Source organism: Strongylocentrotus purpuratus, unplaced genomic scaffold (assembly GCF_000002235.5).
Source record: "Strongylocentrotus purpuratus isolate Spur 01 unplaced genomic scaffold, Spur_5.0 spur5_scaffold_20, whole genome shotgun sequence".
Taxonomy (NCBI): Eukaryota; Metazoa; Echinodermata; class Echinoidea; order Camarodonta; family Strongylocentrotidae; genus Strongylocentrotus; species Strongylocentrotus purpuratus.
Genome location: NW_022145606.1, coordinates 50,241,770 through 50,385,948, shown reverse-complemented (window position 1 = coordinate 50,385,948; position 144,179 = coordinate 50,241,770). Strand labels below are relative to the sequence as shown.

Here is a 144,179-nt window from a genome sequence, read left to right as displayed (position 1 = left end):
GAACCAGTAACCTAAACGACAAGCGAATATGACGTTCCCACTTTGGTACTCTATACTTAGTACTATTGGAAACCATGGATATTCATAGACAGTTTGTTATTAAGAACAAAAAGATGATTATGAAAACGCACTGTCAATCTTTACCCAGAATATAGTAAACTGACAATTTCGTATACATATATTTTTGTGAACACATTAACAATGCATGTTTACACGTATGTATTACCCTTTAATTTTGGAATATTCTACAAGACATTGATCAGATTTAGCAGTTGAATATAGATTTATTTTCTTTATTGGTTTTATGCCCAAAGCATGTCTTCAAAATCTAAACGGTTGTCATTGTGACTTCATCAAATTAGAGGTAATCGAATGGAAATAAGATGAAAGAGAAGTTTGAAGTGATGGGTTTGTAACAACATTTTGAAAGCGGGTGGGGGCATTGACAGGGATAGCGGGTATTAATTGACAAACAGGAGAGAGAGAGAGAGAGAGAGAGAGAGAGAGAGAGAGAGAGGAAAGGAAGACAGAGAGAAAGCTTCTTTTTTACATTACAGGTATAACCCCCCCCCCTTTCTCCCGTGTCACTGTAGCCCCCTCATTGGCTGGATCAATGCGACGACAACCAGGAAAATATCTTTAAATATTCTCATTTTGATTATCTGTTATCATGTCTCTTTACCCCCTCCCTCTCTATTTCTCACCCTCTCACAGACCGTCATTTTCCTCCTCTCTCTCTCTCTCTCTCTCTCTCTCTCTTCCTCACTCCCGCTGTCTCCCGCTACCCCTTTCTCTCACTCTTTCCTTCTTTTTCTCCCCCCTCTGTTTACTTCTTCATCCCCTCTTTGTCTTATCCTCTACCCTTCTCCTTCCCTATCCCTCACTATCTCTTTCTTTTTGCCCCCTCTTTTCCTTCTTTCCCTCCCTATTCATTCTTCCCATCCCCTCTCTCTCTACTTCATTATTCACTCGTTACCTCACACTCTCTTTGCCTCTCTCCCTATCACCCCACTGTCTTCTTCTTTCTTTTTCTCATCCTATCTCTCTCTCTTTTCTCCCTCTCTCTTAATTACACTGTGCCCCTTACTTTAACGTTCTTCCTTCTTGCCCACCATTCTCCTCTCAATTATATTTGTGATTAAAGAAAACAGAAAAGATTGAACATTCACATTATTTTAAGCATGTTTCAAATATTTCAATGATTGTAAAGAATGTTTTCATAATTATACATCTCTTTTCATGAAACATATGGAACATACAAGCTGTCCCACACTACACAACAGTGTATGCTGCAATGGAGCAATGTAGAATGTACAGAATTATATCATTACTTTCAAAAAGGTATGGCCGGTAATATTAGGGGCGGCTCCAGGATTTTATAAATGGTGGGAGGGGTTCAGTTCCCTCAAAATCTATGAAAAAAAAATAATTAAAACAATAATTTAAAAGATTATCAGGCGAATATGGGGGTTAATTCAGCCAAAACTTTATGATTTATATCAATCCACACAAAATAAAGATAATAACTCAGATAGAAGGGGGTCTAGTGTCCACTCTCCCTCGGGTCGCCTCTGAAGATTGTGCTATTACCAACTCTTTTTGCAATTATGTACCTTATTATTAGAGTGCATTCAGGCAATTGAACAATGAGTATGAGGATCAGATTAAGAGTATTGAATTGTTACATCTACCCAACACGTATGTATGGTAGTGAAACGTGGACTTTAGCCTCTAATAGTGATACTCAAAAGCGTTTGGAAAGTTGCGAAATGTGGTTTTTAAGAATAATGATGAAATTCCCCTGGACTGACACAGTTAGTAATGAGGAAGTTCTTACACGAGCTGGAGTGCAAAGGAAATTGATACGTGAGATGTTGATTAGGCAGTTGAAGTTCATGGGTCACATTACACGTAAAGAAGGCCTAGATAATCTTGCTTTGACGGGGAAAATTGCGGGAAGAAGGAGTAGGGGAAGAAGGAGGATACTTTAGATAGAGAGTCTGCAGAAATTGTTGGAAGAGAGAGGAGTGAAAGAACTGGGAGTGGTGCTAATACAGAAGGCTAGGAGCCGAGGGTTGTGGAACAGCATGGTCGCCAATGTCAAACGAGAGAGAGAGAGAGAGAGAGAGAGATAGAGAGAGAGCATTCAGGCATGTTCTTTGAAGGCCCGGCCCGACTGATGGTAACTCTCATGGAAACCTTGATTTGATTGGCTGTTGAGTCATGTTGCCATGGTAGTTAATATTGATGACAAATTTACCATCAGTGGTATTGTTTATGCAACGCCCCCCCCCCCTCCAATATGTAAATACATTGGTTATTTAACAAGCTGTTTTTACATTTCGAGTTTATTGCAAATGTAGTTATTCAAACATCATAAAAGAAAGAGATTATTATTAGGTTACATCTACGTAAGGTACTTTTTTGCATCGGTTGGAAATAAATTCAAATCAAAGTTTGCTATTAAGGTACTGTAACGTTATGTTTTTTGTCTTTTGTCCACATATTTCATCCAAAACAGAGAAAGCCCATGGTATGATCAATAATCAATGTTAGTAATATCGGAACATACATTAGTTAGTGATCATATCAGGAGATCATTTTTTGATGAAATTAATGGATATAAAAGCCACATATTATATTGGACACATTGACACATTGCTCATTGCAGATTTGTCTTGTTAGGTGGTAAAGCATGTTATGTGTGAACAAGGCACAATACACAACCTTCAACGATCATAAAAGAGTGAATGCTCACAGTACAAATGATCCATAGAAAATAAGAGAAACTTCCACAAATTTACATTTCATTGTAAAAAAAAGAAGACATTCTTAATTACATACATATGCATAATCACAAATAACTTTCAAGAAGTAAATACATGTAGCAGTCCAACATGCGGAAGGAAATGATCAAAGGCAACACAATGTCCTGCTTCATCTACTTGGAGCCTGAAGGATATCAACTCTACAATCTACATGTATGTCAAAGCATATGATTAAACACCCTTCTGGCTCTCACCAGACTATTCATTACTACTTATTTAAGACACGTAGACGTTTGTGCATGTATATAAAACATATAAATGTACAGTTAACAACTAAAATATTCATACCCCTACCAAGTTTGGTAATTTATTAAGCACATGTATTTTACAAAATTATTTGAATGTTCAAATGCATGTTTCTTGAGGATTAGACATTTTAAAGCTTACATCTAAATGTATATCAACAAATGCGCTAATTCAACCAGTCCATCTTTCATTTTCAAGTTACAAAAGAAAATCATCAAATATAAAAACGTTATGAATAATTTAGTTATTAATTGTATTTGTTTACGTTCATATATGTACTTTAATTTTATAAAAGTACATTTACATATTGACTCTAATAAAGTAGAATATGTATTCCTAATAATCGATCTGCTATTGAAAAAAAGACAATTACATTTTCTACAATTTTTTCTCTCTGCTGTCAATAATTAATGTATATTTGGTTAGTCAATTTTTACCAATTCAAGTTCGAAATAGTTTTCATTTCTTTCAATCATTATCAATTTAACCGAAGTACGTGAGGGTCTGCATCATTCCCGGAGGAAATATGTCAAGATACTGATCTAAGTTTCGTTCCTATGCACCCCCCCCCCTAAAAAATGTAAGTGATGACGTAACATAAACCCTGTCACAACATAAAATGAACATTTGCAGCAACATAAATATATGTAAATATGTACAAAACAATATCAATGCCATGTTCTATATATCTCTTTTAGATAGAAAGAGTACAGAAATTGAGTGATTTGTCCAATATTTTGAATGATCCACATGACTGTATAGTCTAACTAAACCCAAAAGGACGTTAACTCAAATCACTTAAGGCCACACTATACTAGGCAAAGAGATTCGATCATACACAGTATGTCCTCCGTAGGAGGACTAGAGGGCCAACTAAAATCGTGACCTTTGACATTTCATAGGTTTTGCATTGGATGCATTATGGGGGTTTTGTCCGATTTGAACGACGGTTTTGGAGGGTCAATGAATATTCATGAGCAATGACGTAAAAAATACGCCATTTACTGTTTGTTGATTGGCCATCGACAAAATGTTTTATGTATTAGGTCATGCATTAAACATTTTTTGCATTCCCAGAATTCCCTACGATTTGAACAAGAAAATGACGAAAAATGGCGGTTGTATGAACTGCGACTTTGAAGTTTTTCAATTACGAACAATGGAACATTTTTCTTGTAAGTGAATTTCTATTATCATAGAAGTTTGTCAAATACGTCTCAGTTGAGCAGAAAATCTTCAGGCGAACATCGACATCAAAGTGATACCATACGGATACCAAAAAAGTAAGTAAAGATAAATTTTGTGTGAAGATATCTGAAATGATTGTGATGTGTTCGTCATTGCAGTGAGGGGCTCTCCGCATTGTCACAACGTATTACCCGGTTAACCCCCTACCCCATCCTTTTTTCTTTGTTCTGACCAAAGAATATTACTGATTGAATGAACTCTAATTTAAGTCGTCGACGGTAATATTTTTAGAAATAATCAGGAGTTTACCGTAGGTTATTTCATCACAGCACATCTCGTAATTTTAAGTTCAGTTCATAGCTTGATTATCGGTAGTAGATGTAGACCTTTTGTAGACTGCGCAAATGGCTCATTGCTAGTCCAAGCCGATGAGATTTCGAGGAGCGGTTTATGATTTTCAATTCGCCGGTGCTAGCCGGCTGTAACACTTCACCAATAAGCGACTGCGTTTCCTGAGCTGGCGCGGCTATAACAGGCTACACTTATAGTGTTACTGTAAAGCCTAGGCTAGTATTCATAGCATAGAGTCTAGCCTGAATTTTCTGTCTCTTTTGTTCGTTAGCCTCTGATATGGGTAGAGTCGGCTCCTCTCTTTAGCCAACCCTACCCAAATCAGAGGCTAACGAACGAAAGAGACAGACAATTCGGGCTAAGGCAGGGCAAGGCATAGGCCCTGGCCTCATGGCCTAGGCTAGGGTTTAGTCTAGATCTAGTCATGCTGTCTAGGCTAGGGTTTAGTCTAGATCTAGTCATGCTGTTGCTAGTGTGGCATTATGTATCCAGGTCCAGCTTAGTTTGGATGTAGGCTAGATAGACTATATCAACAACAACAAAACAAAACAAAAAGGGTGTCCCTTCCTAGCTTTCTAATTTTACCCCCACCCCCCCCCCCCCCCCACCCCCACCTCCACTCCTCTTTTTTCTTCATTGTGCTCTTAGTTAACTTCTAAGTTATGGCACTGTGCCTTGTTTGAAATATTTAGAGGAAAATGACATGTTTAGAGAGAAAATAGGTTTATATTATTTACGTATTACTAATGTCCGAATATTTACCTTGTTTACAGTAAAGTTTTAGGACTATTTGCTACCCCCTTTTTATTTGGTATGGCATGGGTATTTCTAACTCTAGTCTAAAGGACATGAACCAAGTTATAAACTGATAACTAATGCAAGCATTTGATACTATTACTTGCACGAACCTTACTAAGTTTCTGTTTCTTTTAATTGTAGATCCTATGCAACCAAAAAGCAGATAATAACCACAGATGTGCAACAGAGACTACCAGTACCTGATCATCATATGTTATGGTGTAGATCTCAGGAACAGGACACCTAAGTTGAACTCTGGCAAGGTATGTTTGTATAAAGTTCGAAAATATTCAGGCTGTATAATCTAAGGCTAAGCCCATGCCAACATCGCACTCATCTTGGACTAATCACCAATTACCATCTTAATTATAATGTTGCATTATATCTTGTAATTCTCATTTATTTTCTAGCTTTATTTAGGTGACAAACTACGGTGTTGCTTAATAAACAAATCATTTTATTCCCTCAGCATGATATTACAATACGTACTCAAAGGGATTTTTTTCTTCTTCAATATTACATATCTATCAAAATTTTTCTCACAAAATCAGACAACTGAACAGTAGATACTCCTATGTTTATAAACAACTTAAAATTATTCAATAGACTTCTACCTCTACATGTACTGCCTGTTGTATGTAGCAAATGTTTCACAAATAATAATAATATTATAAGAAAAACAATTTTAAAATTACTTGTTCAATAATTGGAAATGAATATAAACCTTTACTCTACTCTTCAGAAAAGGCCCTATCAGATAGACTAGACATAAGTCTATCATTTTGTAATAAAACTAAAATGTAAGACCTAAAAGTGGGAAGGTACTATTAAACAAAAAAATCTAATGTAGTGCAGCTAGTTTTAATCTCATTTGCTTTCTCTCTTTTTGTTTGTATTATGCAGGTTGTCCCATGCAGAAGGTTCGATACCCAGGCTTCTTTCTATCTACTCTCATCTTGAGAACTCTTGAGATCTCTACATCAGCACGCTACATCACAATGGAAAATACAAGAAAACCAGCAGTGTGACTGAGATGATCAGCACATTTTAGTGGCATACCTTATCTACAAGGCACTCTGCATGTACATGTAGACTAGGAATTGTGCACAAGGTAGTCAATGGTCTCTCTGCCTTTCCCTTGAAAGCCCTATTTTCCTTCACATATCACAAACATGGGAGAACCAAGCCAGAAGCGACATAGATCCGTTTGTATTTGCCCAACGCTCCGTCCCAAAGTTTAATAATGGAACTGGCTTCCAGCAAATGTATGCCGACAGTCCTGCCAGGTCGAACTGCAAGGGACTACTCCTGAGGCATCTAATGCCCTTATCTCATTAAAAAAATATCATCTGTCTTCCTCACACCCCTTCACTAGTTCATCTTCGTGATAAGCTGTATAGCCCTTTGAATAAAATTATTTGTTGTTTTAATGTGTGTACATGTAAGATACAGGTAGCTTTTTGATATTTAATCTGAATTCAAATTCTGACCAATTTATTAGGGATGCTGAACTGGATATTAAATTCAAGGTGGGGGAAATAAAATGATGTAGGAATAGTACAATAATAGTACTCTAATAGTATTAGTAATAATTAGAGGATAAAAATAATGATAGTAATAATGATGACAATGAACAAAAATGTCCAATGTAAAAGAAAAAGTACTCGTACCAACCGCCCAAGGGAAACACAAAAAGTGGTCTATGTAGACAGGCTCGTTTAGTACATGTTTCAATGAGAAACCATTTTCAAGGGAAACAAAACAAATGTGGTCTTTGTAGACAGGTGGTCACTAAAGCAAGTTTGACAATATATACCCATGCTTTACATGTTGATAATTGAATAAATCATATGGATTTTATTTTAATATATCTAATTTTCTAAATCTATAGTAGAATTATACATCTGAACAATTTTAAGTTCAAGAGACGACAGCCACCCCTCCCCCGTTCATGTGTTACCTTTCTTTAGTTCAGGTTGTATTTTAAAAGATCATTATAGAAAAATTCATGTTCATAAATGTTAATAAAATTAGTTAATACTGCTTAATTCTTTTCCTATCATTTTCTTATTTTTTGGAAGTTATGTGATGATGCTGGTGATTATAATCATCTTTTCTAATGAGAGAGAGAAGGGGGAATGTAATAAGAGAGTGGGCGAAACTTAAGCATAAATGCAATATAAAAAATGGTTTACAATAGAGATGGGGTGGGGGGGGGTAAATAAAGAATAAGTCAATGCCAAAATGACAGCATAGGTAATGGTGGTGGGGATGGAGGAGTGAGGGTAATAGAGCCTAGTGAAATTTCAATATTGGAAGAGGTCCTGTATTGAAAATGTTACTGTAGGGGGGGGGGGGGGGCGGGGGTGGCAAATTATTAAACAAATCAGTGGCGACGAACGCAAGAATGAAAAGAACGAGGCAAAATTGAAATTTCATTGGGGATGGGGCACAATATGAAAGATCATTGAAGGCGAGGCGAGAAAGATTCATTATTTGGACACTAGAAATATGAAAATATCATTTAAGTAAATAAACGAACTAAATAAAACACACAAAAAAGAGGTAAAAAATGAATTAAGGTACCACGGTGAAATGGGGCCATCATTTTTGCTTTTTAACTGAACTTAATTTTTGTCAATGTACTTTCCATTCTGGTGACAGTGAAGTTTGTGGCCTTAAGTCACAACCATTTGAAAGTTATTACCCCGCCCCCCCCCCCCACCCCACCTCCCCGACTCTGACCTTTGTTCTACATTTATTCGGCCCAATTTTCTGTCGAGAGTAACGCATGCGCATTGTCTTTTTTTTATTACGATAATATGCTAATAAGTGAAAATGAGCTCATGAATATTCCAAATTTTAATTTACATATTTTACGCGCTGCGCGCAATCCAAAATCCCCATTTCACTGGTGCACTAAACATTTGTCGTCTTCATAGGCTAATACACGATAACTGGAAGCAATGTGCACTTTTGACCCTCCAAAATTTCCCCATGGCTAGACGGATGCAGAAGCGGAGTTGAACCCCCCTGATACTAGGAGTATCTAGCGCCATCTCAGGTCAGCTGTAGTAGTAAAGTCCTCTTACTCGATGCGCTGTTGGTTTTCCAATCGAGGCCTCTGTCTGTGAAGCGGAAATTACATAGAGGTATCGGGTTACGCACTGTTGACCGGTTGACCATGAGATGGCGCTGTGCAATAAACTCTAGGTCGTGTTGGTGTGACTGAGTTAACGTCCTTCTGGCTCTCAGCTAACACTCAATGTTGGCAATTGTTTTTGTCCAATAAATCCAGTCCAAATTAACGCCTCTTAGCTCTCCCCCGTAAACCTTTCAATACAAGTCTCGTGTCCGTCAGATTGTAATTTAATACAGGCATAACAGATCGTGAAGTGTATCAATCACCTCACAGCTAGAATGTACAAAATCAACCTGAAACAAAATTATCTTACAAAATCTCTTTTCAGAAGTAATATTTGAAACTTATATTTTGAATATAATATTGAATTGAATTGAAAATGGTTCATTTAAAACGATATATAGCAGCTCGAAAGCTTAATGGCATATCGATTCACAATAAAATAGCAGTAAAATCGCATTTGAGGTGACACAAATAAGCATTAATCTGAACAATTTGAAAGCATAACATAGTTCAAATCAGTTCATTATAAGATAAGTCATCCTAGGAATTTCATTCTGCACACTGGATGACGAAGAAGAGAGAATGAAAAAGAGAAAATAGAGGTAGAGAGAAAGAGAGAGGGCGGTGACCGCATAAGAGAAAGAGAGAGAGAGGGAGAGAGAGAGGGGGAGGAGAAGGCGATGGAAGAGGGAGAGAGAGATAGTGTAAAGTTAAAATGAGAAAGAAAGAAAGTTTCAACAAGATCTACATTCAATACATATATATAACGAAAGTGAGTAACTAACATGGAACTTAGAAGATACAAAACAAAATACCTTTTGGCGATCGGTCCACTTGAACGTGTATCAAACACTACAGACTATTCCGCTCCATGTATGTCGCGATACTACATTCAAAATATGAGCTTCAAATATTACAGAGATATTGCATGTTAAAATACACTCTTAATAACATTAATTAACGTACTGTGAAATCTGATTCCATCTTTATAGAAAGACCCCTATCTATATTTTTACAAACGGCTATCATTGTCACCCTCGCGTGGTCCTTATACAGGTTGATAAAATATATCATTCACAAACAAACATGTACAATCAGACTCAAGCATACGGCTTCATTTCATTCCTATAACTATACATGTACAATTAATTTTGGGACTTGCTTAAAGCTTAATAAAGATCTCTGTCATTAAATGTCACACAATATCTTCAATTGGATAATGGCATATAAATACATATATTTTACAGACTTGTAATTCATCTGATATTTTCATCATTCAAAAACTAGCATGCATCATTAACGATGTACACGAACCAAGGCATATACACATAGGACTATATCTTTTAATATTATACATTGTGAATAATGCAATTCTGTAATAGCGGCTAACGAACTTTAATGATCACTGTTTTGTCATGTTTAACTGCAAGGCCAACATACTAAACAGGATTTAATGTCAAAAGATCATATCTATATCCCACACGCGATAAGCCATTCCGGTGTGTGGCTAATTCGTAAAGTCTGTTTTTAACACCCGTTCAACAAAATTCAACTTTGTTTAACTTCCTTTGAAAAATATTGTGCAATCACTGTTTTTCCCCTATAAGCTTTTATAGCCTATGTCACTTTTGCACGTGATAGCCCTGAGAAAAAGAAAAAAATTCTCAAGGGGGGGGGGGGGGGGAACAAGAATTGTTTCAAGAACTTGGAGTATAAAATAATTGCATAATGTTGATGCAGGGGTTATCATGTAAATCTAAATATGAATATTGCTACTCTGTTGTCTCTACCGAGCACAAGTTTCAAAGGCATTGCTCACATATTCAGTTTCTTTGAACCGAATAAATTGACAAAGTATCATCAGCACTTTATTTCATTTAAAGGAAGTTTAAACTTCCTTCGAAAAGTATTGCGAAATCGTTATTTCCCCGAGGCTTTGACTTTCTGATTATTGCATGTTCAACTCTTCGTGAATAGTGCTACTCTGCGATCTATACACCGATACGGGCGAATTTTCATGGATGTGAGCCCTCTACGTTTATCATTACACGCTGGGGGGCTTCTATCAGCTTGCGCTTTCATCTTGCATGCAACGATCATTGCTTTCTCACAGACAAACCACTTATTATTCCTTGCCGCTTTCGGACATTTCAACTTCATTTTGTCTAAATTTATTTCATTTACGATGGATGAATGGGTAGATGATGTCCGTCATTGGCGAGTTTTGCGTGCGTTTTCGGCAATCGAAGTTTGGGAGACGCCGTTGTAACGGTGTCCCACATATTCATTATCGTGTATGTTAACATGCAGATGATTTTATTGAATTGAAGAGAGTGAGAGACGGAATGATTTAGAGTTAGAATATAAATAATTCAAGGAATTTTAGCTAGCTGGAGCAGAGTTGTGAGTTCGATCTTACGGTACGGAGGCACTCTCACCACACCGCCAGTAGATGCGGGCCTAAGTACGAACGAGCTCTCGCTCATTCAACTTTCCCATTCAGGTGCTATCCAGAAGCCCCCCAGCTGCCCCTAGAGTACCTATATATAGATATATTATGTATTGTTGAAAAGGATGTCTTTTCGAGAAGGAACATGTATATGTATTATGACATGAAATAAATTGAAAAAAAAAAGCAACAAACAAAAGAATTGCCCAATTTCAAAGTTACTTTGTGTGAAATTTATACTCGGAGCTGTGTGTGTGTGTGTGTGTCGAGGGGAGGGGGGGGGTGGTATACTTCTGTGTCTGGAATTGTGAGTAAACAGATGTATGAGAGGATATGTTTATAATGTGTGTAAAGGTATTGATGTGCATGGATTAAAAAAAAAAAAAATTCTCATTTTTATGAGTGAGTTGGGCATTGTCTATGGAAAGGGAGGGGGGATGGGTCGGATTGTTTTTGCCAGTGATGTCTTTATTTTATGATGTGGGTTATGGTTGCATGCTGATTAACCCCCCCCCCCCCCCCCCCCTACCCCTCTTATGAGCAGCAAAACTTTTGGTTTGGGGGATGCAAGCTAGGTTAGCTTGTATATGGACATTCAGCCCCCTCCCACTTTTCCATGTACGGGGGGGGGGGGGGGGGGGGGGTGTTGAGATACAATACAAACAATAGCGCGAGTTGCTTTCTGGCTCGCACAGTTGTGTTTGAAATGTGGCCGACACAACACAGTATATTATGCACTTCAAAGTTTATACATGCACTGCGCGCGCGCGGTAGACCGGGCGAGTGAAACAAAATGGCGTCAATGCGCAAGTTGTCGCTACTCTCTATATATAGGTACTCTAGCTGCCCCCCAACTGTAGCGCCACTTACGGCGGCTTGCGTGGAAGGTCGCCCAAAGTGTATTTGTGTATACTGAGCACTTATTCCAAACGCATTGCTCTGCCCCTGGCATGACATTAGTTGCTCTAACTTCTTTTGAAAAATATTGCGAATCTACACAAGTAAATTGTATTTCCCCGAGGCTCAGACTTTCTTACTATTGCATCTTGAACTCTGTATGTTCTGCTCTAATGTGCCATAGGTAATTTATATTGAAATATAAATACGAATATTGCTCTGCTGTGGTCTTTACAGAGCTCATTCCTGTGCTACAATACGTTTCTCAAGGGGTAAGTTTACAATTCTTTCAGTTTAGTTTAGACCCTGCAGTATACAATTCTTACATACAGGTCATAATGGGGTTATCATGATAACCAATATGACCTGAATACCAGTGTATACTTTTGTATCATAAGTTTCTCTAAGAACTAAACTACAACTACAAAAACATGAATATATATAATAATCTGATAATTTAATTTCCTTCCATGAACTCCAATATAATTTTCGTTAACAGATAAGCAGCTTTATGCATCGTTACATTTACAACGGCCGGTGGCGTAGCTACGGGGAGGGGGCATATGGGTGGGGACACTACCCCCCCCCCCTTCATATCGAACGGCAGAAGGGGGATGGTGAGAAAGAGAGAGAGAGAGGGGAGAGAGGAAGAGAGAGAGAGAGAGAGAGAGATAGGGAGGGAGAGAGGGGGAGGGAGAGAGGGGGAGAGATGGAGGAAAGGGAAAAAGAACGTGAGATCATATTACGAGACAGATTGCTCGAAAATGATCCTCAAAGATTATTATAAGCGAATCAGTAAACGTGGGGGTAACAAGTCTTAAAGTGACTCCGTAACATTATTACTGGTAACATTTTAAGGTTGATGAAAAAACTGCATAATGTCTGTATGAAATGTCACTTATTATATTCTCTATATTGTACTAACCCTCTAACATGCAACGAATCCTGAACAAAATTTTCAAGCCACAAAGATATTTATGGTTTTCTTTGAAGGCGTCACTGTGCGACACACTCTAACAGTAAATTCTCCCAACCATTTTGGAATTTTCTTAACCGTTATTCCATGAATATAAGACGTAAGGCAGGCTTTTACAAATCCTTCAACACTTAAATGTCTGGAATGGTATAAAGAGCCAATTCATTGTTTTGTGACGATCAATATTTTTGGAGAATTAAGGATCAATTTTCCCAATTTGTATCATTAATAATCGTCTGTTTTCCATCAAACTTTCGGATTATCTGTAATTGTACGTTAAGCATTGAAGTCAGTACCTTAGCACCATTTTCTCAAATCTGAGCAAAGTTACCAAGCCCCTTTGAATAAAAATTGTTGTAAGAGCTGCATTAAACGATTATCGAAAACATGTTTGGGATGATCTGATCTGCGTCATTAATGAGGCGTACAGAAGAGAAGAAAAAGAAATGGAGATAGGAGTGAAAGATAGATGACATACGGAAGAAGCGACAGAGTGTATGTATGTGTGTCTGTTTCACTTTTAAATACGAAATGTTACCCCTCTAAAGAAGCCCGGGGTATATCCCCTCTCGGTGGAGTCAATCTACCCCCTTATATTTCGACCATTTAATACATCGTTTCTCAATCAGGGTGCCGCGAGAGTATTTTAGTTATATCAACAATATATTCCGGAATAACGCCAACTTTAGATAGTTTCAGGAAGCGAGATCTATGAGGATCCCATTAGATAATATGATGATATTCGGTCACCTCGCTGCCTCATATCGTCATGATGTACCTTATTAGCTATCATATCACATGATGTAAAACAGTATTTACTTCAAAATTAAAAATAAATAAATTTCCTCAAAGCTAGACGAGGTAATGCTTCTCTTTAAAACTGTGAGTATCATATTGACCATACACCTTATAGGTATGCTATATTGACGGAGTGGTTTTACTATGTTTTGATGTAATAATTCACTGTGTGAGGTATAACATTGGTTTAAAAAACACAATTTAAGGGCTGAGATCAAGAAAAAGCCCGTAGAAGGTACACATGTTTTGGACAAGGTACGTATAATATACATTCTGCAAACTTAGATTGAAAGAAACTAGTAAGTTCACTTTAATTTCCAACTATATGATTTAAGTGCACGTTTTGAAACATGAAAGTTAGTAATGGTTGTAGCAGATGTACATTTGCATACCTCAAGACCATAACAGTATTAGATTAAATGATTGATAAAACATAACCCTTTTCATAGCATTTACAAAAATCTATAATAATAACAACAATAGCTCACATCTATAATGCGCCTAATACTTTGTTTCTAGGCGCAGTACATATTATTACCCAAGTCATCGGATTCAGGCTTACCCGCACATTCTCCACTCCCTGGGGAGCATTCAAGCCATTTTACAAGCGCCAATTGGTCAGCCAACCACATTAACTTTCGCATCCTACAGGGTACCCATTTAACACCTGGGTGGAGAGTGGCAAATGTAGATTAACGTCTTGCCAAAGGACATTAGTGCCGCGGCAGGACTCGAACCCCGTACCTTACGATCTTCAGTCGGTTGACTTATCCACTAGACCACAATACTTCTACAAGCAATTACACCAAAGGAAATACACTGCCGTCAATTAACATTTAAACAAATCGTATAAGGAAATATGACTAATTTAGGGCATTGTCTTTTCTTCCCCCCTCTCTCTCTCTCTCTCCCTCCCTTGTGTTTTCTCTTTCTTTCCCCATCCCTCTCTTTATCCCTCTCCTTTACTCCCCCCTCTTCCACTCACTTTTCACTTTTTCTCTCTCTCCCTTTCTTCCTCCTTCTATCATCCTTCGTTTCTCCCCCCCCCTTCTCCCCTTTCCCCTTACCTTCCTTCCTCCCTTCTATTTCCCTTCCTTCCCTCTCTGTCTCTCACTCCCCAGCCCTTCCATCCTCTCCTCCCCCTCCACTCCCTCTCTCTCTCCAACCTTTCTTGATGCCCCCTCTCTCTCTCTCTCTCTCTCTCTCTCTCTCTCTTGTGAATCGTTCTTTAACTCGTTTACAGGTCTATATTCTGATCAGCATGGCGGCTTACTTATCCTCTGCAGAAGACATATGTGAAGGAGAGAACTGCGAGGCAATCACAGATGTGACGTATTACGTGAAGGAGAAGAAGAAGCTCTGCGAGGACTTCGCCACCAAAGGTGGATGCATCGGAAAAGCAAGAAAGGGTGGGTTCAATCCGTATTGTGAGAAGCATGATGAAGAAATCAAACTATATTGTAAAACACATGGTGTAGCTCTGTGTTATCGATGCGCACATATAGATCATCAGCAGCCATGTGTGAAGCAGGATATAAAGGGCGCGATCATGGAAAATAAAGCAAAACTAAACGATTTGAAAGAAAAGGCAAAGGACAAATTGAAGCTTTGTCGAGTTTATGGAGAACAGATTCGTCAGTGTAGGAAAGACACCGACACGCATCTACAAGCTTTGGCAGATGAAGTTGAGACGGTAATCAATGAGGCGATCAAAACAGACAAAGGCAAAGAGATAGAGGTTGCTGCAAAAATCAACCAGGAGATTGATAAGAAGATTAAAAAACTTCAAGACGAGATGGGGTGGCGACTTTATGTTATCTGGACAGATGGAGAGATAAGACGGAGACCAATCGAAGATAAACATCATGGTCTTCAGAAAGACATTAAAGAAATCACTGAAGAGAAAGAGAAAAAGATTGTGGAGTTGGAGAAAGCATGGCAAGATGACACGAGAACCACAGAGAATACAATACAGGAACTTGACACAGTACTCCAAGATGAGACAAAGATCGTCAAAGATTGGTATCGTGTGACGACATCGGTGAGTGATAAACTAAAGAAGCCACTGAATAAGGGTAATGTGGAACAAATCACTGGTAAAATATATGGTGTGAGGTTTATGAAGGGTGTCTGGGAAAAGTATGATGGGATGATCGTTGGGTATGATAAGTGGGAGCTCGGTGAAAAGATCGGTGTGTGTATGATTGTATGCGTGTTTGTGACTGTGTTTTTAGGTATTGCGTTTAGGTATACCAACTGAGTATACATGTATATGGGGAGGGAAAGATTATAATTATGTAGTATTTAAAACGATTAATTTTTAAAATATGTGTTAGTACCCAGCGTATAATGTGGGTGAAACGAATTTTATATAAAGAAATTTGGGATGGAAGGTATTTTGGTTATCATTGCTTAAGTTCAGCGGGTGGAAGGCTAGTTTTTAAAATTTGATTATGAAATGAAAAAGATGAAAGTTGTTTTGAATATTCCACCTTATTATTTGGAAATGTTGAAAACTTGGCAAGAGATTGATAATTGATAAGGCATTTTAATGGATGCATGAATCCAATTGTTTTTGTTCATTTCAGGTCATTTAATTTTTATTTATTATGTCCATTAGAGGATAATTGTTAATATTTACATTAACAATCTTGATTCACAGTAATTTCACAAGTCTAACATGTAATTGACAATCATAAGTACTTAATTAGATACATGTGAATTTTTGTTCACAATAAACACATACTTCATGTTTGTCTGAATTTTGTTCAACCTCGCTTCCGATTTATTCTCAAGACCCTGTTTTTAGTATACACTCGAAATACATGATCATGATGAATATACTTTTTATTTTCTTTCTTCGTTTTCTTCTTCTTCTTCTTCTTCTTCTTCTTCTTCTTCTTCTTCTTCTTCTTCTTATATACCCTCCCTTTTCTTTTATTCTTTATACATTCTCTAATCTGAAGTAAGTATTTTAATTTTTTCCAATTATTCCTTGATATGGTAAACAATAGGGGTACAACAGTATAAGTAAGTATACTAAACAGTCATTTTCGTATAACATGTCTATAAGTTATTTTGCAAAGTTTTCAGATTCACTACCGTTAATTTCTTCGTTTAGAACTCTTTTGCTGGCTTGTTTTGCAACCCTTCTCAGCTTTTGTTTGTCTCTTTGCTTTGCATTATTAAACCAGAAAATTGAATGTGATAGTACTCTGAATGATCGACTGGTAAAAGAGAAACAGCATTCTATTGTTCACATGAGAGTACTTTAACTTTCTAAGAAAATACATACGCTTGTTGCATTATGTTAGGGTACTTTGACTTGTCTTCCCAAGACAGCTTATTGTCGATTGTTGTGCCTAGGTATCTTTAACATTCAACATTTCCAATGGTATCATCATTAAAGTATACAGGTCTATCAATGGGTTCGAAACATTTTTTTTGTGCCTAAAGTCAAAAACAATTTCTTTTGTTTTCTTTGAGTTCAGCAGTAAATAGTTTTCCCTACACCAATTTTCGAACATGGAATTGATAGCTCTGTAATCAAATTCATTTTCATTTTCAATCAATCCTACTATTACTGTATCATCCGCATATATATGAACAGATAGAGTATTGAAATACAGTCATTGGTGTACAGGGTAATAGGAACATAAAGAATAAGATAGAAAGAGGGATCACTATGCTGAAACATATTATTGATAAAGGACATGTTAAACCCGTTGCATACTTTTTTAACCTTGGTATGAGAAGTGAGGATTTTTTTACATTAAATTATATATATCATGCGATTCCGAGGGATTGCATAAATGGGTTAGGTTTGATACAATTGTGTGAGCTAGATTTAATAAATCATGATATAAACTTAAATCTTTTGGAAAAAAAATAAGCTTTAAAGGTAAAAATGTCCTATTTGCAGGCCAAAAAAAAAAGAAGAAGATTAATTTCCAATGGCATTTGAAAGATAACACTAATTTTAATAGAACTTCCCACAAAACAGAAGGGCTTTAAAGTTTCGGTATGTGTAAAAATAACGACCGTTAGTTGTCGAATCGAATTTAGTGATTGCAGTCGTTTAATTAAATAGTATGATTTTTAGTCCTTTGTACAGAATGGTCGTACTTTTTGTGCAAAAGCAAATATTCAATCAGTTTGATTTGGGCCATTACAAGAATTGGGTTATTGATTTTCAATTTTCGGAGGCAAAACAAAATAGATAAATAAATTGCTCACTACACCCCCCCCCCCTTCCACTGAGCGGAAAATCGGGGAGGCAAAACAAAAAATTAAAACAATTGCTCACAAGTTACTGCCCTTACGGCTCCAAAACACAACATGTCCACTATTCACGCTCATTTACAGGTACATGTACATAGATTCATAACACTTATCGTTTCAGCTATAGGGAAGATTTATACGTGTATTTAGCTGCGTAATAGCCAGTATTTGTAAGATTACAATTTGTTGATGTTATCTTTTTGTATGAGATTCTTTGTTTTGTATATTATGTAGTTTGATAAAGGCGATGCTAAAATAATTACATTAGCTGCAGAGTTATGTCATCTATCGCACTCACAACATTTAAGTAGCCGCACAATACAGTCTCTGCAACATTCGATTTGTTGATTTTGTTCTTGTTGCTATGACATGTTTTAAATTATGTATTCAACAAGTACCTTTGACGGAATGACTAATAAAACCATAGATTGCAAAGTCTCGTTATCTATCAACAAATATTTACATAAAAAGTATGCTCATGATATGTACATAGCAGTATAATACCCCTGGGAGCGGCACTACCCGCCATACAGACTATTATACATATTATGTTCATTATTCAACAATACATTTGATGGAATGAATTATACAACAATTAAATAGGTTGCAAAGTCTCGTTATTAATAAAACTTATTAACATTAAAACTATGCTCATACTATGTACATAGCAGCATAATACCCAGTATTTGTAAGATTCAACACTGTTGTTTTGTAATTTCGCTCATTATGAAACATTCAAACCTTTGACATGTAATTATTTGCCGAGACAAAATGATATAACATCGAAATAAGTTGGACTCTTGTTATCTAAAACACTCAAAACATGTAAATAGCTGTATAATACCGAATTTTTGCTTTGAGACATTTAAATATATTCATGTATCAAAAAGGTATATCTGATTGAATAAATAGTATACCAACTATATAGGGCAAGGTCCCATTATCTATCAAGAAACTACTTACATTATAAATATGTTCGTGATATGTTCATAGCAACAAATACCCAGTATTTTTAAGGTACAACACTGTTGATGTTATTATTATTATGTGAGATATGTTAATCTTTGATATGTTGTGTAATATAACAGAGACTACGTTTAACTGAGTGTTTGTATGATTCAATTTCTTGATTTGTCATTTGGATAATTATATGACATGTTGATATAATGTATACAACCGGTATATTTGATAGGTTGCACAGTCTCCGCATCTAGTTTGACAGAAGAGATGCTAAAATAAAGAAAGAAGTTACAGTTTTATCATCCCACTTACACTCACAACCTGTATGTAGCTGCATTATACTAAGTATTTACAACATTCAATTTGTTAATTTTTCGTTTTGGTATGTGACCTGTTGATTTATATGTATCCAACAAGTATATATTGAATAATGTGATAATTAAGTAGGTTGCAAAAATTATCATTCTATTCATATTACAAGTATACTCATGATATGCACATAGCTATATAATACCTATTATTTGTTAGATTCAACACTGTTGATGTCATAATGTTGATATGGGAAATATTAATATTATATATGTAGCTCGATAAAAAAAGATAGTAGAATAATATTATACATGTAAGCTGCATAATTTGCCATCGCTCACAATCACCACATGGAGATTATAGGTAGAGTATACTGATTACTTGTAGCATTTAGATAGTTGATTTGTTCATTTGCTTTGATACATATTGATGAATACACGTTTAAATCAAAGAAGTATTGCAGCACATACTATAACAATGATGCAAGTTCATGAGGATGGGGATGACGATAATGATGATGGCCTACAATGTATTGTTTAGCGAGGGTATGTTATTAACATGTGTCAAGTAATTATTTACATTATAAATATGCTCATGACATGTACATGTCAGCTTTATTTAAAGTATTTGACTTTATTGATTGTTAATTATTACATGGGATATGTTAATCTTTGTCGTGTAGGGTGATGCAAGAGATTTTATAATAATATCAAAAGATAAAGATCACTGTATCATATGGTATCCCGGACAGCATACAACTACTTGCAAGCACTAAAATCTCCTTTGCCAATTGAAATGCTATAGTTGTTCTGTGTTTCATGTATTCTTAATTCATGAGGGGATGGGGGAGAGGATTCTTTAGTTATTCTGTAGAGTGTACAAAATCATGTATATTGTTGCCTGACTTTATCTCTTGTTTGTTGATTTTATTTTTTTGCTATCTCTGATGTGTGGAAGATAATACAAAATAAAAATGCTGTACAATGAAATAACTAACATAGTTTTCTTATATGGGTAACATGTATCAGGAGACCATTCATATTTTATGAAAATAGCTGGAGCATAGAGTATCAAAGTATGACGTCATAATAGGAAAGTTGTCAGGGTTGCTGGTTCCAAACGATGGTGTGGTGATCACCCCCAACAAGAACCACTGAATTCTGCTCCAGCAGGAAGCTTCAATGATTTCACGGTGAACCTCATGCGCAGGCTCTGACTGTTGTTAAGAACCAGTAACCTAAACGACAAGCGAATATGACGTTCCCACTTTGGTACTCTATACTTAGTACTATTGGAAACCATGGAAATTCATAGACAGTTTGCTATTAAAAACAAAAAGATGATCATGAAAACGCACTGTCAATCTTTACCTAGAATATAGTACACTGACAATTTCGTGTACATATATTTTTGTGCTCACATTAACAATGCAAGTTTACACGTATGTATTACCCTTTCATTTTGGAATATTCGACAAGACATTGATCAGTTTTAGCAGTTGAATATAGATTTTTTTTCTTATTGGTTTTATGCCTAAAACATGTCATCAAAATATAAACGGTTGTCATTGTGACTTTCATCACAGATTTAAAAATTATAGGTTTTCGGATAGACAATTAGATGAAAGAGAAGTTTGAAGTGATGGGTTCGTTACATTTTAAAAGCGGGTGGGGGGCATTGACAGGGATAGCGGGAATTAATTGACATACAGGAGAGAGAGAGAGAGAGAGAGAGAGAGAGATAGGAGAGAGAGAGAGAGAGAGGGGGGAGAGGAGAGAGAGAGAGAGAGAGAGAAAGGGAAAGGCAGACAGAGAAAAAGCTTCTTACTTTAAAGAATCTTGGAATTACAGTTATGACCCCCCCCCCCCCTTCCCCTGTTTGACTGGTGCCCCCTCATTGGCTGGATCAATGCGACAACAACCAGGTAATTTTCGTTAAATATTCTCATTATGATTATCCGTTATCATGTCTCTTTACCCCCTCCCTCTCTATTTCTCATCCTCTCACACACCCTCAATTTCCTCATCTTTCTCTCTCTTCCTCACTCCCTCTGTCTCCCGCTACCCCTTTCTCTCACTATTTCCTTCTTTTCTCCCCCTCTGTTTACCTCTTCATCCCCTCTTTATCTTATCCTCTACCCTTCTCCTTCCCTATCCCTCACTATCTCTTTCTTTCTCCACCCCTTTTTTTTCTTCATTCCCTCCCTTTTCATTCTCCCCATTCTCTCTCTCTTCTTCATTATCCCCTCGTTACCTCACCCTATCTTTGCCTCTCTCCCTATCCCCCACTGTCTCCTTCTTTCTTTCTCTCATCCTATCTCTCTTTTTTCTCCATTACACTGCGCCCCTTACTTTAACGTTCTTCCTCCTTGCCCACCATTCTCCTCTCAATTATATTTGTAAACAAAGAAAACAGAAAAAGTTTGGACATTTACATTATTTTAAGCATGTTTCAAATATTTCAATGATTGTAAAGAATGTTTTCATAGTATACATCTCTTTTCATGAAACATACAGAACATACAAGTTGTCCCACACTACACAACAGTGTATGCTGCCATGGAGCAATGTAGAATGTACAGAATTATCTCATTACTTCCAATAAGGTATTGCCGGTAATATCAGGGGCGGCTCCATAATTGTAAAAATGGTGGGAGGGGTTCAATTCCCCCCAAATCTATGAAAAAAATAATTAAACAAATAATTTAAACGATTATAAGGCGAATATGGGGGTTAATTCAGGCAAAAATTTATGATTTATATCAATCCACAAAAAATAAAGATAATAGCTAAAATAGGAGGGGGTCTTATATCCACTCGCCCCCTTGGGTCGCCTCTGAAGATTGTGCTATTACCAACTCTTTTTGCAATTATGTACTTTATTATGAGAGTGCATTCAGGCGATCGAACAATGAGTATGAGGACCAGATTAAGAGTATTGAATTGTTACATATACCCAGTACTTATGTATTGTAGTGAAACGTGGACTTTAGCCTCTGATACTAAAATGCGTTTGGAAAGATGCGAAATGTGGTTTTTAAGAATAATGATGAAATTCCCCTGGATTGACACAGTTAGTAATGAGGAAGTTCTTACACGAGCTGGAGTGCAAAGGAAATTGATACGTGAGATGTTGATTAGGCAGTTGAAGTTCATGGGTCACATTACACGTAAAGAAGGCCTAGAGAATCTTGCTTTGACGGGGAAAATTGCGGGAAGAAGGAGTAGGGGAAGAAGGAGGATATTTTAGAGAGTCTGCAGAAATTGTTGGAAGAGAGAGGAGTGAAAGAACTGGGAGTGGTACTAATACAGAAGGCTAGGAGCCGAAGGTTGTGGAACAGCATGATCGCCAAGGTCAAACGGTAAGGCACTCAGAGAGAGAGAGAGAGAGAGAGAGGGAGAGAGAGAGCGAGAGAGAGAGAGAGAGAGAGAGAGAGAGAGAGAGAGCATTCAGGCATTTTCTTTGAGGGCCCGGCTCGAGCATTTGTGGGAACTTCCATGGAAACCTTGATTTGATTGGCTGTTGAGTGATGTTGCCATGGTAGTTAATATTGATGGCAAAGATACCATTAGCGGTATTGTGTTATGCACCAGGGCCCCAAATATGTAGATACATTGGTTATTTAACAAATTGTTTTTACATTTCGATTTTATTGCAAATGTAGTTATTTGAAGATCATGAAAGAAAAATCTTTTTATTAGTTTACATCTACGTTATGTACTAATTTGCATCAGTTGGAAATACATTCAAATCAAAGTTTGCTATTAAGGTACTACAACGTTATGTCTTTCGTACTTTGCCATATATTTCATCCCCCCCCCCAAAAAAAAAAAAAAAAAAAAACTCACGATATGACCAATAATAATTGTCCACATATTTCATCCAAAACAGAGAAAGCCCATGGTATGATCAATAATCAATGTTAGTAATATCGGAACAGACATTTGTTAGTGATCATATCAGGAGATTTTTTAGATGAAATAAATGGATAAAAGTCACATATTATATGGGACACATTAACACATTGCTTATTGCAGATTTGTCTTGTTAGGTGGTAAAGCATGTTATGTGTGAACAAGGCACAGTATACAACCTTTAACGATCATGAAAGAATGAATGCTCACAATAGAAATGATCCATAGAAAATAAGAGAAACTTCCACAAAATTTACAATTCATTGTAAAAAAAAAGATATTCTTAATTTCATACACGTGCAGTATCACAAATAACTTTCAAGAAGTAAATACATGTAGCAGTCCAACATACGGAAGGAAATGATCAAAGGCAACAGAATGTCCTGCTTCATCTACTTGGAGCCTGAAGGATGTTACCTCTACAATCTACATGTATGTCAAAGCATATGATTAAACACCCTTCTGGCTCTCAGCAGACTATTCATTAATACTTATTGAAGACATGTAGATGTAAATGCATGCATATAAAAACATATACATGTAAAGTTAACAGCTAAATTGTTCATACCCTATTATCAAGCGTTGTAATTGTAATAAGTATGTGTATTTGAAAGAAATTGATTTGTTCAGATTCATGTTTCTTGAGATTGTGAAATATAAAAACTTAACTTCAACATTATTCAACAAAGGCGCTAATTCAAGCAGTCCACCTCTCATTCTTCAGTTTCAGTTTTCCAATCGAGGCACTGTTGGCAGGTTGACCATGAGATGGCGCTGTGCAGTAAACTGTTGGTCTTGTTGGTGTGACTGAGTTAACGTCCTTCTAACACTCAATTTTGGCATTTGTATTTGTCCAATAAATCCAGTCCAAATTAATGCCTCTTTGCTTTTCATAAACCTAAAATACAAGTCATGTGTGTCCCTCAAATTGTAATTTAATACAGGCATAACAGATCGTGAAGTGTATCAATCACCTCACAGCTAGAATGCACAAAATCAACCTGAAACAAAATTATCTTACAAAATCCCTTTTCATCAATAATATTTGAAACTTATATTTTGAATATAATATTGAATTGAATTGAAAATGGTTCATTTAAAATGATATATAGCAGCTCGAAAGCTTAATGGCATATCGATTCACAATAAAATAGCAGTAAAATCGCATTTGAGGTGACACAAATAAGCATTAATCTGAACAATTTGAAAGCATAACATAGTTCAAGTCAGTTCATTATAAGATAAGTCATCCTAGGAATTTCATTCTGCACACTGGATGACGAAGAAGAGAGAATGAAAAAGAGAAAATAGAGGTAGAGAGAAAGAGAGAGGGCGGTGACCGCATAAGAGAAAGAGAGAAAGAGAGAGAGAGAGAGAGAGAGGAGAAGGCGATGAAAGAGGGAGAGAGAGATAGTGTAAAGTTAAAATGAGAGAGAAAGAAAGTTTCAACAAGATCTATATTCAATACATCATAACGACTGAAGAAGATACAAAACAAAATAACTTTTGGCGATCGGTCCACTTGTCCACATGTACGTCACGATACTACATTCAAAATATAAGCTTCAAATATTACAGAGATATTGCATGTTGAAATAATAACATTAATTAATGTACTGTGAAATCTGATTCCATCTTTATAGAAAGACCCCTATCTATACCTTTACAAACGGTTATCATTGTCACCCTCGCGTGGTCCTTATACAGGTTGATAAAATATATCATTCATAAACAAACATGTACAATCAGACTCAATCATACGGCTTTATTTCATTCCTATAACTATACCTGTACAATTAATTTTGGGACTTGCTTAAAGCTCAATAAAGATCTCTGTCATTAAATGTCACACAATATCTTCAATTGGATAATGGCATATAAATACATATATTTTACAGACTTGTAATTCATCTGATATTTTCATCATTCAAAAGCTAGCATGCATCATTGACGATGTACACGAACCAAGGCATATACACATAGGACTATATCTTTTAATATTATACATTGTGAATAATGCAATTCTCTAATAGCGGCTAACGAACTTTAATGATCACTGTTTTGTCATGTTTAACTGCAAGGCCAACATACTAAACAGGATTTAATGTCAAAAGATCATATCTACAGAGTGAGTCAAAAAAAAGTTTACACCTAGAAAATTGCTAATTATTTTATTAATCATCTATGAACAGTAAGTTATTATACATCCTATGAAAGAATGCTTTATCCCGAATATTTCAATATCAATTTTGTGTGGTATGTGTTCACGCTTGGGTGAACAGGAGGCATCGCTTGCTAGAGCGCAAAAATCGACTTGCGCCAAAGTTGCCTATGTGATGTTTGAATAAAATAATTGGGATTTGGGTATCAATTCGGTCTTTGCAGATCCAAATAACACCCCTAACAAAATTAATCATGTCACACATATCAAATATCGAATATCAAATATCAAGGAATATTTGTGCGCGTGTGTGTGGTTGTGTGTGACTTTGCCCTTTGCAAAAAACATATGCAATGCATATGGCACGCCTTTAGGGAAACAAATAAAATTATGCGACACTTTCAAAAAATATATTTCACTCATATATATGTATATATTCGACACTTTCAGAAAATATTTGACAAGTTTTATTTGACAAGAATTTTATTCGACATAAATTTCATTCGACACATTGTTCGTCAAAAATTGTATTTGTCAACAAATTTATTCGACAAAAATTTCATTCGACACAAATTTTATTCGACAAAAATTTCATTCGACAAAAATTTCATTCTACACAAATTGTATTCGACACAAATTTTATTCGACAAAATTTCATTCGACAAAAATTTCATTCGACACAAATTTTATTCGACAAAAATTTTATTCGACAAAAATTTTATTCGACAAAAATTTTATTCGACACAAATTTTATTCGACAAAATTTCATTCGACAAAATTTCATTCGACACAAATTTCATTCGACACAAATTTTATTCGACAAAAATTTCATTCGACAAAATTTCATTCGACAAAAATTTTATTCGACAAAATTTCATTCGACACAAATTTCATTCGACACAAATTTCATTCGACACAAATTTTATTCGACACAAATTTTATTCGACAAAAATTTCAGAATACATGCGATACTTCACACAACTAAACCTGCACCGTGCACACCCGTGCAACAGGCGCGTTTACGATACGAAGACTATAGATCCACGTCGCGGCCTATAGCCTCTGGTCAATGAACAGTGGGTTGGAATTTTTTGAGGGTGATGAGAGATGAGAAGAGGTAGGGGCTTGTTGGGGGGGGGGGGGGCGTTAAGGGGGCACAAATTAGTGTCTATTACCTACTTTGTTCATTTTTTCATTGACTATATAGATTGTTTTAGGGTGATACAAATGAAGATGTGGGCATACTAATGTAGTCACCCCGGGTAAAGAGCTAGTGGAGGGGGGAGGTACGTGGACACGAAGTAGGTAATATACACTCCTTTATATTCCAATAACGCCACCCCCACCAACACCACTATCCCCTATATCAATTCCAGTCTACATCACTATGCCCTCCCTAGCTCTTCTCATCATCATGCAAACAATCCTACCCACTGTGAATAATTAATAAAGTAGGTAATATACTCATACATATACTGTATACATACTCTTTTGAAAGCAGGCCATTGAACTTCACAAATGCCAAACATAGGAAAATACATAAAATCAAATACATACATGCAATAAAACGACTCCAATTTATGTTTGAAATAGAAACAAATCAGCAAAGGTAGAAAGGGTAGTCGAGGACTACCCCCCCCCCCCCCCAGGGGCGGATCTAGCTTTTTGCTAAGGGGGGGTTGACCAAAATAATGACGATGCGGAGCATCGTCCACGAGCCGCGAAGCGGCGAGCCGATTTTTTTTGGGTGTTTATTTGAACCCCGTAAGTGATGTTTTCCTGGCATCTATTAACACAATGGAGACCATAAAAAGCAGTGCATGATAACGTCTTTTTAAATCAAGTAACAGTTAAATACACAGTTATATCCAGAGTTATCATGTGTTTGGTTAAGTTACCTGATGAGTTGAATATCTTCTCACAATATTTGCACTTGAAAGGGTTTCTCTCCAGCGTGCGTTCTCTTTTCTTTCTTTTTTTCTTTCTTTTTTTTCTTTTTTTTTCCTTTTTTTTTTTTGTTTTTTTTTTGGGCCGCCCAAGGGGGGGGGGTTGCAACCCCCCCAACCCCCCCCCCTGGATCCGCCACTGCCCCCCAATAATAATAACAAATTATACAATCAAAAGTAAATATAAAGTCAAATGATGAGGTGGTACCAATAACGAGAAAGAAGAGGGAGAAAATATCAAAGACGGGGGGGGGGGGAGTGCTTCCGTGAATGTTTAAAAAAAATTATGATGGATTCCTTGAGTATCAGGAATAACCTTAACTTAGCCTCAATGAATACAATGAAGGACAATTTATATCAGGTGGAACATGACTCCATAACATATAGGCCAATTGAAGGCTTTCCGTTTTTGTAAGAAAGTCTTACAAACATAACAACTTGCCACCTGTCTATGATGACCTTTTTATACAGAACTCTTCTATGGCAAGAAATGTAAGTAGTTTTCATATGAAAACTACTTACATTTCTTGCCATAGAAGAGTTCTGTATAAAAAGGTCATCATAGACAGGTGGCAAGTTGTTATGTTTGTACTGGAACATGAATTGACCGAGCTGCATTAACATTTAAAATATTCATCCGTTTTAATAGGGGTGCAGTATGTGCACAACCCCCCCCCCCCCCCCCCCCACAAAAGTAGGTATGTAGATTCAATAACCAGTGTGTCACTTTAACACCCGCACGTGCGTCTTATACACATGTGCATGTAGAGCTGTTGACTGTTTTTTAAACATCACTTTATTGTTCAAACTTGCACAACAAAGGAGAAGATACAAAAGCCCAGGACAATTCCATTTTACTGGAAAATGCAGGGCATTAAAAGTACATACAGTGTATAATGTTATATAACATCAACAAAGCAAAAGTATCTGAATTGATGGCCTGCCTGAGCCAGCTAGCCCAGCTAGCTATGTAGCTGCGCTGCATGCCTAGACTATCTACATGCCGGTGCGTGGGTCCGACCAGAGGCTGTAGGCCTTCCTAGTCTTCGTACCGTAAACGCGCCTGTTGTGTAGTTTGCAGGCACAAACCCTGGTCAGTCTTAAAGAGAGTCTGCACTATAAGACTACCATAAGCCATGTACTATCGCTGCTCCTGACACAACCAGTAGGTAGCTGGGCTAGGCTTCTCTCAAGGCACAATTATTTTTTAATAAAGTGTTAAATTAGGGTCTGTGCTTGCAGACTACCTGTTGCGCGCGCGTGTACTACTGCACGGTTCAGGTGGTTGTGTAAAGTATCGCATGTATTCTGGTTGAAAAAAATTTGTGTCGAATAAAATTTGTGTCGAATGAAATTTTTGAGACGAATACTTTTTCGTGGCATGCATTATGTATGGAACGCCGAATAGCTCCTTTGTTGAATACATCTTTTTCATTGAATACCTTTATTGTCGAATAAAAAGTAAAATAATTCCTTGGAATAATATTTTTGTAGAACAAAACAAAATGTGCCAAATAAGATTTTGTCGAACTAAATTTTTGTCGAATGAAATTTTTGTCGAATGAAATTTTGTCGAATAAAATGTTTGTCAAATAAATTTGTCGACAAATACAATTTTTGACGAACAATGTGTCGAATGAAATTTATGCCGAATAAAATTCTTGTCAAATAAAACTTGTCAAATATTTTCTGAAAGTGTCGAATATATACATTTGAGTGAAATATATTTTTTGAAAGTGTCGCATATATTTATTTGTTTCCCTAAAGGCGTGCCATAAATGCATTTCATTTGATACGTTCAATCCATTCTCTCACTCCACTAATCCCAACATAATACATACTGAAGGCATCACTTTGGCGCAAGTCGATTTTCGCACTCTCGCAAACAATGCCACCTGTTCATCCAAGCGTGAACACATACCACACAAAAATGGTACCAAATGATTTGGGATAAAACACTCTTTCATAAGATGTATAATAATTTACTGTTCATAGATGATTTTAAAAATAATTAGCAATTTTCTAGGTGTAAACTTTTTTTTGACTCACACGGTATATCCCACACGCGATAAGCCATTCCGGTGTGTGGCTAATTCGTAAAGTCTGTTTTTAACACTCGTTCAACAAAATTCAACTTTGTTTAACTTCCTTTGAAAAATATTGTGCAATCACTGTTTTTCCCCTATTAGCTTTTATAGCCTATGTCACTTTTGCACGTGATAGCCCTGAGAAAAAAAGAAAAAAAATCTCAAGGGGGGGGGGGGGGGGGAACAAGAATTGTTTCAAGAACTTGGAGTATAAAATAATTGCATAATGTTGATGCAGGGGTTATCATGTAAATCTAAATATGAATATTGCTACTCTGTTGTCTCTACTGAGCACAAGTATCAAAGGCGTTGCTCACATATTCAGTTTCATTGAACCGAATAAATTGACAAAGTAACATCAGCACTTTATTTCATTTAAAGGAAGTTTTAAACTTCCTTCGAAAAGTATTGCGAAATCGTTATTTCCCCGAGGCTTTGACTTTCTGACTATTGCATGTTCAACTCTTCATGAATAGTGCTACTCTGCGATCTATACTAAGCACTTATTCCAAACGCATTGCTCTGCCCCTGGCATGACATTGGTTGCTCTAACTTCTTTTGAAAAATATTGCGAATCTACACAAGTAAATTGTATTTCCCCGAGGCTCAGACTTTCTTACTATTGCATCTCGAACTCTGTATGTACTGCTCTAATGTGCCATAGGTAATTTATATTGAAATATAAATACGAATATTGCTCTGCTGTGGTCTTTACAGAGCTCATTCTTGTGCTACAATACGTTTCTCAAGGGGTAAGTTTACAATTCTTTCAGTTTAGTTTAGACCCTGCAGTATACAATTCTTACATACAGGTCATAATGGGGGTTATCATGATAACCAATATGACCTGAATACCAGTGTATACTTTTGTATCATAAGTTTCTCTAAGAACTAAACTACAACTACAAAAACATGAATATATATAATAATCTGATAATTTAATTTCCTTCCATGAACTCCAATATAATTTTCGTTTAACAGATAAGCAGCTTTATGCATCGTTACATTTACAACGGCCGGTGGCGTAGCTACGGGGAGGGGGCATATGGGTGGGGACACTACCCCCCCCCCCCTTCATATCGAACGGCAGAAGGGGGATGGTGAGAAAGAGAGAGAGAGAGATGGAGAGATAGGGAGAGAGAGAGAGAGAGAGAGAGATGGAGAGAGAGATGGAGAGATAGGGAGAGAGAGAGAGAGAAAGAGGGGGGCAGGGAGAGAGGGGAGAGGGGAGAGATGGAGGAAAGGGAAAAAGAACGTGAGATAATATTACGAGACAGATTGCTCGAAAATGATCTTCAAAGATTATTATAAGCGAATCAGTAAACGTGGGGGTAACAAGTCTTAAAGTGACTCCGTAACATTATTACTGGTAACATTTTAAGGTTGATGAAAAAACTGCATAATTTCTGTATGAAATGTCACTTATTATATTCCCTCTATTGTACTAACCCTCTAACATGCAACGAATCCTGAACAAAATTTTCAAGCCACAAAGATATTTATGGTTTTCCTTGAAGGCGTCACTGTGCGACACCCTCTAACAGTAAATTCTCCCAACCATTTTGGAATTTTCTTAACCGTTATTCCATGAATATAAGACGTAAGGCAGGCTTTTACAAATCCTTCAACACTTAAATTTCTGGAATGGTATAAAGAGCCAATTCATTGTTTTGTGACGATCAATATTTTTTCCAGCATACACCTGATCAAAACTCGTTTTCGGAGACTAAATCGAGTACAACCTCGCGATCTTGCTTTAGACTTATAATACTGCTTGTTGTTGTTGACAATAGAGAGCTGACCTTTGGATTTTCCTTTCATGTGCAGTGAAGTGCATTGTTCCGCGCGTGCCGCGTGCCGTTATAGGCTTTGGCTTTGCGCTGCTCCCAATTGAAATACCAGCAGTATTGGTATTCTGTGCATGGAAGGTCTCAGCGAAAGTCAATATCTGTGGGACAGACATCGCGGAGCTCCAATACGCTGCTGTACGAATTTCATGTGAGAGAAAACTTGACATGCTTATGAAAAAGTACAAATATAATGAGTAATATTAAAGTAAACAAAACAGGAGTAATGGATAATGATAGCATATACTTTGGATAAACCCTCACATCCACTAGTTTAGTGAATTAATGGCAGGGAAAGGCAATTTTAGGCTTGTAAAGACGTCGTCTACCTGCCTATTATGGGAACCTGGTATACCAGGTTCCCGTCTGTGAGTAGGCTCCACGGGAGCCTGGTATACCAGGTTCCCGGAAGGAACGGGTTAAGGATCAATTTTCCCAATTTGTAATCGTCTGTTTTCCATCAAACTTTCGGATTATCTGTAATTGTACGTTAAGCATTGAAGTCAGTACCTTAGCACCATTTTCTCAAATCTGAGCAAAGTTACCAAGCCCCTTTGAATAAAATTGTTGTAAGAGCTGCATTAAACGATTATCGAAAACATGTTATTGTTTGGAATGATCTGATCTGCGTCATTAATGAGGCGTACAGAAGAAAAGAAAAAGAAATGGAGATAGGAGTGAAAGATAGATGACATACGGAAGAAGCGACAGAGTGTATGTATGTGTGTCTGTTTCACTTTTAAATACGAAATGTTACCCCTCTAAAGAAGCCCGGGGTATATCCCCTCTCGGTGGAGTCAATCTACCCCCTTATATTTCGACCATTTAATACATCGTTTCTCAATCAGGGTGCCGCGAGAGTATTTTAGTTATATCAACAATATATTCCGGAATAACGCCAACTTTAGATAGTTTCAGGAAGCGAGATCTATGAGGATCCCATTAGATAATATGATGATATTCGGTCACCTCGCTGCCTCATATCGTCATGATGTACCTTATTAGCTATCATATCACATGATGTAAAACAGTATTTACTTCAAAATTAAAAATAAATAAATTTCCTCAAAGCTAGACGAGGTAATGCTTCTCTATAAAACTGTGAGTATCATATTGACCATACACCTTATAGGTATGCTATATTGACGGAGTGGTTTTACTATGTTTTGATGTAATAATTCACTGTGTGAGGTATACAATGCGTTATAATATTGGTTTAAAAAACACAATTTAAGGGCTGAGATCAAGAAAAAGCCCGTAGAAGGTACACATGTTTTGGACAAGGTACGTATAATATACATTCTGCAAACTTAGATTGAAAGAAACTAGTAAGTTCACTTTAATTTCCAACTATATGATTTAAGTGCACGTTTTGAAACATGAAAGTAAGTAATGGTTGTAGCAGATGTACATTTGCATACCTCAAGACCATAACAGTATTAGATTAAAAGATTGATAAAACACCCTTTTCATAACATTTACAAAAATCTATAATAATAACAACAATAGCTCACATCTATAATGCGCCTAATACTTTGTTTCTACACAGTTAAAATTTTTGTGAACAAGTTGTTTAAAAGTTTAACAACTCTTGATTAACGGGTGACCTGATCTAAGAGTTGTTTAAAATGTTAAGCAACTCGAGTTGTTTAAAGTTTAAACACTTAGTTGATCAACATTTTGAACAACTTGTTTAAAATCACAATTTAAACAACCGGTGTTGTTTAAAGACGGTTGTTTAAAACGGAGCTGTTGTTCAGTGGAGGTTGTTTACACCAACTGGGTTGTTTAAAGAAAGTTGTTTAAAAAGGAGCTGTTGTTCAGTGGGGGTTGTTTACACCAACTGGGTTGTTTAAAGAAAGTTGTTTAAAACGGAGCTGTTGTTCAGTGGGGGTTGTTTACACCAACTGGGTTGTTTAAAGAAAGTTGTTTAAAAAGAAGCTGTTGTTCAGTGGGGGTTGTTTACACCAACCGGGTTGCTTAAAGAAAGTTGTTTAAAATGGAGCTGTTGTTCAGTTGGGGTTGTTTAAACCAACTGGGTTGTTTAAAGAAAGTTGTTTAAAAGGAGCTGTTGTTCAGTGGGGGTTGTTTACAACAAAAGGGTTGTATAATGGGGTATAATTTGGGTTTGATACTCTGAATAAGTGCACCACTACTTCTGGGTCTCTATACAGGTATATGAAGACTAGGGTAATTCTGCAATTCATGAATTAGCGCCAAAACAGTGCCCATTTTGCATGAGCGCGCATGCACGCACGTATAAACTGCATATATATATAGGGATGCATGCAATCCCTATAGCAAGGAATTTAGCACACGTTATAACCGAGTGCGCGATCAGTGCCGCACTGCATGACGCGACGATTTTAAGTCTACCTGTATTCTGACATTTGCGTACAGATACCGAAAATTTTAACTGTGAACTTACGCTAAAAACTTCAAAGTAGTTAATAGAAAAGTGATTTCAATTAAGCCATTGAATCCCCAGTCACTTAGAAGCGCGTCGGTAGCTTGGTCGGCCATGATGTTGTGTTGTGGGTTGGAAAGTAATAACTATTAAGCTAAATAAATGTAAGTATAGAGACAAACAAAATGGAGCCTGCAGAAACACGTGTGGTTGCTTTGGTAGTTTAATCCAGACTCAATGTCCATGTGCTTTTACATATGTATCAATCTGTGTAGTCAGCAAAAGACCCTTGCATACACTTGCATTGTGTGTATGCATCTAATATGAATAACAATGAGCTGTGCCTTAACAGCTGCACTGCATTTCTAAGTGGCATGTCAATTTCAATTGCATGTTAGTTTCAAGGAACCTGTTTCTAAACATAACAATGTGAAATAAAGCCTTTAGCCAACACGCACTTAACTGGCACGAGACACATGACGTCATATGTAAACAACACTGTCTAAAAGCTCTCGTATAGTAAATATAGCAGTCATTAAATTTTAAACAACGAATGTTTAACAAAATTACTTCTGTTTCGAGCAACATTGTTTACAATTTGATCAACTGTTGTTTAAGATAGTGTACAACTGTAAGTGAACATCACTTTTTTAAACAGCGTTTTTACTGTGTATAGGCGCAGTACATATTATTACCCAAGTCATCGGATTCAGGCTGACCCGCACATTCTCCACTCCCTGGGGAGCATTCAAGCCATTTTACAAGCGCCAATTGGTCAGCCAACCACATTAACTTTCGCATCCTACAGGGTACCCATTTAACACCTGGGTGGAGAGTGGCAAATGTAGATTAACGTCTTGCCAAAGGACATTAGTGCCGCGGCAGGACTCGAACCCCGTACCTAACGATCTTCAGTCGGTTGACTTATCCACTAGACCACAATACTTCTACAAGCAATTACACCAAAGGAAATACACTGCCGTAAATTAACATTTAAATAAATCGTATAAGGAAATATGACTAATTTAGGGCATTGTCTTTTCTTCCCCTCTCTCTCTCTCTCTCTCTCTCCCTCTCTCGTTTTCTCTTTCTTTCCCCGTCCCTCTCTTTATCCCTCTCCTTTACTCCCCCTCTTCCACCCACTTTTCACTTTTTCTCTCTCTCCCTTTCCCCCTCCTTCTCTCATCCTTCGTTTCCCCCCCCCCCCCCTTACTCCCCTTTCCTCCCTTCTTCTCCGTTCCTTTCTCCTTTCTTATGTCTCCTTCTATCTCCCTTCCTTCCCCCTCTGTCTCTCACTCCCCAGCCCTTCCATCCTCTCCTCCCCCCTCCACTCCCTCTCTCTCTCCAACCTTTCTTGATGCCCCCCCTCTCTCTCTCTCTCTCTCTCTCTTGTGAATCGTTCTTTAACTCGTTTACAGGTCTATACTCTGATCAGCATGGCGGCTTACTTATTCCCTAGAGAAGACATAATTATGTGAAGGAGAAAGCTGTGAGGCAATCACAGATGTGACGTACTACGTGAAGGAGAAGAAGAAGCTCTGCGAGGACTGGGCCTCAAAAGGTGGATGCATCGGAAAAGCAAGAAAGCGTGGGTCCAATCTGTATTGTGTGAAGCATGATGAAGAAATCAAACTATATTATAAAACACATGGTGTAGCTTTGTGTTATTCATGTGCACTTTATATAGATCATCAACAGCCATGTGTGAAGCAGGATATAAAGGGCGCGATCATGGAACATAAAGCAAAACTAAACGATTTGAAAGAAAAGGCAAAGGACAAATTGAAGCTTTGTCGAGTTTATGGAGAACAGATTCGTCAGTGTAGGAAAGACACCGACACCCATCTACAAGCTTTGAAAGATGAAGTTGAGACGGTAATCAATGAGGCGATCCAAACAGAGAAAGACAAAGATATAGAGGATGCTGTAAAACTCAACAAGGAATTTTATAAGAAGTTTCAAAATCTTGAAGAGGAGAGGAGGTGGCGATTTTATCTTATCTGGACAAATGGAAAGATAAGACGGGAACCAATGGAAAATAAACAACATGGTCTTCAAAAAGAAATTCTAAAAATCACTGAAGAGAAAGAGAAAAAGATTGTGGAATTGGAGAAAGCATGGCAAGATGACACGAGAACCACAGAGAATACAATACAGACACTTGACAGAATACTCCAAGATGATACAAAGATCGTCAAAGATTGGTATCGTGTGACGACATCGGTGAGTGATGAATTAAAGAAGCCACTGAATAAGGGTAATGTGGAACAAATCACTGGTAAAATATATGGTGTGAGGTTTTTGAAGGGTGTCGTGAGAGAGATGTATTATTGGAGGATCGATGGGTATGATAAGTGGGAGCTCGGTGAAAAGATCGGTATGGGTGTGATTGTATGTGTGTTTGTGACTGTGTTTTTAGGTATTGCGTTTAGGTATACCAACTGAATATACATGTATATGGGGAGGGAAAGATTATAATTATGTAGTATTTAAAACGATTAATTTTTAAAATATGTGTTAGTACCCAGCGTATAATGTGGGTGAAACGAATTTTATATAGAGAAGAAATTTGGGATGGAAGGTATTTTGGTTATCATTGCTTAAGTTCAGTGGATGGAAGGCTAGTTTTTTAAAATTTGATTATGAAATGAAAAGATGAAATTTGTTTTGAAGATTCCACCTTATTATTTGGAAATATTAAAAACTTGGCAAGAGATTGATGATTGATAAGGCATTTTAATGGATGCATGAATCCAATTGTTTTTGTTCATTTCATGTCATTTCATTTTCATTTATTATGTCCATTAGAGGATAATTGTTAATATTTACATTAACAATCTTGATTCACAGTAATTTCACAAGTCTAACATGACTTGACAATCATAAGTACTTAATTAGATACATGTGATTTTTTTTTCACAATAAACACATACTTCATGTTTGTCTGAATTTTGTTCAACCTCGCTTCCGATTTATTCTCAAGGCCCTGTTTTTAGTATACACTCGATATACATGATCATGATGAATATACTTCTTACTTTATTTCTTCGTTTTCTTCTTCTTCTTCTTCTTCTTCTTCTTCTTCTTCTGTCCCTCTTCTTATATACCCTCCCTTTTCTTTTATTCTTTATACATTCTCTAATCTGAAGTATTTTAATTTTTTCCAATTATTCCTTGATATGGTAAACAATAGCTCTGTAATCAAATTCATTTTCATTTTCAATCAATCCTACTATTACTGTATCATCCGCATATATAGTATGTGAACAGATAGGGTATTGAAATACAGTCATTGGTGTACAGGGTAATAGGAACATAAAGAATAAGATAGAAAGAGGGATCACTATGCTGAAACATAATTGATAAAGGACATGTTAAACCCGGTGCATACTTTTTTAACCTTGGTATAAGAAGTGAGGATTTGTTTACATTAAATTATATATATATCATGCGATTCGGAGGGATTGCATAAATGGGTTAGGTTTGATACAATTGTGTGAGCTAGACTTAATAAATCATGATATAAACTTAAATCTTTTGGGAAAAAATTAAGCTTTAAAGGTAAAAATGTCCTATTTGCAGGCCAAAAAAAAAGAAGAAGATTAATTTCCAATGGCATTTGAAAGATAACACTAATTTTAATAGAACTTCCCACAAAACAGAAGGGCTTTAAAGTTTCTGTATGTGTAAAAATATCGACCGTTAGTTGTTGAATCGAATTTAGTGATTGCAGTCGTTTAATTATTATGATTTTCAATCCTTTGAACAGAATGGTCGTACTTTTTGTGCTGCGCAAAGATTCAATCAGTTTGATTTGGGCCATTACAAGAAATGGGTTATTGATTTTCAATTTTCGGAGGCAAAAAAAATAAAAAATAAATAAATTGCTCACTACACCCAGCCCCCCCCCCCCCACTGAGCGGAAAATCGGGAGGCAAAAAAAAAATAAAAATGCTCACTACCCCCCCCCCCCCAACTGAGCGGAAAATCAGCCGCCACGGTTTTCAAATTTTCGTACGAAGTGGGCCCCTTTTTCGCCCCCTCCCCTTCCTTGCCGCCGGCTGGATCCGCCCCTGCCTAGATTTGCTATGATTGTATGATAAATAGGTTCACAAATTGTCACATAAATAAATTGTTAAATCATTTCTATATTTCAAATAAAAGTAGAGCAATACACGAATTTGCAGACGTTCAAGTACAATAACCATAACTAGGTTAAAGCCAGGTTTGTGCAATGAATCATATAATACAAAAAACAAGTGACTTTAGGAGAAAATATACCACTGTTATTGAAATACTATAAACATGTAATCCGATGCAGAGTTTCTTTCTACTGTCAAGAGACTATTCACATGTAATATATAAGCTCATAAGATGTAAATGCCTGCATTATACCAGAATGAAGAAGATTCAAATTTAGACATATTTCATCTTCCTTTGTTACATGTTGATCTAGGTCATTTGAGAAAATAAATGTTCTGACTCTCTCAAGTGTTCAGCTAAGGGCAATCAACACAGGAGAGCCCTCTTTAGTTCTGTCTCCATCCCTCTCTATATTTAGCCTTCTTCTTCATTATGTCATATGATCTGTCACCTATTAACCGGGATTGGGAATTTACAAATGAAAAAAAAGTTGCAGTTTCCCTATCTATCAAGAAACTATTCACATCGCTCAAATATATATATAAATATTACTGTATTATAAGGAGTATTTGTAAAATTCATTTTTTTTCCATTTTGCTATCAAGAGATATGTTAATCTATTATATGTACATGTACTCCTATTGAACATATCCTACAACAACGAAGGATAATTTACTCCTTTTTAAGAGACTACATGTATATCATCCGTTTAGAGCTAGAAGGGAGTAAACTCTGAGTATGTACTAAGTTACTGCCCTTATGGCTCCACAAACACAACATGTACACTGAACACGCTCTTGTATAGGTACATGTATATACATGTACATAGCTGCATTACACTCAGTACATGTACATGCATATTCTTTTGAAAGTTTCAAATTGAATGATTGTTTTCAGCTAAAAAAATCAAAACACATGTACTATATAGTCATGAGTAAACAAGATATTCCTTTTCTGATTATTACGGAGAAGATAATGAAAAGGACAAACATTTTCTACCAAACCTACTACTGAGAAAAACATAAACGGTATATTCGTTTTTCTGGTCAATATCTAAAGCACTGGTAAACGTAATGCTATAAGTAGCATGGCATTGTATTGCATCATGCAGCAGTTTTTTCTCGGATATGCTCAAAACATGTTAACATGTATATAAATGTAGTTGCATTATACACAGTATTTGTAAGATTCAACTTTTTTGTTGTTGTTGGTTATATGATACTTAGAAGTGAAGCTAAAAAGAGTTGCAGAGTTCTGTCAAGATCGTCTAACATACTCTCATCGTGTAAATAGCTGTATTATACTGAGTTTGTTGATTGATTCAATTTGTTGACTTTTTATGTTGCTATGAGATATGTTGATATATCCATTAAAAACAAATAAAAAATCATAGAATGAATAACATAACAATTAAATTTAAAATTAAGAAACAATTTATATTACATCATTTTGGAATGGTATAAAGCAGTAAAAATACCCAGTATTTGTAAGATTTACACGTTTTTTAAAGATAATTTTGGTATGAGACAGTTAAACCTTTGATATGTAATCTTTTTCTAGGACAAACGATATAACATTGGAATGAGTTCTTGAGCATTCTTGTTTCCTAACACACTCTCAACATCTAAATAGCTGTATAAACAATGTTTTTGCATCATTCGATTTTGTTGATTTTTCATTTTGCTATGAGAAAAGTTGATATATGTATCAAAGAATTATATTCATGAGAACAAATAAATGTTGTGGAACAATGAAACAGGTTCCAAAGTCTCGTTATATATAAGGAAATATTTTACGCTTCAACAGATTTGCTCATGATATGTACATAGCAGCATAATACCCAGTATTTGTAAGTTTGAACTTTGTTGGTTAAATGGTTTTCTACAACATATGTCAATCTTTGATAAGGAGTTTGACTGCAGAGATGGTATAACAATAAGATAATACTAAAATAGTACTAAGCTGGAAGAATTATTAAATATACTTTAATTGTTAGCCTATGTTATGTTTAACTCATTCATTGAGTTATTAATATAAATATTTATTGAATTTATGAAAATAAAAACCTCGCTTGAGCATAAGAGAAATAAAAGGAAAACAAATCCACAGGATGTAACTTGTTAATAGGCCTATATATGTACCCTACAAGCATACTTGATAGATTTAATAATTTAACAATTAAAAAGATTTCATAGTCTCCTTAACTATCAAGAAAATATTCACATTAAAAGTATGCTCATGTTTTTTTTTTTAATAACTGCATGATACCCATTTTTGTAAAAATAACCTTTTTGATTTTTAATCTTACTAATTTATGTTGTGTTCTCTGTAACTATACGTATCCGACAAGCTTGTTTGATAGAATGAATAATATAGCTATTAAATACGTTGCAAAGACTCGGTTTATATCAAGAAGTATTTACATTAGAAGTTAACTCATGATATGTACATAGCTTTGTAATACCCAGTATTCGCAAGACCTTTTGTTTTATAATTTTACTATGAGAAATATTCATCTTTGCCATATTTTGATAGAAGAGATGCTAAAATAATGAAGCAAATTACACGGTTTTTTCTTCCATCTCACTCACACACAATATGTACATATCTGCATTATACTTTTATTCAAATCCCTACAAAACTACTTGTAATTACTAAATCTCCTCAGTCAGTGTAATCGTTTTGTTTGATTTATTATGTGTTATTTTCCTTTATGTTTTTCTTCTTTAGGGGATGAGTAATTTTCTGTTATTCCATGGAATGAAGGCCTACAATAAATATTGTGCATTATTGCTTGAGTTTATTTCTTGTTTGTATATTTTGTTTGTTTGTTTGTTATCTTTTGGTGTGTAGAAGATTAATTCAAATTAAAAAAAATATACAATGAAATAAGTTACACAGTTGTGTTATCTATAAAGATACCATGCTTAATACATAGTCATGAAGATAGCTGTATCATAAAGGTTCAAAGTATGACGTTATAGTTGTCGAGGTTTCTGGTTCAAAGCAATCTTGTGCTTAACAATGGTGCGATGATCACCCAACGGCAACCACTGAATTTGCTCTGCTCCAGCAGGAAGCTTGAATGATTTCACCGTGAACCTCATGCGCATGCTCTGACTGTTGTTTAGAACCAGTAACCTTGACGACGAGCGAATATGATGTTAGCACGTCGGTACTCTATACTGAGTACTATTGGAAAACATGGAAATCCATAGACAGTATGCTAGAAGATGATAAAGAAAAGTCATAGTCAAAATTCAACGAAATAAAAGTTAACATTTTCGTGTACAAATATTTGTGTGAACACAAAAACAACACATGTTCATACGTATGCTTTGCTATCTCATTTGGGGGATATTTGAAAAGACATTGATCAGTTTGACATTACCAAATGGGTTTTTAAAAAAATAGTACATGAATATACTTCTCGTGGTGTGAACTCATTATTGGTTATGAGCATATTTGTCATAATAGGAAAGTTGTCAAGGTTGCTGGTTCGAAACAATTTTGTGCTCAACAATGGTGTGGTGATCACCCCAACCACGAGAACCACTGAATTTGCCCTGCTCCAGCAGGAAGCTTGAATGATTTCACGGTGAACCTCGTGCGCATGCTCTGACTGTTGCTTAGAATCAGTAACCTAAATGACGAGCGAACATGACGTAAGCACTTCGGTACTCTATACTGAGTACTATTGGAAACAATGGAAATCCATATGCTATAAAAAAGATAATTATGAAAAGGCACGCTCAATCTATACCCATAATACAGTAAACCGACATTTTCGTGTACAAATATTTTTGTAAGCAAAATAACAACACGTTTTCACATGAATGCTTTGCCATCTCTTTTGGGGGATATTTTAAAAGACAAAATAATCAGTTTGACATTACCAAATAGAGAACAACAAATTGTAGAAATTTAGCAGATGAATATGTTTCGTGTTTTATCACCAGGAATGTTCCATTGGTTATATTAAACATCATTTTCAATGTAAAATTTAGTTTATTGTTGAAACATGTCTTCAAAATGAAAACGGTTGTCATTTTAGCGTTTCAGCAAATATTTAAAAAAAGAGTCACTTGGAAGAAAAATAAAATGAAAAATAAGTTCCAAAGTAATGGGTTAGTTAAAATATTTTTATGAGGGATGGGGTACCGACGGTAGAAAGAGGAAAAGAAGTGAATAGCAGGATAGTGGGAGAAAGAGGGCAAAAGAAAGAGGGGAGAAAGAAGGCAAGAAAGGAACTAATACAGAGAGAGAGAGAGAGAGAGAGAGAGAGAGAGAGATGTATATATTTATAGAGAGAGAGAGAGATGGGGAAGAGAGATATAAAGAGAGGGAAAGAGATAATCATAAAAAGAACAGTGTTTGTGTAGAATGGATGCAGCCAAGGAGGAGGTACCTGTCCAGTTACATAGGGGAGAAGGGGTGGGGGGGGGGGGGGTCTGCGCAACATGTACTTTAAGGGTACATGCCATTCAGCCAGGCCAAAAACTGATTTAAAAAATATTTAAAAAATAAATAAATCGTTGTAACGGGTGACCCAAAAAAGCTGACCTTACCCCCCCCCCCCCCCCCTCCCCCAACGAAACAAAATATCGATCGACCAAATTTTCAGTTTTGGGGACACAAAAGATAAAACAAATGTGCTCTTACCCCTCCCCCCCCCCCCCCCCCCCCCCCTTCGAACCAAATCCTGAGTACGCGCCTGCATTCAGCTAAATGTTCATACATGTAATTTTAAAGATTCGTTACAGTGAGAACTTCGATATGACTTGAAAACCGAATACTCAAGGAACACAGTGAAAGACATGAAATCAAAACACTACACACAACGCCAGTGAAAGAAAGAGAAATATTGATCTATTTACTCTTACCTTTCCACCTTGGATAGTGTTTTTTTCTTTGCATCTGGGTAACAATTTGTACAAAGGGTTTCGACCTAAAATACATTGTGTGTTTAGGGGAACAATTACTTTTTTTTCTCTCTACTATCCAATTTTATGCACGGTATGAATGCATGAGTAAAAAACAAATACTATAAATTTGTGGGCGAATTTTTGTCCAGCGAGCATCAGTTTGACGTGGGATGGCATACAACTAGACGCCATCTTGATTGGCACCTAATACATAATTATATTACAAGAGGTTGGATGAACTGATCTTTTTCAGACAGTATCAATTACAAAAGGAGCATCTAGATGAACGACTTTCTTTCTGAAATCATAATAAAAAGGTTAAAATCACAAGACTCTGGTAATTGAGGTAAGCTGTATATATACTACGTAGGTCATTTTTTCTGTGAACAAGGTTGGTGTTATAGAAGGAAGTAGATGAAAAATTAGGTAATTATACAATAAAAGGAAAAACAGCTGTATGCATATGGGATGGAGTATGTTTGTCTTAGCTAAACGAAGGAAGGTGAGAATACAAAGCAAAATTCAACTTATATGAAATTTTTCAGATAGATCAGACCCTAGAACATAAAAGAAATGTGGTCAATATCTTCTTTTGTATGCCTTTATCTCTTTCTTCCCTTCTCTATTCTCGCTGCCTGAATTTCGTCATAATTCGGGCAGCATGGTTCCCGAATATAAACGTATGTATTGTATTCTATATAGAAATGCAATTTATGCCATGACACTTCTTTTTTTTTTTTATAACTCGTTCGTTTTCTTTCTCACAAACTTGGTAAAAATCAAAATGATTCCTGGCAACGAGATGGGTGAATATAATGTTTTGCTCGCTTACTCACAATATTTGGAATCTAGATAGTATTTATATTTTCGGTAGAAAGGCTTTTACACGAGAATGTGCTCATACGTCTATGTGTACGAGGGATGGAAAACAATTACTCTGATGAATTTTGGATTATGGTGACTTGAAACAATGGAATCAGAGACACCTTGAAGGAAAATTAGATGGAAAATAAATGTTAAGTTGTTAGTGTGTGGGTATTGACAGGGGAGGTCTTAAAAAAAAGCGATACCAGGGGAGTGGGGAAGAAAGTGGAAGAGGGAAGAGAGAGAAAGAGAGGGAGAGAGAGAGAGAGAGAGAGAGAGATAGAGAAAGGGCGGGGAATGATAAGTAATCATAATTAGAACATGTTAAGATATTTACAATTGTGTTGTAACATGGGTCCAGCCAACGAGGGGGCACCAGTGAAATAGGGGGAAAGAGGGGGAGGGGGGGGGGGGGGCAACATGCACTTGGGTACGTGCCATTCATATGTTTATACATATAATTCTCAAGTGAGTATCTTGAAATGCCTTTAGAATCAAATACTGAGGGAACACTAATGCCAGAGATGCACATTACAGCACTATAATTAAAAAAAAGAGAAATGTCACGATGAAGCAAAGAGACAGGGACACTAGGAAAAAATTGATGTAAAAGAAGTTTCAAGTTGTTGGCTTATTGCAATATTTGCAATGGGGATTGAAAGAGAGGAAGTGGATACAGAAGGATTGAGAGAAAAGAGGGAGGGAGAGACAAGATTTACAGCTTTTTAAGTATCCTGTCACTTTGCTTTCGAAGTGAGATATTAATTTCTTTTCATGAACTCGAATATCATTTGTTCAACTGATAAGCAGCTTCATGCATCGCTAAATTTACAGGGGCATTATATCAAAATGCTTTATAATATATGTTTAAAGAACACAAAGATAGGGCTCAGTCCAATCCAATCCAAAAGGTATTTGATATTGTAACACCTTTTCCTTGCAGTAATAAAGCGCTGCATACATTGCCCCATATGCTTCGGCCACTCAATAATATCACTTATCAAGCGCGATTACGTTCCTAAACCTATGCAAAGAACATGGTCAACATATGAATTTTGTTTTAAATCATTAACTCATGCAAATAAAACCCCGTCTTTACCGGAAAAAATAGTCGCGATGTCGTTCGGTCGTTGTCCGGATGACATTCTATCCCCTTCCTGTTCGATTAAACGTCCGGACAATATCGAGGTGACATCGAGGTGAGTTTCCCTAGTCGGGCCAGGGTGAGATCGCGGTTTATTTCGGACGTTTTTCGGATGACATCCTGATAAACGGCCTGTTAAGACGCACGCGGAACTCTACCCGGGTAAAATGACGCCATGGCCGTGAAAAATTGTATACACGTACACAGCGCGCGCCAGCTGATCGCGATGAGGGAGGGCGGTTGTTATGGTAACCTACCCGGGTGAGGTTTTTGCGGATGGCTGGTTTAGCCAGGCAAAAGCTCACCCCGTGTTTTACGATCAGACCCCCAACTGTTTCTCATCCACATGTCGCTCGGGTGAGATCGAAAAAGTTCTATTTAGACGGGGCTTAATATAACTAAATTATGAATAACATCTTGTCTAATCTCTAGAAACCCTGTTGAAAGTACAATGTTTTGGGCAATATACTTGCTTGATATAAATTACGTACACTTGTACTGAAAGAAACTATCAATTGTAATGTATTCATTATTTGTCCTCGGTGCATTTTGTGTTAAATACATGAAGGTTATTTATTGTTGCTGCAGATGCGCTTCCCCAATTTTCAAGAATATTGTCATCATCCGGGTCTCCTTAGATCAAGATAAATGTACAGTTCCTTACCTTTTAAAATTAAATTGAATTAAATGAATTTCTTCCATCGCCCGATGGCTGCGATAACCGTCTCATTTACAAGGGCCAAACACTAAAACCAGTGCCTTTGCATATATTTCAAAGCAATTTCACAGGAGAAAATGACTTACCATTCATTGATGTTCTTTTATTTAAATGTGCATGAAGAAATATTACTAATAAAGGTCATCGTATTAAATCTATTTTATTCTCTTCCTCTCGCTCGGTCCTTCTACTCCTCCCTCTACCTCAATCCCTATTTCAATCCCTTTCTTTTTCACTTTTTCTCGCCCTCTTCCTCTCTCTCCCTCCCTCCATTGTTCCCCATCCCTCCCGACCTCCTCTTCTTTTCTCTCCCTTCCCTCCCCCTTAAATCTGTCTCCCCTTTCCTACCTAATTCTCCCCACTCCTCTCCCCCCCCCCTCTCTCTCTCTCTCTCTCTCTCTCTCTCTTTCTCTTTTCTTTCTACAGGTCAATACTCTGTTCAGTATGGCGGCTAGCTTCAGCTCTGCAGAAGACATCTGTGAAGGAGAGAACTGTGAGGCAATCACAGATGTGACGTACTACGTGAAGGAGAAGAAGAAGCTCTGCCATGACTGCGCCTCCAAAGGTGGATGCATTGGAAAAGCAAGAAAGGGTGGGTCCAATCTATATTGTGAAAAGCATGAGGAAGAAATCAAACTGTTTTGTAAAACACATGGCGTAGCAGTGTGTCATTCATGCGCAATGATAGATCATCATGAGCAGTCTTGCGTGCGACAGGATATAGAGGGCGCCATCATGGAAAGTAGAGCAAAACTGAACATTCTGAATGAAAAAGCAAAGGAAAAATTAAAGCTTTGTCGAGTTTATAGAGATCAGATTCACCAGTGTAGGAGAGACACTGACACCCATCTGCAAGCTTTGAAAGATGAAATTAATTCGGTAATCAATGAGGCGATCCAAACAGAAAAAGACAGAGAGAAGGAGGATGCTACAAAAATCAACCAGGAAATTGATGAGAAGAATCAAAAACTTCAAGAGGAGGTTCAAAAGATTAAGGGCAAAATTCGAAAGAATGATGGGGAGAGAGAGAAGCGACTTGAACTAAACCGTACCAATACAGAGAAAAGACGAAAACCCATCGACAATAAACAACGTGGTCTTCAAATAGACATTAAGAACATTGCTGAAGAGAAAGAGAGAAAGATTGGACAGTTGGAGATATCTTTGCAAGATGACACAAGCACCACAGAGACTACAATAAAGATACTGGAAAAAGTACTCGAAGATGATAAAAATATCGTCAAAGATGGGCATGATGTGAAGACATCAGTGAGTGATGAACTTAAGAAGCCACTGAATGAGGGTGAGGTGAAACAAATCACCGGTATCATATCAGGTGTGAGGTTTGTGAAGGGTGCTGGGAGAGAGAAGTATGATGGGAGGATTGATGGGTATGATGGGGAGTGGAAGTTCATTGATACAATCAATGTCAAAGATAAAATCTCATACCCAGCCCTTTTAGGATGCATAGATGAGTGCAATGTGATCATCATAGATAGATTTGTAGGTAGCCCACATACTTACATGTTCGATATGAACACTGAACACACTCAGAGAGTGATAACCAATATTGGTATATCAGGGGTTCTTTCCTGTGCATTGTTGAATGATGACAAGGTAGTATGCGGTAAATCCAGCGAATGGTGTACAGGGGACAGTTTGACTGAATGCATCAGTGTGTATGACAGACAATGGAAGCACATCAATGACGTCACGATACCAAGAAACACAACGCGTGATTACACATGGGTGTATGTAGCTGTTGACCAGGATGGGATGATCATCGCAGCTGAGTGGGGTCAGTCTAAGATATACGTCATCAACCCAGCTAATGGTAAGATCATGAATACCATCACATGTAAACAAAATATAATAATTTATGGTGTACTATCATCAGGTCACATCATCGCCAAATCCTCACAATCAGATCACAGCGTGTTCATCATCGACAGACAGGGTGCTCAAAGGGAAATCTCCCACAGTGATGTCATCCTGAATGCCTACATTGATCATATGACAGACGACCTCTACGTCGTGACATCAGATGATGAGTGCAAGACGTGTGTGATTGATCAGGTGATGAGTGGGGTTGATATGAAAAAGAGAAGAGTAGCATCCTTCCCTCTATCAGCTAGACTGAAGCAAAGGGAGGGTTATCTTCTATCATCTCGCCCGTCGATGACGTCATCAGGAAAACTGATTGCTTGCGATGGAGACAACATACTTGTATTCAACAACAGATTTACCCTCTAAATCAAATCCTGCTTGATTACAATTGTCCATGTTCACTACCTATGTACATAGACATGTTTTACAAATGATATGGTTATCATCACTAGCATTCCAATAATAACATGTAGATCTGTTTATCTATTTTATGTATATGTACCTTTTATTAAACATATCCTACAACAATGAAGGATATGTATATTATTCGTTAAGAGCCAGAATGGAGTAAAATCTGAGTATGTAAACTATAAAATGTTGAAATAAGTTGCAGAGTTTTGACACCTAACGCACTCACAACATGTAAATAGCTGCATAATAGTTTTCGCAATATTCGAGTTGTTGATTTGTCTTTCTTTTGATGTGAATCATGTGACATATATATGTTCATAACTGTATTCAACCGGTACATTTGGTGGAATAACCATACCTGCAAACATTTGAAAAAAAGAATTAGGAATTTCTGGCAGGGGTCTGCCTTATGACTAATATAACAATTAAAATAGGTTGCAAAGTCTCGTTATCTATCAACAAATATTCACATTTAATGCTCATAATATGTACACAGGAGCGTAATATACAGTATTTGTAAGGTTCAACACTTGTTTATTTTATAATTCTGCTCATTATGAAACATTCAGATCTTTGATATGTAATATTTTGCCTAGACAAATGCTATAATATTGAATTAAGTTGTAGTCTTGTTATCTAAGACACTCGCAACATGTAAATAGCTGTATAATACTGAGTTTTTCTAAGGTTCAATTTGTTGATTTTTCATTCTGCTTGTAGACAATTTAATATATTCATGAATCCAAAAAGTATATTTGATATAATGAATAATAGAACAACTAAATAGGGCAGAGTGTCATTATCTATCAAGAAAGTGTTAACATCGCAGGTATGGCCATTGTATGTTCTTAACAGAAAATACCCAGTATTTGTAAGATTCAACACTGTTGATGTTATTATTATTATTGTGTGAGATATGTTAATCTTTGATATATTGTGTAATACAACATATACTGTGTTATACTGAGTGTTTGTATGATTCAATTTGTTGATTTGTCATTTGGATATATATGACATGTTGATATAATGTATCCAACCCGTATATTTGATAGGTTGCATAGTCTCCTTATCTAGTTTGATAGAAGAGATGCTAAAATAATGTAATAAGTTACAGTTGTATCATCCTACTTACACTCACAACCTGTATATAGCTGCATTATACCAAGTATTTGTAAATTCAATTTGATTTTTCGTTTAGGTATGTGACATGTTTAAGTATATAAGACTACCAACAGTCCTTTTCAGGACTACACACACTCAAGATAGAAGGATTACCGACAGTCCTCCCCCTCTCTCCCATGGTGCAACCGTAAGCCGACTGTATAAACTATATAATTATTAATATGATAATTAAATAGGTTGCAAAATATATCATTTAATTTACATTACGAGTATGCTTATGATAATGTTCATAATTATCTACATAATAATCAGCATTTGTTAGATTCAACACTGTTAATGTCATAATGTTGATATGGGAAATATCAATATCAATTTTTGTTTTGTAGTTTGATAGAATAGATAGTATAATGACGCTGCACAGTTTGTCATCGCTCACAATCACCACATGTATATTATACTGATTACTTGTAACATTTAAACTGTTGATTTGTTCATTTTGCTTTAATACATGTTCATAACATACATGTATATATGAAATATGTGTTGGGACAAATAATATAACAATGCTGCAAGGTCATGAGGATGATAATGATGATGATAACTAACAATGTATTTTATAGCGAGGGTATGTTATCAACACACATCAAGAAATTATCCACACACAAGTATGCTCATGAAATGTACATAGCAGCATAATTCACAGTATTTGTATGATTTAACTTAGTTTTATTGTTAATTATTATATGAGATATGTTGATCTCTGTTGTGTAGGTTGATGGAAGAGATGCTAAAATAATAAAATAGGTTGTAGTTGTTTTTTTAGGTGTGAGGAACATGAATAAATATGGAAATGCTTTACCAATGAAATGAGTTACACAGATGTGTTATCTATCAGGAGACCACGGCCATTGATAGGGCAGGTAGCAGTAGTTACACATATTATAAGAGAGGATGGGGGCATTGGCATGGATCGGGAATAATTGACAAACAGGAGAGAGGGGGAAACAGGGAAGAGAAAGAGAGAGGGAGAGAGATAAACAAGGAGAGAGAGATAGAAAGAGAGAGAGAGGGAGAGAGAGAAAGAGAAAGAAACAGGGGAGAGAGAGAGGAACAGGGGGAGAGAGGGAGAGAGAGGGATAGAAAGAGAGAGAGAGAGGGGGGAGGGAGAAGAAGAGGGAGAGATAGTGTGTGTGTGTGTGAGAGAGAGAGAGAGAGAGAGAGAGAGACAGAGAGAGATGTATTCACACATAAGGACATAAACAAATGAGTAATATTTTACTACATTTTATTTTATATTTCATATATCCCATCTAAAAATACAAGATCCTTTCAATAAAAGTAAAACAATTCCAACTCCCTTAACTTTCACATAATCAGCAGTTAACAATATTAGAAAATACAGTAAAATCTCGAAAATAATATCGCTAGTGAGATTCGTTTGTCTCGCAATGTATGGTCAACAAGGGATCAAAAGATAAAAACGTTTTGTGCGTCGCTGCAACACTTCGTCAGGTGATAAAACATATAGTACATGTTTCAATGAGAAACCATTTTCAAGGGAAACAAATGTGTTTTTTGTAGACAGATGGTCTTTCTATACAGGTGCTAGCTGAAGCAGGTTCGACTGTATATTGTACGTTGATATAATTATGATGATATCTAATACACAAATATAATGAAAAATGAACAGAATAAACCTGTTTAAAGAGCCTTATATCATGAATTTCATCACGTCACACATATATTCCATTTTCACTATCGTTAAAACACCTTCCCAATGTGACTATGTATTATGATAACTATGAAAAGCCATTGAAGTGTTGTTACGGCTTTCTATGTTTTTAATGTTAAAGGATAACATCATTCCATTATTCACTTTGTAAGTGTATTTGGCAAATAAAATAAAAACAGCTTTTAACCTTAGAAATAAACTGTTTGAAGAAAACATGTATTTCCCTCTTGTTCCCTTTTATTTTAGTTTCGCTGTCTTGCTGACTATACAACTTTTGATTAATATTATAACCCAGAGAACTTTTGATAAATACAGTGTATCAAAACTAAGCAATTTCACATAAAAGCAAGAGTTTGAAGCATATATTAAAATATACAGGTGAACACAAATACAAATTAGTTAACTCTCGATTATGATTTACTGGAGGTTTTTACCCCTGTTGAGTGATCAGGGGAGTGTTTCACAAAGACTAAGATCGACTTATTAAATTGAATTATGGCAGGCCGTTCATGCCTCTAGTTCCTCTAACTATTCCTGGCATTGGTTTCTCAAGGGACGTACAAATTGTGGTCACAATTCTACAGAATCTTCATTTTTTGATAGTTTATTATTGCAGGAAAAAATATATCTAAAGATCATAATTTCTAAGGGTTTTTCCATCGAACTTTCTATCTGGTTCAAGACTTTTTAAGGGCATAAATTGCATACCGTAGCATAAGTCCAAGTCTTAAATATAACTTAAGTTTAAAACATAAATAACTGTTTTTTTGTACAATGAACTATCAAAAATGTAAATTCTGTAGATTTGTGACGTCCCTTGAGAGACCAATGTTGAGGGCAACCAGTGGCCTGAATGGCCTGTCATAGTCTTTGCGAAACACCTCATACCTCAGTATCACAACCTTTATATATAGATTTTAAAAATGTGAGGATCAACGGATTGAAAATCTCTGAAGATAGAGCGAACAAGTGCAATTACTAACTCCAAAAGGACCAATCAAGCAAGGAAAAAGATCAGTTGAGCTTCAGCATAAATGTAATAATGATCTACATGTCTGTGTTTGTAACTTTCTAGAGCTAACAGTTCTCTGTTATGATAATCCAAGGTTTGAGATGGCAAGTGATACTATCTGTGCAAGCAAGTCATTCAAGGTACCACTGCGCATCTAGTAAATAGTCAAACAATTTGGTATCAGCATGTTTGTCTTCAGTTCACTATCTGTTTATAGGAACGTAAAGATCCCTGTTTGTGACTATCTAGGGTTAACAGTTCACTGTTATGATAATCTAAGGTTTGAGACAGCATGTGAAACTCCTGAACAACAACTGAAGTCAAGTGAAGTCATACAATTTTGTTTCAGCTCATTTGTCTTCAGTTCATGATCCGTGATAATCCAGTGTTTAGTAGGGTATGTGATTGGTTCACCATCCAAACATGTATTCCAATGTTTAGTAGAGTATGTGATTGCTTCACCATCCAAACATGTATTCCAATGTTTAGTAGAGTATGTGATTGCTTCACCATCCAAACATGTATTCCAATGTTTAGTAGAGTATGTGATTGCTTCACCATCCAAACATGTATTCCAATGTTTAGTAGAGTATGTGATTGCTTCACCATACAAACATGTATTCCAATGTTTAGTAGAGTATGTGATTGCTTCACCATCCAAACATGTATTCCAATGTTTAGTAGAGTATGTGATTGCTTCACCATCCAAACATGTATTCCAATGTTTTACTGACCACATTGCTAGACTTCTGAGGGGTCCTACTCTCTTGGACAACCTGAACATAAAACAAGAAATGAATGAACAGTCATTGGTTTACTAAGACAGCAACATGACTTGTCGAAAGTTTTTCACAAAGTATTTTGAATTGAATTAAATTGAATAGAATTGGTTTATTACAAACAACAACGTGACATGCAGCTCAAGGCTGATATTGTTTGTTTCTACAAAGTAATCATATATTTACATTATGACAAAAACAGCAAAATACAAAAGCAATATAAAAAAATAACAATGCTAACATCACAAAGCATTATTATAAACGATTTAGAAAAATGTATCGAAGATGTGGATATATAGATATCAAAATAATTAAGGGAATGTCTTAAATATTCAATGTTAAATTCAACTGAGCATGTTCATGAATATTAGGCTCATTGCCAAAAAATATCACTTTCGACTAAACTTTCTTGGTTTATGGGGCAAACATTTCATTGACATATAATGGTATTTATGTCACATGATTAGGTATATGTGTGATAATTAAGATTAAAATTTAGATTTTTTTTTTTATCCATAGCCAATGAAAGCTGAATCATTCCAATATGATCTCACTGGAGTTGCTCCAATGGTTCAACCAACTTTAAAATATAACTTTCTTTGAAACTTGGAATATTTTTCATTAGACAAAATCTTAGAGATCTATTTCTGCTAATTCTTTCCCTGTCCTTTGTGCAATGTGTGGTTTATATTGTGGTTTTGCCATTCTGACCGATTCATTCCATACTGTAGAGTTACAGTGCCATTTACCATTAAATTTGAGAACCATAACTTCCTTAGAGACCTTTAAATCCAAACTGAAATCTCATCTTTTTTTAACAAAACCTGTACTTGGCACTATGACACTCATCCCTTACTATAACAAATATTAATACAACATCGTTTGTAATTTAATTCTCATTAATATTTCCATCTTGATATACTCAAAAATGTGTTGTTTGTGAACAAAAATCGTTGAAAAGGGGGGAAAAGAAGGGACTACGGCTGTGTCCACAGCTGTGTCGTGCAGTAAGTGGGTATATGGGAGCCGGCGATTTTTACCACAATTGCACAATGAAGTTTCACCTTGACATATCAGACAGAGACTCTACCTCTTCAACTATGGAAAATAAGCAGTTAATGGTGATCAAACCATTATTATGAATAAAATAAAATTCAAACTAATCGAAGAATATTTCATTTAGTCGATTGTATCATGGCTATAGATTCGCTGGAAGAATCTTGCGATTCCGCCGCTGTTGTTACGATTCATCCGCGAGAAGTGCGGGTCTTGGCAGCCGCATTACCTATACTGATTGAGAATGAAAGGTTGAGAGAGAGAGGGGGGGGGGGAGCGAGATTAAGAGGCAGGAGGAGAAGGGGGGAGGGGGAGGAGAACAGAGAGAAGGGATACATGGAGAAATGGGATAAAAACAACTAAAGGAAAAAAAGAGAGTGATGAAAGAGAGGGGAGACAGAAATGATAACATATAATCATCATAAGAATAACTTAAGATATATACTATGTTCTTGTAGCGAGGGGCAAGGGCCAATGAGGGGGCACCAGTGAAATGGAGGAGAAGGGGGAGGGGGACCTGCACTTAGGGTGCATGTCATTCAGGAAAATGTTCAAACATGAAATTATCATGATTTATTATAGTAAGAATCTTGTTTTCCCACACTCATCAATATTCATAACTTGAAATAATTGAAATAAAATACTCAGGGAACATTGGTGCAAGAGATGAAATCAAACAAAAGCACTATACACAATAACTGTAGTGAAAGAAAGAGAAGGATTGATATTAAGGCGAATCAAACAGTATACTGTGGTTTAGAATATTATTCATACTTCAACTGAAGGCCTTGCATGAGCCAAGATTCTCTCCACTCACTTTGTCTTCAGCATGAAAGAACACGCAATCCAGAGCTTGTAGAGTTACGTAAATATTAAGCTGATGACTTCTTTCTACCTTGGGTAGAATACCCAATAAACAGAACACTAAAAAATAACCTCTTTTGGGAGTGTATTTGAAGTGATTTTAAAGTATGGTGCCTTTTGAACTAGATTTAAACGTTATTGACACGTACCTTCATTTTTTTAAAGGTACTCCTGTTCTCGTTTTCATCGCACAGAATAGTGCTACAATACCGGTGTGTTGGCTCAGTCAGTAGAGCGTCCGCCTTACAACCGGGAGGTCGTGGGTTCGAACCCCGGCCGCGTCATACCAAAAGACGTTAAAAGATGGGAGTTGCTGCTACCTTGTTTGGCATTCAACAATAAGGGATAGAGCAACGTCAATCTGGCGCTGCTCAGTGGCTGCCGGACTCACGATCAATTGCGCAAAAAGAATTTTCATTTTCGGTTAAATCAATTTTGGAGTGGACATTAAAAAAATATTATTATTATTATATGAATGATTTGAATCAACATTTTAATCAACAAAGTCATGTGACCGCGATACAACTCTGAAGAACTGTGTTTAACTACATCTGGTCATCCGCCTTGTATAGTTCTGCCTGGTAATTTTTTTTTTTTAATCAGGGGGGGGGGGGTGGGATAGATAATCATACTAACACCCCCCCCCCCCCTGCAATGCCTTTATTAAGTTCACAAGGAATGTGAATGCATTCATCTTATATTAAACTGCTATGATTCATATTCTTACTGATCTATTCACAAAGGTCAACGGAGCATATCTTTTGTCAACACTCATTCATTGTGTGTTTTTGGAAAAAAAGTTTCTCTATTTGCCATATTCATGCAGTGTATGCATGCATGAGTACAAAATGCCATACATTTGTGGGCAAATTTTTGTCAAGCGAGCATCAGTTTGACTTGGGATGGCATACAACTAGACGCCATCTTGATTTGGACCTAATACACATATTACTAGAGGTTGTTCTTATTCGCACAGTATCAATTATAAAAGGAGCATCTAGATGAACAACTTTCTTTCTGACTTCACATTACGAGGGTCAAAATCGCAAGAAACCGGTAATTAAGGTAAGCTGTACATTGTATGTAAGTCATTTTGCTGTGTACAAGCTTGATGTCATAGAAGGAAGTGGGCGAAAAATAGGTAACTGTGCAATAAAGGGAGAAACAGGTGTATGCATGTGGGATGGGGTTTGTTTGTCTTAGCTAGACGAAGGAAGATGAGAATGCTTCGTAAAAGTTTACTTACATGAAAGTTTTCAGATAGATTAGGGCCTACAACATGAACAGAAATGTGAACGATAGCTTCTTCTGAGAAACGGAGAAAATGGGAGGGAGGGACAACTAATAACAGATAATCAAAATGAAAACTTGCTGAGATATTTACAGCGTAGTAGCATGGGTCCAGCCAATGAGGGAGCAACATTGAAATAGGGGGGGGGGCGGGGGGGGGGCGAGAGGGGGAAGGGATGCAACATACATTGGTACATGCCTATGGTGCCATTTAGCTAAATGTTCATATATGTAATTCACAATATTCGTTATAGTGAGAATCTTGAAATGACTTGAAAATCGAATACTCAAGGAACACTAGTATACCAGATTTTGAAATCACATAAAAAGAGGAAAGATGGGAAAGAGATAGAGAGAGAGAGTGGGAGAGAGAGAGAGAGAGAGAGAGAGATGGGTGATGATTTATGAAAGATTGAAAGGTAGACAAAGAAAGGGGATAAAGTAGGAGAGAGATGAGGAAAAAATAGAGAGAGAGAGAGAGAGAGAGAGTGAGCGAGAGGGGGAGAGATAAATCATAATGAGAACATGTTAAGATATTTACAGCTTTGTTGTGGCATGGGTCCAGCCAACGAGGGGGCACCAGTGAAATAGGGGGAAAGAGGGGGGGGGGGCACTTGCACTTGGGTAAATTCTATTTGGCGATATGTCAATACACTGTTGGTCATAATGGTGGAATAATCATTTTTACCCAAATTTATTCCTAATCGATCATGATAATAGTATACATTCTCAGATTTCATTGAATAATAATTTGTGAGTGTTTGTTTTGCATGACTGCTATTTAAAAGCATGTGTATGCTACTATGCGAATCAACTACCTACTGAGCAGTAATGAGGAATAATGCTCACAAAAGGGCACTAATATAGCACATCGACACGGTTTTGATCCTGGGGGCTCACAGTAACGAGGCCATTGCTTAGCCACTGCATTATGACTGTACGCAGCGGGGCTAGAGTACGGAGCCGCCCCTACAAGTACAAAAAACAAAGAAAATGCAATATATCATCGATAATTTATTACATTTTACCCCGGTCCCCAACATGAACACAATCTATTGGTGCGGTGGAGATCAAAATTAAATAGGTCAGATTGTGGAATAGTCGTGCGACCGAGAAATAACTCTCAAGAACGTTGACTCACTACAGCTGGATATCTGCATCTAATAGTTTTCTCTAGCAGAAGATAATGTTTGTTTCGGGGGGGGGGGGGGGTGGGCTGGAAGAGCGTACTGTCCCCTGTATTGCCTGTATTGAAATCACGAGGAATGTGAATGCATTTATCTTATATTAGCTGTTATGATTCATAACATATTAATCTATTTACAAAGAGCAACGGAGCATATGTCTTGTCAACGTTCACATATTGTGTGTTTGGGGGATAATTTCTTTTTGTTATTCACTTGCCATATTCATGCACTGTATGCATGCATGAGTGAAAACTGCCGATGAATTTGAATGCAAGTGTTCGCCACGTGAGGATCAGTTTGACGTGGGATGGCATACAAACACACGCCATCTTGATTTGAACCTGATACACATATTACAATAAGGTAGATTTATTTGTCTTCTTCAGACAGTATCAATTATAAACGGAGCATCCAGACGAACAACTTTCTTTCTGACTTGAAAAGTTCACATTACGAAGGTTAAAATCGCAAGAAACCGGTTAATAAGGTGAGCTGTACATTGTATGTAGGTCATTTTGCTATCAACAAGGTTGGTGTAAAACAAGGAAGTGGATGAAAAATATTTTTTTTAAAGCAGGAGTATGCATGAGAAATGTGGTATGTTATTTTTCTTTGGATAGAGAAAGATGATAATTCAAATTTAAAACACTTATGTAAAAGTTTTCAGATAGATTAGAGCAAATGTGAATTATATCTTCCACTGTGTGTCTCCTTTTCTCTCAACCTTTCTCCATCTCTCATTGCCCGTATTGCGTCATGATTCGGGCAGCAAGGCGTCAATATAGAACCTGATTGTTTGTATTTTTATATCGAAATGATATTGATGTCACAACAAAGTATCTTTTTAACCCCTCGTTCGCTTTACTTCTCGCAAAATTGATCATTCAGGATGATTCCTTACAACGAGATGACTGAATATATTTGTTAGCTCGCTTGCTCGCAATATTTGGGATCCAGGTTGTATTTTTTCAGACGAGACGCCCTCACACGGCTCTCACACGAAAATGTGCAGGCACGCCTCTTTGCACTAGTGATGAAAATCAAATCCTCTGATGAACTTTCGATTAGGGGGACGTGAAAACTTCTAAAGTGGTACCGCGAATTAAAAAAAAGCTGATCTCGAAGTCTAAAGACTGGTGCACCCCACCAACCCCTCCTCAATACTTGAGTCCACAATATGCTCCTGGGTTCAACAACAGAAAAGTAGATCGACTTTTCCTTGCATTTATAAAGCGTTGCATAGATTGCTCCACATGTCTCGGCCACTTGTTAATATCACTTCAGAAAGTGACTGCTCTATTATCGTCCTATACCTACGTAAACAATATGATCAACTGTCAACATGTCGATTTCGAACTATCATTACTTGTTTATTGTAAAGATTTATGCAAAATATATCAATAGATATTTGAATTCGTTTTTTCAAGTCAAGATAATTTTTTAGAGAGTACATTTTCGTTTGGTGTAATATGGTGACATTATGAACAATTAGACTGAAATAAACAATTAGTTTAATGTTAATTTCATTATTAACGGTTGTTGCAGTTTCAAGACCACATAATTATTGTTTGAATAAATGAATGCGAAAAAAGACCAGTTATGGTCATGCGATTGCATTGTGAAAGAAACGTTGTGGAATGGATCAGAAAACGTTGATCATCTAGCATATAAGTATTGGTGTGTACTGCAAGGTTCTGGAATCATCAAAATGATAAGAAACTTGGCCCAGTCTTCGTAAAGTTACAAGCACTGTACACCTCAAGGTGTATATGGGACTATACGCACATGTGAGCGACACGTGCGTTTATCTCTCACAGACCATCGGATAAACTAATTTACCAAATATATCAATTAGTAGGCGGTTTCCCGGCAAGTTTTGTATCATCATGTATTAGTCAAAACATATTCTTTCACATGATTGGTAATAAGAGCTTCCATTTCATTTTTTTAAAATTGGGGCGTTTCCAATACTGGTCTTTACCTTTAATAAAGTGATTCCAAAGCAATTTTGCAGAAGGAATTATTACGTTGCCATCCATTAATATTCATCTGATTTTAAATGTGAATAAGTAATTTTGTCTAATGTAGGGCATTGTATTAAATCTATTGTATTCTCTTCCTCTCTCTCTTTCCTCCACCCTTCTCTCTCCCTTCCTTCTTTCCCTCCTAATCCCGTCTACCTCTTGTTCCCCAACCCCCCCCCCCTCTCTCTCTCTCACTCTCCCTCACCCCACTTCCTCTCTCACTCTCTCTCTCTCTCTCTCTCTCTCACTCTCCCTCACCCCACTTCCTCTCTCACTCTCTCTCTCTATCTCTCTCTCTCTGTTTCTCTCTTGATAATTGTTCTTTCTACAGGTCAATACTCCGATCAGGATGGCGGCTAACTTCAGCTCTGCAGAAGACATCTGTGAAGGAGAGAACTGTGAGGCAATAACAGATGTGACGTACTACGTGAAGGAGAAGAAGAAGCTCTGCGAGGACTGCGCCTCCAAAGGGGGATGTATCGGAAAAGCAAGAAAGGGTGGGTCCAATCTTTATTGCAAGAAGCATGATGAAGAAATCAAACTATATTGTAAAACACACCGTGTATCACTGTGTTATTCATGCGCAATGATAGATCATCAGCAGCCTTGCGTGCAACAGGATATAGAGGGCGCGATCATGGAAAGTATGGAGAGACTAATTACTCTAAAAGAAATGGCAAAGGACAAATTAAAGCTTTGTCAAGTTTATGGAGATCAGATTTTTCAGTGTAGGAAAAACACCGACATCCATCTACAAGCTTTTAAAGATGAAGTTGATTCGGTAATTAATGAGGCGATCCAAACAGACAAAGACAAAGAGAAGGAGGATGCAGCAAAAATCAATCAGGAGACAGATGAGAAGAATAAGAAACTTCAAGAGGAGATTCAAAAGATCAATGACAACATTCGAAAGAATGATGAGGGGAGAGAGAAGCGGCTTAAACTAAACCGTACAAATGCAGAGAAAAGACGAGAACCCATCGACAATAAACAACATGGTCTTCATACAGACATTCAGAACATCGCTGAAGAGAAAGAAAGAAAGATTGGTGAGTTGGAGAATGCATTGCAAGATGACACAAAAACTACAGAGACTATAATACAGACAATTGACACAGTACTCAAAGATGATACACATGCCGTCAAAGATGTGAATACATCAGTAAGTGATGAATTAAAGAAGCCACTGAATAAGGGTGGTGTGGAACAAATCACTGGTACCATATCGGGTGTGAGGTTTGTGAAGGGTGCTGGAAAAGAGAAGTATGATGGGAGGATTGATGGGTATGATGGGGAGTGGAAGCTCATTGATACAATCAATGTCAGTGATGAAATCAAATTCCCGGTCATTGTAGGATGCATTGATGAATGCAATGTGATCATCACAGATCATATTTTAGGTAGCGTACATACATACATGTTAGATATGAACACTAAGCACACTCAGAGAGTGATAACCGGTAGTGATACATCATGGGTTATTTCCTGTGCATTGCTGAATGATGACAAGGTAGTATGCGGTAAATACGGTAAAGGGTGTTCAGGGGACAGTTTGACCGGAGACATCATCGTGTATGACAGACACTGGAAGCACATCAATGACGTCACAATACCGAGACACACAACGCGTGATTACGCATGGGTGGATGTAGCTGCTGACCAGGATGGGATGATCATCGCCGCTGAGGCAGGTCAGTCTAAGATATACGTCATCAACCCAGCTGATGGTAAGATCATGAATACCATTACATGTAAAGAGAATATAAGGATGTGTGGTGTACTATCATCAGGTCACATCCTCGCTCGATCCTCACCAGTAAATCACAAAGTGTTCATCATCGACAGACAGGGTGCTCAAAGGGAAATCCCCCACAGTGATGTTATCTGGAATGCCTGCATCGATCCTATGACAGACGACCTCTACGTCGTGACATCAGATGATGAGTATAAGATGTGTGTGATTGATCAGGTGATGAGTGGGGGTGATATGAAGAAGAGAAGAGTAGCATCATTCCCTCTATCAACAAAACTGGACTCACTGGAGGAAAGGAAGTGGCACTGTGCATTTTCTCAGGTGACGATGACGTCATCAGGGAAACTGATTGCTAGCGACGGAGACAACATTCTCTTATTCAAAAACAGATTAACCCTCTATTAACATCAAAACCTGTTTGATTACATTTCTTCATCTTCACTACGTATACACCTGTGTGTTCATAAGCATATTCGATAGCTACATCGCTATCATTCCAATTAGTAGTGTGTTATAACATGTGCATAGATTAGCCATGATTATTATGATGAAAATTGTCACATAATAAATGAATTATTGTAATCTGTTCTTTATTTCAATGATAGAGACCATCGGTATTATCAACACTTGTTGACTGTCTGCACCACACAGCCGTTTTTGTTCTTCTTTTGTTTTGTTTTTTGTTGTAAAAATTAGGTACCAAAGTATTATGTAAAGGGAACCTTAAAGATAAACTTTAGTACTGGTAATGCGATTGCATTGTGAAAGAAAAGGTGTGGAAAGGATCAGAATCAGTTGATCATGTAGCATGTAAGTATTGGTGTGCACTGCAAGGTTCTGGAGTCATCAAAATCATAATAAATTTGACCGAGTCTTGGTAAAGTAACAAGCACTGTACACAATTCGAAGGCGACTTATACGAAATAAGAACACTTGATTTTATAAGACTATCTTCAATGAAATCTAGCCATTTCTATAGCCTATTGTGTGACTTTAAGAAAAGAGAACCAGCTGTATTAACATTTTGGGAAGGTAAACTGAACCTTGTCATTGATTTTGATTGGAGAGATACATTAAAATTTAAGTTTAAGACATTGAAAAACAATAAAATAAAACAACTCAACTTTAAGACATTTCATAGGATTTTACCCTTTAGATACAATCTGTGCAAATGGAAAATTGTAAATGAAAACCTTTGCATTTTTTGTAAAACAGCAGAATCTTTCGTTCATGTTCTTTTAGAGTGCCCGAGCGTAAAGCTTTTCTGGAAACGTATTGTGGAATTGATTGAATTGAACTTTAAAGAAAAAATTATATTAAACGAAGAATTATTAATTGCTGGTTTTGATTTCAAACATGGAAATGGAGCAGATATAAATACAATCGTTGCATATGCTCAATACGCAATCTATTTGATGTATATGTTAAATTATTTTCAAGGTAAACCATACAACAGCTTTTTCATATGGCATGTTTTTAAATACGAGTTACTCTTGGATAACATCTCGGATGTTGTTTCAGGGGCTCTCGGGACATAGTATTTTTTTTTGGAGAGTTTTTGAGAGCTTTTGAAATAGCATCTGGGAACTAAGGAAAATCTTCGGGGATATTTTATATCACTGAAGATTTTCTCTTAATAGTTTAAGAAAATACTTAAAGTGAATGTAAAATTTTGTTATGATGTAATGATTTGTGTGTTGGTTATTTTTGTAAATGAATAAAGTACCTCTGACAAGAGGAAAATAAAAAAAATTAAAAAAAACAAGCACTGTACACAGAAAGCTATATATGGGACAACACACATGGTGTCGGGGCTAGTACTACCTTGATTTCCTTGTCTTTCTATGCTCATTACTCAGCCAGTATACGTTTTCTTCCAAAATTGTTTGGCACATGTCATTTATTTGTAATCTTGAACATTCAGTGTAAGTTTCGTTTGATTCTGTGAGAATAAATTTTCTTTTTTTTACCAGAACTGGAGTTTATCTTTAATTACAAGCATAATGCTTCCAAGGTTTCTTCCTCATTACTGCAGATTATTGTTAGCATCATTTGTACTCAATGACTTGTCATTAATATAAATTATAATATGTATCTATCTAGTTACTGTTGTACTATTTTAGTTAAGATCTTGTCAGTATTTTTGTTTGAGGATAGTTCAATAGTAGATACATGTAATTAATTAAGCTTGTAATACAATGTAAAGCGCATAGAGACATACCTTGTATAATGCGCTATAGAAATATAATTTATTATTATTATCATTATTAAATCGTTTTTCTACTGTTGTATCTATAGAATATTATGTACAAACCCTTACAAAAATATGCTTTAAATTGCATAGCATTGTAATCTATCATGCAAGAATATGCATTTTAGATATGCTCAGAACAACATGCATATAGCTGCATAATAGCCAGTATGTGTAAGATTAAAATGTGTTGTTTTTATAATTTCTTTAAGAGACTTTTTGTTATGTATATGTAGTTTGATAAAATCGATGCTAAAATAATGAAATATACTACAGAGTTTTGTCATCTAACGCAACAACATTTATATAGCTGCATAATACAATTTTTTTTCAACATTCGATTTGTTGATATGCTTTTGCTATGATCGACAACAATTACATTTGATGGAATGAATAATACAACAATTAAATATGTTGCAAAGTCGTGTTATCTATCAAAGATTATTTACAGTATAAGTATGCTCCTGATATGTACATAACAACATACCCAGTATTCATAAGATTGTTTATTTTATTATTTTGTTCATTACGAAACATTCAAACCCAAGATATGTAAATAGCTCTATAATATCGAGTTTGTCCATGATTCAGTTTGCTATTTTTTGAATTTGCTTTGAATTATTTAATATGCCTTTATCCAAAATGCATATTTGATAGAAATGAATAACATAACAACTAAATAGGGCTCAATATTTATCAAGAAAGTATGCTCATGATAATAATGTTCATAGCTGAAAGTACACAGTATGTGTAAGATTCAACTCTGTTGATGTTATTATTATTATCATATGAGATATGTTAATCTTTGAAGTTGTTTGATAAAACAGATTCTGCGTCATACTGATTATTTTTATGATTCAGTTTTTTTAGTTTTCATTTGCTGTATATGACATGTTGATATATATATATTCAACCAGGTTATGTGATAGAACAATAATTAGGTTGCATAGTCCCTTTATCTAGTTTGATATAAGAGATGCTAAACAAATGAAATATGCTACACAGTTTTATCCTCCCACCCACCCACCCACAACCTGTACACAGCTGCATTATACTTAGTAAACTATTTGTAACATTTAATTTGTTGATTTTTCGTTTGGGTTTGTGTGAAATGTTAATACATATGTATCAAACAAGTGTATAATTAATAATATGATAATGAAGTAGGTTGCAAAGTTAATCATTTCATTTACATTACGAGTATGATCATGATATTCACATATATACATAATTGATTGATTGATTGATTGATTTTATTTATTTATTTATTTGTTTATAATACCCAGGCAACCCAGCGTTTGTATGATTCAACACTGTTGACGGCATAATATTGTTATGGGAAACATTAGTCTTTTATATGTGGTTTGGAAGAAGAGATAGTAGAGTGATGTTGTACATGTAGTTTGTCATCGCTCATAATCACCACATGTAGAAAATAATGATTATTTGTAACATTTAAACTATTGATTTGTTATTTGCTTTGGTACATGTTGATGCATACATGTATCTATGAAACAAGTATTACAACATATAATATGACAATGCTAAACGGTCATAAGGATGATGATGACGATGATGATGATGGCTTACAATGTATTGTTTAGCAAGGGTATGTTATCAACATGACTTTTTTGTTGTCAAATAATTATTACCATTACAAATATGCTCATTAAATATACATATCAGCATTATTAAAAGTATTTGTAAGATTTGACTTTGGTGATTGTTAATTATTATATGAGATATGTTAATCTGATCTGTGTCGTGTAGGTTGATGGAAGAGATTTTATAGCAATAAAATAAGCTGTGAAGATCGTTGGATTATATGGTATCCCGGTCAACATACAACTTCTCGCTATCACTAAAATCTTCTTTGCCAGTTGAAATGTCATAGTTGTTTTGTTTTTTGCTTCATACATTTTGTTTGTTCATCGGTGGATGGGGAAAGGGATTCTTTAGTAATTCTTTGGAGTGTACAAAATCATTTATATTGTTGCCTGAGTTTATCTTCTGTTTGTCAATTTTGTTTGTTTGTTAATTTTGATGTGTGGAAGATAAATAAAAATAAAAATGCTGTACAATGAAATTACTTACCAAGTTTTCTTATATACGTAACATGTATCAGGTAACCATTCATATTAAACAGTCATGAAAATAGCTGTAGCATAGAGTATCAAAGTATGACGTCATAGTAGGAAAGTTGTCAAGGTTGCTGGTTCCAAACAATGGTTTGGCGATCACCCAAGCACCAACCATAAAATTTGCCCTGCTCATTCCAGCAGGAAGCTTGAATGACTTCACGGTGAACCTCATGCGCAGGCTCTGACTGTTGTTTAGAACCAGTAACTTAACCGACGAGCGAATATGACGTTAGCACTTCGGTATTCTATACTGAGTACTATTAGAAACCATGGAAATCCAGAGACAGTTTGCTAGAAGATGATTATGTAGTAAATATAGTAAACCGACAATTTTGTGTACATATATTTTTGTGAACACATTAACAACACATGTTCACACGTATGCATTGCCCTCTTGGAATACTCGACAAGACATTGATAAGTTTAGCAGTTGAATATAGATTTATTTTCTTTATTGATTTTATGCTTAAAACATGTCTTCAAAATCTAAACGGTTGTCATTGTGACTTCATCCGGGATTTAAAAATTGGAGGTAATCGAATGGCAATAAGATGAAAGAGAAGTTTGAAGTGATGGTTTGTTACAATATTTGAAGAGGGAGTGGGGGCATTGACAGGGATAGCGGAAAAAAATTGACAAACAGGAGAGAGAGAGAGATAGAGGGGAAAAGAAGACAGAGAGAAAGCTACTTACTTTAAAGAATCTTAGAATTACAGGTATGATCCCCCTTCCTCCCGTTTCACTGGTGCCCACTCATTGGCTGGATCAATGCGACGACAACCAGGTAAATATCTTAAAATATTCTCATTATGATTATCTGTTATCATGTCTCTTTACCCCTTCCCCCTCTATTTCTCGCTCTCTCACACACCCTCAATGTTTTCCCATCTCTCTCTTCCTCACACTCTCTGTCTCTCGCTACCCCCTTTCTCTCACTCTTTCTTTCTTTTTCCCCCCTCTGTTTACCTCTTCATCCCCTCTTTATCTTATTCTCTACCCTTCTCCTTCCCTATCTCTTTCTTTCTCCCTCCCTTTTTTCTTCTTTCCCTCCCTATTCATTCTTCCCATTCTCTCTCTCTACTTCATTATCCCATCTTTACCTCACCCTCTCTTTCTTTCTATCTTTCTCTCATCCTATCTCTCTTTTTCTCCCTCTCTCTTAATTACACTGTGCCCCTTACTTTAACGTTCTTCCTTCTTGCCCACCATTCTCCTCTCAATTATATTTGTGAACCAAAAAACATAAAAGATTGAACATTCACATTATTCTAAGCATGTTTCAAATATTTCAATGTTTGTAAAGAATATTTTCATAATACACATCTCTTTTCATGAAACCTGCAGAACATACAAGTTAAGTTGTCCCACACTACACAACAGTGCTGCAATGGAGCAATGTAGAATGTACAAAATTATCTCATTACTTACAATAAGGTATTGCCGGTAATATCAGTGGCGGCTCCAGGTTTTTACAAATGGTGGGAGGGGTTCAATTCCCCCCAAATCTATTCCAAAAAAGAATTAAACAAAGAATTAAAAAGATTACCAGGCGAATATGGGGGTTCATTCAAGCAAAACTTTATGATTTATATCAATCCACACAAAATAAAGATAATAGCTAAAATAGAAGGGAGTCTAGTGTCCACTTGCCTCCTTGGGTCGCCTCTGAAGATTGTGCTATTACCAACTCTTTTTGCAATTATGTACTTTATTATTAGAGTGCATTCAGGCAATCGAACAGTGAGTATGAGGACAAGATTAAGAGTATTGAATTGTTACATCTACCCAGTACTTATGTATGGTAGTGAAACGTGGACTTTAGCCTCTGATAGTGATACTAAAAAGCGTTTGGAAAGTTGCGAAATGTGGTTCTTAAGAAGAATGGTGAAATTCCTCTGGACTGACACAGTTAGTAATGAGGAAGTTCTTACACGAGCTGGAGTGCAAAGGAAAATGATACGTGAGATGTTGATTAGGCAGTTGAAGTTCATGGGTCACATTACACGTAAAGAAGGCCTAGAGAATCTTGCTTTGACGGGGAAAATTGTGGGAAGAAGGAGTAGGGGAAGAAGGAGGATACTTTGAATGGAGAGTCTGCAGAAATTGTTGGAAGAGAGAGGAGTGAAAGAACTGGGAGTGGTACTAATACAGAAGGCTAGGAGCCGAGGGTTGTGGTACAGCATGATCGCCAAAGTCAAACGACATGGCACTTTAATAGAGAGAGAGAGAGAGAGAGAGAGAGAGAGAGAGAGAGAGAGAGAGCATTCAAGCATGTTCTTTGAGGGCCCGGCTCGAGCATTTATGGTAACTTCCATGTCCTGATCTAATTGGCTGTTGAGTGATGTTGCCATGGTGGTTTATATTGATGGCAAAGTTACCATCAGTGGTATTGTTTTATGCAACGGGACCCCCAAATATGTAAATACATTGGTTATTTAACAAGCTGTCAATCACTAAAATCTTCTTTGCCAATTGATATGCTATATGCTATGATAAGCTTTAATGATTTCACGGTGAACCTCACGCGCAGGCTCTGACTGTTGTTTAGAACCAGTAACCTAAACGACAAGCGAATATGATGTTCCCACTTTGGTACTCTATACTGAGTACTATTGGAAACCAGGGAAATTCATAGACAGTTTGCTATTTAAAAAAAAGATGATTATGAAAAGGCACTGTCAATCTTTACCCAGAATATAGTAAACTGACAATTTCGTGTACATATATTTTTTGAACACATTAACAATGCATGTTTACACGTACGTATTACCCTTTCATTTTGGAATATTCGACAAGACATTGATCAGTTTTAGCAGTTGAATATAGATTTATTTTCTTTATTAGTTTGATGCTTAAAACATGTCTTCCAAATCTAAACGGTTATCATTGTGACTTCATCTGGGATTTAAAAATTAGAGCTAATCGAATGGCAATAAGATGAAAGAGAAGTTTGAAGTGCTGGGTTTGTTTCAATATTTGAAAAGCGGATTGGGGCATTGACAGGGGTAGCGGGAATTAATTGACAAACAGGAGAGAGAGAGATAGAGAGAAGACAGAGGGGGGAAAGGAAGACAGAGAAAAGGCTTCTTACTTTAAAGAATCTTAGAATAACAGGTATGAACCCCTCCCCCTTCACTGGTGCCCCCTCATTGGTTGGATTCTTTCCTTTTCTCTCTCTTCCTCACTCCCTCTTTCTCCCACCACCTCTTTCTCTCACTCTTTCCTTCTTTTTTTCCTCCTCTCTTTACTTCTTCATCTCCTCTTAATCGTATCCTCTACCCCTCTTCCTCACTTGTTTTCTCTCTCCCTCCATATTCATTCTCCCAATCCTCTTTTTCCTTCTTCACCCCTTTGTACTTATCTCTGTCTCTCTCCCTATCCCGAAGTGTCTCCTTTTCCCCTCTCATCCTATCTCTCTTTTTCTCCCTCTCTTTTGATTAAACTGAGCCCCTCACCTTAAATCCCCCCCCCCCCCCACCCTCTCAATCATGTTGAGCACAAAGACAAAATAAAGACTGAAACGGCACATTATTTTAAGCATGTTTCAAATATTTCAATGTTTGTAAAGAATATTTTCATAATAGGCATCTCTTTTCATGAAACATGCAGAACATACACGTTGCCCCACACTACACAACGATGTATGCTGCAATGGACCAATGCAACATTTAATAAAGTATTGCCGGTAGGATCAGGGGCGGCTCCAGGATTATATGAATGGAGGTTGTTTAACATGTTATGTGTGAACAAGGCACAGTACACAACATTCAACGATCATGAAAGAATGAATGCTGACAATAGAAATGATTCATAGAAAATAATAGAAACTTCCACAAATTGATAGTTCATTGTAAAAAAAAGACATTCTTAATTACATACATGTGCAGAATCACAAATAACTTTCAAGAAGTAAATACATGTAGCAGTCCAACATATGGAAGGAAATGATCAAAGGCAATAGAATGACCTGCTTCATCTACTTGGAGCCTGAAGGATATTAACTCTACAATCTACATGTATGTCAAAGCATATAATGTAACACCCTTCTGGCTCTCGGCAGACACCAACAAAGTAAGTGAAGACGTAACATAAACCCTGTCACAACATAACATGAAATGTTGACCAATCGAAGCTTTAAATAGTTTTCATTTCTTTCAATCATTATAAGTTTAACCGAAGTACAGTACACGCCGAAAATCTCCGCAACACGATTTACACGATTCAAAATTTACACGATTCGAATGCTCGCGGGAATCGTGTAACCATTTATTTTACACGATTCGTCTTTTGCCAATTAAGCGAAATTTGAACCGTGTAAACGTGTAATCGTGTAAAATTACACGATTCCCCAATTCAGGTCGAATCGTGTAATCGTGTAATATGCATGCCGAAAATCTCCGCAACACGATTACACGATTCAAAATTTACACGATTCGATTGCTCGCTGGAATTGTGTAACAATTTTCAGTAGTGATGGTGAGCAGATTACGATGTCTAGTTCAGTAGAAGCAGGAATAACCAACAGCTGAGAGGGGGGGGGGGGTTGAACAAAGACAACGGGGACGAGGGGGAGAGCGAAGATTACGCATTCTGTCTCTCTTACATATTTTTAATTGCGGTGTGTGTCTCTAGTTTAATTTTAGACTGTTTAAAAATGAAAAAAATCAGTTCACTTCCCGAAAAGCACTCTCGGATTTAATCCTCGGTGAGAAAAAAAAGAGAAAAAAGTGATGAACGACAAAAGAAGGGGGGGGGTATCCTTAGTTGTAAATAAATATTTAAAAAATATTAGAAAACTTAAAGGAGGGCTAACATAACTAAGTATGTTGTGATACTTTTACATTACAAGGCAGTACTAATTAGAAGTATGTTCACGAGCTCATTCGTTACTATAAATGTCGTTATACTATGTATTTTATTCCGTCATTATCCATGAGAGTGCGAGGGGCGTCATTTTCCCCCACGAGAGTTCCTGGCCTTGGCTGATAATTATGTTTTTCGTCATTGGCAGCTTGAAAAAGGTCACAAACAATTACACTTTGGTTACTTATTGCTTTTTTGACTTTCCTCATTTTTGTAAATTATCTTTTACAACATGCATTTAGCTACATGTATGAAGAGCCACGGTCAAGGATTAATGGCACACTTCCTGTCACATACAAAGGAAGCTTACTCTGAATGTAGCCTGTCATTTGACCCTCGCCGGGGACAAAGGGCGTTGCCTTAGCTAGTAGTGTTGTAGATCATTACGTAATACCTAGTGTTCAGAGGGTCATATGTTTAAGGGGAAAAAAGTAACAAGGGGCAAATGTAACGGCGGCTCCCACCCCTATAGTAGAAACGCGCTATGCATATACGCCCTGCACAGCTTCCAAAATACAACAATATACAAGAATAACAGGTCAAAATTAAGTCAGCTTGAACAGGATAACCCACGAAAGCTCGAGAGCCAATTAATAAGTTAAAATAGTAATATTTAGAGACAGATAAGAAAAAGAAAATCACACTTATTAAAGATAATAATGATGATAATGATAATAACAACATTGAACTGATGATCGAAATGATAATAAGTACAAGAAGAAAATAAGAAGGAGAAGAAGAAAAAGAGGAGGAGCTATCGGAGAAAGAGGAAAATTATGATCAATATGTAGAACTTTATATTACGTAAAAAAACATAAAATGAAAAGGTATGAACCCGCAGAAGAATAACAATTTCAATCATATAAAATGTCATTCGCTTCGATGTTCTCTGACTCTCGAGTGTTAGGTATTCCTTTAATTTCCTCTTAAAATAAGCAAAGTTTTCTATTTCCTTTATATCATTAGGAAGGGAATTCCTAATTTTGTATGCCATCGTAATAAAACGAACTACCAATACTAATTACTCTTTCTGGCAAGTTAAAGTTGAATCGGCTATTCCTTGTATTATAATCATGTGAGTCAGTAACGAGATCGAAGTTGGAAGGAATATAATGATTCGACCTAGTATGATATATTTCATGCACGTGATGCAATACGAGTTCAAGACATCGGGTTTTTAGCACGGGAGTAAAATCTTCAATTACCTAAAAAGAACTATAAAAAAATTTTAAAAAAAAAAATCTGGACAAAATATGTGCTTGTGCTATCACTGTCATTTGTATATGGTCAAAAAATAAGATTTTAGGCCCTGTATTAGGCGAAGTTTCAAGGACGAAATTTAATGCTAGGATACAAAAAATAAAAAGTATGACCGCCCTCCTAGGGGGCAAATGTAACAACGTTATAACTAGTATAATTCTCCCCACGTAACTGGAACAAATATAATGTAGTTGAGTCAAGCATGAACCCTACTAGCGAGTGGTGAAAGCAAGACACGATTAGCAGATTGTTGCAGCTGGTCGAATCATCCTTCCAATGCCCTTATAACCATTATAACTATTTACACGATTACACGATTCAGAGCGACAGTCTTCAATCGTGTAAATTTACACGATTACACAGTTACACGTTTGTTGCATCTGGTCGAATCATCCCACCAATGCACTTAACTATTTACACGATTACACGATTCAGAGCGATAATCTTCAATCGTGTAAATTTACACGATTACACAGTTACACGATTCAGGTGAATCGTGTAAACCGTGTAATCCAAAAAATATATCGTGTAATCGTGTTGCGGAGATTTTCGGCGTGTACTGTACGTTAGGGTCTGCATCATTCCCGGAGGAAATATGTCAAAATATGCACCCCCCCCCCCCCCCCACAAAAAAGAGTAAGTAATGATGGAAAGTAAATGAAGGAAAAGTTATACATAAACCCTGTCACAACATGAAATGAAAATTTGCAGCAACATAAATATATCTATACAAGACAATACCAATGCCCTTATCTATAGAGAAAAAGAAAGAAAAAAAAAAGGAAATTTGTCCAATATTTTGAATAATTCACATGTCCACATAGTCCACCTAAACCCCAAAGGACGTTAAATCAAATCCTTAAAGCCACACTATACTAGCAGTATCCCCTCTAGGCTCTAGCGCCATCTCAGGTCAGCTGTAGCAGTATAGTCCCGTAACTTGCTGCGCTGTTGATTTTCCCTTCGATTACATATAGGTATTTGGTAATGCACTGTTGGCAAGTTGACCATGAGATGGCGCTGTGCAGTAAACAGTACGTTTGTGCAGAACGTTCATCTATTCATCATCGCTTAAATACACCCATCAAAACACCACACCGACTCTAACCCGAACGATTCTTGCCGATTTTCTTGCCGATCTGGATACTGTCTGGTGTTGGTCTTGTTGATGTGACTGAGTTAACATCCTTCTGGCTCTCAGCTAACACTCAAGTTTGGCAATTGTATTTGTCCAATAAATCCAGTCCAAATTAAAGCCTCTTAGCTCTTCATAAACCTAAAATACAAGTCCTGTGTGTCCCTCAAATTGTGATTTAATACAGGCATAAATGATGGTAAAGTCTATCAACCGCCACACATAAAGAATTTGGGTAAAGCTACAATGTACAAAATCAACCTGAAAAAAATGTCTTTTCAGAAGTAATATTTGAAGCTCACATCTTGAATAAAATATTGCCATATTAAACTTATAAGATACGTAACAAAAGATATTTTGGTGATTGGTCATTTGAAAGTGTATCAAACACCACATACTATTTTCTATGTCGCTATACTACATTCAAAATATGAGCTTCAAATATTACGGTGATATTGCATGTTAAAATACACTCTCTCCAATGAATTCATATACAGTGAAACCTGATTTAGCGACCACCTGTATAGAAAGACCCCCTGCCTATAAAGACCCATGCCTATAAAGACCACCTGACTTTACAGACGGCTATCATCATCGCCCTTGCGTGGTCCTTATACAGGTTAATAAAATAAATCATATACAAACAAACATTTACAGTCAAACTCAATCATATAGCTACATTTCTCTACCTGCAAAAATAATTTTGGAATTAGCTTAAAGCTCAATAAAGTTCTCTGTCATTAAATGTCACACAATATCTTCAATGGGATAATGGCATATACATACATATATGTTATAGACTTTTAATTCATCTTATAACTTCATCATTCAATAGCTAGCATGCATCATTGACAATGTACACAAACCAAGGCATATACACATTAAGTCTATTCATTCAATATAATAAATTGTGCAGAATACATGTATGTTTGAACATCGATAGACAGGTAAACCTGTGTTTTCAAAAAGGCTGAGCAGCTAATGATCTTTGATGATCACTTTTTGGACCTTACTTTTCTCATTGTGAGGTGTAACATTATTTTTATGAACATAAATAATACAGACTGGTTTCTTTCATTTCAGCACAAGAAATATTGTACTTACAAACACATTAATGAGCTGTATTTGTTTAAAGGAATGAATTATCAAATTCAATTCAATTCAAATTCAAACATTTATAATCTTCAAATGTTCTTTTTTGACTGTACAGATTATCAACTTTCAATGCAATTATATTTCTCTTTTAAACACATTTGTCCTTTCCATTGTCCAGCAGTTTTATGTGCACAAACATAAATACATATAAACATACAAAATAAATATAAACTCTGTCTACAGCATGCATTTAATACACTCTCCAATATTTTCACAGTTTGCATGATTTCTTTATATTTTGCGGAATGATACGACAATGCTTGCACTCCCAGAAAACGAAATTAGATATTCATCTACAACGATAGAGGGCGCTGGTTATGTGTCGACTTCCGAGCCACTGTACTCTTCACACCGTAGTGTCTAGTTCAATGATCGGAGTCATCTTTACACAGAGTTTGGCCAACTTGGTTTTTATAGTTGATTACAACATGGCATATATTGATCTAGCTGTGCTTGTCCAACAAAGCAGTCTTTGCCATACTGTGCCCATCTTGAATCAGGTTGGCCAAACTCTCCCAATCAATGGCACAGCATGGTTGACCTGGGATAACTTGCTTCTTGACCTTTATCCCCAAATGGCTAATTTGAAATCCACGATTGGTGAGAAATATCACACACATGTACTTGTAGCATACCGGTGATATTTATGTTCATAAATTTGCAAGTGATTTTAACAGTTCAGAAAAGTCACTTGGTTTTAAAGATTACTTGACCTGTATTCCACAAGTGGCCTATACATGTACAGACACGTACAGGATTGCATGAATTCCAACACCTCTACATTCTTCATATATGCACAAATATTTAAACCACTGTGAACCGGTGCTAACTGGTAAAAGCTGGTGGAAACTGGTGGAATCCGGTTCCAACCAGTAAAGCAAGACACTGTCCTGTGAAAGGGTATGTGTTGTCATCAATGTCTCTGTTGAACGCGAACATGCTGTATAGGTTATCAGCATCTGCCTTGTAAACGATATATTGCAGATTACCTTATCTCTCCTTTGAGGTCATCATCATGTCAGAGGTTGCTCGAGAGGTCACGAGGTCATGTCCGATCTGCTTCCCCGTTTTTCTTCCACACGCTCACAGTCCTGTCACTGTTCAGATAATGTTAAAGAAAAAACATAAAAGATAAATCAGTTCTGTTGTCGTGTAATTTGAGGAAGATAAGGATTTTTGAAGTTATAGTTTGATTTTATATTCCACGACTTTATAATGTTTTTGTAGTAAAAAAATAAAATTATATGATTTGATAACTGTGGGCTCTGCCTCATAGTGTTTCTTTTAAAACAACGTATCAACCTCCTTTCGCAGGTGAATAGTGGTTTATGTCTTCTAAATTAAGTATACAGGTGTCTTTTAAATTTCCTGTACCTTAGAAATAAGATGCTACACAATGATTCAGAAGTATTATAGGGTCGATTGACAGTTGTTTTTGTACCTTCAATATCTTACTCACTGTCAGTAGATAGTATTATACAACTCACTCCCAGATCCTAATCAAATGATTGGTCATGCGCTGAGCCTACTGCACGCTGATTCAAGAAAAAGCGTTCAATATTTTCCAGTCCTATTGCACTCTTTTTCAGTGCGCAGCAGTGCGCGTAGAGGTTAGAGCGCTTAATGTTAGGCGGTGTCACACAGAGGCCAAAAATTTGGATTTTAGTTATCCGGATTTAGTTATCCTCTTAATTGCTGTCTGTCATCAATTATCCCATTAAAAATCCTCTAACGAAGCAAGAAAATTCTCCTTTGAAAGGATTTTTCAAGGGATTTTTTTAAGGGATTTTTCTGTGTGACAACGCCTATTGAGTGTGCATGGTCCTATTCTTGCGCAGCACTATGCGTAAATGAGTATAGATATTGTGTGCGCACTAAATTAAGCCTTATTAAACTTGAGGTTTATTTGTCAGCCATAAACTGTCACAAAACAATCTTGAATGAAATCTTTTTACATGAAATAACAAGGATCTAGGACTTTCGTTGTATAAAACAAATAATGCATGTTTTTTTCAAAATCCGTTTTTCTTCAATATCTTACTCATTATCAGTAGATAGTATTATACAACTCACTCCCAGATCCTAATCAAATGATTGGTCATGCGCTGAGCCTACTGTACGCTGAATCAAGAAAAAGCGTTCAATATTTTCCAGTCCTATTGCACTCTTTTTCAGTGTGCAGTAGTGCGCGTAGAGGTTAGAGCGCTTAATGTTAGGCGGTGTCACACAGAGGCCAAAAATTTGGATTCTGTGTGACACCGCCTATTGAGTGTGCATGGTCCTATTCTTGCGCAGCACTATGCGTAAATGAGTATAGATATTGTGTGCGCACTAAATTAAGCCTTATTAAACTTGAGGTTTATTTGTCAGCCATAAACTGTCACAAAACAATCTTGAATGAAATCTTTTTACATGAAATAACAAGGATCTAGGACTTTCGTTGTATAAAACAAATAATGCATGTTTTTTTCGTTCCTTTTACTAATCGCTTCGTGCAATAGATATACACAGCCTCAACTCGAGTGCGGATAGATCGTATAATGAACTCAGGCGCATGCATCATTTGTATATTAGTGAGACCCATAGCGAGAGATAGTTGAGACACGCACACACATATGCGATTAAAGGTCAATGTATGGATCTCCAAATAGTTTCCTGTCACAGAGATTGTATGTGGAAAGGAACTTATTTGAAACTTCATGAACTGACCTTTGATCGTGTACTCACAGCGATGTGTCACAACTATTACTCTCAATAAGCTTTGGTTAGACCTTGATTTAGTGTTTATCGTTTGACCTGATACACAGGTGTTTTTTTTTTAGACTCACAGTATCTGTAGGTAGTATTAGTAAGACTATACCATCACCCATCAATCTCTTATCGAGCTATAGACTTAACGGACAGGTTTTTTTATGCCGACCAAGCAATAAAGTGTTCTACATGCTATAGACTTGATATACAGGTGTTTTGTTATATATTATTATCTTACCCAGTGTGTGCAGATTGCATTAGTAAAACCATTCTATAAACCGCTCATCGTGCTATAAACTTGGGAGTCTGGTGCTTTCAGACTTGCGCCACAACTTGATCTCATCACTGTTTCCATGCCAACGGGATGCCAGCCAGCCAGCAGAGGTCATGATGACAGGCGGGGATCACATGAGGGCAGCAGACAGGCAGGAAAGCAGTGCAAAGCATACAGGGATGGATGCAAATGGGTATTTCAAGCACAGAAAGCGAGAGGGAGAGAAGTAAAGCAAAGAAGTAAATGACTTATAAAGCATGCAGGAAGGTCACGAGTAAAGAGCAAATTGCTTTCAGATATATGTATGCATGCAATACAAAAAGACAAATAAAGCATAAGAAAATTCATTCATCATTCTTATACACAGAGATTGAAAGCAAGAAGCATTAACAGTTTACAGATAATAAGATGTAGCAAAGGGTTTGGCAATGGTAGTGTCATCATATATGAATTCGATACAAGTTAATGATATAGCAACAAAGAGGCAGCTTTGAGAGATTATTTATTTATTTAACGATACGGCGTACAAGACAATTGCCACAGATGGAAAGCAATATAGTTAACACACAAACAAAGATAGAATAGGAAAGATTATGTTTGTAATAAAAGTTCAGGAGTTGTGTAATAAATACAAGTAGTACCAAGATAGCATACATGTAGGTGGTAAGGAGAGTAAATGAGTAAAAGTTTGTGAAGAAGAATCAAAGCAAAGGAAAGAACTTATATTATTGATGCATGAGGTGATTTTTAAAGTCATGTGACAATTTAAAAAGTCAGGTGACATTTTCATGAGAAATGAGTTCATGAGTTCATTCGTTGATTCATATAATTTTCAGTTTGTATTTTCACCCCCAAAAAGTAATAGAAAAAAAATGAAATGTGGGGACCAGGAATTTGGAATCATAAGATTATATATAGGAATCATAAGATTATAAAATATATGTGATTAAAATTAGAATGCATTTTTATTACATGTGCATGTTTGAAAGAATCATGTGCAAAAAAGAAGGCAGATTTTAATGTAATAACCGTAGGACAAACGGAAGAGAAATGGCGAATGTGTATTATGTTATGTCATTCAAAGTAAAATAAATGAATGTGTAAATATTTGAAGATGGTTTGAAACACGAATGATATGAGTTACAACATAACAAAATAAAATTGATGATAAGCATGAATAGTTAGGAAGGAAGGGAAGAAAAAAACAAAGAAATGAGAATAGAACACGTTTACACAAAGAGAAAACACAAACAACGATTCAAACAAATCTGGCTTGCATCATGTGATATACGGCACATATTATGTTTTGCTCTATATAAATTTGAATACAGAATTGATTACAGAAACAGAGGGCAGTAGATAGTTGAACCAACAAAAAGGAAAAAGTGATGGGAAGAGGGAGATAGGAAGAGATGGGAGAGGGAGAGATGGGAGAGAGAGAGAGAGACAGAGAGAGAGAGAGAGGCAGACCATATAATACAAAAATGAAAATGTAAGTGAAAAGGAGAAAAAGAGAAATACAGAGAAACATATCAAGTGAACGAGAGAGAGGACAGTGAGAAAAGATAGAGATACAGCGATTAAGAGAAAGACACCTGCCCACGCAGAGAAAGACACACACTCACACAGAGAAACACACCCACCCACACAGAGAAAGACACACACCCACACAGAGAAACACACCCACCCACACAGAGAAAGACACACCCTCACAGAGAGAAAGACACCCACCAACACATAGAAAGACACACACCCACACAGAGAAAGATACCCACCCACAAAGAGAAAGATACCGACCCACAAAGAGAAAGACACCCACCCACACAGAGAAAGACACCCACCCACACAGAGAAAGACACCCACCCACACAGAGAAAGACACCCACACCCACACATATAAAGCCACCCACCCACACAGAGAAAGATATCCACCCACACAGAGAAAGACACCCACACCCACACAGAAAAAAGATACCCACCCAAACAGAGAAAGACACCCACACCCACACATACAGAGCCACCCACCCACACATAAAAAAAACATCCACCCACACAGAGAAACACACCCACCCACACAGAGAAAGACACACACCCACACAGAGAAAGACACCTGCCCACGCAGAGAAAGACACACACTCACACAGAGAAACACACCCACCCACACAGAGAAAGACACACACCCACACAGAGAAACACACCCACCCACACAGAGAAAGACACACCCTCACAGAGAGAAAGACACCCACCAACACATAGAAAGACACACACCCACACAGAGAAAGATACCCACCCACCAAGAGAAAGATACCGACCCACAAAGAGAAAGACACCCACCCACACAGAGAAAGACACCCACCCACACAGAGAAAGACACCCACCCACACAGAGAAAGACACCCACACCCACACATACAAAGCCACCCACCCACACATAAAAAGACATCCACCCACACAGAGAAACACAACCACCCACACAGAGAAAGACACACACCCACACAGAGAAAGTCACCCAACCACACAGAGAAAGACACTCACCCACACAAAAAAGACACCCACCCACACAGAGAAACACATCCACCCACACACAGAAACACAACCACCCACACAGAGAAAGACAGCCACCCACACAGAGAAAGATACCCACCCACAAAGAGAAACACATCCACCCACACAGAGAAAGATACCCAACCACACAGAGAAAGACACCCACACATAGAAAGTCACCCAACCACACAAAGAAAGATACCCACCCACAGAGAGAAAGACACACACCCACACATAGAAAGCCACCCACCCACAGAGAGAAAGACACACACCCACACAGAGAAACGCACCCACCCACACATATAAAGCCACCCACCCACACAGAGAAAGATATCCACCCACACAGAGAAAGACACCCACACCCACACAGAGAAACGCACCCACCCACACATATAAAGCCACCCACCCACACAGAGAAAGATATCCACCCACACAGAGAAAGACACCCACACCCACACAGAGAAACGCACCCACCCACACATATAAAGCCACCCACCCACACAGAGAAAGATATCCACCCACACAGAGAAAGACACCCACACCCACACAGAAAAAAGATACCCACCCAAACAGAGAAAGAAACACACACCCACACAGAGATAGAGAACAGACATGGAGTTAAAGATGAGAGGGAAAATGAGGGCCCAACAAAGACATGAAAAGGAAGACAAGGGCAAGAGAGGAAAAACGAAAATAGAAAAAGGGAGGCAAAAATAGATCAAAAGAAATAATGCAGTACAAGAAACAAAGAGAGAGATAGACAACACACAACATAAATAAAAACAGTGTACATGTACATTGAGAAGCAATAGCTGACAAAGAAAACACAATCAACAAAGAAGGAAACGACATTCATATATACATCATGCATAGCAACTTGCAAGCACTAATCACCAAATTTCATTAGGAAACATGAACAGCCTAAAAAGTAGCAAAGGTACATTTACATATACTTGTCATTTACATCGAGCAAGCCCATAGCATATTTAGAGTGATGGTTGTGACACACACATTCAGGGGTATGGAAGTTGGGTCACAGGTAAGATCAAGTTCCTCAAAATAGTTCCTTCCCGCATACAAAAGGAAACTATTTGGGGGCTTCATGAAATGCCTGACCTGAAATGCCTGAGCTCTAAATTTTTTTATAGCAGATGAATAAAAAGAATGGGAAAAGATTTCTGCTCATATTGGGTCTATTTTTCTTCTAATGACTTAATTGCATTTGACGCCTGGAAATTTATAAAGGAAAATAACCTAATTGCCCATTTGAAGAACAACATGTGTTTAATTAAACCCCCCACCCCCCCCCCAAAAAAAAAGGGGGGCCATTTTAAGCCTACTGCACACTACACGATCTTCTTGCTATTCAATTTGTCAAAGAAATGACATTGTATTAGACAAGATAAACAAACATTATCGCAATGTTAGGGCATTGAGCTGAATCAGCTTTAAATCGTAGACAATCGCAGTAATAAATAGTCTGACTTCAATTTCTGAGCTGATTTAGTTGTGTTTGTTTCAAAGGAAGCATGAAATATGACTATTCAGATCCTTGGTCATTAAAATTTTTACACATTGAAATATTTGAATCAAATTTTATCACAATCCTCTAAAATCGGATCGCAGTCGGATTGTAAAGCGTGCGGTAGGTTTTACTTGGTCATGCGTGAATGAGCCTTGATAAAGACGATTAAATCACCTAGATGCTGTGAAGACATGGGTGGAGTTTGTTGCTATGGAGTTGATAGGGCTGGTATGAGCTTTCATCTCGCCGACAGGTGTACAGGTGTCGATGTTCCACAGCTTCAAATAGCCCCCTCTACAACCGCTCAACAGACAGTTGTAGCTAGGTAAGAAGTCCAAGGCACAGATCCAGTCTTTATGAGCGTTTGACATTGCCTGATAACATTGAAACAATAAAAGAATATATGAATGAATGCATATTATTCCCCTTTTTTTCAGGTTAAGACTGAGATTTACTATCGAAAGAACGTCTGGCATAGTCACTCCTGAATTGTTTAAACTTGTGGCAAATGCAGAGAAGCTGGCACAAGACTTCCTTGGGGGCTGACACTATAAAAAGACATGAGAGCATCTGACCTCACGAGCAGATGGTGAAAAACGTAAAGCTTGGAGAAGGGCCATAAGAGAAATTAAACGTCCACTCCCAAAGTGAGTTAAAAGCAGACCCACTCTTCAAGACATCACAATTATTTCTTTCTCCCTCCCTCCTTCACTCCCTTTCTTTTTCACACCCTCTTTCTCTTCATTACTTCTTTTCTTCCTTCCTCCTTCTCTCTCCCTTCTTTCCTTCCTTCTTCCATTCTTCTGTCTCCCTTCCTTTCTCCCTTCTTTTATGTGCCTTCCTTCCTCTTCTGTCTCTCCCTCCCAGTTCCTTACAACCAAAGTCTGCGGTTCAAGTCCCGCCGCGGCACTAATGTCCTTTGGCACGACACTGATCTACATTTGCCACACTCAACCCATGTGATGTAAATGGGCACCTGGCAGGAATTAATTCCTTGAAATGCTAGAGCGCTGTAATGGTAGGGGTGCTAAAGCGAGGGTAATAATCTCCTTCTGCGCCTCAGAATAGTTTACTAGATCAATGGCGCATTACAAATGCTGTAGTATTACTACATACCTTTGACAGCTGTTTCTGGTCCAAGTCCCACTTTTTAATGCAAGCATCTCTGGACCCGCTGAAGAGGGAATTCCCCCTGATTGCCATGGACTGGATACCATCGTAATGAGGGGGGTCAAAGTTGAAAGACGAGGTCAGGCAACCAGAAGCACCTGGCTCTACCTCAAACATCTAACGGAAAGAAAATGAAATGAGGGATTTTATAAAACAAACTACTTACAGGTTCACCTATACATATGTAAGGAATCATTTCTGGGGGTGTTTCACAAAGATCCTAAGTTGAACTTAACTCTAAGTTGGACTTATAATTATGGAGAGCCATGTGGAAACCTTAAAATAAAATATATTTAAAAGCGAAAATTCAAGTATTTTAAACTTGTTATAAATTTCAAATCAAGAACATTTTCATAGATGCTAACAGCTCTCTATTATTGTTAAGTACAACTTAGAGATAAGTTCAACTTAGGATCTTTGTGAAACACCCCCTTGGTCTAAAATTATGTCTACTTATACAATTTGTGAAAATGAAGGAACAATGCATGTATTTTTAGAATATGAAAATAAGTCAGTTTTGCACTGTAATACATGTACACGAAGTAATAATAATAATAATAATAATGATGATGATAATGATGATGTTGATGATGATGATTCTAAGTGATTTACATTGTCATTACATGTATTATCACCTAACTCATTGGACTCGATTGCTATTGTGCCCATAACAGTGCATACACTCCTCTCCCAGGGAGTATTCTAGCCAGGCACCATGCCAGATATAGCAAACATTCTAGAAAATTGTTACTGCCAACATTAAAGTGCTTAAAAAAATCAGATTAAAAAAATGTAAAAGATGACAAATCAAAGTACCTTTACATAGTGATCTTTCGAACCAGCAAAGACTTGGTCAAACTGAGGTGTAGTCTTGACATCCAGACACATGACTGCTGCTGAGGGTCCTCCAAACAACTTACACATAGACTGAAAGCTGCAGATGAGAGATTGAAAAGAAATGATTGAATCATTAATCTGCTAGGGGAGTGTTTCACAAAGACTAAGATCGACTTTAAGTTGGATTTAACTATGGCAGGCCGATTGTACCAATGTTTGCTCTCAGAATTTAGTGGCATTTGTCTCTCAAGGGACCTACAAATCATGGTCACACATCTGCACAGTTGAGCTTGTTTAAAAGTTCCTTATTGAAGGGAAAAGATATTACCTGAAGATCATAATGGTGAGAGCAAACAGTGGTATGAACCGCCTGCATTAGTCAAGTCAAACTGAAAGTCAATCTTAATCCTTGAGAAACACTCCCCAGAAAAGATAAATATTTATGCATCAAAATCATTGTTTCAATCATTATACATCCTGTCTGAGGGACACTTACCTACTAAGGTCCCAGACTCTCACAATATTCCCTGCAGCAGAGTAGAGCCTAATGCCACTCTCATGGACATACCATTTCTCTCTCTCTCGGATGAGAGAGATATCTGTCAATATTACACTTCAAATCAATGATTCAATCATTATACATCCTATCTGAGGGACATTTACCTACTAAGGTCCAAGACTCTCACAATATTCCCTGCAGCAGAGTAGAGCCTAATGCCACTCTCATTGACATACCATTTATCTCTCTCTCTCTCAGATAAGAGAGATATCTTTCAATATTAAACTTCAAGTCATTGTTTCAATCATTATACATCCTATCTGAGGGACGCTTACCTGCTAAAATCCCAGACTCTCACAATATTCCCCGCGGCTGAGTAATGCCTAATGCCACTCTCATGGACATACTATTTCTCTCTCTCTCTATCTCTCTATCAGATAAGAGAGATATCTTTCACCATTACACTTCAAATCAATGATTCAGTCATTATACATCCTATCTGAGGGACGCTTACCTGCTAAGGTCCCAGACTCTCACAATATTCCCTGCGGCAGAGTAGAGCCTGGTCCCACTCTCGTTGATAGCGATGTCATTGATCTGTGTTTCACCCTGAGGTAGAGTTACTGTCCTTGATGAACTGCTTCCAGCTGTCTTATCAAGTTGCATGCCAGAAGAACTGCAGAGAGAGCAGACATTTTACACAGATTAAACACTGAATGAGCAATGGAAATGAATGGTCAATGTCAGTATTTAGCACCATCTAAACACTAAACAACTGGTAGGGGATAATCCCTGGACTTTTATGAAGCTACATTCATGTACATGTACCACATGAACTGTAAAGGGAAGTTAAAGATAAAGGTGAGTTCTGGTCATGCGATTGCATTGTGAAAGAAAAGGTGTGGAATGGATCAGAAAAAGTTGATCATGTCGCATGTAAGTATTGGTGTGCACTGCAAGGTTCTGGAGTCATCAATATCCCCGGCCCCCCCACTCAGAGGTCGGAATGACCGCATGCGTGTTGCCAAAATGTCCGGTAAAGGGGTACTTTTCGTGCAACAAAGTCCGGCCCGAGAATTGTAAAAAAAAGGGGTGTATTTAGGGGGGTACATTGTGCATTTTTCCTGATTTAGGGGGGTCTCCAAGGCAGGAAAAGCCCGCGAAAAGCCCGCGAAAGGGGGGTTCGGAAATGTTGGCAATCCTCAGATAGGGGGTGCTTTCAAAAAGAGGGTACGAGCATATGCGTACCCTAAATAACACTGAGTGGGGGGGCCGGGTCAATATCATAATAAATTTGGCCCAGTCTTGGTAAAGAAGCAAGCACCGTACACACAAATTTGTATATGGGACTACACAAATGGTGTTGAATTACTTACCTTGAATTCCTTATCTTTATATGCTTATTACTCGGCCTGTATACATTTTCTACCATAATTGTTTGGCAAATGACATTTATTTGTAATCTTGAACATTCAGTGCAAGTTTTGTTTGATTCTGTGAGAATTCATTTTTTTTCCCCAGAACTCTTTATCTTTAACACTTTACGCTGACTAAAAACCAACAACCTTTGAAAATAGTTATCTTGGTAATCAGACAGGCGATTAGCTTGTAAAAGTCATGGGATTCATGTAAGACCTAAAGGTTTATAATTATGATTGCAGCATGCACTAAATCCAGATTATTTTTTTTAGAATCTGAGGCAAAGTTACCCAATCCCTTTAGCGTCTCGCCAAAAAAAGGTTAGTGCTGTGGCACCCAACATCTAACATAACATCAACTTGACATAAACATAACAAAAAGTTCCATGGTGAATTACCTAAGGGTTGTAACACATTTTTGTGTATCTCTGATGTCCCAGATTCGTATAAACGCAGTAGAGACACTGAACACCAACTTGAGCTTCTCACAGTATCTCACTACTCCAACATTGTTTGTATGTCCGGCAAGTGTAGCTATCTCCTTCCCGGTGTCCAACTTCCAGATTTTCACACTCCGGTCTAATCGCGAAACAAAAAACAAGAAAGGTTAGTACTGTATTATTTACTTACTTACTTTGATTTTTAGGCATACCGGTAAAGATAACCTTATTTGCTCCTCCAGGTAATGCTATCTCTCTGGTATGGACTGTACTTAACCACTTGACTGCTCACCACGTACATGTACGTGTTCTCGCTCTTGCATGTCTGTGCGCACCACGTACATGTACGTGCTTAGTGCATTGCACTTTCAAGACCGTAGCACTGCATAAGGCCTAGCCCTAATGTGTAATTAGTACTGCAATGATGTTATACAGGTCTCGAACAGTATATGGCGCTCTTCTGGAAAAATACAGACTTTTTGTGTGTGCAGTGTACCTTTTTTGTGAAGTTTTTGTACAGTACAAAAAAATGCTGTAGCACAGGCGGTATGAACGTATTTTAAGCCATTAGCAGTCAAGTGGTTAAGGGGGTGGCTGTACCAATATTTCCCAAGGATGGATTTGAACTGGTTTACACTTGTTGCACTGACTGCTGAGTCTGGTATATTGACAAGTATTGTGTATTGATAAGTTCTTAGCAGATATATTATGTGACTACACAAACATAATCAATATGTCCAGCAATCTTGCTATCTCCCTATGAGCAACTTTCAGATATTCACACTCCGTTCTAATTATGCAGTTTGGGTTCCGGATGCGTCTATTCCAACCACCACATTTTGCTAAACTATCTAAGGTTAAAAGGTGTAGAGGTGTGTGGCCTAGTGGATAAGTCATCCGACTGGTTATCATAAGGTACGGGTTTGAGTCCGGCCGCAGCACTGATGTCCTTTGACAAGACATTAATCTACATTTGCCACTCACCATCCAGGTGTTAAATGGGTACCCGGTAGGATGCGAAAGTTACTGTATTTGCCGGCGTAAAGGCCGCAGTATTTTTGGAAGAGAAAATATCAAAAAGTCGGGGTGCGGCCTGTACGCCGAAACAGTAAAAATCGCAAGTCAAAACAGCACGTCCATTATTTGTAGGCAACTTCATACAAAAAAATATATTAACAAAATTGACTTGAAAACACATCGGACAAGATCTAGTCTGAACCACGTCAGCAGCAAATTTGAAGAAGTTATCTTTTTAATCGTTGTGCAACCAAAGAAATAAGAAGAAAACTGACCAGAAACTCGTACTAAAAATCGTACTTGTAAAAATGTCCTTAGAGTAGAACACCGACGATTGCGCGCTGTGAATCTCTGAAGGTGCGTTGGATTTGTTGGCAACTCCTAGCCCCGTAGCTCCCCACCACAGAGTGTGTGAGCGAGGTATGATTTTGGTTACTAACCCGTGCGCTGTCCAACTTAGACAGCGCACGAAATCGATGAAGATTTGCTAAATTACGACCATTTTTTAGGTAAACTTCCTGTAAATTTATAAAATGATTGATAATTTTGGTTAGTCTGTAGGAAAAATAGAGTTCTACGAGAAAATTACGATTATTTTCTTTGGTCCATTTTTTTTCCCCTTCCTCCCCAAGGAGTGAAGAATGCGCATACTTTGTGTGCGGGTAAGCCTAAATCCAATGACCGGAGTAATAATAAATCTGTAAAGCGCTTAGGCACATTGTTGTATCGATGTATTGGGCACTATGTAAAAGCGGATATTATTATTATTATTATTATACCTTTTGATCCACTAAAGAGCAGTTCTTCTGTGGCCTGGACCGATAAGACTGCTTTACTATGACCTTCAGCGGTGTATGAACACACCAGGGGGGCTCGGGGTGTCGTTGGTTTGTTGATCACAGGAATGATGGAACCCCTGGTGAAGACAAAAATAATTGATTTCGTTAAAAAAAAATACATTTCAAGGGTTTTGTGACACAAAGACGTAACTCTATATTTTGCAAATAAAATTGATATCAAAATGTTCAGAAAAATGTGGGCTTTCCAGGAAACACATAGGTTGAACTCCATCCAACACGCCATTGAAGTCAATGGCTAGTGAAACATAGACTTAAGTCCTTAAGGCCCAAGTGCTCAGTGACACATAGACCACTTTTTCTCAAAATGGCCAAAACGGAGTTACGTCTTTGTGTCACTGACACCTCGAAATGTCAAAATTTTAAATATTTAGAGCTATGCTTTAGTGTGAGAGCAATTTAGGTTTATACTGATTCACATGTATAGGCCACTTTGGAGCTATAGCACTCGTATAAATGACAACCAAATATCCACGGATCCTTAAAACATGGTGGAGTCTCACTTTGATCATTTTAGAATAATCACTGCCAAAGTGATGGTGGTGCATCATGAATACCTTTCGCTTGCCCTCTCGAGGGGAAAAAACTACCACCTGTGCATCAATGATTGATTGCAACAGTTTCATGAACACTTATCCAGCAGTTGTCTTGATAGGTTTTGCAGTTATGTACAAATGACCTTTATCTGCCCATGCACAGATAGTAGGGACTTTTAGATTTGCACAACGACAACGTGGATTGCTACGATCGACGTCTTTTTAATGCACTGCCTTTAATAGACGTCACACGTATCAGTCCACGCAAATCTAAAAGTCCCTAGTATCTCTGAAGTGGCCTAATATCATATGAATGTGCATGTGCCATTGGATGATCATTATCTTCACATCAGAGGGTGTTTGATCAGGTTGTTTTAGAAGCTTAGACTACATGCTTATGTTTCCTTTTGAGATGATGCAGGGGAGATAGTTTGGGATAGCCCTGAGAAACCATTACCAGTTCAAGTAGGAGAGGGGCTAAAAGACTAGGCAAGGATTTAAACCACTAACCTAGTAATTGAGTGTTGGGTGAATAAACCACTAAACCAGCGTAAGCAAAGCTCTACATTGGGCAACTTACCTGTCCTTTTGAGACTGTGCTGGGGAATTAGTTTGAGCCAATCTTGAGAAGACATTACCAGTTCTAGAAGGAGGGGGAGAACCAGGAGGGGTGTGGTCTGGGGTATGGTCCCTGAAAAAAGACAAAGAATTTCACCGATACATAAAGAGACACCAGGGGGGGGGGGGCGTTTCACAAAACTTGTCATCAGTGACAAATGACAGTTTTTGTTGTAAGCTACTGAAATCATTGCTTCTGATTGGTTATCAGCAGATTTTTCACTGATTTTTGTCATTTGTCATTGAAAAAAGGCTTTGTGAAACGGGTCCCATTTGACCTTTGTAGGGAGGAGAAAAGGCACAGGCATTGAGAGGGGTGTGGTACTTGATAATAGATAAGAGATAGAGAGATGAAGAGAAAAAGAAAAAGAGGGATGGAGAGTTTTTGAAAATGAGAAAAAAGTGAAAAAGAGGGAGGGTGTGTATATGTGGGAGGAGTTGAGAAAGAGAATAGAGAGGGTGGGAGTGTGTAGGGGTGTTACAAGAGAGGGTGGGTGTGTGGGGTTGGTGAAGGTAGACAAAAGGGTGGGTGTATAGGGGGTGTAACGAGAGAAGGTAGGTGTGTGTAAGGGTGTCACGAGAGAGGCTGAGTGTCTCGGGGGTGGTGTAGAGAAACAAAGAGTGGATGTGTGGGGTAGTGTTTAGGGGTGTTAAGAAAAGGCGGGTGTGTGGGGGTGGTGTAGAGAGACAAAGGGTTGGTGTGTGTGGGGTGTTACGAGTGAGGGATGAACATGTGTGGTGGGTGCCGAGAGACAGGGTGGGCTGGTGTGTGGGTGTTAGAAGAAAGGTAGGGTGTGTGGGGTTTGAGAGAGAGTGGGTGTGTATTTGGGATGTTGAGAGAGGGTGGGTGGGTGTGTGTGGGGATGTTATAAGAAAGGGTGGGTGTGTGGTGGGGGTGTTGAATCAGAGAGAAACATGATGTGTGGGGCGGATTTGATAGAGGATGGTGTGTGGGGGTGTTATGAGAGAGGGTGGGTGTATGTGGGGGATGTTATGAAAAAGAGGGTGGGCTTGTGTGGAGAGAGGGTGGGCATGAGTGGGGATGTTGAGAGAGGATGGGTGGGTGTGTGTGGGGATGTTGAGAAAGAGGGGGATGTGATTGTGGGAGTGTTGAATCAGAGAGAAACATAATGTAGGGTGCTGAGAGAAAGGGTGGATTTGTGGGGAGTTACAAGAGACAGTGGGTGTGTGTGGGGGGGGGGGGCTAAGAAAGGTTGGGTGTATGTGTGGGATGTTGAGAAAGAGGGGGATGCAATTGTGTGGGGGATGGGGGAGGTTGAAAGAGAGGGAGAGAGAGAAAGAGATAGACAGGGGTGATAGTGAGCACTAAAAAAAAAATAGGTTTTTTGTTTTCCCCTCAATTACACCCCCTTGAGAAAAAAAAAGAAGAGAGGATTCGCGGGGAAAAAATGGCATTTAACAACATTCCCCCCTTTCGAGAAAGAAAATTGGGAAAAAATAGGGAAAAAATAGGGAAAAATGGGGAAAAAATAGGGCAAAATAGGGAAGAATAGAGAAAATAAGAGGGATCGGGAAAATGAGGATAAAATAGGGAAGAAAAAAAACTTGGTAAAAAAAAAAAAAAAAAAAAAAAAAACTTGATTTTTTTTTTTTTTTTTTTTTTTTTTTTTTTTTTTTTTTAAATTGGGAAAAAAAAAAATCGGGAAAAATCGGGAAACCGATTTAAATCGGGTTTTTATCAGGCCTGGATAGAGAGAGGGGGGAAGTGGAGATTACTGATACACGAATACGTTGTTAAGGCCAAATGATATAAAGCCCTCATAGAAAATGATAAAGAGGAGTATATGGGCTTCCATATGTACCTGGAATACACCATGTACCTTAGAAAGAAAAAGAGATAATGGCAATGAAGCTGGATAGAATAAAAGACAGAGCATTCTCCTGGCTTTCAGAAGATATATACTGAAAAAAACGGCATGCTATGACAAGAAAGAATCTATGAGGAAGCATTATTCAAATTAGGAATATTTCTCACAAAAGTATGAAAACAATACTGCCCAAATTACCGCCATCCCTGTCACAACTGAAAACAAAAGAGTTATCTGGGATACGGTAAATGAAAAATTACCGACTGCTGATTATTACCCTAGTAAAAGCCACGTACAATTTACACCTTGGTCCCAAGGCTGTGATTTGACCCTCAATTCTTGATTGAGAGTTAACGGAATGAACCACCTTACCATGATATATCTGTAAAGCGCTTAGAGACATCTTTAATGTATTAAGCGCTGCATAAAAGTGGGATATTATTATGACACCTCCACCTTGAGCAATAGTTAAAAAAAACTTATTCTAAGAAAATACTTTCTATGAATGGAAAGCAGAATGCATGTAGAATACAAATATAAAGGATTACAAATTATTTTCCCTTTCATTATTGCACAAAAGCAAATTAACACCTCATTTTCTGCACCCCTTCAAATTTCAGGTCAACAGGGATCAAATTTGCCATAGTAAGAGTGATAACATAACATGTGGAACATAAGATGATGTCATTGAGTGAATGGTAATTTTTAGGTCAACAACTTATAATTTTCAAAGCTTTAGCTTTCGAGTTTTTCAGAGAGCTGTTACTTTTCTGACAGACACTAAAATATTATGCAATTGATATCATTGTAATATCCTGAATATAGATCTTTAAAACATGAAGGGGTCTCATTTTGAGAATCAAAATAATCACTTCTACAGCGATGGAGGTGCTACATAAATTGCATTTGTTTCCCCTTTTCAAAGAATACTTCCACCTGTGTATCAGGGAGTGTACTGCTGGTGCAATAAATAAATAATGATAACATATCTTTCATGAGCGCGTATCCATTATTTTGTCTCTGTGTATTTCACAACTTGGTCTGCAATGACCTTTATGTGCTCATGCTCAGACTGCAACTATGAACTGGCTTATTATATAAGCTTTCCTTTGAAATAGAATTATCTATTTCATTTTTTTAACTCTGACAGGGTCTTTAACCTTGCCCGTCAAAGACAGTCAACTTTTATATTAAAGAGAAGGTTGAGTTCTGGGAAGAGGTGAAAAATAATTTGTGAGCGTTATCATTCTTATTATGCAAGTGTGGAAGAACATCAGATAAGACATGTTCCCTGAAAAGCCTGGCTCTTCAAATGCCTTTATATTCTAAATATGTCATGTAACATAGTAAAACTCGGGGGTAGGATTTTTACGCCACGTATTCGGGTAGTCCCATATACATCTTTCTGTGTACAGTGTTTGTAACTTTACCAAGACTTGGCCAAATTTCTTATCATTTTGATGATTCCAGAACCTTGCAATACACACAAATTCTTATATGCTAGATGATCAACCTTTTCTGGTCGATTCCACACCGTTTCTTTCACAACGCAATCGCATGACCAGAACTCAACTTCATCTTTAACCCATGAAGTATTAATATTCCTTGATTCATACACCAATGCAATGTAGATGAATTACACCTGTCCAGTGATTTAATGCCCATCCTGATGACCCCATGGATGTTAAAAGGAAATTACATTACTGTTTTAATCTCCCTAATCTTGTCTTTGCCATAATCCTGTTGGAAGAGAAAGTAGGTGTTTAATAGAGAGACATAAGTGGTAAGAATGATGCCTTTTCATTTCCTAACCCTAGTCGCACTTCCAACCAATTTGGAACCAATTTACAACCAACAAGATTTATGCTTTAAATCTAATAATTTGTATATGGTCATATAACGTCGGTGGGGTGACAAAACCTCGTATCTCAAAAATCATGAATTTTCAGGAGAGTGAAAAAACTTTCCTGTCTCAACAAATTTAGTGCTGTGACACCGTCCTTTCTTTTTATAACTGGAATATTTATACAATTTGTAATGTCATTGTTGAAATACAGTAAAATAATTGTTTTTATATTTGAAAGTGAGTTACGACGTTTTTGCTTTTATCTCCATTGAGATACGAGTTTTTAGTTGTTATTCAAATTGAGATACGAGTTTTTAGTTGTTATTCAAATTCAGATACAAGTTCTTACTTTCAACTCTGAATGAATTACGAGGTTTTGGTTGAATAAGTTACGAGGATTTGAATGTATACACTAACTTCGGTACTGTTAGGCCGTGTGTGAGTTACGAGGAAAAGGAATTACGTATCTGATGTTACGAGGTTTTGTCAGTGCAGCTTCAAAGGGGGTTAAAGTTACGAGGTTCAGTTTAAGGGTGATTGTGTGGATTGTGAAAAACCGAGACAGGAGGCGTTCCATGGATTTATCAGGTGGTGTCGTAGGCCATCAGCTACAAAATTATGCAAACAAATCACAATCTCACAAAATTGAGATACAAGGTTTTGTCACCCCACCGACGATATGTATATATAAATATAGTTAACAAGTTATTTATTCATATTTCTGCCAAGTTTTGTAATAAGTAAATAATTGATTTCTCCAGATTTATGTTTCTTGAGAGCTTGACATATTAAAGTTTACATCTTAAAGTATCTGACAGAGGCCCCGATTCAACCAGTCCACCTTTCATTCTTGAGTTACGGAAAAAACACCAAAAGAAACATCAAATTTACAAGGGGTGTGAATAAATAGTTGTTAATTGTCATACCTACTGACGCTTAATTGTTGAGGAAGTTTTCTTTCTAGATGAGAAGACTAATTTTAAGCAAAAATCTCCTCTTCTACATCATTACCTGTGTCATACTATGCCAAAACATGGACCTATTATAGGATAAATATATGAATATGTATATATATATATATATTAATATATATTCCCATACCTATATGAATTAATTTGAATCGAATTGATTGAAATGGTTTATCAATAAAATGTTATCACGGTCAAAGGCCAAATCACTTTTCTTTTTAAAATATTGAAATACAAAATATAACACAACCATGACAATTAAAACATACACTGTAGGTACACAAACAATAATAGAAAACATATTAGTGAAATGATAGGAAGTTAACTAGTTATCTGGTGAGTATGTTAAATAATTAGAAATAAAGTTACACAATCATTGTCACTTACACAGAGCTGGGGTTAGAGAGGGCCTGTAGCTGTGTTATATTCTTTCTTCGAAGAGCAGGCGAAAGTTTCTCAAGTCTAGAAGAAAAGATTTGAAAGAACAGGGGGGTGTTTCACAAAACTTGTCATCAGTGACAAATGACAGTTTTTGTTATAAGCTACTGAAATCCTTGCTTCTGATTGGTTATCAGCAGATTTGTCACTGATTTTTGTCATTTGTCATTGAAAAAAAGCTTAGTGAAACGCCCCCCAGGGTGTTCCCATCTACCACTATGAACATGACGGACAAAGAAAGCGGACAAAATATACAGTTCCTCATTCTACCCTCAACAATTGCTGTGGCAGACAAAAGAACATCCCTTCACTGCTATTATGTAAAAATGTGTAGAATAGGTGAATATGCATGTGACACCTGTTCTACAGATTTTTACATAATAGCAGTGAAGGGATGTTCATTTGTCTACCATAGCAATTGTTGAGGGTAGCATGAGGAACTGTATATTTTGTCCGCTTTCTTTGTCCATCATATTCATAGTGTACGCTACTAACTAAACGTACCTTAACCCCTTCTGTGCAAACTAGCATTTTCTGTGAAAAATATATCACATCCACATGCACATAACAGTACACAGGACAAGCTGCTTCTAAAGGTACCTCACACAAACACTCAAGTAAATATTGGAGATTGCGCTTTTCGTTGCGCCGCTCCAAAGCTTTTGAATGACCTACCACTAGACGTAAGAAAAGCCTCATCTGTTGCTGTCTTCAAAATTTTGTTAAAAACGCACTTGTTTCTAGAAGTTTTTGAATCATTTTGTATTGTGTGTCTGTAAAGTAGCACTGTTAGGATTTTTGTATTTCAACACAGTGCAGTACCGTATGCTTATATAATTGCTGTGTTATATAAATTGATCTAATTATTATTTCTTTTTATCATCAGTGGGGTTTCAAAGTTATGTTTCATTGTTCAAGTATGCTTGAAATAACACTCAGTCTGATGAACATGTAAACTATTGACAAATATTTGCCACCTACATACAGCACAGGAGGGGTTAAACCTTGTTTAGAGTCAACATTAACATTAGAACTGCAATCTGGATTAATAGCACATTTATAAAATAAGATAATGTTGCAGTTACAACTTACTAGAAAGAAAGATTTTGGTTACAAAAATATACACAAGGATTAGACTTAATATTCAAGGGCAGAAGTTCTAAACGGATTACGATGACCATCCGCACCGATGTTAGTACTCTCCTACCATCTGCATGTCAGATTAGATGAAATGTTAGGTCTGGTGTCATTGAAAAAATACTTTGTCCTTCATTTGTGGAGTTTACTGCTGGTGAATTTTAAACACATTTTCAGCTTCAGATAATGCTAGATGAACTTTTTGTAAATTTGTATCAGTACAAGAGGTCAATGGGATTGTAAACCCACATCTCCTTTTAGAAGCGATCTCTGGGTTTATTTCATGATTACATGCTATTTATCTTTAGTCCTACCTGCCTTTAGTCTCTCTTTTGTAATTGGTACAGTCAAACCTGATTAAGTGACCACCTGTCTACAAAGACCACGTTTTTTGTTTCTTTTTATATGGTTTTTCATGGAAACATGTACTACAGGAACCTGTCTTCAAAGACCACCTTTTGTGTTTCCCATGGACGGTCGCTATAGACAGGTTTGACTGTAAATGAGCACTATCTCTAGAGAACAATGTTTCATAAGACTCTAAGACTATCGTGATCTAACCAAGGTATTATCTCTTGTCCGAACAGCATATCTAAGGCCATCAAAAAATATATACATGTTTAGCGTCCCCGCCCCCTTCCTTTTTGGGGGCCGCCTCCCTTTTTAAAAATTGTTGTATTATTTTTATTTTTTTAAAGAAAAAAAACATGAAAAACACTGCTAAAATGGATCTGTTTCTGATTCTGAAGAGAAAAAAAATGTCGGCGGCCATCTTGAAAAATAGCCCGACTGTCTGGGAAAATGTACCGAGCAGCCATTTTGAATATAAAAAAGAAAAGAAAAGGGCCTCCTCCTTCCTATTTTTCAAAAAGGCAGGACGCTAAACACGTTTACTTTTTTATTTGGCCTAATCAAGTTCTATCTAGAACATGTAGTCCTACCTTCCATCTTTTCTAATTGGTATATGACTTGAAGGAAACACCAGAGATGAGTCTACCGAGGCTGTATCCGTTGAGGATGATGTTTCATCAGACTCGATGACCACACCTACAGCAGGGTCGGGAGTGAAGTCCGCAGTGCCCTTGAATCCTAGGAGCTCTTCAGATGTAGCTGTCCGTCTTCGCGCCTGGTGGGAAATGAGGATCATCTTTGATACAAAGCTTTAGTTTTAAAATGTCAACTAATCGCATTACGTGGGAAGTTGTCTATAAGTTTAAATTGTTAAAATTTTAGAACCAGCTTGTCTTGGTACATGTTAGGGAAACAAAAAACATATTGGATAGTGCTCTAGTATGTACCTCACTTGATGCTTATCTCAAGAATTAGGGACTTCAGAAACAAAAATACTAAGTGTAAATTGTCCCAGCAGTTTTGCTGGTCTGATGTCACTACAATCTTGAGCCGATTTAACTTTTCCTCTTCCAAGCAATCATATGACTATTTAGGTCCTTGGTCATTAAAATTGAACATGTTTGATTGTTTATATCAAAAGCTATTGCAAATTTTTCCAAAATCAGATCGTAATCGGATCGTATAGTGTGCTGTGGGCTTCCGTTTCTAAATTCATATACATTGCTACCACTGTAGCTAAATGACGTTTAGCGGCACAAAAATATTTACTTTTAATAAATAAAAAAGTTAGTCCAACTCACCTTGTCTTTAGCCTTGGTCTGACTGGGTATGGGAATAGCTGAGACAGAGTTTGCTGGTCCTATGTGTGGTAGTGTGGTGTGATCAGGCACATTCACTGCTAATGCATTCAAGGCACTGAACAGGGAGCAGCCAAATCCCATTGAGTTGCAACCATGGATATAATTGAAGGCAGTCAAGTGTGATGCCATGCACGCCGCCATTATTAAAGATAAAAAATAAAGATAAAAAAGAAAAAATAGGCAGATATGAGGTTAATGATACAATGTCAAGCAAAACTAATTAAAAGTATTTCTACTACGGGCAAACTAAATGGATATGTGTGCATTGATGTGATTAAAATATCTTTAGCTACATCAGTCTCAACCATTGCATATTTAAGCAAATGCACAGGTTTTATGATAGGTATAGTTCATATATATAGAAATGCAGTGCACAGTCAATTGGGATCAAACACAAACAAGATGTGTGCCTTGCGACACAAATTTTCAATTCATTTATAGCTGTGTCCAAAGCGATTCTAATCTCCTACTTTTTCTCTCTCTGTCTCTGTCTATGGCTCTCTCTATCTCTCTATCTGTTCCTCTATGCCTGTGTGTGTGGGTGCGTCTGTGTGTGTCTCTCTCCGTCTCTCTTCCCCCCCCCCTCTCTCTCTCTCTCTTTCTCTATCTTGTTGTCTTTATCTTTCTATCTGTTCCTCTATGCCTGTGTGTGTGGGTGCGTCTGTGTGTGTCTCTCTCCGTCTCTCTTCCCCCCCCCCCCTCCCTCCCTCTCTCTCTCTCTATCTCGCTGTCTTTATCTTTGTATCTGTTCCTCTCTGCCTGTGTGTGTCTCTCTGTCTCTGTCTCTTCCTTGTTCTCTTCCTTTTACTTTTCCTTCTTCTAATTGCCACTTCTTTCACATACGATCCACAGTATCACTTTCATACGATCGGTATAATACAGCCAAGACAGCATGTAGATTATGCTATGATGCCATGGTGATGTTAGTACATAAACCCTCCCACCAAAGTTTGGAAACTCAAGTATGATCAATTGTATCTCTCTTGTCATGGCATACTGTATATTCAACGCTTTGTTTAGTATCATTAGAAAGTGGGTGAAGAGAGGATCCAAGTAAATATCTGACTAGAATCCAACACACACGCTTTACAATGTTTGATCGGAATTGCAATATCTAGAGATTTAATTAGTTATAAAAACTGCAGCATATAAAATCTTGACTTTCAAAAGTCTCATATATAAACAAAAGTAATTCTTGGAGATTGCGCTTTCATTTGTGCTACTCCAAAGCTTTGGAATAACATTCCACTAAGTATACATAGGAAAAGCCTTATCTGTTGCTATCATCGCAGTTCATGGCGTGTCTGTAAAGTAGCACTGTTAGGAGTTCTGTTTTCTTCGTAGTGCAGTACAGTATATTTATACAGTTGCTTTACTGTTAGGAGTTCTGTTTTCTTCGTAGTGCAGTACAGTATATTTATACAGTTGCTTTACTGTTAGGAGTTCTGTTTTCTTCGTAGTGCAGTACAGTATATTTATACAGTTGCTTTACTGTTAGGAGTTCTGTTTTCTTCGTAGTGCAGTACAGTATATTTATACAGTTGCTTTACTTTATAAATCTGCATATTGTATATTTTATATCTAATTATCATTATTATTCATGCGTCTTAGTAAACAACAAAATGAGTTATAAGTCAAACTTAAAGATCTGATTAAACACAGACTCATTTTTCCAGCTTGAGTGTTTCTTGATATGACAAGAAGGATAGTAAGATACATTGAACATCAAATGAAATCCTTATCTCATTAAAAGTTTGTTATGCATGTACATTAAATTGCACAATATCTGTAAAACCACCTTGAAAAAGATCTTCATACATCTATCTTTCTTGTTACATGTACATGTTTGAAATGCTTTGCAATTTTTGTTTCTTAATAGATGTAACATCAATAGAGCAGGAGCCAACCAATTTGATTGGCCTATTTTGGATTCTCCTTACAGGGACCACTGGTATGACCAGGGGAGTCTTTCACAAAGACTAAGATCAACTTTAAGTTGGATTTAACTATGGCAGGCTGTTCATGCCACTGTCTGCTCTCACCATTTACTGGCATTGGTCTCTCAAAAGGACGTACAAATCACGGTCATAAATCTACAGAATTTACATTAGTTGATATTTCATAATGGAAGGAAAAAATATCTAAAGATCATAATGGTGAGAGCAAACAGTGGCATGTACGGCCTGCCATAGTTAAGTCCAACTTAAAGATGATCTTCATTTTTGTGAAACACTTCTGAGCTGTCAACAATAACCTGTTGATACCTCAAGTCTAAAATTAGTGCTGGGCTGGGATTTGAACCCTGAACCTTGTGATCTACAGTCCGGTGACTTACCCACCTTACCACACCACCTCTATAAGAAATCTAACTCTACATATCTAAATCATATCTTACACTTGTATGTATATCTATCTATTCATCTATCTTTCTACATAATAAGATTCATCAATCTAGCATCGCATCTTGCTATACATGTGCATGTTTATTTACATATAAACATCTATCAATGTAAATTTGCAGAATGATTCTATTCTGTCTGACAGATTTATTTCCATTCAAGGTTTTGATCAATAAATTGCCCTATCTAGACATATTAATCTATAGACCTACATGTAGTTATATGTAGTTAAATCTCTATATAACTGCATGAAGTTAAATTAAAGGTTTGTTCAGATATGGGGTCGTAAACTGCCGCAAAAAAACATGTTTTTATCATGCAAAATTAATGGCATCAAAGAACAACAAAAGGACACATTCACCAACCTCTGTAATATAAGATTTAGAAATATGAGGCGTATTACACTTTACGCTGCAAATCCAGTGAGATTTTGCGCGTAATATCTGAACGAGTCTCTTATAGTGACAGTTTCTACTGTATGTGAGTACTTGTCTTGTTCAATATCAACATATGCATGTACATGCATCTTTCCTAGCAAAACCAGAACAAGCATAAAAATAGACATTAAATGGCTTATATTTAGCACAGGGCTCGAATTATCCGTCACAAACCTTTTAATTTATACCATAATTCAATAATTGTAAAGATGGTTAAGAGGGTTTTTGTATAAATTTAAAAGTAGTTTCAATAATTAAATTGCTTTCAATGGATTAATTCAAAGATATATTACCACATTTAATTTTACCTTCATTTTCCCCTAATACCATTTTGATTAAATTCACCACCATTAATAACTGAAATCAACTTTACTATCAATGGAAAATAATGATATTTATGTCTTTTGGAGTAGAAAGGAGAGCTTATATTAGTATTGTTTATCTAGAAAGCTGCATTTTTCCTTGGTCATTTTTTCTTGGTCATTTTTTCTTCTTCTTCTGTTTAGCTCTCTTTACAATATCCTGACAGAGTTCATACACAAATACAACGAGAGCAACAAAACATGCAATGCCAAATAAAACTGGTCTACTAGTTATGAATATTCATGAAATGGGCATGGTCAACATAAAACAGAACCAATCAGATGAGTGTAATCAAATTATTCATCAAAAGAAAGAGAAGAGGGAAACCAGGATAGATGATAATGACAGTAATAAAATGTTAGGTTTCTTGTTTTATTTCTTTACTCTGGGTATCCTCATGAGAATTGATAGAGATAAACTATGGCATTTCGCTACAATATATTAAAGGTAAGCTTGAGTTCTGGTAATGATAGAAAATAAATTCACACAGAATCCAACAAAACTTACACTGAATATTCAAGATTGGAAAAAAATGACAATAATTTTGGTATAAAGTGTACAGAAGCTGATTGATGAGCACAGACAGATAAGGAAATCTAGGTAAGTAGGCCCGACACCATGTGCTTAACACAAGTCACTATGAGCAAATGAGAGTTGTGGTTTTTATAGAAGCTGATTTCCAGCAAGTTCTTGTGTTGTTTTACTGGTTCAACCAATCAGTCTACTGCAGGATGAACCATCCAGAATGAAATTATAGCCAGCCATGTTCTCTCGACATGCGATGCCCATACCAGAGCTCGAAATTAGCTTTAGGTTTTTATTCTAATAGATGTATATATCCTAATAGTAAGACCATGTTTAAATACATGTTACCCAATTGCCAAAGGGTTTCAGAGGTGGCTTCACGCCTCATACCCTAATCACACTAATGAGACACACCCTAGACTGACAGTATACCAAACAAAATTACTTTCCACTGAATAACCAAGAATCGCTCAGTTTAGAATCGGTTCAGTCAGTAAGACTGTGTATGATTGCGGTACCACACCGCCCAACGAGACAGACATTTTGCACCGAATGGCTACAGAGAGGTCAGAATGGAGTCCATTTAGAGATATAAGCAATTACCATGTTAGCGAAGGCCTCTACTCAATATAACAGGACATGGAGGACGAGAAGGCTTCAAGCAGTTCAAGAAAACAACATTCTGAGATACTTGCACGATATTTAGGCGAAGGAGTTTCACACTTCAATAATTATTTAAGTTTGTGTTTTACACACTAAAGAGCCACCATATCAAATCATCTATCAGAATTCCACAATGGAGTTTCAAATGGGATAGATTTAGGGTTAGGATTAGGCAGATACGCTCAAAGCAGCCATAGCCAATTATGTTTGGATGTGAAGCAAATTACAAGAGACTGATTGCTTTCTTTTGGGGCCAATGAGATTCCATGATTTCCCCTGATCTAAGCAATTTTCTTGACTTCCTGGACTTTCCACATACAGAGAAAAAAGTGATTATCCACGGAACCCTGTAATAAATTATTTTTTAAGTTATCCTGAAATCTTACCTAATATCAACTGGAGAGGGAGCCCTTGAGCTGTTGCTGCTGCTCTCGCTATCTGTAATGACATGAAATTCAGAGAGAGGGTAAAAGGTCAACACAGATGGTGATTTAAAAACAAATTATAAAATAACAAGTTGAGGGTTCAGTGACACGAAGACTAACTCCATATTTTGCCAAAATGGGTATTTGATATCAAAATGTTCAGAAAAATGTAGGCTTTCCAGGAAACACAAGAACTGAACTCCACCCAACACCCAATTGAAGTCAATGGCATGTGAAACATAGACTTAACTCCTTAGGCCCAAGTGCTCAGTGACACATAAACCAATTTTTCTCAAAATGACCAAAATGGAGTTATCGTAATTCTCCGTCTATAAGACACACTTTTTTTTTTCTTTTTTTTAAGTGTCGATTTATGCCCCCATCCACCTGCACTGTGCCTGGCAATGTCTCCCAGCTCAGTCATACAAGGTGTGTCGACTAACCCTCGCACCGTCATAGTAAGATACTATAGGAAGTTATTTGAAATGGCACAGTAAAACTGTACTAGATTATATAATCTGTAATCCGGGTTACAAAGACGCAACAGGAATGTACTCTCACTATTTGTCACCTAGGTTATAGTGATGGCAGGGCATCGATCTGTAGGATTGAACTACAACAACACTACCTGTATGGCAGGATTTCTGTTTGGACTTAAAGGTAAATTTGTCTATCATCTTTAGTTTTAAAAATGACGTTGTTACTATTATTTGTGACAAGTTCACAAGAAAAAATTGGCGCCTTCAACTGCACCTCGCAGGAATATAAAGGTCCTTCCAGAGTTGTTTTTGAACACTGATCTGGCTTGCTGCCTACGGAGTCGACAAAAACAAAACCAAAAAAAATGGGGGGTTTTTTTTGCCGCCAAAATAGGGTAGGTCTTATGCACAGAGATTTACGGTAAGTCTTTGTGTCTTTGACCCCTCAAAGTGTGTAATTCTGAAAAAGTATGTGGAGAAAGAAGAAAGGGATGAAGAAATCTTCTTTTTATAGGATAATTCTGAAAATATCTGACATTCATTTACCGGTTATTGATATTTCTTTCAATGTACTGCCCTGGCTTAAAGGTAATTCTTCTCTTTTTGGTTTTACAAAGTCTGTATATACATCCATGTGTCCTCATTATCTAAATGATTTTATCCTTGCTCGTTTTTTCATTTAAAAAAAAAAAAAAGTTAGTACCGGTGTGGGAGGCTTCTTACCTAGGTTAGGATTACTGAAGAGACCATCTAGGTCTAAGTCTTCCCCTTCTCTTTCTTTCATCATGTGTTGAAGCAATGTCTGTTGAACAAAGCTGTTCTGTTCTTCTTGATGTAGCTTGGCTTCAAGCTCTTTGACTTGAGATTCCTTCTGCGCAGCACTCAGCCCCTGAAATAAGAAGGAAGGAAAGATTCATTAACTATTCAATCTGTTATGTGCTGGAGCTATGTCTGTTCTGTACTACATGATGAAGATTGGCTTCTAACTCTTTGACTTGAGATTCCTTCTGCGCAGCACTCAGCCCCTGAAATAAGAAGGAAAGAAAGATTCATTAACTATTCAATCTGTTATGTGCTGGAGCTATGTCTGTTCTGTACTACATGATGAAGATTGGCTTCAAGCTCTTTGACTTGAGATTCCTTCTGCGCAGCACTCAGCCCCTGAAATAAGAAGGAAAGAAAGATTCATTAACTATTCAATCTGTTATGTGCTGGAGCTATGTCTGTTCTGTACTTCATGATGAAGATTGGCTTCTAACTCTTTGACTTGAGATTCCTTCTGTGCAGCACTTCATCCCTGGAATGAAAATGATTGCAAGACAATGATGATATATTCAGCCATGCAATCACCAGTAAGCAAGAACATTATGCTCTTAAATATTCAAAATATGAGCTTTACATAGTACTTGTAATCTCACAGATTGTCAATTTAAGTTCAGGCATGCGTACCTTCTGTCCTTAAAACGGCACACATTCTTCCTTTACTGAAGAAACCCAATCTTGATTCTGAATTACTAAGTAATTACCGTCCAGTTTCTAATCTCCCGTTTTTGTTTAAAATACTTGAGAGGGCGGTGTTCTCTAGATTAAATGATTACTGTCTCGATAATGACCTCCTTGACCCATTTCAATCTGCATACCGTCCCCACCACAGTGTAGAAACCCTCCTTGTTAATGTATCCAACTTTATACTCCAGGAGATGGATGGCGGAAAAGTAACTGCTATGATACTCCTCGATTGGTCTTCCGCCTTTGACACTGTTAACCACACTGTTCTGGTGAATACCCTCATGTCACTATGTATTAAAGGTCAAGCCCTGGAATGGTTTATATCATACCTGTCATGCCATTCTCAAGCTTTCAGATTTTGTACCACTTACATGCCGAGTTTCGCAAGGCTCTGTGGGCGGGCCCACACTGTTTTTGTTATATTTAACGGATTTGAAGAATATTTTTCATCACCATTCTCTCTCTTATCATGTTTATGCTGATGATATTCAAATATATACTTCTTTCAAACCCAATCAGAGCAATGCAGCCAGCGCTACCCATAACATTGAGACTTGTGTACAAGATGTTCATAATTGGTTAAACTCACATTCACTTAAATTAAATCTCGCCAAATGCAAATTTTTAATGTATGGTTCCAAGACTCAGTTAGAGAAGATTTCCATCACTTCAATTACTCTTGCTGGACTTGAAATTACCCTATCTAATGTATGTCGCAACCTTGGTGTGTTTCTCGACTCAAACATGACAATGTCTACACAAATTCAATATGTCTCAAAATCAGTACGTTATCAGTTACGCAATTTGGGTTTTATTCTTAAAATATCTTAACCGTAGTGCCACTGAGAAAATTACTCATGCTTTAATTTCTTCTCGCTTGGATTTTGGTAATGGTCTTTTGTTTAGTTCGCCTCACAACCTACTCGCAAAATTACAAGGATTACAGAATGCTGCTGCTCGTGTCATGACCCTGTCCAACAAGTACAGTCACATCACACCAGTCCTCAAATCACTCCATTGGTTGCCCGTAGAAAAACGTGTTGTTTTCAAAATTATTTTGCTATTATTTCACTGTATACATGGCTCTGCTCCGCAGTATAACATCGGCTTGATTAAGCATTACTTTCCTTCTAGACAGCTACGTTCTCAAAACTCTAGCTAACTTGTTACTCCTAGGGTTAAAACAAAGTGGGGGGAGCGAACCTTCGCTCATGCTGGGCCTTCATTATGGAATACTCTCCCTCAATGGATTAAGAATAGCAGTTCTGCTGAAGTGTTAAAAAACAATCTTAAGAAATATCTCTTTAATTTAGCTTATAATTGAGTACCATAACCTTTCATGTCTGTACCTTTCCTATCGCACTTTGTATAAATGTATCATGTATGTATTTCATCTCTTGCGCAAGCTGCGCCTTGAGCATTTGACTGTCAAGTGGATTTGGCGCCTTATAAATCATATGTATTATTATTATTATTATTACTTCAACAGAGAATAACAGCACTTGAATACACTCAAGTAGATATGACTTGTTGAGTAGACTATTCAACACACATGTTTGTGCTTTCATAAAATAGGGTATGCACGGAACCCACGTTCCACTGGAATTCTGTGCACATGGTTTTATGTTGCCCCTTACTTGATGCATACTCTGTAACCTATAGAATAACATGCAAAGTTGTTAAAGGTTTATTTTATGAATTACAACGAAACACATTTTTTTTTCTCCAGGTGATTGGTACATTTTTAAAGATTTTAAAGGTAAACCAATTCAATAATATACAGCCAAACGTACATCCACATGCACATGTAAACAATGGAGGTGTGATGAATGCTTCAAATACTAACCTTGTTAATCGCCAAGTTGATGAAATGCTCCAGCATGTATTTAGCCTCTCTCAAGGAGCATTGTTCAATTACTGCAGCAGCATCAACAGCATCTATCTCCTCCTGTAAGAAACAAAGCATGCAAAAGGATGGTATAAGTCTAATCTTCACTCATGTTGGCAGGTCCTGTCAAGCTATTTGCTCATTGAAAACAGTCACATGCAAACTCTTAAGTCTGTATTCATGTAATTGCGTTTAATTAATAGTCCAGATTTAATCTCCGAGGCTAAATTGAGTTCAACATGTTATAAAAGTATACCATGATTATGATTCTACATATCATAACATCACTTTAGTTGCTTCGATAAACTAAGATAAGGGGGATCTAAATGAGTCCACTTTTCTTTATGTAAGTCTTTAACTATATGCAATCGTTTAAAATAAACCAGGCCAGCATATTACATAAGAGGATACCATCCAAATGACAATGTATTTCATTGGACTAAAACATCAAATATTTGTTAAGATAAAGCAGTTGATAAATGCATGCATCATTGACACACATCTAATATACAGTGATTCTTAAGAGCAAATCTAGATTCTGTGTATTTGTATACAAATTATTGAAACCAAAACAATAGACTGTGGAACATATAAACCAAAAAAAAACTGTAGAAGAACGCTACATAACAGCAGAAAGTTTACAAATATACATTATTGCACTAATATTGGCAAGTAAAAACAACATCAAGCTAAAAGTATAAATACAGAACATAGCTATTTCTCACATCCACTTAAAAAGCACATCAAAATAGCTAGACATTTGTAGTTTTTACTGATTCTCACATAAATAATTTGATTACTAATGAGAAAACGTATATCACAGTTTTGGGAAGGAGGGTAGATTAAATCATAAACAAATGGCTAACAAAAGCTGGGACAACTTTAATGCATTTCACTGATACAAAAAAGAAAGACGCCTGCATACAGAATAAACACGATACACAACTTGTCTATATACATGTATATATATAAACATACCCATTGACCATCCTAAGTGAATAAGATGGATTAAAGAAGTATTTAGGAGAAAAGTTTTATCAAATTCATGTACATTTCATTATTATTCAGTTTCAGTTCTAATAAATATTCAATATTCAACATGAATAACATGTTTATATCATATAAATAGGCTATTAGAAATTTGAACGAGAAAGTGTCTATCATGATTCCTCAACTATCAATATCTGCACCTTCTCCTTTCTCCCTCTCTTGGTTTCTCCTTACCCTCTAATCCACACCCTGACCCCCCCCCCCTCTCTCTCTCTCTCTCTCCCTACCCTACTGTATCTATCTTACTTTCTCTTTCTTTCACTCTTTCTCTCAATCCCCTTCTCTCTCTCTCTCTCTTTCTCTCTTCCCCTTTCCCTCAATCCACATATATATCACTATATCCATCTATCTATTCATCTATCTATCTTACCTTTCCTTCCATAACTTCCATGATACCGCTCTGACATTCTGTGATCTGTTCCTGGACGTACTCATTGTTGTCATTCAACCGTCTATCTATTCATCAACATCCCTCTCTCCCTCCCTTCCTCTCTCCCTCTCTCTCTCTCTCTCTCCCTCTCTCATCTACCCATCTATCTATCTTACCTTTCCCTCCATAACCTCCATGATACCGCTCTGACATTCTGTGATCTGTTCCTGGACGTACTCCATGTTGTCATTCAGCCCGTCTATCTGTTCATCCAAGTCCTTCTGCACACTGGGATCCTTGTTGCCTGCCTTCAGGGCTTCGTCTCGTTTGGTCAGGTACTTCTCAACCTTCTTACTCAGTTTGTGCCTGTGATGGATGAACCGCTCCATGTCTCTCTCCATGTAGGAGATGGTCTGCCGTCTAGCGATGATGTCCGTGATCTTAACAGAAACAAAACAGAAGAGATTAGGAGATGGTCTGCCGTCTACATGTAGCAATGATGTCAGTGATCTTAAACAGAAAACAAAAATTGATAGAAAACAAAACGGAACAGAAATTTACTAATTAAAAGGCAGAAAAATGGCGAGAAAGAGTGAAAAAGTCAGAATTTTAACCACAGTGACTTAGCTGAACCTCCCAAGATGGCTGCGAAAAAGAGAGAGGAAGATTGCATGCGCGCGTAGTGCGTACGAGACTAAGGGTATAGCGGTGTCCTAGGTGTTGGGTAAGCACAATTGTGACTTTTTTTCTCTCAATAGCTTGCTTGTCTGGAGGACTAAGCAATAATAGATAGATACATAGATTTATTGTGGTAAATAAAACGGAAGAGATTACAGTACATACTGGCTGAGTTACCTTTTTTTAGATTTTTCTACATCGCTGATAGATTCTTAACTTCAACACTCTGTGGTTATGGTTATGTTTTGACAATGGAGGTTTTTTTTAATGAATATTCATGTCTTAGATGAATATTCATTATATTCTACCTTCTATCTATCACATACCTTCCTTTCCATCTTATTCCATTTCTGTCTGGCCGTCTTGGATGAATATTCACTTGTTCCTTTCCTCTCATGCTTCGAAGGTCGACCAGTGTCTACCTTTGCCTTGCCTCTCCTACTCAGTACCCTTTGACCGGTCTCTGCCGGGGCCGTAGAGGGGGCCGTAGAGGGCTTCTTGACCGGTCTGGACAGTCGACCTGCGACCTTGTCCGACATCGGCTTCTGATTCTTGCGTAGCATTTCAAGCTGGTATGACAGCAGAGAAAAGAAACAGGGTCAAAGATAGTCCTGATTGGCCTAAACTCTCCTCTCCCTCTCTCTTTCACTTCTCTTTCTCTTCTCTCTCTTTCTCTTTCTCTTCTCTCTAAAAAAAAGGTGCTCAATTCTAAAAACGGGGGCATATTTTTAAAAAAAGTGCACACTACATACACTTTGGGGCCCAGTTCACACATTTTTTGGCGCACAGTACATTGAAATATCTCTCTCCCTCCCTCCCTCCCTCCGACCCTCCCTCTCTCCCTCCCTCCCTCTCTCTCTCCCTCTCCCCTTCTCCCTCTCTCCACTCTTCTCTCTCACATTCTCTCTTACCTGTTCATGTTTTCTCTTGAGTATCAGTTCTCTTTGTTTAGCCGATGCTTCAAGAGTTTTAATCTGAGTTTCTTTCTTCCTTGATTCCTTCTTTAGTCTCTGTATCTCTCTGCTTGAGAGTTGATCTTTGTTTCTACCTTTCTGCTGCTCCTCTCTAATCTGTTTCATCAGCTTCACCTAGTAGGAAATAACAAAATAAAATGGAAAAACTGGCCAATGAGTCTTCTATTCCTAAAATAAAAAATCAGTCCCACAAACACAAACCTCGTCATATCTGAACAAGCCTTGAGATTAAATTTTGGTTCTTCCAATGTTGGAATAAATACTGCCCAAGAACGTATCTTTGGGTGTTATTCTTTTGATCAATGTTGCAAACAGACCAAGTTCTTATCTTAGTATCCTTTTATCTTTAAGAATTTGCACTTGAGATTGAAACCTTTCTTCTATCTCCCAAACTGTAAGAAACTCTTCAAGATCTTGTTGTGTTCGTTCTTCGCTTTTGTGAGTCCGGCTTTCTCTTTGGAGTTTTCTTGCACTTGAGTTTAATTTCAGACCCTAGTACCTAAACTTGAGGGTTCTTTCAATCGGTATACCACAGGGAAACAGTTCTTACCTTAGTTTCTTTCATTTTAAAGACCTCATCTTTCAGTCCTTTCATCTGTCTCTCAAACTGTGACTTGCTCTTTAAGATCTTGTTGTGTTCCTTCTGCACTTTGGTGAGTCTGTCTTTCTCCTCTGAAAGTTTCTTGAGCTTGATCTCGAATTCCTTACGGATCTTCTCAGCTTTGTCCTTCGTTCTTGATTCAGCCATTGATCCTAAGGGTCATGGGAGAAAGGTCAAAGTATGCAAGGTTTTTAAAAATTCAATGTCTCTCTCTCTCTCTCTCTCTCCCTCTGTGTCTGTATAACTGTGTCCATCTGTCTCTCTCTCTCTCTCCCTCTCTCTCTTCAATCATCATAAAGTATCATAAACTTACCCAGATTATCTAAGACCTTATCTCTCTCGCTCTCTGTCTCTTTGATCTTATCGAGTAGATAGCCTAGCTTCTCTTCGTATTGCATCTTCATTGTGTGGAGTCTCTTCGGACTATGGTCTCTCTCTCTCTCTCTCTGTCTCTGTCTCTGTCTCTCTGTCTCTCTCTCTCTTTCAAGAATCATAAACTTACCCAGATTATCTAAGACCTTATCTCTCTCGCTCTCTGTCTCTTTGATCTTATCGAGTAGAGAGCCTAGCTTCTCTTCGTATTGCATCTTCATTGTGTGGAGTCTCTTCTGACTATGCTCTCTCTCTCTCTGTCTCTGTCTCTGTCTCTCTCTCTCCGTCTCTCTCTCTCTTTCAAGCATCATAAACTTACCCAGATTATCTAAGACCTTATCTCTCTCGCTCTCTGTCTCTTTGATCTTATCGAGTAGAGAGCCTAGCTTCTCTTCGTATTGCATCTTCATTGTGTGGAGTCTCTTCTGACTATGCTCTCTCTCTCTCTGTCTCTGTCTCTGTCTCTCTCTCTCCGTCTCTCTCTCTCTTTCAAGCATCATAAACTTACCCAGATTATCTAAGACCTTATCTCTCTCGCTCTCTGTCTCTTTGATCTTATCGAGTAGAGAGCCTAGCTTCTCTTCGTATTGCATCTTCATTGTGTGGAGTCTCTTCTGACTATGCTCTCTCTCTCTCTGTCTCTGTCTCTGTCTCTCTCTCTCCGTCTCTCTCTCTCTTTCAAGCATCATAAACTTACCCAGATTATCTAAGACCTTATCTCTCTCGCTCTCTGTCTCTTTGATCTTATCGAGTAGAGAGCCTAGCTTCTCTTCGTATTGCATCTTCATTGTGTGGAGTCTCTTCTGACTATGCTCTCTCTCTCTCTGTCTCTGTCTCTGTCTCTCTCTCTCCGTCTCTCTCTCTCTTTCAAGCATCATAAACTTACCCAGATTATCTAAGACCTTATCTCTCTCGCTCTCTGTCTCTTTGATCTTATCGAGTAGAGAGCCTAGCTTCTCTTCGTATTGCATCTTCATAGTGTGGAGTCTCTTCTGACTATGCTCTCTCTCTCTCTGTCTCTGTCTCTGTCTCTCTCTCTCCGTCTCTCTCTCTCTTTCAAGCATCATAAACTTACCCAGATTATCTAAGACCTTATCTCTCTCGCTCTCTGTCTCTTTGATCTTATCGAGTAGAGAGCCTAGCTTCTCTTCGTATTGCATCTTCATAGTGTGGAGTCTCTTCTGACTATGCTCTCTCTCTCTCTGTCTCTGTCTCTGTCTCTCTCTCTCCGTCTCTCTCTCTCTTTCAAGCATCATAAACTTACCCAGATTATCTAAGACCTTATCTCTCTCGCTCTCTGTCTCTTTGATCTTATCGAGTAGAGAGCCTAGCTTCTCTTCGTATTGCATCTTCATAGTGTGGAGTCTCTTCTGACTATGCTCTCTCTCTCTCTGTCTCTGTCTCTGTCTCTCTCTCTCCGTCTCTCTCTCTCTTTCAAGCATCATAAACTTACCCAGATTATCTAAGACCTTATCTCTCTCGCTCTCTGTCTCTTTGATCTTATCGAGTAGAGAGCCTAGCTTCTCTTCGTATTGCATCTTCATTGTGTGGAGTCTCTTCTGACTATGCTCTCTCTCTCTCTGTCTCTGTCTCTGTCTCTCTCTCTCCGTCTCTCTCTCTCTTTCAAGCATCATAAACTTACCCAGATTATCTAAGACCTTATCTCTCTCGCTCTCTGTCTCTTTGATCTTATCGAGTAGAGAGCCTAGCTTCTCTTCGTATTGCATCTTCATTGTGTGGAGTCTCTTCTGACTATGCTCTCTCTCTCTCTGTCTCTGTCTCTGTCTCTCTCTCTCCGTCTCTCTCTCTCTTTCAAGCATCATAAACTTACCCAGATTATCTAAGACCTTATCTCTCTCGCTCTCTGTCTCTTTGATCTTATCGAGTAGAGAGCCTAGCTTCTCTTCGTATTGCATCTTCATAGTGTGGAGTCTCTTCTGACTATGCTCTCTCTCTCTCTGTCTCTGTCTCTGTCTCTCTCTCTCCGTCTCTCTCTCTCTTTCAAGCATCATAAACTTACCCAGATTATCTAAGACCTTATCTCTCTCGCTCTCTGTCTCTTTGATCTTATCGAGTAGAGAGCCTAGCTTCTCTTCGTATTGCATCTTCATTGTGTGGAGTCTCTTCTGACTATGCTCTCTCTCTCTCTGTCTCTGTCTCTGTCTCTCTCTCTCCGTCTCTCTCTCTCTTTCAAGCATCATAAACTTACCCAGATTATCTAAGACCTTATCTCTCTCGCTCTCTGTCTCTTTGATCTTATCGAGTAGAGAGCCTAGCTTCTCTTCGTATTGCATCTTCATAGTGTGGAGTCTCTTCTGACTATGCTCAAGCTCCTCAATGAGTCTCTGTTTGATGGTGATCTCACACGCTAGCTCAGCTAGATTCTCCTGCAGCTGAGCATTCTCTGATGAGTCAAACGAGATGAGCAATGAAATTAAATTTCAATAATAATAATAATATTCTGCTTTTATATGGTTCCTAAAGATGTAGTTGAGTTCTGGTCATGCGATTGGATTGTGAAAGACACGGTGTGGAATCGATCAGAAAAGGTTATCATCTAGCATGTATGTATTGGTGTGTACTGCAAGGTTCTGGAATCATCAAAATGATAAGAAGTTTGGCCCAGTCTTGGTGTAAAGTTACAAGCAATGTACACAGAAATATGTATATGGGACTACACGAACATGTGGCATAAAAATCTGTCCAGATTTTTATGATGTTACATGCTTTATTTAGAATATTAAGGCATTTGAAGAGCCATGCTTTTGATTTTCCCACCTCCATACCTTGTGAAGCGCTGTGAAACCTAATGTGTGACAGCACTATATAAATGAACATAATATTATTATGATATTACACTAACCTTCTTCGTCTGATTCTGAATCACTGCTACTACTGGAGTCCTTATCATCATCATCTTCATCATCAGCATCCTCTTCTTCCTTCTCCTCTTCATCCTCTTCTCCCCGCTCCTCTTTCGTTCCCTCCGTCTCGTGGTCTTGCACAGATTCATGGCTCTCGTCCGTCACCTCCTCACACGACTCCATGTCCTTCTCACTGCCTCTGTTACGGTGGAAAAAACAACAATGGATGTTTTTAAACCTTCAAAATGTCAGGTTGTTTTGGTGCTTTTTTTAGTTGGAGGGGGCAGATTCCATTCTCTCCCCCCCCCCCCCCAAAAAAAAATAAACAAGTTTGGAGTTTAAATCTCCAGTGGTTCTTGAGATATCATGATAACAATCTCAATGTATGGAATTTCATAAGTTGACCTCTGTGACCCTTGACCTTTGACCTACGTGCTCCAAAATCTAATCAGATTGTCTTCCTATGGTGATACACACTATCATTAAGTTTGAAGTTTAAATCTCCAGTGGTTCTTGAGATATTATGATATGGTGATACATACTATCATTAAGTTTGAAGTGAAAATTCTCCAGTGGTTCTTGAGATATCGCGATAACGATCTCAATGTATGGAATTTCATAAGTTGACCTCTGTGACCCTTGACCTTTGACCTACGTGCTCCAAAATCTAATCAGATTGTCTTCCTATGGTGATACACACTATCATTAAGTTTGAAGTTTAAATCTCCAGTGGTTCTTGAGATATTATGATAACAATCTCAATGTATGGAATTTCATAAGTTGACCTCTGTGACCCTTGACCTTTGACCTACGTGCTCCAAAATCTAATCAGATCGTCTTCCTATGGTGATACATACTATCCTTAAGTTTGAAGTTTTTACATCTCCAGTGGTTCTTGAGATATCATGATAACAATCTCAATGTATGGAATTTCATAAGTTGACCTCTATGACCCTTGACCTTTGACCTACGTGCTCCAAAATGTAATCAGATTGTTTTCCTATAGTGATACACACTATCACTAAGTTTTAAGTTTAAATCTCCAGTGGTTCTTGAGATATCATGATAACAATCTCAATGTATGGAATTTCATAAGTTGACCTCTGTGACCCTTGACCTTTGACAAACGTGCTCCAAAATCTAATCAGATCGTCTTCCTATGGTGATACATACTATCCTTAAGTTTGAAGTTTAAATCTCAAATGGTTCTTGAGATATCGCGCTAACAATCTCAATACAAGGAATTTCATAAGTTGACCTCTGTGACCTGTGACCTTTGACCTACGTACTCCAAAATCTAATCAGATCGTCTTCCTATGGTGATAAATACTATTCCCGAGTCTTAAGTTTAAATCTTAAATGGTTCTTGAGATATTGTGATAACGGTCAAACGGGACGGACGTACAGACGGACGTACGGACGGACGTACGGACGTACGGACGGACAACCCGAAAACATGATGCCTCCGGCACCACCTTCGGTGGCGGAGGCATAAAAATTATTTATAAAAAATCTTGTCCACGAAGTGACAAATAACAAATTGAAATTAAGCAGTTGGGTAGAGCGAAAGAAGGTTTGTATCTATATCTCGTACATTTTTTTGAATTTTTGCTTATCATAAAAATATTCACATTTTGACAATTCTGCACTGTCCACAATGTATGGACGTATGAAAGATGGGGAAATTTGGGCCGCGCATACCGCAGCAACTTTTGATACTGAACTTTACACATTTGTCAAATTATTATAAATTTGGTCATTTTGTCATTTTTAAAAAAGAAGAGGAGCCCAACTACCTTCCATTCACAGATAATGGGTGCAAGTCTACCCCCCTCACAACTTCATGCACCAACGTACCATATCATCCTCTCTATTGCTTTCACTTACCCTTGTGAATCTCTCCTCTTTTCCATTCGTCTTATCCCCCCCCCCCATCATAGAGAATGGGTGTCCAAACTACCCTCCATTCAAAGAGAATGGGTGCAACTCTACCCCCCCCCCCCCCTCACACCTTAAAGCTCATCTGTACTAGTGTAAAGGAGGGATTAGACTACCCTGCAATGTCACTGGACAGGTGGTCATCTCATCAAATCAGCTCTCAATTAACATAAGAAAAAGAGGATCATGGGGGACCAATGGTCACCAATTATGCATTGTTTGTTGTATAGAGGGCGCAAGTACCTATAAGTAGTGCAGTGGGCCTTAAATGTACCAACCTACCTTATTAACCTCTCTACTCCCATCACTTACCCGTGTGAATCTCTCCTCTTTTCCACCTGTCGTATCTTCTCCTGATCAGCCTCTACCTGCTTCTTAGCATCAGAGAGCACAGAGGCTACCCTCACGCCCTCATCACCGTAATGCTCATTCTCAAAGCTGTAGGAACATACACAGAAATAATGGTAAAAAGGAAATAACTTGGCCCTGTTTCACAAAGCCTTTTTTCAATGACAAATAACAGAAATCAGTGACAAATCTGTTGATAACCAATCAGAAGCAGGGATTTCAGTAGCTTATAACCCAAACTGTCATTTGTCACTGATGACAAGTTTTGTCAAACGCCCCCAGAATGAGATGATATAGTGTTGGGTCAAGGGGACAAGTTAGAAATAGACTGCAGAGCGCTTGCAATCCAAGTGTATGTCATTCAATTCAATTCAATTCAAATTTTATTGTCCAATTATTGGAAATCTGTTTTGTTTGCATGTTATTACAAAATTACAGATTATAAACATCAATAAGATACAAATGGATACAGAATAGTACATTTGACTCGCTATGACCATGACGGACAAAGAAAGAGGACAAAATATACAGTTCCTCATTCTACCCTCAACAATTGCTGTGGTAGACGAAGGAACATCCCTTCACTGTTATTACGTAAAAATGTGTAGAACAGGTGTCCCATGCATATTTACCTGTGCTACACATTTTTACATAATAGCAGTGAAGGGATGTTCTTTTGTCTACCACAGCAATTGAGGGTAGAATGAGGAACTGTATATTTTGTCCTCTTTCTTTGTCCGTCATATTCATAGTGACTTGAACATAGATAACATGAAAAGCATTAGTTCAAAATGCAGACTAAAATTCAATTCATAATTCAGACTAAGTAATTAAATTCAATTCATAATTCAGATAAAATTCAATTCACAATACATTTTGGAAATACTTTGGATTTTGGGCTTACATGGGTGCGGTGAATATTGCCGAGCTGGGTCTAAGAGCTCCGTATAACGTAATGTAAGCATAAATGTATCTAAGTAAAGTTTATATGTAACTTATTGTAAGTGCCTTGAGCACCCTCTGGGTGGATATGTTGCGCATTATACATGTCTTTATTATTATTATAGGTTTTGGAAATGGACTTACATGGGTGCGGTGAATATTGCAGAGCTTGGTCTAAGAGCTCCGTGGGATGGATTCATCATCGAGGCTCTGGAATTGACCCTGACAGGTGAATCAACGTTCTTCCTCCTCAAGGCTGAGTTCATGCTCTCACTCTCAACCAACTTGGCTCTGTGGGAAAACAACATGTTAGGAAATTGAAATTGAACTTGAACTTGAATTAAATTGATGCTGAAATTGAAGTTGAAATTGAAATTGAAATTGAAATTGAAAATAAAATTGAAGTTGAAATTGAAATTGAATTTGAAATTGAAACTGAAACTGAAATTGAAATTAAAATTGCACTTGAAGTTTAGTTTCAAGGCTCAAGGCTGAGTTCATGCTCTCACTCTCAACCAACTTGGCTCTGTGGGAAAACAACATGTTAGGAAATTGAAATTGAACTTGAACTTGAATTAAATTGATGCTGAAATTGAAGTTGAAATTGAAATTGAAATTGAAATTGAAAATAAAATTGAAGATGAAATTGAAGTTGAATTTGAAATTGAAACTGAAACTGAAATTGAAATTAAAATTGCACTTGAAGTTTAGTTTCAAGGCTCAAGGCTGAGTTCATGCTCTCACTCTCAACCAACTTGGCTCTGTGGGAAAACAACATGTTAGGAAATGAAAATTAATGCTGAAATTTAAAGTGAAATTGAAGTTGTAGTTGAAGTTGAAGTTGAAATTGAAATTGAAATTGAAATTGAAATTGAAATTTGAAGTTGAAATTGAAATTGAAATTGAAATTGATATTGAAGTTGAAGTTGAATTTTGAAATTTGAAATAGATATTGAAATTGGAACTGATATTGAAATTGAATTTTAAAAAATTGAACTTGAAATCAAAATCAAAATTGAAAAATTAAATTGAAATTGAAATTTAAATTGAGATTGATAATTCAAATTCTCTGATTGTGGCTGTAGGGTGGACTAGATTTAACCAATCTTACCTCAACTCTTCTACCTCCTTGATATATCCTGTCATCATCGTCATGGTTTCATCATCACCATCAGTACCACCTAAGACAGCAAAAAATAACAATAACATAAAGGGTAAATCACAATACCACCTAGGGAATCAAATAATTGAATGAATGGCATGTAACAGTATCACCATCACTACTGACTATTAGACAGAAACAAATATCAATAACATAAAGGGTAGATTAACTCAGTATCGCTTAGAGCATCAAAACATTGGATGAAAAAAAATGACCTAAAGTGATTTCCATGAAATCTGAATAATTGAATCATGATTCCAACTTATTTTTCTATTCATCACAACAAAAACTACATTCATACAAAAGTAGGTAAGAACACGAATCCTAAAAACTTTTTAGAATCTATAGATGGTTTAATGTAGGCTTGTAGGTTAGGTATGTTAGTACAGTCAAACCTGGTCTAGCAACCACCTGTCTACAGAGACCACCTTTTTTGTTTCCCTTGAAAATGGTTTCTCATTGAAACATGTAATGAAGGAACCTGTCTACAAAGACTACTTTTCTTGTCTCCCTTGGGTGGTCTTTATAGACAGGTTTCACTGTTGGTAGTAAAAAGATGACAAGAAACATGCAGAGATACGTTACAATTGTGACAGAGATCAAATCACCTAGGTCTGCAGGCATAGTGTAGCAAGACCGATCTGAACAACACCAACAGAAACCACAAGAGATACAGAAGGAAAAGCAAGAGAGAGAGAGTGATATAGAGATACAAAGGTGGATAGAAAGAGAGAATAAATGACAAGATATTACATTTTTAGGAGTGCATAGCAAAGATAGAACATGAATATAATTGAAAGGAAACTAAGGAAACATAATAAAAATTGAGTGTTTCAAAGATCAGAATAGGAATGAGAAGGAAAGAGAAAGAAAGAGAGAAAGAAAGAGGAAAGAGACAGAAAGGAAGAGAAGGAGAGAGAGGGAAGGGGTGATAAGACGGAAGATTAAATAGCAAGACACATCAGTTTTAAGGGAGCATAAGAATGATTACAATTTACAGTGCACAAGTATTTAGGAGGTTTAAAACAAAACCAAAATAAATGATTTAGAAAGTGAGAGCAAACAGGACAAAGATAAAAAGGAGTTTTATAAAGTCCGCTTTCAAATCTGTAAATGTGTTGAAGCAGATATCATGTATCTCACTCCCTCTTCAATTAGAAGAGCCACATTAAAGCCCCACTGCACTACTTGTAGCTATTTGCGCCCTCTATATAGCAAACAATGCAGAAGCAGTATCCGTTGGTCCCCCATGATCCCTTTTTCTTACGTTAATTGAGAGCTAATTTGATGAGATAACCACCTGCCATTGACCAAGCAGGGAGGTCTAATCGCTCCTGGCCAAACTTGTGCAGAGGGGCTTTAATGAAAAAAATCCACTTTATTTTTCTGTTGAGAACCTGTCAATCTTGTCATAATATTCAAGGTTGATATCCTCTACAAGAAAAGCTACAAAAATGTGGATGTGGACAGCTAAATCTGGGTTCCTCGAATAAAAAAAGTGTCACCAAATTGAACACACCTTCTGGGGCATTGCAAGAAAGTGGCAATAAATTGCAAATCCCCAAAATCAAGCGTAAGTCTGTCACTAATTGCAAATTTGCAATTGATAGCAACTCAACTTTCTTGCAATGCCCCATTAGTAAGAGAGACAGAGAGAGAGGGAGGGGGAGGGGGAGGGGAAGAATAAAAGCTAGATCTAGTTAAATTTATTTAATTCTTAAAACTTGTAACAAGAGGTTACAAACCTGTTGAGGCGGACATGCCATATCTTGCTTGCTCTGCTACCAGAAGTGCTACCCTTGCAGTAAGGCCATCGATAGTCTCCTGGAGGGCCTTGATGCGCAGACGAAGGTTACCGTTCTCCATCTGGAGCAACGTGTTCTCATGGAAAAGGTCGTTGATCTCTTCCACTCCCTCAGAGTTCACTGACCTCTTACCCTGAATCATGATAATAACATTTTTAAAAAATTAAATGGTGATGATGAAGATGAAGAAGAAGAAAGATGAGAAGAGTTGGAGGAGAAGAAGAAGGAAAGAATGATGAGAATATCAATTATCCAAAAAAATGACAATGATGATCACAATGGTGATGATGATGAAGAAGAAAGAGGAGAGTTGGAGGGGGAGAAGAAGGAGAAGGAGGAGGACAAGAAGAAGGAGAAGAAGAAGGAGGAGAAGGAGGAGAAGAAGAAAGAGGAGGAGAAGGAGAAAAAGAAGGAAAAGAAACCCAGAGTTCATGATGGTGATGATGATGAAGAAGACAAATAAGAAGAAAGAGGAGAGTTCGAGGAGGAGGAGAAGAAGAAGAAGGAAAAGAAACCCAAAGTTCATCTATTTAAACTGTTAAAACGTACCTGTTTATATTCATTGAGTTCATCTTGAAGTCGTTTGATCTCTGTTCTGAGTAGAGCCAGCTGACGACTAGTCTTGTCCTGGTTAGCTATGACCGCGTTCTTGATGTTCCTGGCTCGGTTGGCGTACCTCAGAGTGTTCAACGTCTCCATAAAGTCCTGATCTGAAGGACTCACACAAGCTATCATCAATGTACGACTATGTGAAGAGATAACAAGAAGACAGACATAAACCTCAGATATTGAATTGAATTGAATTGAATTGAATTGAATTGATTTATTGTCCATAATATGGAAATTCATTGTTCACTGGTACAATTGTGTGTTACAAGGAAATGTACAAAATTAAACAGATTATAAACCATAATAACAACATAACATCAATGGCGTTTCATCTAAAAATAAGATCTTACTACTTGTATAGGAATGGAGGAAAGCAATAAAATAAAAAGGGTACAGTGTCTACATTGATTGCCCTCGTTTTACCATACTGTTGAACATGTGAGTTGAATCTGGTACAAATTGCATGTACATAGCAAGGAGCCATGAAAAGATAAATCGTAAGTGGTCCTACTGTTTTTTCTTTTTCATCCATGGAATGAACAAATTTGATTTATACACTCTGTTAAGAAGGTTTGACACAATCAGTGCATCTCTATGTGAAGGCAGAGAGAGAGAGAGAGACAAAGAGGGAAAGAGAAAGGGAGAGAGAAGCAGAAAGAGACAGAGAAAGAAAGAAGCAGAAAGAGACAGAGAAAGAGAGAAGCAGAAAGAGACAGAGAAAGAGAGAAAGAAAAAGAGTGAGAAAGAGAGAAAAAATGGGAGAGAAAGAGAGAGAGAGAGACAGACAAAGAGAAAGGTAGAGAGTAAAAGAAAAAAAGTGAGAAAGGGAAAGAGAGAAAAAATGGGAGACAAAGAGAGAGAGAGAGAGAAAGAAAAAAGAAAAAGACAGAGAAAGACAAAGACACAGAGACAAACAGACGGACAGGCAGATTCGAGCAGGAATACGTACAGACAAGACTTCTATTATAAATGAGCTGGTTGAGAATGAGTAATAAACAACTATCAATCCCCTTTGGAAGATCCTCATCTTACCTGTTTCCTCCCAGTGAGTCCTGTAGAAGCCTGGTCAGTTTAGAATCTCTGTACGGAACATGAGATGATCTCTTGGTTGGGTCACCAAGGGCGCTAATCACATTACCAAGAGCAAGCTACAGAGAACAAAAACACACAGCAAAAAAAAAAAAAATTAAATAAATGTAAATTGCATCTAGTTTATTATGCCGCCGTCAAAGTTCTGTAAATTATAGATCATGTGACCTTGGGCCTCATGTATCCAAACTCTGTTCAGTTTATCTTTAAATACTTATATAATAGTGGATGGCTTAGAGTGTGATACAAGAATATATATACCTAGGTTTGGTTAGAATCCCCACCATGGCTCTAAAGTTATCATGGTAAGGATTTTTTTTTTTTAAACCTGTGACCCGGAACTATGACAAAACCCCAAATTAATCAGTGAATGTATTCACACTTAAACATACGCTTTACTAGTTGTGTAAATAGGCCCAATTGTTCTTAACACATGGGTCATTCCATGTCAAATCACCCAAAAAATCTGAAAATCTTAACCCGACCATTTTTGATTTTGATGAAACTTGGTGAACTTGTTGAGTGTGATCTCACAGCACCAAATCCCAAATTTTAGGTCAATCGGGTGAGGGGTTTGGGAGATACGGCCAACCAAATTTTGAGATTTTTTCAAAAATGGGGGTGGCGGGCCTACCTTTGAACCCTTGTATCTCGGGACCTAATGGGTCAATCTTCTCAAAATTTGTATTGTTGGAAAGGGTATTCAATAAGGATTCCAAATCTGCCGCCATTTTGAAGATTCGTACATGTTGGGGTACTTTGACCTCTTGACCTCAGATTTGACCTTGAAATTGACCTTGTGGATCACGTAACTTTGACAACATTTTTCATGAAATGTAATCTCTGACATGTTCACTAAAACATATAAAAGTTTCAGAGATATAATATTTTTTGTTTAGGAGCAATAAGGATTGAAAGTATCCATGCTCACAGATATTCACAATAAGCCCTATTATAATGTATACAATACATGCAATATGCACAGTACAACATACATCTTCCACATGCTTTTTTGTTTTAGTCATATCCATCCTAAATGTCAGCAGTACTTGAATGGAAATAAAATGACAATTTCATATAGGCCTAAAGGGTTAACAGGATGTACAGGCAGGACAAACATTGAACAAGCAATCAGGGGTGGGGGGGGGGGGGGGGGTCCACAAAAGTGTCATCAGTGACAAATGACAGTTTTTGTTATAAGCTACTGAAATCCTTGCTTCTAATAGGTTATCAGCAGATTTGTCACTGGTTTTTTTAATTGTTATTGAGAAAATGCTTTGTGAAACTGGTCCCTTGGAGGGAGTTTCACAAAACTTGTCATCCGTGACAAATGACAGTTTTTGTTATAAGCTACTGAAATCCTTGCTTCTGATTGGTTATCTGCAGATTTGTCACTGGTTTTTATCATTTGTCATTGAAGAAAGGCATTGTGAAACTTATTTGGTGGCAGCAGTGGGATGTATAGAGCAGGGGGTGTTTCACAAAGATCCTAAGTCAAACTTAACACTAACTTGGACTTCAAATTAAGGAGAGCCATTTGTATTCTTAAAATGAAATATATTCAAAAGCAAAAAGATCAAGTATTTAAGACTTTTTATAAATTCCACATCAAGAACATGAAATCTCCTTGATAATAGAAAATATGAATGATTTGAATCAACATTTTATGCCTTTTAAAATAACGTTTACAGTGACTTTACACAATATTTTCATAGATGCTAACAGCTTTCCATAACTGTTAAGTTCAACTTAGGATCTTTGTGAAACACCCCCCAGTTCTTCTTACCAGTCCACAGTTAATTGATATGCCTTCCTTTGCTCTGTCTCCCGTAGCGCCAGTTCTCTTCAACCTCTCTGAGCCAGCCAGATCAACAAAATGGAATTTAGCAGTCAGCATTTCAAACTCGTTCATTCCGTCGCCTTCAGCTTTCTCCGCCTCCTTCTCTCCTTCACCTTCAATTTCCGTTGTCTGTCGATCGGTGAAAAGGATTACAAAATGAAGAAGAGGAAGGGTGTTTATCTGTACTAAAGGATGATTCTGTAAGCGTCATATTCCACTTTCATCCAAAGTTGAAAAAAAATCTTTTTTTTTGGATCGTTGACTAAATATTCTTTCTTCATAATGACATAATGACCACATAAGATCATTCAGTAGTCAAATGAATCAGTATGCTAGAAAAGGTGGGAATTCCCCTGTTACAATGAAGTTTGTTCTCTGAAGTGTGTGTACTAAAGGACGATTCTGTAAACGTCATATTCCACTCTATCTTAAAGTTGAGATAAAAATCTTTTGATCATTTTACTAATAGTTCTTTCTTTATAATGACCACACAAGATCTTTCATTATTCAAATGAATAAGTAGGCTTAGAAAACGAGGGAATTCCCCCGTTACAATTAAGTTTGTTCTATCCACGCTGGATGTAAAGATAGTGTCCTGTAATATAAGGGTTATGAGATGTAAACATGAGATGGAAGCCTGGTTCTCTACTGCAAAGACATAGAATTGTAATGGTCTAGTGGATACATTGCCAGACTGCGGATCACATGGTTCCCCCTCTCACATGGTGCAACCGTAAGCCTACTGTAGAAACACTCAAGTCCTTTAGCAAGATAACAATCTACATTTCCTACTCTACACCTAGATGAAGTAAATGGGCACCAGGTAGGAAAGTATACCTTTAATGCTGAGAGTGCCTCAGGGGAGCCGAGCTAAAGCCAGGGTTATAACCACTGCCTCACACAACCTCTGGGATGGACATGTGAGCAGTACAAGGTATGGTTTGGTTTGGTGGTTTGTTTTACCTCACTGCTAAGAAGCATGTGATTGCTTGTAAGTAAGGTCAAGTCCTCTCTGAGGCACTTGGTCATGAGGATTAATGCCTTACCAAAGGGCACTAGCGAATTAACTTGGTGTGGAACCTGTGATCTCCCACTAACGAGAACACTGCTCTACCACTGAACCATCAGCCTCCTTGCTGCACTACTTATAGCTTTTTGCGCCCTCTATATAGCAAACAATGCCTAATCGGTGCCTGTTGGTTCCCCATGATCCTCCTTTTCTTATGTTAATTGAGAGCTGATTTGATGAGGTAACCACCTGTCAGTGACCTTGCAGGGTGGTCTAATCCCCCCTGGCCAAACTAGTACAGATGGGCTGTTCTTACCACTTTGATGAGTCTCTGCTGTTTGATGTGTAAAGTGAAGATGGCGTGGGATCTGGAACTCTGAGAGTTCATCTTGGTGCTCGCCGTTGTTCTGGACAAGGCACCGCCCTGTAACGCTTGTAAAGTCTGAAGAAAAACAAGACAAAGTGTTGCATAAAGTGGTGAAGTGTGACGTCATCAAAATTCTATTTTTTAGAAATTATCAATTTTTTCTTCATATTCTGAAAGAGCATAAAAAATAATGTCCAAATGTTGAAAACCAATTGAATATGTTCAGTATGTGCTGAGATATGACCATCTGAATAAATAGATTTCCTATAGGAAATCATTGTTATTTTGCTCTGGTTCTTAATGTTATGAGCCAGAGCCATGTAGGAAATCTATTTATTCAGATGGTCATATCTCGGCCAATACTTAACATATTCAATTGGATTTCGACATTTGGACATTATTTTTTTATGTTCTTTCGGAAAATGAAGAAAAAATTGAGAAATTCGAAAAAATGGATTGTTATGATGTCATAGCTTAGGTACTATATTTGGAACTAGTTGTATGACGTATCTATTAAGTATTTACATGTGATACATTGGATGTCTTAGGTACCGACACTATTTTTATGAATATCTTCAACAAGATTGACATTTCTTTGGTGACACCTTTAGAACACAGGAAAACATAAAACATTCTTGATTTCACACAGGATGTAACAGCTCTTTGGTGGCACCAGGGGCCAATTTCATAAAAATTGTTATCAGGGCTTGAATTAATTCAAGGCCAATAAGGCCATGGCCGTGGATGCCCCTTTGATTGGCTTCCATGCCCCTCTCATTGGCCTTGGAGATTTTTTGTGCCCTTTCCAATTCTTTCTATTTGTGCTATAATATAGGAATGTGCCCTACAGAAAAGTGGCCTTGCCCTAAAAATATTGAAATTTAGGGCCTGTGTTATCAATAATAAATTTTAAAATTCTATGAAAAATTTGCTCTCGGCTGATCAAATGCCACATTTTCAAGAGCTTATAACAGTAATTGTAACTTGTAACTGATAACAAATTTTATGAAACAAGGCCTAGGACATAAAAATCTCAAAACATTCTTTAATTAATGGGGGAGGTACAAAATCAAAACGGTTGCATTTATTTGGTGGCAGCGGCAGGATATCAATGCAGGACAATGTGTAGCAACAGGGGAAGAAAGAAATGGTCAAAGGGGCATGTATCACAAGTAGCAGGTCAAAGTTTGAGAGGCAGGCTATTAACACCTTGAGGCGAGACACTGGCAGGAGGCAAGAAATCAGGGAGTGGGGGGGGGGGGGTTTCACAAAGACTAAGAGTGACTTCAAGTTGGACTTAACTATGGCAGGCCGTTCATGCCACTGTTTGCTCTCACCATTTACTGGCATTGGTCTCTCAAGGGACGTACAAATCATGGTCACAAATCTACAGAATTTACATTTTTTGATAATTCATTATTGAAGGAAAATAAATTCTCTAAAGATTATAATTGTAAGAGCAAACAGTGGCATTAAGGGCTTGCCATAGTTAAGTCCAACTTTAGTTAATCTTAGTCTTTGTGAAACACTCCCCTGACCTTAAAAGAAAACATTTATGGAGTGTGGGTAGAGTAGACATTAATAGGAAATGACAGTGACAAAACATGGGAAATTGCACAATATCCTATCGATCATCTATCTAGGGATGGGGCTGTTTCTAGTGTATAGTTCAAGAACAAATCCAACCTTAAAGGGAGTGGGTTGTCAGTTTCCATGTGCAGTAGATCATGATTTGCAAACCTGAGGTCCCACCAAGAAATACCCCCTAGTCTCTCTAAGAGTCTTAGAGAGATGCCAACCCTATAGGATGGCTGTCAGTAACATTTACCACATTTGTCCGTAACAAATGGGGGTCTTTCCGCAACGTACACAAACACCCAATCACTATACTGCATTTCGAACCTACCATTTTTAAGTCCAAAATAAAGATGTGCATAAAAACGTTTTTTTTAATCTGTTTGCAGTCAAAGGATCTCCTCCTTGGGTACTCGCTCTTTTGACTGAATCCATGATAATATTCAGGAAGAAAACGCCTTGTTCAAGCGTCGAACGGCAAATTCAAGTCCACAGTCAAATGGCAGAACTCGTATCCTACACACGTACACGTACACTCACCAGTACCACATACACACCAGCCCAGGCTGCTCGGCCCGGCGTTTATGAACAACACACCGTATACCGCACTTGCAATGCGCCTGCTGAATCACTGAAGTCTTCGCTACTATACTTTGAATGGGTATTGCGGGCGCCGCGCGCACGATCCTCCACCATCATGCTCCCCCCAAAATGCACGACCGCACATAGTATACTAGTATCAAAACAGTAATGGCGGTGACCGTGTTGTTTCGGAATTAAACAAGATGGCGGTGGATGGAACATGTGCGCGAAAGTGCCTATCCAGTGTAGTCAAATTCAGTGAACTTATGAGTAATTGCGTGCGACATGCAGTGCTGTGTATGGAGGCTATGTGATAAGGCGGCATTCGCTGTAATGTACTTTTATTTATCGTTTCCCCGTAACCTTTTGATTGTTTACCGTAACGCCGTAACAAGAGCATTAAAACCGTAACGGTTGGCATCTCTGGTCTTAGGGTGAGGGAGAGGTAAGATAATGACCTGTATATATGCGTCGATTGGTAGAAAATGCAGAGCATTACATAGCATTTTGGTCATAAATCTGAAGGCTAATCCCGGTGATTAACAAAACATGTTATTGGGTAAACGCTGAATGGTGTAGTATTCCCAATGAGAGCCCACTGCTATGCGTCTTTAAAAGACAATGAGAGAACACCCTTCTGGTTATTAGCAGATGCTATGACAGATTACCTCTGGCTCTGATGTGACGGTCCTGGTTGTCACACCGACCACGTAGATCCCGCCCCCGGCATCTTCATGGATCTTTATGTGAGATTTCTTATGCTGTGGAGAACAAAAAGAACGAGGAACGCAACATTTATCATCATAAGAAAGAACTGTTTCTAATAAAGCACTTTTCCTGTTACAAGTAACCAACCAAAGCTTGATGTTTCAATATGTAATATACGCATCATCTTCATACAGGTACAACCTATCAAAATGTTGAGCATGAGTGGGTCCTTATCGAGCCCCCCCCCCCTCCACCTAGTATGTGGTCTTACTACGAATTTCACTCAGATCTATCTTCACCGTGGAAGCCTTCAAAGATTACAGTTGCACCATGCTATCCATAAACTGAATAATGTTCAACATTGTGATGCCCTATCATGGCTTTAAATAGCGTCTCATAACCAAGAGGTCCCGGGTTCGAAACCAATTCAATGTGCTAGTGCTCATTGGTAAGGCATTAATCCTCATTACCAAGTCCCACAGAGAGGTTTTAAAGCTGTCAGTCCCCTGGTTGCCTGCCTTTCTTTATAAATACAAGCATACACATTCTTTCTTTAGCAGTCAGGTAAAACAAACAAACCAACCACCCAAACTAATTCCCGAGCATGACACTTATCGTATAATGTAATTTAAGAGAAATAGCTACTTTGATACACTGTGAAAGATTCTCCTATGGAAGATATTTGAATTCAAAATAATATTTTACAATCTTATTACGCCCCCAAACTTTACTCTTAAAATGTCATTATGCAAAAGTTGTGGTACAGGTAAGGTTGAATGCATATCTGCCTCGGTCATTGATATTCAACAAGATTATACTAACAATAACAACAGTGGATAGATATCGTGCACATATTCACCACTGAAGGAGCTCAAAGGCACTCAGATATTAACCCTCCTCAGCAATGCTACCGATATCGGTGCTCATACCATACCAGTACCCATTCAACACCTGGGTGGAGAGTGGCAAATATAGAAGAATGTACTCTTACCCTGCTTGATTCCATATCCCTCGTTGTATCAAACAAGTCCAGGACCTCCTCGTTGTACAACTGCATCACAACAAAAAACATCAAAGTCAAAAGAATAATTGCAAGGTCTATATTACAGTCAAACCTGTTTTAATGACCACCTGCACACAAACACCACATTTTATGTTTCCCTTGAAACTGATTTTTCATTGCTAATTGTACTACAGGAACCTGTCTACAAAGACCACTTTTTGTGTTTCCCTTGGGCAGTTGATATAGACAGGTTTGACTGTACCACCGAACCTGTCCATTGAGCATACCCAAGGAAAATGGAAAAAGTGGCCACTGTAGACAGGTGGCCTTTGTAGACAGGCAGCCACTAAGACAGGTTTAACTATATTATATATATGTATATATGATTTTTGTGTGGCAACTACTTTTTCCTTAGAGCTACCATATTGAGTCCTCCATTCAATCACAAGTTTGCAGTCTCTTATCTCTTATGTACAAAAGTTGCGATTAATATCAACTCTTTTTAAGACGGGGCCTCATCTAGTCTACGATTCCAATTCTAAATATTTAGAAATAACTTCTATGATACATCGAAACGTTGCCCCTTGTGGCAGTTTCAATGTCTGTGGTCCAGATACCTTCACCTTTAAATAGCTGACAAACTAGCTACATGTAGTAGTTAGCTGGTAGTTTTACGATTGCCAGTGTCATTAGTGTCGGGTAAGTCTGAATCTAATTGACTGGGGTAATAATATATATCTGTAAAGCGGTTTGAGAGGGCTTGCGGTCCTGAAAAAGATCCATATAAGAACAAACTATTATTATCATTATTATTATGAACTGGTAGACACCAACTTTCAGGAGTGTCATAAAACTTGATGCATAAAACTCTGATGACCTCTTCAACAATTTTAAATCTGGGGGGCATTTCACAAAACTTGTCATCAGTAACAAATGACAGTTTTTGTTATAAGCTACTGAAATCCTCGCTTCTGATTGGTTATCAGCAGATTTGTCACTGATTTTTGCTATTTATCATTGAAAAAAGGCTTTGTGAAACTTATTTGGTGGCAGCGGTAGGATTTACCTCCATGAATTCAGCGTAGATCTTGAACTCCGGTGGTGGCTCGCTTCTCTCTGTGGCACTTCTCCGTCTCTCCTCGATCCCGGTGAAGAGGTGACGGACCGCTCGAGGTATGATCCCCTTCTGGTCCTCCTTCAGTCCAGGCTCAAAACCAGTCCCCATGCTGTACGTCTTCCCTGATCCGGTCTGGCCATAGGCAAAGACAGTAGCATTGTAGCCCTCAAAACACCTGGGGATCAAGACAATAGACATTATTAATAGGCTCAAAACCAGTCCCCATGCTGTACGTCTTCCCTGATCCGGTCTGACCATAGGCACAGACAGTAGCGTTGTAGCCCTCAAAACACCTGGGGATAAAGACAATAGACATTATTAATAGGCTTAAAACCAGTCCCCATGCTGTAGGTCTTTCCTGATATGGTCTGACCATAGGCAAAGACAGTAGCATTGTAGCCCTCAAAACACCTGGGGACAAAGACAAAAACGGAGGAAGATTAAATGAGGGTCCCGGGGCAACGCCTCTAGCGAAATTTAAGGGGGCTGTGCCTCCATTTCCGCAGAAAAACTTTAGTATATACACATAAAAGGACAAATTTTCCTTGCATTTGAATTCTAAATTTGAGAAACATGTGTAACCTCATCTTGCTCAAAGGGACTCTATAACATTGTTCAGATGAGAGAAAAACGCTGCAAAGGTAGCGAGGTCAATGAATGCTAGATGTACAATTAATGACAATAATAAGTTTAACCCTTACTGTACTGGGGGGGGGCCTGGGAGGCCCCCCCCCCCCTCGACATTTTCGGAGATCGCGCCGCAACCGCTTGGAATTTTGAATTGTCGTTTCATGACTTTTTTCCTTCAAGTCTTGCGCACATTTTGATACCATTTTCGTCAAAATCGGATATACCTGTAAGGTGTTACATAACAATTAGTATGCGCATGTCATCAAAAAAGTGCTATAATTGCATATATTCATGTACAAGCAGAAATGTGAAGATATGAATTGATATCAAATTGCTTTTATATGTTTCTCAGAGTAACTTGATGTATTCCAGAACAAAAGAATACATAAGAAATAAAACAGTAGATGTAATAAGAAATAAAAAACAATAAAATACCTAAGAAAATAAATATTTGAAAATCGCATCAAATTTGCATAAATTATTATTATTAATTACATCAAATAACTATTTTGTATTAAAAAAGAAGTTTTGTATGAATAATGAGTTTCAACATTCAAAAAGTGGAGTCTGACAATTTTTGTAATGATTCTAGTTCCCTAAATATAGTTCCAGATTTGATATTTATGAATGCCTAATTTGCGTATTCATAATTTATGCAAATTAACCTATGCATTTTCAAATATCATAAAAATAATGAAACCTCATGAATTTGAGATGAAGGAAACATTTATTCAATACATTTTCAAGAATTCTTCACAAGTCTACGGACAAATATGTAGAGTTTTCTGTGAAATGCATAAAATTAGCATTTTGCATAATAAATTAGGCTATAACGACAAAAATTTGCATATTAGGAAAAAACTAATTATACCATCTTGTTCCTTACGTAAATATCTACAAATATGCAAATTTTCGTGTTCATCGGACATTCGACGGCCGAGATCATAGGGGGGGGGGGGGGTCCGAGGCCCCTCCCCCCCCCCCCCCCCCCCCAGTCAGAGGGTGCTCAAAATAGCCCAGTACAGTAAGGGTTAAGTTTTGGGGGGATTTTTTTGTCCCCCATCTTCATATCTCGAAATTGGAGGAGGAATCTCATCCCTGCTACTGACACCAAACGCTACACATGGGACTTACCCTTCAATCAAATCATGGACGGTCTTTTGATAGAGGCTGTCTTGTTGGCTGTCCATATCAAACACATTATCATAGGTGAACATCCGATCTGGACCCAAGATGATCTGAGGCTCATCTGGGCTAACCGCTGTACAAACCCGGCATGCATCAATCTTCTCTCTCGCTAGCTGCGGACGAATCCTGCAGGAGAAAGAAAAACATGATGAATTATTATTATTATTATTATCATGTTTGCTGTTATTATAATTATTATTGTTATTATTTATTAATATCATTATTATTATCATCATCATCATCATCCCTCCCTCTTCCTATTCTTTCCTCTCTTTCTCTTTCTCACTTTACTGCTACATCCTGTTAATTCCCCCCTCTCTAGCCTTTTTCTTTTCCCTCTAATCACTCATCCATCTCTTTACTTTCCCCTCTTCTCCATAATTGATACCGACTATCCATACAATCTGTTTACATTATAATCGTGTGCATTGGAGCTTAGGCCTTTGTAGACTTAACATCAGTTCGTGAGACCCTTCATAACAGCACACTTCATTACATCCCTAATAAAGAAGATACAATGTACACTGTACAGTACTTCAATCCAACAGTCTAGACCCCTATTAATAGCTCCTTCAATCCATACACACATTGTGAACAAGTTTTCTTCTGAAGCATCTAAAAGTTATTGACCCTTTCTTTTTTTACTATTGCAACAAATCCATTCCTAACAAAGTGACTTGGTATTGTTGAAGGTACAATGTAGATGAAAAATTGCTTAATTTTTGTATAAAATGTTACTTACATGTACAGTATATTCCTGCTACTATTAAACCCTCTGGCATGCAAAAAATCCTAAACAAAATTCTCAAACCACAAAGATATCTAGTTTTCTTTGAAGGCGTCACTGTGCAACACCCTCTAACAGTGATTAACAGTAAATTCTCCCAACCATTTTTGTATTTTTCCCAACCGTGTTTTCCATGAAAATAAGACATACATGTAAGACAAGCTTTTAAAAATCTGTCAACATTTAAATGCCTGGAATGGTATATACTGTGACGATTTAAATTCACCTAAAATGTAATTAAATTGTAATAATATATAGTTGGGAGGATGTAGTTGGGAGGATTAAGGAATCAATCAGATCATTTTTTCCAAATTTGTATCATTAGTAATGGACTGTTTTCACTCAAACTTTCAGATTATCTTTAATTGTACATCTAGCATTGAAGTCACTACCTAAGCACCATTTTCTCTCATTTGAACAATGTCGCAAGGTCCCTGTTAGTATAAATGTTCCGTGTCTGTACAGATCTAATCGCAATAGGATGAAGCGGTGCTGTAAGGGTTAACAAAGACTGGTATCAAACAGAGACTGGTAACATCAACATGTCACATCATAATTGATAGGCATGTCTATCTAGAAATTATAACTTCCTGAATATAAGACATAATTGGACTGGTGCCAAACACTCATCGTCATGTCATCGCATTGCTCATGACTGTACAGGTCTACATGAACTAGCAAACTCGACCCTCCTAAGAAATGATCACCGCTCAGGTGATTCTGTGTATGCACATGGAGGTGAAGTGACAAATGATTCAAAGTCAAACCCACTTTTTAAAGAGAAGGTTGAATTATGGCTAAGACAAAAAGAATACATATTTTTTAACATTCTTGTTCTTTACACATTGCAGGAAATATGCCAGGTTAAATGAGTGAACTTTACAGATTCAGAAACGTTTGGAACATGAACCTTTTGCAAATTATTATTATATTATTTGATGTATGTATATTATTTATTCAACTTTTTTGTAGCATACAGTACATGTACATGTGCCTATGATTCCAACCACTTGCAGCGTTCAAAAATTTCAGGCACATGAAAGTTGATAGTAATAATACTTGTTTGGGACAGGACAAAGAATTTTAAATGTACAGTGTACATGTACATGTATGTACTAGACCCCCCCCCCCCTCCCTCTCCCTCTCTCTCTCTCTTTCTCCCTCTCTCTGTCTCTATCTCTGTCTCCCTCTCTCTCTCTTGCCTCCAAAACAACCTTCTACATGTACTACCGGGTACATTTTAACTCTGAATGTGGTTCACCAAGTCTAATTGAACCCCGCCCCCCCCCCCCCCACTCCGGGGTCGAAATGACCGCATGCGTGTTACCAAAATGTCCGGTAAAGGGGTACTTTTCGTGCGACAAAGTCCGGCCCGAGAATTGTAAGAAAAGGGGGTGTATTTGACTTTCACCCGGAGATTTCTTTAAAAAGGGGGTGTTTTTTTCTTTTTTTCTCTCATCTCTTGGGACTCCTGAGAAATTATTCCGAATTAAGGGGGGTAAATTGAGCATTTTTCCGAATTAAGGGGGGTACATTGAGCATTTTTCTGAATTTAGGGGGGTCTCCAAGGCAGGAAAAGCCCGCAAAAAGCTCGCGAAAGGGGGTTCGGAAATGTTGGCAGTCCTCAGATAGGGGGTGCTTTCAAAAAGAGGGAACGAGCATACATGTATATGCGTACCCTAAATAACACTGAGTGGGGGGCCGGGAATTGAACTCTGTAAAGCTGTTCGTTTTCAAGCATTTAAAAAAATAAGTATTCTTTTGAAGGTGAGTGTGAAAGACCTAAGTGTGTGCAAGGTCACCGCAAATATGCCATCATTGTAGTTGCAAATTAGATTGTATCCTTTCTTTCACTGTGCGCCCATTTGAACACGTGGTATTTTACTCCTAACAAGTGATCGATATCCCAGTCTCTTTTAAACTCACACCTGCAAAGGGCATGTTCACATTCTGTCTGTAAATGCAGTTAGCTAGTGTCTACATGTACATGTACATTATGATGATGCAGTGAAGTGTAAACATGGCTGGTACAGTACATTAAATACTGTAAAAAAAAAACTACAAATCATTTACATTTGAACTTAAGTTTGTTTGCACACAATACAGTGTACATGTATATAATTTTGAGACAAGACTACACCTGCAGTGGGAACATGCCTGAAAAAAGGGATCAGGTGCGTTCAGAAAGCACTAGCAGCATCTTTGTAAAGTGATATACATGTACTGTACAGGTATAGGCCTGGTACAATAGGTACAAACTAGACTAAAAACAGGTAGAGCATATTTGCAAATGATTGAGTACAGACAAGTCCAAGGTATTTGCTGATTTTGTATTCTGTAGGTCAAGATGTATTGTAGAGTTGTGAGCATATATTTAATATTGACATCACATGTGGGTGTGTTTTTCTTTCCATTTAATATTTGAATTGAATTGAGTGGTTTATTGAAAATACAGAAAATGGCATCCCAAATGCTTAAATACAGGGTATATCAAAATTTGATACGAGCACATGAAACACAACTTGACAAGCAATGTTAAAACAATTATTACATACAGTAATGCTTGCGAGAAACCATAATGTAGATGAAATTAATAAGATATAATATTATGACAACAAATATGTATGAAGAACACTATCTTGAAGTTAACACATAAAGCTGTGATAATCTTTCTTATATTTGAGACTCTTGTACATGTACTATGTAGGGATATTGACTCAATACAATGACCAGATACTAAACTCCAATCTTAGATACCTGACAATAGCTGGGACATGTCCTTGAGTATGAATGTATTTAATGTACACTGTATGTACATGTATGCACATTGCACAAACTACATGTACAATACATTGTATACAGTGCATGTACATACATGTATGTACATGTATGTTTGCATGAAAGTGAACCAAAATACTGTCAGTGAAAACTGACTCACAGCACTGTATTGAGTGTTCATGTACTGTGTGAGTCAAAAAAAAGTTTATACCAGTACCTAGAAAATGGTAATTATTTAAAAAATCATCTACACTGTATATGTACATGTACAGTAAATTATTATACATCTTATGAAAGAGTGTTTTATCCCAAATCATTTAGTATTATTGTGTTGTGTGTTCACGCTTGGATGAACAGGGTACTGTTCATACATACAGTAGATGATTTTTTAAATAATTAGCAATTTTCTAGGTGTAAACTTTTTTTTTGACTCACACTGTACAGTATGTACAAATGTACATTGTATGCCTGTAGCCTACTTGCACACAAGTGTTTTGTAATCATATACAGGCCTAGCAGAAACAGCCCTAGTAGAAACAGGCCTAGTGGGAACAGGCCTAGTGGGAACAGGCCTAGTGGGAACAGGCCTAGTGGGAACAGGCCTAGTGGGAACAGGCCTAGTGGGAACATGCCTGATTATGCCCAGAGCAGCAAGTGCATGCAAACAAGTGACTCATACTCAAAACAAACATAATGCATTGAAGCCCTGTCATATCATTCATGAAATTAAAGCTAATGTGGTCTCCCATCCTCACCTCTCCTTCACCTTCATTGGTTTTAGGTGCGTCTACATTGTGTCATGTGTGAAGCAGTGAAAAAAGAAAAGACTGTTATCAATTTTTCTATCATGTCATATGAAAAAAGGATTTGTGGTAATTCGTATGTATTCATTCACCTCAGCAGGCAAAAAAATATTTTTTAAATTTGGGGGGCTACTTTTCAAGCTTGCTTGCATGAAAATAACACTCTTTAATATGTTTTGCATTGAACTGTATGCAAATTTTGGGGGGTTCTTTTACAACTTTCAGGGGCTCTTTTGGGCATTTGGGGGGCTAGTTCGCCCAGAGCCCCCATGTATTTTTTCCTGTTCACCTGTATTCACCTGTCTTTTTCGGGCTCCTTAGTAAGACAGTGTCTTGTAATGCCCTCCTATAGTTCATCAGTACACCACTGCAAAGAGTTCGTTCCCATTTGTTTGTTTCTTATTCTGTTGGTTTTCCCTTCTTCACCCCTGTAGATTCTAGTAGATGTTTTACCAGAATGACATTTTTCGTCATAGAATTTGTTTAGCTTTACAAAGCTAAATAATTGATCATAGCTCTGGATTTTTTTTTTTTTCTTTTTTTTTTTTGGGGGGGGGGGGGGGTTGCGGGGTTCTTTTTTTTTATATCATTTTTTTTAATAACATTAATGACTAAAAATAATATTCTTGTTTTAATTTACGATACATGTAAGAATACATGTTCATAGCACTTAATACAGTAAAACCTCTATACAGAAGTATGGCTCTCAAGTCTCAGAGACAGGCAGTTGTCATACAGGTGGTCGCTAAAGCGGGTTTCTACAATGCATAGATTCTTAACAATCAGGCAGGATTTTGAATTTAGTAGTGTCTCTCTTATCTTCTGGATTTGAAACTACATGCTAGATCATTGATCGGTTTGGGTTTGGGTTTTTTATGTGAAAAAACATGAAAAACATACTGCTAATTTATGTTGTTTGTTTGATGTTTTTTTTTATAATTTAAATTAAAAATAACATATAAAAGCTGGCGGCCATCTTCATAGATAGCCCGGCTGGACGTCTCAGAAAATGAGCCAAGCAGCCATTTCGGAAAGAGAAAAAAAAGCCTCCTACATTTAAGCTAAACATGTTGTTGTTCTATTTGGCCTTAAGTACTAGTTCTAACTCCATTGACCTCACTACAAAAACCAATTGAGATTTCAGACTCCTTTAAGCCACTAGCACACAGGACATACCTTCGTTGAGGTACTGATTTCAAACAGCAACAACAGGTTTTACTGTACAGTGTTTCTACATGTAAGCACTGTATAATTGTTAATATTTTGAGCATTTAGCAGAGACCATCTGCCTATCTACTATAATACATGGAGGAAATAATTGATTTGTTGTGGTTGTGTGTGGATGGTGATTGCATACACATATGTGCATGATAGCAGGTCTGTATGCAGTGCTCACATGAGAACACTCCCACTGAGTTTATGACCTTTACAAAGTTTCTCATCTCGAGGAGTACTGAAAAATATTGGTTTCAATCATGTGATAATTCATGATAATTTATTTCCTGAAGATTTCTCATTTCTTTGTCTGTATTGTGTTGCATTTAAAGTTTAATATTACAGCACTAAAGACGTACAACATGCATACTGCCCTTCGATGACGAAACAGCATCTTGCACAATTGAGTTAATTAGTGTGGGTGACTCAGAATGTCAAGTTCCACATGTTAAAACTAAAATTTAGGGTTTACAAATCTTGCCAAATCTTGCCCCATTCTTTTCTTCTTTCTTCTTCTTCTCTTCCTCCACTTCCTCCTCCTTCTCCTCCTTTTTCTTCTTCTTCTTCTTCTTCTTCTTCTTCTTCTTCTTCTTCTTCTTCTTCTTCTTCTTCTTCTTCTTCTTCTTCTTCTTCTTCTTCTTCTTCTTCTTCTCCTTCTTCTTCTTCTTCTTCTCCTCCTCCTCCTCCTCTTCTTATCCTCCTCCTCCTTCCCTTCTTCTTTTGTTTCTCAGCAAACTCAACATTTTTTTCTTACCAATCTCAAGAGATTTCTGTCAGGAACACTAACACACACTTCTAGATCTACATGTAGATGGGACATTATTCAAATGCACTTGTGATTCAAGTTTCTCCTTCTTCTTCAAGATAATCTGCCTCCTTCAATACTGAAGATTCTTGCAGATGCCGTATACTTGGCCTGATCGGGGTGTGCAGGTGGACCATTACACCGGGGTGTCCCCCTACTCTTATACGAATAGTGCAATGGGTTCTTAACGTGCAAGGGTGGTGACTGTCCTGTACACGGGGCCTCCATTTAATGTCCTATCCGAGGGACGAAGTGTTTTCCACTTGACATAACCTGCGTCTATGAACAAGGGAAGGGGCACGTTAACACACAACGCAGGCTTCAGTCATCCGCCTGGGTGGGAGTCAAACCCGGGATCTTTGGTTCGACAGGCAGACGCTTTACCGACTGTGCCAACTCACCTCCTCAACTATTAAGTTACTAGTAGTAGACCTAGATATAGATCAGGGAATAATTTTCCTCAAATTTTTTGATTAGCAATTTCAGCCGATGGATAAATATTTCAAATGAAATTCTGTACATTTCTATGGAAGAAAACTGCTACACAAAAGATATTTTGTATAGCAGTCATGCAAAAATGCATAGCAAATTGCGATGCGATACCAGGAAAATTATTCCCTGTAGATCTAGGCCTAGGCCTACACAAAATAAAATAGCAATCAATTGCAAAGTCTACATGAATATTTAGAATCATTTGCATCAAGGCCAGGCCAGAGGCCAAACCCAATGCCCACGTCTGCCAAGCCAGGGCCCAAACTACCCCAGGTCAGTGAACCCTGGAATACACTTCCACTGTTCAACTAAACAATTCAACACAACACAACAATGTCAACAGTTTTGAGTTATTGAAATGATCGACATAAAAAATATAGCCACGCGCGTACGCGTTCACATGCTCTTAGGTCCATTTTGGGCAACTCACCGAACAGCCACTCGAACACTCGTGTCATCTTGTTTCTCCGGCATTTTGACTGTCCGTTTCTGGAGTGACGACAAATAACTGCACTTCGTTCATCGACTCAACTTCAATTGATCCGCACAGGTCCTTTGATTGTGTACACAGACATAACACGTTACGCTTGCTTGAACCTCGTCTGTGTAGATTGATAACGGAGACTTTAATAGGTAGCGCTGACCAAGTAAAGGAGTACGACGGCAATTACGACGTTGCTTCGCATAATATAAGACACTGAGAATTTTTTTCAGTCATTGACACGCTCTGGCTTGACTCTCAGAAGAAAGAAATGGACTCAAACTACGCAGAAGGCAAGCGTTCTGCCTATGAGTCACAGCTTACAGGCATGAACGGTAATGGGAATGAACCGAATTTCCCGTTTCCTCGGTCGAATATTATGCATGAAAAAAGCAACCACTTGTTAGTTATAATGTTTCTACCGCAAGATGGCGACATTTCACATTACTCGATTCAACGTCTGATCAATAGAAACTATATTTGGGCAAAAATAAATTCCTCTAGCTTTCTTATACGGAGGAGGAGGAGGAGGAGGTCTCCCTTTTACCCTTCTTCCTCCGTCTTCTCCCCCTCCTACAGTACTCCCCTCCCCATCCTCATCATATATACCCCTACTATCACTCCTCCCCTCCTTGTAGTATATACTTTCGGCTTCTATCTCCTCCTCCACCTGGATTCTCCTCCAACTCTTTTTTTCTTCTTCTTCTTCTTCTTCTTCTTCTTCTTCTTCTTCTTCTTCTTCTTCTTCTTCTTCTTCTTTTTCTTCTTCTTTTTCTTCTTTTTCTTCTTCTTCTTCTTCTTCTTCTTCTTCTTCTTCTTCTTCTTCTTCTTCTTCTTCTTCTTCTTCTTCTTCTTCTTCTTCTTCTTCTTCTTCTTCTTCTTCCAGATCACTGTCCATCATGCACCCCCCCCCCCCAAAAAAAGAGGGGGGTGGTTGACGGACAGACTAGGGTGCGATTATGATAATTGTGCAGAGGGAGAGAGAGGGAGCGAGAGAGAGAGAGGGAGGGAGGGGTCAATAACTAAAGATATATGTGACTGTGTGGTGAATAGAGAAAGATGTGTATTAGTGAGAGATAGAGAGAGAGAGAGAGAGAGAGAGAGAGAGGGGGGGCAATTACTAGAGAAAGAGTACGTACGGTAATTCCGTTTGGAACCAGAAGGGTGTTAGCTCATTATACTTCAACACAGAGTTAAAGCCCTTCTGGCTCTCAACAGACTATAGTGATAAATAAGAGAGGGTATCATGAAAGATAAGGTGGTTTTAAAGATAATATGTCCCTTCTGCAGCCAACATCAAATTCTGTAGAACTTTGCAGGAATTGTGAATATGTCATGTATGTCCTATCTGTGAAGTTTAAACGTTAGCAGTGTCCTAATATTCAAATTATGCAAGGAAACCCGTTTACTTACTAAACTTCACTATTGAGTGACTGACTGGCTTTTTTCTTCTGGTAATAACATAGGCCTACATAAAATGAGCTGTAAAGGGTACATTATCATTTGTCTACATCAATAATCCACTAAAATGGCCCAAAATAAACTGATTGAATCTTTGCACAGCATAAAACGTCCGGCCATTCTGTACAAGTGGCCGAATATCAAACTATTACTTACTGGCTCTATAGCTCTTACTGATAGTCGATATTTTCCCCACTTAAAGACATTTTGAAGCCCCCCCCCACCCCCACCCCTCCTCCCTTTAGGGAAGTTATAAATTAGTATTATCTTTCAAATGCCGTTGGAATTTAACCTTTTAATTTTTTGGGCCTGCAAATGGGACTTAGAACATTTCAGTTTCAATTACGTTTAAAAGCACCAAGTATTACAAATAATATTTATATGAAAATCATGTTACGTTTTGCTCATAATGATAGAGTGTCGCGGCCTCAAAACACACACATCAATGACGTTTGGTGCATAATGACGCATAATTATTATGAAACAGTGCATGCTGATACAGTATTCTCTGGCTGGGGCGGAAGCGTGGGGGTCCAAAATTCCGTGAAATCACCCCCCCCCCTCCATATACACACACACCCTTCTCCGCTTCGACTGGCCTTGTCAATGAAACCAATACCTGTATGTTGTATGTGTAACGCTGAAATATTAATCACATATTTTATGTTGATCTATAGAGTACCGAAGCTGTGACGTCATAAAAATGTATTGGTTAGGAGCCAGAGCATATCGGTAACACTGAGTTCCTGTAGGAAAATATTTATTCAGAAGGTCATATTTAAGCCAATACTTAACATATTCAATTGGTTTTTCGACATTTGGACATTATTTTTGATGCTTTTTCGGGAACTGACGAAAAATTTGAGAAATTCTAAAAATATAGTTTTGATGACGTCACACTTCACCACTCTATTTACAAAGTGCAGTGGTGCTTATCTGTGACAATGGTAAATATTTTGTTTCCTCTACTTGCCTATTTCCGCATGACATGCATGTATGCATGCGTGAAAAATTAATAGTGGTAATAATATTTGTAAAGGCAATCGCGGTGTCCGGTTTGGTTTAATTCGAATGACGTACAATAAAAATATGAGACGCAATATCTTGATTTGCGCAAAATTCACAAGTACATTATCGAATAGTTCTTCTTCAAGCGAAGTTTAAACATCAACGGACAGCTAATCGAGGAGGTGAACTTTCTTTCGGACTTCAAAATACGAAGGTAAGAACAGTAACTTAGATGTGTAGGAATTAAGCTGGATCGTTTTGATGGAGGTGTGGACAATATGCCGTAAACACGGAAGTAACAAACAATCGATAAAACGGCTATGAAAAGTATAAAAGTAAACGAGTATGAGACGATGATGAAATGAGAATGAAGCGAGAGTGAGTATTAATATGGGTCTAGAGGAAAGAGTTGTAACACTAATGAGCTGGGGCACGTGATATATCATTATCAGAGAGACATTAAGAAAGGAAAATTAATTTTGTTAATGTGAAAGGCTGTCCTCTTTTTCTTTTTGTAATCTCTCTTTCTCTCTCTTTAATGGATAATAATTATTACAGAGGCAAATGCCATTTAAATAGATATCCATTCTCTCTCTCTCTCTCTCTCTCTCTCTCTCTCTCTCTCTCTCATTTTGTTCTCCCCCCCCCCCCCTCTCTCTCTCTCTCTCTCTCTCTCTCTCTCCTTTTTCTCCTTCCCCCCCCCCCCCCCCCTCTCTCTCCCTATCTCTCTCAGTCTCTACGTTCCCCACTAACCTTTTCTTCTGCCTGTCCCGAGTTATATGAAGCCCCTGTTTACGGTGTTCATTCCCCACACTCTTAACCATCATTCTCAGTAAACTCCCCACCCCTCTCTCTCTCTTTATTATAGCTCTTTATACATGTATAAATATATATATATATATATATATATATATATATATATATATATATATATATATATATATATATATATATATATTTGTGGAGTGCCAGGATTGTAAAGTGTAACAGACATGAGCTTTACAGAAGAACTATTACCATAAGTATTATATTTACTAGTAATAGTAATAGTATCATTAATATTTTCCTTGGGCTGTATTCTACAGGTCAATATTCTGATCAGCATGGCGGCTAACTTCAGCTCTGCAGAAGACATCTGTGAAGGAGAGAACTGTGAGGTAATCACAGATGTGACGTACTACGTGAAGGAGAAGAAGAAGCTCTGCGATGACTGCGCCTCCACAGAGGGATGCATCGGAAAAGCAAGAAAGGATGGGCCCAAAATGTATTGTGTGAGGCATGATAAAGATATTGAATTGTATTGTAACACACAGTCATAATGAAGCACTGTGTTATTCATGCGCAATGATAGATCATCAGCAGCCTTGCGAGCGACAGGATATAGAGCACGCGATCATAGAAAGTAGAACAAAACTAAACATTCTGAAAGAAAAGGCAACGGACCAACTAAAGATTTGTCAAGTTTATGGAGATCAGATTCGCCAGTGTAGGAAAGACACCGACACCCATCTACAAGCTTTGACAGATGAAGTAGATTCGGTAATCAATGAGGCGATCAAAACAGACAAAGATAGGGAGAAGAAGAATGCGGCAAAAATCAATCAGGAGTTTAATGAGAAGAATAAAAAACTTCAAGAGAAGATTCGAAAGAACGACGAGGAGAGAATGAAGCGACTTGAACTGAACCGTACAAATGCAGAGAAAAGACGAGAACCCATCGGCAATAAACAGCATAGTCTTCAAACAGACATTCAACAAATCGCTGAAGAGAAAGAGAAAAGGATTGTGGAATTGGAAAAAACATGGCAAGATGACACGAAAACCACAGAAAATACAGTACAGACACTTGACGCAGTTCTCGTAGCTGATAAAAATGTCGTCAAAGATGGGCATCATGTGAAGACATCAGTGAGTGATAAACTAAAGAAGCCACTAAATGAGGATGAGGTGAAACAAATCACCGGTACCATATCTTGTGTGAGGTTTGTGAAGGGTGCTGGGAGAGACTATGATGGGAGGATTGATGGGTATGCTGGGGAGTGGAAGCTCATTGATACAATCGATATCAAAGATAAAATTAGATACCCGTTCATTGTAGGATGCATAGATGAATACAATTTGATCATCTCAGATAGAGTATCACGTAGCTCACATACATACATGTTAGATATGAACACTAAAAACAGTCAGAGAGTGATAACCAGTAATGGTACATCAGGGGTTCTCTCCTGTGCATTGCTGAATGGTGACAAGGTAGTGTGCGGTAAAGGGTGTGATGGGCGTACAGGGGACAGTTTGACTGGATGCATCAGTGTGTATGACAGACAATGGAAGCACATCAATGACATCACAGTACCAGGAAAGAGAACGATTGATAACACATGGGTGGATGTAGCTGTTGACCAGGATGGGATAATCATCGCTGCTGAGTGGCGTAAGTCTAAGATATACGTCATCAGCCCAGCTAGTGGTAAGATCATGAATACCTTCACATGTAAGGAGAATATAAGAATGCATGGTATACTATCATCAGGTGACATCATAGCTCAACCCTCACCAGCAGATCACAGAGTGTTCATCATCGACAGACAGGGTATTCAAAGGGAAATCCCCCACAGTGATGTCATCCTGAATGCCTGCATCGATCCTATGACAGACGACCTCTACGTCGTGACATCAGATGATGAATGCAAGATGTGTGTGATTGATCAGGTGATGAGTGGGGGTGATATGAAGAAGAGAAGAGTAGCATCATTCCCTCTACCAACTAGACTGGGTAATGGGGAGGGTCACCTTCGTTCATCTCGCGTTATGATGACGTCATCAGGGAAAATGATTGCTTGCGATAGAGAAAACATTCTCATATTCAAAAAGATATTGAGCCTACAAAGCCTCACTAAGAAGCGGAAAGAACTACTCTGGAAGGTTAGAAACAAATTCAAGAAAATCATTGATAAGACATGGACACAAGATGGACGTATCTGCATTAAACTGAAAGAAGGAAAAGGAAGAGTGAATGTCACAAGAGAGAGAGACTTAGACAAACTGAGCGTATATATGAGAAATTCTGCTATATAATTTGAACTGAGTGTTTGAGCCTCCACCCACAGATGGTGGTGCTGGAGAAATTATTCATGAACTTGTATGTACCTGTTTGCCATTTCGAAACAATTTACTCTTTGTAACAAAATGGAGGTATTATTAGAGATCAAAATTATCCCAAATTAATGCCAGCTTGGCTCATGTTGAGAATTTCAAGCGTTATATTCAATTTAATTGAGAAGGAGACGAACGTTATTTCAAATTAATTGTAATTATATTTCAAGTTTTTGTGTGTGTCCTATTTCATCATTTTAACCATGGTCAATGTCTTTCCTTGTAATATATGTGAGAAACCCGTAAAGTGTAATCAAAAAGCGCTACTTTGTACTAAATGTAACCAATGGATACATATTTCATGTGGAGATGTATCTTCCAAACAATATGATGATAAAACTGAACAGTTTCACAATTGGCAATGTACCAAATGTATTTTCCTAGAAATGCCGCTTTGGAATGTTGAGGATATAGTAAAAGATAGAAATGTGAGCTTGAACCATACAAATTCCGTTGATATAGACATTGACTTAAGTACGAATACCTGTACCTCTATAAATGACTTTCCAAAGGGTAAAGGATTGAAAATTGCACATTTAAATATTCGTAGTCTTAGAAATAAGGTGGATGATCTGCAATTATATTTGAAAGAAAATCCGTACGAAATTCTGACCTTGTCAGAAACATGGCTAAGTGAAAACATTTGTAATTCATTGTTACAAATTGATGGGTATCATTTTGAAAGACTAGATAGAGACGAAAAGGGAGGAGGAGTTGGATGTTTTATACAAAAAAATATATCATATATTAGACGACCTGATCTTGAAGACCGTGAGTTAGAAATTATGTGGCTAGAGATAAGACTACACAATCACAAACCAAAGTATCTTGGAGTTGTATATCGTCCACCTCACAGTAGAAGTGCTTTTTTCAATAACCTAGAAATTAATTTAGAAAATATATGTATGTTATCAAATGATATTGTAATATTAGGCGATTTAAATTGTAATATGTTAACTCAGAATAATCTTTCAAAGCAGATACATGATCTGAGTGACAATATGCATTTGTCTCAGCTGATAAGGACCCCGACACGTATAACCGTTAATAGTACAACCCTTATTGATCTAATTCTTGTGTCAAATAATATGAAATCACTGGAGAGTGGCACACGGTCTATCGGTCTAAGTGATCATTTATTGATATACCTTGTATTGAAAGAAAAACCACCGCCCTCTATATGTTCTGTGAGTACCTACCGTTCATTTAGAAACTTTAATGAAATTTTTTTCAAAAATGATGTTAAAGATATAGACTGGGATAATTTGTACTTAAACAATCACAATGTTGAGAATATGTGGAATATTTTCAAATGTAAATTCAAAGACATTTGTGATCTTCATGCACCGTATGTCACAGTAAGAAAACGTTCTAGGGGGTCACCTTGGATTACCAACGAATATTTATGTATCGCAAGAGATAGGAATTATTTTAAATGCAAATTTGATAAACACAGAACTACAGACTACTGGGAAAAGTTTAAAGAATTCAGAAATAAGGCAAATGTACTGAACAAGAAGTTAAAGAAACAATATTATAAGAATCTTTGCATTGAAAATGGTAATGATATGAAAAAATCCTGGAAAGTACTCAAAGACTTACTCCCAAAGAAAGATGCCAATTCTGATCATAAAATTCTTGTAAATGACCAAATTGTAGTAGACAAAGAAAAAGTAGCAGAATTGTTTAATGAAAGTTTCAATAATATTCAAAGCCAACTAACAGGAGCGAATGATTCTCATCTCAATATAAATGCATTGCAAACATTACCGCAAACAGCACATGAATTCAAATTTACAGAGATCGAGGAATGTTTTGTATTAAAAGAACTACTCAAGCTTGATGTTTCAAAAGCAGTTGGTATTGATGATCTTCCTCCAAAGCTACTTAAAATAGCTGCCCCACATATTGTTAGAGTCTTAACAGTATTGTTCAATTGTTCATTGTCAAAAGGGTACGTTCCTCA

The 144,179-nt window shown here is 37.4% G+C and overlaps 1 protein-coding gene and 1 long non-coding RNA gene across 12 annotated transcripts; one reads left to right on the top strand and one right to left on the bottom strand.

Moving 5' to 3' along the window:
- Positions 1–4,254: 4,254 nt before the first annotated feature.
- Positions 4,255–6,968, top strand: LOC115927530. The gene is made up of 3 exons (XR_004065706.1): positions 4,255–4,357; positions 5,553–5,674; positions 6,315–6,968. It is a non-coding gene; the product is annotated as an uncharacterized LOC115927530 (long non-coding RNA).
- A 65,393-nt stretch (positions 6,969–72,361) lies between these two features.
- LOC578564 (kinesin-like protein KIF21B) lies at positions 72,362–136,996 on the bottom strand. 11 transcript variants are annotated; one of them, XM_030993562.1, is made up of 36 exons: positions 136,538–136,996; positions 129,174–129,353; positions 127,359–127,584; positions 126,281–126,340; positions 125,250–125,342; positions 122,374–122,499; positions 120,995–121,177; positions 119,152–119,267; positions 118,060–118,255; positions 117,451–117,643; positions 116,314–116,346; positions 115,655–115,724; positions 114,688–114,834; positions 113,566–113,691; positions 111,315–111,514; positions 110,746–110,855; positions 108,582–110,556; positions 108,029–108,231; positions 107,416–107,592; positions 106,831–107,073; positions 106,003–106,266; positions 104,365–104,466; positions 101,733–101,898; positions 100,492–100,543; positions 95,659–95,773; positions 94,948–95,153; positions 92,819–92,893; positions 87,751–87,861; positions 86,557–86,693; positions 84,719–84,899; positions 83,417–83,578; positions 82,383–82,500; positions 81,513–81,683; positions 80,571–80,770; positions 76,294–76,400; positions 72,362–74,401 (listed from the first exon to the last, which is right to left on the bottom strand). In XM_030993562.1, the coding sequence occupies exons 1-35, from the start codon at positions 136,579–136,581 to the stop codon at positions 76,346–76,348; spliced, it is 6,816 nt and encodes a 2,271-aa protein (XP_030849422.1). In that variant the 5' UTR covers positions 136,582–136,996; the 3' UTR covers positions 72,362–74,401; positions 76,294–76,345. The 11 variants fall into 11 exon arrangements, with proteins under 11 accessions (XP_030849422.1, XP_030849424.1, XP_030849423.1 ...); XM_030993564.1 differs by having other exon boundaries at positions 94,948–95,132; positions 136,538–136,995; XM_030993563.1 differs by lacking the exon at positions 76,294–76,400.
- Between the last annotated feature and the right edge of the window lie 7,183 nt (positions 136,997–144,179).

What these genes read in the sequence shown, in the direction of transcription:
- LOC578564 (XM_030993562.1), bottom strand. Translation starts at nt 136,581, where the DNA reads ATGCCGGAGAAACAAGATGACACGAGTGTTCGAGTGGCTGTTCG. An exon ending in CCCTCTCCAGTTGATATTAG is followed by an intron (nt 95,774 to 100,491) that starts GTAAGATTTCAG and finishes CTCCCTGTTCAG; the next exon opens with TGCCTTGAATGCATTAGCAG. An exon ending in CGAAAGATCACTATGTAAAG is followed by an intron (nt 81,684 to 82,382) that starts GTACTTTGATTT and finishes TCTTTCCGTTAG; the next exon opens with ATGTTTGAGGTAGAGCCAGG.